The sequence below is a fragment of the Pinus tabuliformis genome, chromosome 2_1, assembly GCF_031772625.1.
Source record: "Pinus tabuliformis cultivar Carrire ecotype Pingquan chromosome 2_1, CPIR1, whole genome shotgun sequence".
Taxonomy (NCBI): domain Eukaryota; kingdom Viridiplantae; phylum Streptophyta; class Pinopsida; order Pinales; family Pinaceae; genus Pinus; species Pinus tabuliformis.
In genome coordinates, this window is record NC_142299.1 from 956523619 (window position 1) to 956667797 (window position 144179).

Here is a 144179-nt window from a genome sequence, read left to right on the forward strand (position 1 = left end):
CCTCCTGCTCAACCCTCCCTAGAACATGAATTACCTTTATGGTTGGAGGAGGAGGAAGAAGATGACCTTTATTATGCTGAAATGTATACTTTGGAAGCCATCATAGGAGGAGGATAACAAGATGAGGACGATGTAATTGAACACCTGCTCCAAAGTCCAACTCCTAGTCCATTATCACTAGAAGAAGAAGTAAAGGAAACACTAAACAATCGTCCAATTGACTTATGCTTGGCCGATTCCAACCCAATCCGAGTCAAAACCATAGAATTTGGCCTAGAAAGAACCTTGAAGATTAATTCATCTCTTTCTACTTTAGAAGAGGAACAACTATGCAACTTGTTGAAAGAAAACTTAGAAGCCTTTGCTTGGAGCTACAAGGAAATGAAGGGAGTACACCCCTCGGTGTGTACTCACCACATATACATCAAGGAAGGTTGCAAGCCAGTTAGGCAACCACAAAGGAGGATGAATCTAGCCCTCAAAGACATAGTCAAGGAAGAACTGCAGAAACTGTTAGATGCAGGGTTCATTTACCCTATCTCTGACAGTGAGTGGGTCTCTCCTTTAGTGTTAGTTCCCAAGAAAAATGGGAAGTGGAGGATTTGTGTTGATTATAGGGAGCTGAACAAAGCCACCAAGAAGGATCATTTTCCCTTACCCTTCATTGACCAAGTGTTAGATGGCCTGGTAGGGAAGAAGTTATTTTCTTTCCTAGATGGATTCAGTGGGTACAACCAGATCCAAATCTACCCAGAAGACCAGGATAAGACCACTTTCACCTGTCCTTGGGGTACTTTGCCTATAGGGTCCTTCCTTTTGGCCTATGCAATGCTCCTGCCACTTTCCAGAGAGCAGTCCTGAGTATCTTCACTGAATTAGTTCACGACGCTGTGGAAATCTACATGGATGATTTTACACCTTACGGTTGTGATTTCCAAGAGGCCCTGACTAACCTTGGCAAATTATTACGCAAATGCATTGAGATGAACTGTCTCCTAGTCCAGAAAAATGTGAATTCTTAACGGCTGAAAGAACTATGCTAGGTCACTCAATATCTCAGCAAGGACTGCAGGTGGACCCAAACAACGTAGCAATCATTCAAAGGGTCCCACCTCCACAAAAGAAGAGATATGTTAGGAGTTTCTTAGGGCTAGCTAGATATTAAAGAAGATTCATAAAAGAATTTAGAAAGTTAGCCTCTCCTTTGTTTGGATTATTGGCCAAAGATTTTGAATTTATATGGTCAAAGACCTGTCAAGAGGCCCTAGACATTCTGAAGGGTAAGGTAACCACTGCACCAATCCTTAGAGGCCCAAACTAGGCCCTCCCTTTTCAGATTCATGTTGATGCCTCACATAAAGCCATAGGAGTAGCCTTAGGACAAGTAGAAGATAAATTGCCTTATGCCATCTACTTTACCAATAAAAACCTGTCAAAGGCTAAACTAAACTATACTGTGACAGAAAAAGAACTCCTGGTTGTTGTGCATTCATTGAACAAGTTTAGGCATTACATTACAGGATATCAAACATTTGTGCATACTGATCATGCTGCCATTAAATATTTCACGAACAAACCGAATGTCAATGCTAGAATCATAAGATGGTTACTTTTATTACAGTAGTTTGATCTAACTATCGTTGATAAGCCTGGTAAGGAAAATGTTGTTGCTGACTTTTTGTCTAGAATGAATCTGCCTGCAGGTGAAGAAGGAATGGTGGATGATCAGTTCCCAGATGAGCATTTGTTTGTTATTTCAGTTCTCTCCCCATGGTTTGCTGATATAGCAAACTATCTGGTATCAACACAATTCCCACCAAACTTGCCCTCCAGAGAAAAAAGCAAGATAATTAGGAAAAGTGCCCCCTTCACCTGGATTGGGGGCAATCTGTTCAAACTTAGCCTAGATCAAATCTTGAGAAGATGTGTAAGGGAAGAGGAAGTATTTGACATCCTTCTGGCCTGTCATGATGGGCCTTGTGGAGGTCACTTTGCAGAAAAGGGACAACATTCAAGGTGTTTCAAGTAGGCTATTATTGGCCTACTTTTCATCAGGATGTGAAGAAGTATGTTAGTCAGTGTGATCGGTGCCAGAGGATGGGAAAGCCGACTCCAAGAGATGAAATGCCCCTACAACCTCAAGTGACTTTCGAGCCATTTGACAAGTGGGGCATGGACTTCATTGGGCCTATCAACCCTCCTTCAAAGCAAAAACAACACATCATTGTGTGCACTGATTATCTGACTAAGTGGGAAGAAACCAAAGCAATCAAGGCAACAACAGAAGAAAAGGTGGTTGAGTTCCTAAGGGAAAATATATTCTACAAATTTGGGTACCCTAGAGAACTAGTCACAGACCAAGGCAGCCAGTTCACCTCCAACATAAACATCACAAGATCAAGCATAGGACCTCCACTCCTTATCATCCACAAGCTAATGGGCAAGTGGAGGTGACCAACAAAGCACTGGAGAACATCCTAACCAAGGTAGTGAACAACAGCAGAAAGGACTGGGCTGAGAGACTAGTTGAGGCCACCTGGGCCTATAATACAACATGGAAGACCACCACTGGATTTACACCCTATGAGCTGGTCTATGGAAAAAAGGCTTTGTTGTCCATTGAATTTGAATATAACACATTGAGGATGGCAGCCCAACTAGATTTAGATCTCAGTCATGCACAAAAATAAAGGTTGTTCCATTTGAATGGCCTAGATGAATTTAGAATGCAGGCCCTCCTCCATACAGAGATAATTCAGCTTCATCAAAAGATCTGCAATGATAGACATGCCAAGGAGAAGCTATTTCAAGAAGGAGATTGGGCATTATTATATGATTCAAGGTACAAAGACTTCAAGGGCAAGATAAGAACAAGATGGCTCAGACCATATGTGGTGGAAAGATGCCATGACAATGGTTTAGTGCAGATCAAAACTATAGATGAAGAAGCCATTCTATTAATGGACACAGGCTGAAAATGTACAAGAGGCCTTCATCTAAACAAGAGTTCACTGACAGCATCAATAAGACAATGATGATGGTGGAGCAAGTTTCAACTCCTCCCTCATCAGGCCACTGAAAAAAAAAAAAGAAAAAAAAAAGAATAAGGATTCAGGTGAAAACCTCCATGAGGCGCCTGAGTCCCATCTTTGGGTTGAAAACCTCCACGAGGCGGCCCAAGGATGAGAAAAATCGAAAGAAAAGAAGATTTGTGGGTTCAAACCTTCCTTGAGGTGCCCGGGGAAAATACCTAGGGTGAAAACCTCGTTGAGCCAGCCTAGGTGTTTTTGAAAAAATATAATAATAAAAGAAAAAAAAAAGAATAAGTAATTGTTTTGCAGGTGGATGAGTCAGCGAGCAAAGAGAAGATCAAAAGGGAACCCTGCCTCACATGTACTCATCACCTCCACTCCTTACCATGTACCCCTCCATCAGTTCCATTGTTTTTCATTTCATTGTTTCAATTTAGGTGAAGATTGTGTTTTCTACAGAATCACCTTATCCATGACCATCATCCCTGCATCCACACACACTCCTACTCGCTATGTCTGTTCATTGCAACATCCTCACAGACAATAGGGGAGGAAGAAAGATGACTACACAGCAGCAACAACATCAGATCTGTAGTCACAGACACCATTAGCAGACATCAGAGGAGGAAGAAAGATGGCTACACAGTAGCAGTAGCATCAGATATGCAGTTACAGACACCATCAACAAACAACAGAGGAGGAAGAAGAATGACCATCAGCAACACCTCTGATCTTTGACACTTGCAGTGTGGCATTAAGGCCACAGGTAAGTATCCTACTCACTCACTCATCTGCATCATTTGATCAAAGGTTGTAAAGGTTAAGAGGTAGTTGGTTTGTAAGTAAAAAGGTGGCTAGTTTCCTCTAAAAAAGGTTATGCCCTCCAAAACCTCAGGATCCCTATAACATGGGCAATCTTCAATGACTTACCAGCAGAGGATGACATCAAAACCTTCATCTATGGTGTTAGTCCTTCTGTCAGTGAGGAGGAGACAAAACAAGGAAAAATAGATACAGATCTAGATGGGGATGAGATGGATAAAGAAGAAACTAATACAAAGGGACATGATGAAGAAGAACACAAAGGAACATGATGCTGAAATAGAAGAGAAAGAAGGCAGTGAAAAAAAGAAGAAAAAGAAAGAGCAGCAAGAAACAAAAGAGCTAAGTGGCTTCAGGGACAGAGAAGCAGCTGAACAATCAAATCCCATGAGCCTAATCAACACCCATAATCTCATTGCAAATGATCCTCAGCTGACACTTAGATATCTTGCTGCCCAAGGGAAAGCAAGTACACATTTTGAGGATATGTTTAGGCTGCTAAGAAATGATAATATACATGCCTGCTAAAAAAGATGGAAAACACTGCCACATAGCTTGAAGATCAGAGAATATCAGTGGGTAGAAGGAGAAAGGAAAGCAGGTTGCTATAAACCAGAAGAAAAGACCACAACAGAAGCATGAGATGTCAGAGAGGCTACTAGAGCCACTAAGTTGCTCAAAGGATGAGCAACACTTTCAGTAGGGGGGTGATGATGAGTCTCATCATTGAGTAATTATATGGGCCTTAATTGGCCTTAATTCACCTCCTAGCTTAGTCAAACCAACTATTCTCACAACTTATTGCATACTTTTGATTATATTTTGCTTATGAGATGAGTTAGAGTTGGATATTTTGCTTCGTGGTCTAATGTGCATGTAATGCAGGAATAAAGGATAAAAGCGAGGGAAATGTAGGGATAAAAGGTAAAAGCAAGGAACTATGGTAAAAGACCTTGGTAAAAACTCAGATGGGACAAGGGAGAGGAATTACAGGAGGTAAATCCTCCTCATTTACTACCCATCCATTTGAATATCCCTCCATCAGCTAAAAGTACAAATAACCAAATCAGGAGTACTAAAAGACAACCAAGCAAGTGGAAGTACAAGCAGCCTCCCTACTAGAAGGCAGCTGAGCTAGTGAAAGTGAAAGGACAAGTTACCATTAAGTTGGGAGCTGTACCTCCCTAATTTTGAGGGAAGTCGTTGAGACTTCAGATGTATAAATAGAGAGGCTTAGGACCTCAGTTTTTTTTAGTCAGTTAGCTAGTAGTCAGTCAGCTAGTTAGGATTCGAACTTTTACTGTGGAACTCTGCTTTGTAACAGTTTGATGTAATACAATTCTTTTATAATGAAGATGAGTTTTGATTTGAGCCAACATTGAGTTAACTTAGAGGGCTGAAGCTCTTGGGTTAGGGCCCAACCCTAACAGCCAAAGCTCCTCTTTATTGTATTGTTATCCTCGCATAGATTTTTGTTTTCTGTTCATTTACTTAAGCAATTCATTTCCATTGCAGCAGTAACATAGATGCATTGTTTGATTGCCCATTTGGTTAAATAGATGCATTTTCATTACAGTGGTTCAACACAAATTTATGGCTTTCTTGTTCATGTACTTAAGTAGCTTCTTGTTTTCTGTTCATTTGCTTGAATAGTTGTAGTCTCATTACAATAGTGCAGAACATATTAGTTGAGATTTAATTTGCTTCATTTATGCTTTCAATTAACCTGGTAGCAAAGAAAAGATCCATGAGGTTGCTCACAGGTGTCTTGGCCTCACCTCCTCCCTCTAGGACCATGATGTGAGGACGAAACCTTGTAGCAACCCCAAAAACACAGGGTTTTGGTTTTCACAAAGGGTTTGTCGTTTAAACACAGTCAATGAGTTCATTGTCACTCTGCCCCTTTAATAGTCATAAGCTCGATTCGCTCTCTTTTTGTCATTCAGACCTCACTCACATTCCCATGTCATTCCCCTTCAACATGAAACGCTTGAGCAAAAGCTGTTAAATTCATGTTTAAACGAGTTTTATTGGTAAATCGCTTTACACAACAAAACTGACCAATCACCACTCAAATTCCTTTTTGCGTTTGACTGCTCTCCCTTTAAATCCTTGCCGTTGATCTGCCTCAGCTGATTCGACAGCTATCACACGATATTGTGTGGATCTCTTGTCTGACCGTTATCTGGCCGAGGGCACGCGATATGAGCGGTTTCCCCATGCTACGTGTCGGCCGGGGAGGCTAATCGCGTGAAATTCTACAAAACTGCTTACAGCTTTGAGGGCACGCGATATTCCACTTACTGCCCTCTAAACCCGCTCTCCCATTTTCGCATGTTTTCTTTTGCCCACTTCCATCTCCGTCGTCGATCTGTCTCCTGATATGACGACTGTAGCTTCACCCGATACCATTTTCGCACATTCCTTTTGCCCACGATCTTCGCTTTCCATCTGTTGATTGATTCCGCGATATAATCTCAGCCGTCCATCCCGTTAATTGACCATGTTCGGCCATCTGCCTACGTACCCTCCTGTGATTCGATCTCAGTCGTTCATTTGCTTTCCACCCGCCTGATCCAACGGTTCTTATGCACTGTTGTTCATTATGTCTCCTTTCCACCATTTTGATCTCCAACCCTTTTTCCGCTTAGACACAAACCTAGCCTAGTTTCCATTGTTTAACCCTTAGTCTAAGTTTTGATGTTTTTACTTGTGCAACTTAGGAAATTAGCATTACATGATTGCTTTCTTCATTTCTATAGTAGAATAGCTTTCCCCTAGACTAGGCTCGCTCTCCTTCCATCAAAATCAAACTTCTTCTGACCCTATAGAAGTCTGGCTTGGAACCCTTGGGGTCTCTTGTAAAATGAGCAGTGACAATAGGCAGTACCTTCACTTCTACGTGTGTATATAGCACAGTCACCTCCAAGTTTGTATGAACCCTGGGTTGATAAGTAAAGCTGGTAGCCCTGGGAGTTGCAACATTCTTGCTGCAATACCTAGGCTCATCAATTACCATGTTATACTACTTTAGGTTTTAGTTGGCTAAATTGTGATTTTTAGTTGTTTAAAATGTGTGCATTTATTTTGGAAAAGACTTCTAAAATTTTAATTTAATTATCAATAATTATTAGATGGATGGAAATATTTAACTACTATGGAACATTTTAGAATATTTTTAGTAATATCCACAAATCAATGGTTGAGATTTATTTCAAAAGTAGTTATGTCTTTTTTGCCATTTTATTTAAATTGATTAATTAAGAAATGTCAAATGAACAAATGTCATATGAAACGAGTTATGATTTTTTGGCTATGTGGTATTGATAAGTCAATATATTAGCCCATTGTATTTTAACAAAACATATTTATAGATTAAGAATCTCCATGGTAAAGTGAGGGTGAATCTCCATGGTTATATATATATATATAATTTTAGCACGTTACCATGACCTAAGTGTTTTGATTCTTATTATGGATTGATGCATATTAAGAATCTCCATGGTAAAGTGGGGTTGAATCTCCATGGTTAAGTATATATATATATATATATATATGTATGTATAATTTTAGCAAAGTTATCATGACCTAAGTGTTTTGATACTTATTATGGATTGATGCCAATCGACCATTTAATTTATATGGTTGAGCTACTTCTAAATTTAATATGAGTAAATATCTTCTTACTGTAATTAAATTATTGAGGTTATATAATTAATACAATTGAATCACAACTCTATTTTCTCAATAAGTATGCCTTTTTTAAAAATTTAATTATATGAATTTTTGATAAATTAGCAAGAATCTAAGCATGCTCCTTATATATTACCAAGGAGTTATACTATTTCATATATATATATATATATATATATATATATATATATACATATATATATATATATTAAAATTTTGTGATGTATTTTTTATTAGATTGTGATATTCAGTTGTTTAAAATGTATTTTAAATACATAAATAAATTCAACATCTTGCAAAATCTTCGAGACACTCAATACTTAAATGTTCACTGACTCATCATTGTTATTTAAAATACTCAAATGTACACTGACTCATCATTGTTATTTAAGGAAAATCACACCACTTGAAATGATATGCTAGTAGTTTGTAAGAAGACATGCTTTCACTATTACCAAATACCTAGTTTTGGGCCATTAACTTTCTTTCTTACATGAAAAAAAACAAGCTCTTAAACCAAGCATAAACAATCTTAGAACATACTCCTTGAGTAAAATAAAATAATACTCCCCCTAAACTAAAAACTAACTAAAATAATAAGTGAAAAAAATAGGGCGTAGCTGCTCTCTTCTTATTTGTTTTTGAATGGAATTTCCTTTTTGGTACATCCCTGTAAAGTTTTGTCACATCTCCATTATCAACTGATCCGGGAGATGTATATATATTGTCTCTGTTCTTTCTCATGTACTCTTCTGAACTGGTATAATGTTTATCTGCTAAAGATGATACGCAGTATCTGCAAGTATGGGAATTTGTTTGCATCATTATGAAGAGGTCTGGGCATCTAAGCCAAATCAGTCATTTTGAATTATGTATTTAAGATCTTTATATACCCTTAATATAAAGCTAAGCTGTTTTTTTTCTCTGAAAAAAAAAAAGAAAAAAATAGTTTTTTTTTTTTTTAAACTAAAATAATCAGGGAGAAAAAACAGGTAATTTTTTCTTTTTAACCGTGCGAAAAAATATTAAAATATTATAACTTGATTTGAGATAGTAATAACTCATTATTTTAGTTGATACTTATTACTATCTTAAATGTAACTCACTCCTAACTAAAATAAAGGAGTTATTACTATCTCGAATCGTTGTAATTATTTTTGAGAATGTTTAAAAAAATATTTAAATTACGAGGTTGTGCAGGTTCAAAGCGGGGGATTGTGCCAATTCTAGCTTCGAACTCCTCCATGCTAATCTGGTTTTGCTCATTGGTTAAACACATTTTGACTCACTGACAATTTTGTAAAACCCATAAAAAAATATATTATTATTTAAAGATGCATGAAATTTTTATATCAAGTAAACACTTCAAAATATTTTCAGTTAACGGAATTTGGAGGACACTGTCTGTCTTTTATCGGAACTTTGATGACACTCTTTATCTTTTTACTTATTTTTGATGGGATGAAATCGGTCACTGCTTTGGGCAGTGCAAAAAGCAAATTTAAGGGTATACGCGTTGTAGTTATTCATCCTGAGTTGTTATATATAGTATTCAAAACCCTTGCAGCTCAGCTGAGCCAAAGTTTACCTACCTACCCCTCTTCACTGCCATTTGGGTCATTCATTACCTCCAATTCAATTCTGGCATATAGTCCGTAACGTCGTCATCGTCTGCGAGGCATTGCTTACCTCCATCAGGCTGCCTTGGCCGTGTTCGCATTTAACTCTTGCATCCATCATCTATTTGCCTTCTTCAGTCACTCAAATAGTGGCCATGGTGAAACCCTCATTCTGTAGGGTCCAACGGCTGGACCCTAGTTCATCGCCTTCGCATTCTCGTTCCTGTGAGCACAATGGATTCTGACTGGCCGCCCCTTTCTATTTTCGGGCAATCTGTCATGCCGCCTCTGATATGGGTTTTATACAAAAAATCGCCATGAAAAGGAAAGGGCGTGGCACATTTGATCTCGGCTCATGTGCAGAAAGAGGGTTGTTTGAGGGGTTTTACATTTGTTAGGTTTAGAGAAAAGGATTTAGGGTTACATTGTGTAGAGCAAGGGGTAAATGAGGCTGCAGTGAATGAAGAAGGAAGTGGTGAAGCTGAAGTTGAAGTTGGAGGTGGTGGTATAAAAGGTGGGGGTAGCATTATGGAAGGCGATCACTTGAAACTAGTGATTGCATGTGCGGTATGCGGCACGCTGTTCCCAGTGCTGAGTGCCCTCTCCGTTGCTTTACTATTTGCTGTCAATTGGCGAACCTGGAGAATATACAGGTTAGTTGGGATTCTCTGCTTTATTAGTGTTTATAATGCATGGAATTTAATCACAGTAAGGCACATTGTTATTATGTGGACGTTTTTTGCTTGAACATAAAATTTTCAGCGTCTTCTTTTTATATTTTTTTTTATTTTTCTGGGCCCGAGTTGGAGTGCCTTGTTGATTCCAAAAGTGTGGATTCCTGCGGCATTTTAGTCATGGCATTGCTTACTTTTTTGTGCTAGATTGTAACTCTCACATTGTAAGCAGAATCAGTCACATTGTTGTGCTTGACATTCTCTCCCGAGCCCAAATGACATTATACCGATATTTCAAATTGGTTTTACTTTTCGAGATGTGAGTTTCCATTTAAATTACTTGTGTTTGAGTTCGAGAAACATTACCAAGGACCTTCGGCTTAGGTGCCAGTTCTGTTCGGTAACTATTCTGCCAAAATATCATGGGACTTGTGCCTGGCTCCGTCTCCTTGAGAGTTATGCCATTCTGGACGGGGCAGACCTTGACAAGGATGGAATCCCGTTGGATGTGTTAGAACATCATCGACCTCATCACTTAATTTGTTTCGTTCACCAGTAATCGCCACAGAGGTTTGAAATAAATTTACTAACCATGGGTATTCAAATAGGCTAGTTTGCAGCATAGATTGTGAAAAACCAATTCACTGCTACACGGCATTGTATGCTGGTTATGTATAAACTTTAAAGATGCTTTGGATGAGTGCAGAAAGTTTACTGCCTAGTTACCAAAGGCGGCCAAAACGACAGAATAAATTTGAAAGTTCGGGTATGATTCGGTTCAACCAAAAAGTTCGGCTCAATTTGGTTTGATCATGTTTTTTTGTACAGCGTAGGAAGCTTTCTTGGCTGTATAGATTTTGGGTAGTATAAGCATCTATAAAAGAGGGCTTTCTATTTTTCATTCAGAATAGAAAACTTCCTCCTGTATTATTTTATGTGTAATGCGGTGACTATAAATTATAATATACCACTTGCACCTTGGACAGCAACTATTGTTCCAATTTACTCTCAAAAATCTGGGAATATGTTACAGACTGTTAAAGAGATGTGACATTCAAAATTTTTGAAAAAAAGTGCATGATTCAAGTTGTATACACCAGAAGTTTTTCCTCCTGAATTTTTCCTCATCCTACTGAAGTGAACATGAACTCAAACTTGAGCCTGGGTAACTATGAATTTATTGTCACCATAATCTAAATCCTGGAAATCTGGTCGGCCAATTGACTGATGTTGTGTACTGTAGCTGAACTTTAATATAATATAATTTTTTTTTTATGAACCCAGCCTCCCAAATTTCTGGTTCAGCAGAAGCTGATAATGTTTTATTACAAGTAGAGATCCATGCTACATAAAGCAGAGCAAGCCCAATCACATGAGGAATGGGATCTTATATATATATATATTTTTATTTCGTATTGTTGATGTATCCCCGGACCTTAAAAGAAGATCATGATGTTTTTGAAGGTCAGAGTTTGTTAAAGATCTGAGGGAGCTAAAGTAACTTTTTTTCGAAGGAAAATCTTGCAAAGTACCTGCCTCTTGCCTGAAATATTTGGATGAAGGGCAGCTGAACTGCCCAGCCACAATAGTGTCTGGCAACTCCTGAGGGATTAGATTGGATAATGGATTTGAACGTGTAATATATGGCCTTGCAGTCGGCAACATTTCTTTGGTCGATTGTTCAACCAATTGAGCTAACACTTGGGGCTGAGAAAGCTCAAGTGCTATTTAGGAAGACTGAATAATGAAATTGCAGGATATAATGGAAATGAACAGGAGAAATTATTCTTTGCAGCCCTGTTCAAGTGTCATGCTCTGCTTTGCAAAGTGTTGGGTACAGGTGCTATGAATCATGGCTGCTGAACTACCATTATTATTATTATTAAGTTTAGATTTTAACTGGTTTTTTTTATGTGAAAAGGCTTGAAATAATGTTGGCACTATTGTCTATTAAAATTTAAACCTCGTAAAGGAGTTCATTTTGTGTCTTGATCATAAAAGAATCATATATATATAATTCCATGTCTGTGCTTGTTGAATGCGCAAAAATTGAGTTGCTATTTCTGATAACACACCTATCTCAATCAGCTCAACTGATTTTAATTGCAAACACCATTAGCCATTGAGGCCACTATTTCTTGTTCACGATGCTGGAATGATTTATGCATGTTCTTTATCACTAAATCAATTTTATTATCTTATCTGATCATTTAGCAAGTTTAGACGATAATGTTATTGGTTGATGACACAGTTGGCAACAAATTCTGTTTTATGACCAAATTTTAATTTGTGCATCCAAAGAGATAGCTGTGTGCTACAATGTTTGACAAGCTTTAATGAGAGAAGAAATTCTAGGGGCTAAGGGAGTGTATTTTAAATTTTTACCTTTGTGCTAAAATGTGGGACAGTCGTCAGTGAAAGAAGAAATTCTCGAGGGTAGTTTTTTTCTTTCTTTTCAAGTAGCAGACATGGATTTTTACTACATGTGCATGTATGTCTGTAGTTCTTGTCCCTGCACTATCCTGAGCTTTCGTTTTATGTAGGTGTCAAGATTCATGGTTATTTCTTGAAAGGTAAAACTCTATGGACACAGGAGATTCAAATGATGTTTTGTGCTTAAGGTTGCCTTAAAAGTTAAGTGATCTCTTGGAGGATATTGGTAGATTCAAGTGCTGTTGCCTTACGTTTAATATTTATAAGTAAATAGCTTAGAAGAGTTGCAGAAGCATTACATGTAAGGGAATTGTTGGAGTCTTCATTAAAAGATAATTTTGGTGATTGGATTGTTTGCTGAAATGATATGTTTTAGATTCTTTATTAAACCATATCAGGCATGGCATGACATTGTTTTAATGTCATGCACAATGTAGAATGCCAAAATTCAACTTTTGAAGGACGCATATGGTTTCAATAAAAGCAACCTAATCCCATGTACCTTTCAATAAATGTTGCACATGTACGGGATTCTTGCAGGGGTCTATAATAACATTGGAGTTAGTTCCCCAATTTACTTCATTTTCTATTTGCAGATTGTCTAGCAAAACAAATTTTGTATCAGCATCTTGGTAGCAAATGTTTTATTGTGGTTGGTGTTCTGTTGTCAAATAAGTTGCATATTGTACTTTTACTAATGAAATGCAAAATTCAGTTGAAGCAGATATGGTATGTCGTTCATGTTGCACACCTTCAGTAGAAGAGAGATTACTATGAATCTGAACTTAATCATCTATTATTATTCAAGTTGACTGAAGGCTTTCTTGGATATTTTGCAGCTGGGTTTTTGCTAGGAAATGGCCATCATTTCTTCAAGGTCCGCAGTTGAGTGCTGTCTCGGGATTTTTATCACTTATAGCTTGGGCTGTTGTACTTTCACCAATAGTTGTGGTAATTGCTTGGGGCACTCGGTTGATGATTATTTTAGATCGAGATATAATTGGGCTGGCAGTTATCATGGCTGGCACGGCTCTGCTTTTGGCATTTTATGCTATCATGCTTTGGTGGAGAACTCAGTGGCAGAGTTCACGTATGTATATTCACTATTTTTATCAAATTCCTTAGGGCATCTTTGATAATGTTTGATTTTGGAATGGAATAGCCCATGTGGCCTGAATATTTTGTTTGGAATTTAAAAATTTCTGACATTTATAAGGTATCTACAAAGTTTAATTTGTTCCATAGGGTGTAACTATTGCTTTTTACATGTTTCCCTCTGTACTCTGCTGCTATTCAGTTGAGAATTGTGTAGACATTTGACACTAAACATGAACTGTGTAGAAGTTTTGAGATATCTTATATTTCAGTGGAAATTAGATGATCTATTCTTTTCAGTCTTCATGCTCAATATTTTGCCCATAAAAATTCTGAAACTGGCTGGGTTGTTGGATACACAACTGTCAAAATTTTAGAAAGTGGTGGTATCTAAGGATCTATAAATTCCAAAAATGATCAGCCTCCCTCATTAAACTTCATATTTAATTTTCCTTCTTAAATTTCTTTCCCATGTCAGTTAGGAATTCTATGGCCAAAAATGGCCCTTCCCAGTATAACAAACTGGCAAGAAATGACCTGGAAATGCTTCAAAAGCATTTCCCCAGGATTTCAGAACAGTTTCCATATTGTAAACTTTTCAGGGTATGGGAATGAGCGGTTGTTTTTTGGTATCTTGGGCAGAAGCAAATATGTTCTACAATGATGACAGTTTGGCCAAGCATCTCAATATTTCCCTTCTTTTTGTTTTTGATATCCAAGGAAACAATAGTTTATCAAGCTACTCTAAGCAGGAGGAGCTACTCTAAGCAGGAGGAATAACATGATGTAATTTGGAATTCCAAGTTCCTATAATACTTACATTTTGTAATGAATAATTTCTTGTGTGTTGGTTTAAAATCTCAGGCCGTAGTGATTCAAAGGTGTATGTTTTCTTATTTTGCCAGGGGCTGTTGCAATACTTCTGCTTTTGGCCATTTCATTACTTTGTGGATACGAAATTTCAGCTGTTTATGTAACAGCAGGCAGGAATGTATATTCAGCATCTGGGTTTTTCTTTGGTGTTTCGGCAATAGCTCTAGCAATCAACATGCTTTTTATATGCAGAATGGTTTTTCATGGTAAACATTATTGGCAATTCTGCTGTGTTGTTATTTCTTCTACATGCCATTTGTTTACTTTTGTTTTCTGATCAAATTAAGAACAAGTTGATGAAGTGTTAGTTTTTTCATAATTTCAATTGCAGGAGCAGGCCTAGATGTAGATGAGTATGTCCGGAGGTCGTATAAGTTTGCTTATGTGGATGGTATTGAAGTTGGTCCGGTTGCCTGTTTACCAGAGCCTCCAAATCTTAATGATTCTTTAATACGGAAGCCAAACAGGCAAGATTAGCCTTGCGTGGTTTAAAGATTTGATACATTAGAATTTTGATTTGATTTGATTGATAGAGGGTTTTTGACATAATTATGATTTACTGTTATACATTACATTTGTAAAGGGACATGGAGAAAAAGAACTATGTTTTCTTAATCTGCATGTTTCCTCCTTGATGGATTTGGAGTATGTCATTTGTGTAGAATTCTAACCTGATATGGTCATTCACAGAACTTCTCACTTGGGTTGTCTATACTTTGGGTCTCTGGTTGTACTTCTTGTATATTCCATTCTATATGGTTTGACTGCCCAGAAGGCACGCTGGTTGGGAGGAATAACATCAATTACTGTTGTTGTTCTGGGTAAGTTAAGCCTTGTGCACTGTGTTGCAAATAGCCTTTCAAGTCAACATGTTCCATGAACAAAGTCCAAGTACTTTTGTGATGGGAATTTTAATAGCCAATGTGCTAGGCTAAGTAATTTGTGACGTACACATGATATTGTAAAATAGTTGTTGTAAAAGTTTTGTTTAACATGCTTTGTTCCTCCAGATTCAAATGTGGGAGCATGTTTATTTGGCTTTGAGCTTCTCAAAAGTCGAATTGCTGCTTTGTTTGTGGCTGGAATATACAGAGTTTTCTTAATATGCTTTGGAGTACATTATTGGTATGTTCTGAATGGAATTGATCAATCCCTGCTTTCTATAAATTAGATTTCAGTTTAAATTTCCATATGGTTATTGCTCTCACAGATTAATATTTGTTATGCTGCAGGTATCTTGGTCATTGCATTAGCTATGCAGTGGTGGCTTCAGTGTTGTTAGGAGCAGCTGTTACTCGCCATTTATCTGTTGTGAGTCCATCAGCTGCAAGGAGAGATGCTTTGGAGAGCACCGTGATTCGTCTGAGGGAGGGATTTAGGAGGAAAAGCCCTGGCAGTTCTTCAAGTTTCTCTGAAGGCTGCGAATCAAGTGCAAAGCGTAGCAGTAGTGTTGAAGCTGCTCAAATTGGAACTGCTATTGAGGCTATCTGTAGCAGTAACGTTCAAGGTCAAAGTGATGGTGGGGCAGCTTGGAATGGTGTGACACATGCTGGTACTGAAGATTCTCAAGAGGATGTAAATAGTGCCAAGAGCTTGGATAGTGGAAGGCCAAGCTTGGCATTACACAATAGTTCTTGTCCTTCCACTGCCCTGGAATCAGATAATGGAATAACTTCAGTGGATCAGCAACCAGAAAGACACTGCTCAGAACGCAACAAGCATCCAGCAGTTGGTTCAAGTAGTGGAACAGAAAGTCAAGGGTTTGAGTCAAATACATCAGGGGGGACTTCTGATAATCAGCAAAGCCTAGATTTTACATTAGCAAGAGTTTTCCAGGAAAGATTGAATGATCCAAGGATTAGTTCAATGCTTAAGCTCAAAGCAAGACAAGGTGATCAGGAATTAACCAGTCTTTTGCAGGATAAAGGGCTTGATCCTAATTTTGCTGTGATGCTCAAGGAGAAGGGCCTTGACCCGACAATTCTAGCACTGCTGCAGAGAAGCAGTCTAGACGCAGATAGAGATCACAGAGATAACACAGAAGATGCAGGCATTGATTCAAATACAATGGAAAATGCTGTTTTGAACCAACTTTCATGGTCGGAAGAGCTAAGGCGACAAGGATTTGAAAAATGGATTCAAACCATTCGTTTTGTAGTGCAACAGTTGGCAGGCACTCCAGAGCGTGCTTGGCTCCTTTTCAGCTTTATTTTTATTTTGGAAACAATTACTGTTGCTATAGTCCGCCCAAAAATTGTAAAAGTAATAAATGCAACTCACGAACAGGCAAGGATTCATGTTTGTTGCAAAAAAAAAAAATCTTTCTTGAGTTGTATTGCAATAACATTTTGAGGGCTTTATATAAATTTCAGCTTGATATATGCTGAATTGTTGCTATTGGAGACTAAATATAGTATTGTGCTTGTGCAGTTTGAATTTGGCTTTTCAGCATTGCTTTTGTCTCCAGTTTTCTGTTCAATTATGGCTTTCATTCGTTCACTTCAAGCAGAAGATATGGCAATGACATCTAAGCCTAGAAAGGTAAAGGAATAATATCGGTCGATGATTTCATGCGTTTGCAATATCATTCAAATCTTTCTAATATTTGTCGGTAGTCTGTATGCCTTTCTTTTCATTTGAGGCTTTCTGAAAGGCCAATACCAAATATTTCTGTTTTTTTGCCCTAATGGAATGGCATTATGTTGTCACTCATTGTTTTGTTCAGTCTTTTTCGAATCCTTGTATTTCTATGAGAAAAACTCTTGAATTCCTGTAATTATTGAGGTTCCTGGTAATTAATAATTGTGCTTGAATTGGCTCTTTTGTTGTTGCTTTGAATCCATTAGCAATTTGGTGAAAATCTCTAAGTTGTTTGTTGCTGTATCTCAGTATTGCTTCATTGCATGGCTCATGAGCACCTGTGTTGGCCTGCTTCTCTCTTTCTTAAGGTATGGTAAAGGATCTATCTAATAGCTTCCTTTTGAATGATCAGTTATCTAGAGAACATCTATTGGCATGTTTCTTTATTCTAGCTTTTTCACGGTTTTATTTTATGTAGCCTGATCTAATGTTAAGAACACATATATTATATTGTGTTTGAAAGGATTGACTGGCAACCATATGGCTCTCCTACAGTAAAAACTATAAAGTTGAAGTTCTTGATTCAGGGTAAACCTGAATTCATTAACTTTGGTCATAGCTGATATGTTCAAACATGTAATCTAATGTTATAGGAAACGCTACGTAGTTCCAACTTGCGAATGTCCTTGAAATGCAACATAAATATGGGGTGAAAAAATATGTTGATGATTTTATGCCTTGCATTATCATTCAAATCTTTCTAATATTTGGTGGTAATCCTTAAGCCTTTCTTTTTATTCAAGGCTTTCTGAAATGCCAATACGAAAAATGCCTTTTTTTGTCCTAATGGAATGGCATTATGTTGTTACTTTTTGTTCAGTCTTTTCTGAATACTTGTATTTCTAGGAGGAAAATGCTGAATGGAGTAAATATTTGCTTCAATGGACCTGTTTCAGTGATTATATTGCACAGTCCTAGCTGTAGTTATGGATTATGCATTGATTTGATGTTATTAGAGGTATTGTCAAGTATATGGAATTATGTTTTATTGGTTCCCGTTAAGTTAGCATAATTCTTGGCATTTTACTGCTTAGGTTTGTAATCTCTGATTCTATAGTGACGTGTGTGTCTGTGCACTTGTACTGTTTAGTTTAGGTGCTACTTTAAGTTGCACTAAAATGGATATGCAGATGGAGACAAGGGGAGATAGGGGATTACAAATTTCAGAAAAGACAGATGCAATATGGCAGGGAAATGATAAATATTAAATAGCATATACATTTACACACACACACTTTTTTCCAAGGAAATTTTTGTGGGAAAGCCTACTGGGCACTTCCCCGCGTTTCTTGGATGGTACTTAGTGTAAATCTGTTGGGCTGATAATGATGCCTGGCCTAGGAGATTGACTCCCAGACCTCATGCATGAAGCTCAAAGCACTCAAACCACTTGAGCTAGCCCACCAGGTTTAATTACCTGACATTACTTATAAGAATAGGGGTATTTAAATAACATTTTTTGAATATACTCATCAGGACTGCACTCCATGCAGAGATAGTACATGGATTGTAATTTTGGAAACGGATATGTTATTGTCAGTTTTGGGGCTTCAACGTGGACATTTTGGCTGGATAAATATTATGGTAGCTGAAATGTTGAGGAAATCTGCTCAAAATGGCCTTGCGGCTCTGAAATGACAGTTTTGAGAATCTGATATGGCTCTGAAATGTTTCAAGGCTGTATCCCCTACGTGTCAGTATCTGAAACACTGAATGATGTTTCAAGCACCTGATCCTGATGTTTATTGTAACTTAGCGGGCTACTCACTAAGTTGCATTTGTTGGGGAGCTGCAAATTAAGAGTTAGTAGGTGGTATTTAGATCATTTTGGGTATGTAATTTGTGCCAAAGCAATAGAGGGCCTTGTTATTGCGGGGTTTGAAAGAACATTTGTGATATTCATCAGTGCTCTCTAATAATGTTCATGGATTTTCTGCATTACTTGTTGATGTTACATTATGTTCTGTAGAATTGATGAGAAAAACATTGAATAATATCCTCTATCTTTATTCTTCTGATTTTTGTTTTTCTTTTGTACCTGGTGTTGTTCTGATCATTTTTTTTCCATTTGTAATTGGTACCATGCTAATCAATCATTGAAAATCTAAAATCCACAAAAATGCATAACAATGATGTCTTTAAAGCAATGTTACCGAATTCACCTTAGTTGGACTCTCAAGTTCGACCCTTCTCTGTCTGGAATCCAAGTCAAGTCAACTTGTTTCTGGGTTGGACTCAACCTCAAGTCATCCCATAAGGTTGACTTGCAAATATGGCTTGGAAATGCAAGTCAAACATGTTAGATTGATTTCAGTGAGTCAAACTTTTGAGTCTCATGAGTCAGACACTGTCATCTGTCTATTAAAGAGGTTAAAAAAGTACTCCTGTTTTTTTTATTGATTGATTTCACAACAAACAGCTACCAGACCTGTCAGCTTAGACTATCCAGAGTTTATGGCAATTTGTAATTTGAAATGTTATCATCTATGTCATTTGAAGCAAGTTATTATTGAAATTTGCATTCCATTTCTTTTCAAGAAAAAATGTATCTTTTCCATTACAATTTTTTTTTATACATTTCAGATAGTCCATCAAAATCCAGATTAGAGGTGAAGATGCCTTTCTGTGTCTACTTAATCATCCAAAAACTCATAAGACAACCCCACAACATTCTACAAAAATAAAGTTATACATTTCAGATAGTCCATCAAAATCCAGATTAGAGGTGAAGATGCCTTTCTGTGTCTACTTAATCATCCAAAAACTAAGAAGACAACCCCACAACATTCTACTTGAATACCTCCTAAAGACAGCGTTGGTGATCCAAAACACTATGGATATCCATGATTAGAAAACATTCCTAGGGGAAAGTACATCCTCCTTGCCATCAATGAAATGAGCAACCATGAGATCTCTTACCGGCATATCCCATCCTTTCTTGGATGGTATATTTTCAACCTTCTTGTTTCCATTGTAACTGTGTTATTGTTATATATGAGTGCATCCTAAAAATAGGGATGTTGATTAAAACACTATGAATATCCATGATTAGAAAACATTAATATGGAAAAGTACATGGTCTTATTCCTCAATGAAATGAGCAACCATCAGAGCTCTCACTAACATGTCACATCCTTGCTTGTATAGTTGATTTTCAACCTTGTTGTGTTCCATCATCACATAATTGCATCTACATGTTTGGAAGAGTTCGAACGAATTGGAGAATTCCATGTAAATTCAAGAGCTGAGACTCCATAGATCTGCCCATCCAAGAAATGACCAACTTTGAATTGTAAAAATTTTGAACTGCCCTTATGTTCATTTCCAAAGCTAAGGATGAAAGGATTGATACCACTATTAACTTTGCTGCATTGTTTTTACAATAGTACTAAAATTTAGACTCAGACCCAACCACCTATCAACTCAAGTTTTGACTTGGATTCAATGAATTGGTTTAAAAAAAACATAAGTGAGGTAACTTGTGTACAAATCTTGAGCTAGTAAGACATTTGAAGGTAAGTCATGTGTAAGTATTTTTGTGTCCCTAGCATTAGATATAATCTACTGCGAATGCTGTTATGGTTTTGCCCCTAATGATGTGGATCTCACTTGATTTTGAGAGGTTTGTTTGAAGTGGTATCATATATGTAACAAAGATCACTTGAGGGATGGGTCAACTCCTTTCCAACATATTCAAGAGGATGTTTTGCCTTGTTTTGAGAGCACATTTGACCTTGTAACCGCAACATTGTCCCTCTAGAGATGAGCGTTGGACTTTGAGTAACTTCCACATGGTTTCATAACTCTTGATGTACCTTTCGATGTTGAAACACTGAGAAAGGGAGCTAAGGCATTGGCTTACTCGATGATGTACCTAGATGGACCTGAGATGCCCCTAGGTTGGTCTCAACCCTATTTGGTGGATGTTGCTCTTACTCTAGAGCCTAAATGAGGATATAGATCACTGAGATGATTTGGGAGGGCTAAATGCAAGATTGCTAGCAAGTGAGCTAGAGAAAATATGAACTTGAGATAGTAGAGCTAAAAGCAAAATGACCATAATGGTGACGATGAAAATGTTCATGGTGAAATGTGAAGGGAAGCCTCTCCTAATAATAACAAAATAGTTGCTAGGTCAAATAATGAGGTCAAATAATTAAAAATATTTGTTGGACCAAATCAAAATTTAACCACTTTTGGTATTTTATTATTTTTATTAGGGGAGAAGGTCAAAATATGGTAAATGACCTTTGTTATGGATAATTAACTTACAAAAATGATTTATTAGATTAAATAATTCATAAATAAATGATTTATTAAATTAATCCCATGAGAATGGGTAAAATAGTTAGAAATAATTCATAAATACACGATTTATTAAATTATATCTGTGTGAAATGAGTGACTTGTTAAATTACATCACCCTTTTAGGGCGATATCATATGGATCAAGGGTTGTCATCAAGGCATGGTGTTCTAGCCCTCCCAAATCATCTCGGTGATCTATATCCTCATTTGGGCTCTAGAGTAAGAGAAACATCCATCAAATAATCTAATAAATCATTTTTTTAAAGTTAATTATGCATAACAAAGGTCATTTACCATCTTTTGACCTTCTCCCCTCATAAAAATAATAAAATACCAAAAGTGGTTAAATCTTGATTTGGTCCAACAAATATTTTTAATTATTTGACCTAACAACTATTTTGTTATAATACAGGCTTCCCTTCACATTTCACCATGAACATTTTCATTGTCATCATTATTGTCATTTTTCTTTTAGCTCTACTATCTTGAGTTCATATTTTCTCTAGCTCAATTGCTAGCAATCTTGAAGAGAGAGTATTTTGCCTACAGAACAGGAGTTCTAATGAACCCTCTCACAGAGGAGGTTGAGAACCAAATATAGTCTCTTATACACGTGTCCTATAATACAAAGCTATTCCATTGAGTATTTGGAACTTATATTCTGTGTTATCTTTTATATTTTGGTATTAGAACTTTAGGATTTTCTTCAATATTTACATAATAGGTAACATATTTAAATGTATTTTTTTACTTCATTCTTTGTTTGGACTAGGGTCAACTCAGTTTTGTTTTTTGCTAACCCTACTAGCAAGTGGGCCAAAGAAAATATGAACTCAAAATGGTAGAGAGCTCAAAGCAAAAAGATGATAATGACGATGATGAGAATGATTATGATGAAATGAGGAGGAAAACCTTTCTTGTTTATAACATAACAATTGTTAGATTTGATGAGGCCAAACAATAAAAACATTTGTTGGACCAAGTCAATATGTAACTATTTTTGGTATTTTATTATTGTTGTGAGAAGAAAAGGTTAGAAAAGTTGTTAATGACCTTTTATTATGTAACTAACTCAAAAATAACGATTTATTGAGTCAATTAATGAAAACAATCCATAAATAAATGATTTATTAGATTGTTTTGGGTAAAATGGTTGGAAACAATTCATAAATTAATGATTTATTGAATTATTTTCATGTGAGTGGGTACAATTGTTAGAGATAATTCATAAATTAAATCTTTTCTTTGTGAAAAATTAAAATGACTAAAAATAACTAAGTTATCTTCACATAAATGGTTAAAATTATGAAAACAACTTAGAATTAATGGATTTGTTGGTTATTTTCATGTAAATGGATAAAATTAGTGAAAATAATTTAGGAAAATGAGTTCCTTACACTATTTGCTTAGGTGAAAATGGATTTTAATGTGTAAATCCCATCCCAACATGGCATATTTCGATCATCCTAGTAATTTTGGCTAGGTGATCACTTTTTGTGTGATAACACATGCCCCTCCAATTTATGACTGTTAGGAGCACATCTTTTCTTTCACTAAACATTGGAAGGGGTCAGAGAGAGAGAGAGAGAGAGAGAGAGAGAGAGAGAGAGAGAGGATTTATTGCAAGGATCAAAACCGCTCATGAAGGAGGTTGTTACTGCTCATCAAGCAAGAGTCTCAAAGTGGGTGTACATGATCTCAATGAGGTGAGGGAGACATACCCATACCCGCTAAGGTAACTCAATACAAAGAATAATGATGCACTCGACAAAATGGGGTTAAGCAAAAGAATATATAGTACAAGTGGCTAACATCAATGAACCAACAAATAATACAATGAAATGTATTGGTCGAGATACATGTGCATGGAACAAAGAGGCCATGACTGCTATCATGATTGCTGGTGATTTGGGTACATAGGATCAAATTCCTCCTCGTCGAGGAGAGGGGGTGGACACAACCTGAGAAGCATTGTTGTAGAGGAAGGGGCTTTGAAGATCTGAATAGCCAATTGATGGGAAGCTTATCCTTTGGGCCTTGAGAATGTAGAATTGAGTTAGTGAAATCAATGGAACGACCTCTGAGGCTAGATCATGAACTGCTAAATGTTGGGCATGCAAAGGACTATCTGAAGGGCAACCCCCACATGAGGTTTTAAAAAAATCACATGTGCACCATGAATGTGTTACAATCATTCGAAGCACTAGACTATTGAGTATGATTCTTGATTGCGCGATAATGAGATAAGGTCGAGCATGCTGGAAACAACAAAGTTTGAAGGCGTTGTGGTCTTTCTCTATTGGATCTAAGGCACCCATCATTGAGGAGAATGGATCCAATGTACATCACCCACCAAGTCCAATGCTCCAGAACAAATGTGTTGACGGTGATAGAGGAAGGCTTGTTGAAGTTAAGGAAATGATGAGGCCTTAACAAGGGCACAAGGTATATAGATGTGACTGACAAAGATTGACACCAATGGGGAATGATGGTTTGAGGGGTGGACTTACAACTTCCTTATACATCATAGCATGTAAGGTAGTCTTGGCAATGACAAAAAACATTTAACAAGGAACAATAAACTAGTACATAGGGTTTTTAAAAAGACATCAGTAACCAGTGGGACATATAGAGGTCAAACCTCGACAATACATTATGGGTATGACTCACAGAGTTGCTGACATATTGTAATAGCACTCAAGATGGTTTTGAATAGACTTCATGGGACATGATGGTGACTCATCTTTGATGCTTTGAACAAAGGTGACAAAATGACGCTATCAGTGACCGAATCGAGTACAAGAGGTATAAGGTCCTCTTGGAATAAACCACGAGGTTATAAAGGGGGAAGTTCAACGTGACATGGGTTGTCAACATGATAATGATAAATGTAGTTATTCTTAGCTATGGTGTGAAGACAAATTGGATTCCTAATCTAAAAGGGATTTAAACGACATGGGCAGCAAAATGCAAAAGGGTTAATGGTGTTGGGTTGCCCATGTGAGGAAGGCTCGAACACTTGATAGATGACGTATGCAGAAGATGGATGGGATTGTCCATCTATCAAAGTGTGGGGGTCCCTAAGGTGACGTGCTTTGAATGACAGGGAAATGTAATGAATTAGGTATGTTGCTTGTATGCGAAATGTTATAGGGAATAGTGGCCCAAAGGGGACCCTACTATTGAAAAGTGTAACTAGGTTCGGTCTTCATAATGACATGTAATTGTGATTTTATGTAAAGAGATGCAAAGAAGAAAAATAAAATTATTGTATTGCATCATGGGTTTCATGAGCAAGATATTTTCTTTTTGAGTTAAGTCTCCCATTGAGAGCCTTTAGGAATTTTGTCTTCTAGTCATAGAAGAATAAAATAGTCATTGTCATGTAAAGAAGTCATGTTACACATTGTAAAGAGTCACACTTGTCTATGTAAAGTAATCCTCCAAGACCTTGTCATTAGCCCTCTTCAAGTCGGCCTACAACGAATGAAGAAACCTCAAGGATCATGTTGGCTCTCCCTCAAGTGATCATGTCGGCCTAAAAGGCATAAGACAATGTGTATATATAGTCACACTCGGGCTCACTTGGAGGTAAGTAATTCCATGAAGAAGAGCCTACAAGAATAAGTGTGAAGAAAGGACTAGACAAGAGAAGTGAAGAAAGGATAGTGAAGGAAGGGATTATTTTGGGGATCCTAATTTGGGCTTGTATACTCTCCCACGTGCGAAGGAAGCAGGTTTGAGGGTATAGAGAGAAGGTCGAAGAACAACTTGTTGCTGCATTAAGGTGACCTTGTTTGGGTATAGGATCTCGAAAGAACAAGCCGAGGAGAAGTGCTATAGGTCTCCTTCTCTTGAAGAGACTAATTAAGGAAGTGAAGATTGTTCTAGGGTTCTTGGAATAAGGTTAACCTAAGAGAATGAGATTCTCTAGGGAAGTCGAGAAGAGCAGTTCAAGACTCTAGAAGGAAGCCGAGAAAAAGGGAGGTTGAGAAGAGCATTTTGAGACTCTAGAAGGAAGCCGAGAAAAAAGGGAGGCCGAGAAGAGCAACTCGAGACTCTAGAAGGAAGCCAAGAAAGGGAAGAGGCAGAGCATCAAGGATGCTAGTGATAAGGGCCTTGGGAGGACACTAGAATCTAGAGTCTTTGTCATGGTTTGGTATTCGCCAATTTGAGATCTATAAGAAGAATTTCTGATTGGGTTTTCCTCTCAAAGAGAGAGGTTTTGGCCCTGGCTGACAAGCCTACATACTGAGTCTTTTGTCTTCTATTGTTCATTTGGTAATTGCCTTGATGAAAATAACACAATAATAACTTAAAGAAGAGAAGATCATAATCCAAGAAGTAATTGTCTGGTGATAGGTTTTTAGAATTTCAATGCACGTATCATGACGTATATGTAACTAGAAGTTTGAGAAGAAAGTATTTGCAATAATAGCGAACACTAAGTGGGTGCAACGAGGCTAGTCAATGACCTTTCTGTAGCAACATTGATTAATGTGCATTGAAAGAGACAAAGATAGACCAAGTTCTTTGTTGCGGAGTTTGAGTGGGGTCCTATCTGGAATTCCCCCTTAAACGTGGGGATATGTGTGGAGTTTGAGTGGGGTCCTCTCTAGAATTCCCCTCAAACATGGGGATATTTGAGGGAAGCTTTGCTGGAATTAGTGGCTAGGTCGGATCATGGAATGGATCGTTTATTAGCTGGTTTAAAATCGGGGAGATTCAAACTAGCCTTAAAAGGAAGGATTGGTTGGGTCATGTTTGTTCCAAGATTAGTTCTGCTTATTTCCAACATTGGTACATGCGTTAGTTAGCATTGGCATTACCTTCACTATTAACACCCACATTTGGGTTGACATTGTTGTTGGTGTTTACACTTACCATATTGGCAGTGTCTTGGGCTTGAGTGGAACTAGAAGATGAGGAGCTACTTGATGAATCAGAGGAGCTAGAGCCTGAAGGTGGGCTGGGGGGTGGGAGTCGGGACACTAACTTGTCAAGTAGGTGTGACAAACCATCCAAGAGGAAACCGGGGACAAAGGCTTCTTATTCACGATGGCGCTTTATGATAATTATGGTGTTGAGACAAGGTTTACATTGTTAAAATGGGTCGAATCTAGAAGGTTAGGTAAGGGGTGAATTGATTCAACAAACAACACTCAAATATTGTGTGTAGGTGGTGCAAAGTGGTTTTCTGTGTCTTTGATATTTTAATTTAATTCAAGTAGCCTCGTTTTATGTAAATGAGAAGACTCTACCAAACAAATCAACTACTCCTTAAACAAGTCCTAGACTATGTTTTGAATGACCTTCCAACCAACTTAGGTGCTTGGTAATCACCCCTGACTAAGATTGAGTGAATGTATAAGAGATAGTTGACCTTATGGGCCATCAGGTGATGAAATCCTATAGACTTGCAAACATTTTCCCTAGGTGTAGTTGCTTCCCACAATTGTAACCTATAAGGTAGTTTAAAATTCTCACTAAAGTTACCTTCATCAAGTGGGGTAAGAGAATGTCAACTTTTGGGTGTGAACTTAGGATGTAGATTCCTGGCCAAGAGTTGGGAGCCCAAGGAGAATTAGCCAAATCCAAAATCTAAGTCTTACCCCCCTCCACGAGTTTCTTTTTGCATTAATTTTGACCATTGGATGATGAACCATTTCAAGCTCCTTAAGGACAACTACATATCTCAATGTATAGTAGCCAAGGGGAGTTGCTTGGATGCTTATCGCAATGGCTCTAACCTAACTATTAGATTGTTTTGGTGCCCAAATGTGCTTAACAATCTGTAGTAGTCGCTGTAACGCCCTCCAAAATTTTGGCTTGCACTCAAATTTTAGAGCCTTCCTTGTTTTTTCCTTTGATGGTTGCAAACACTCGAGCTCATTCCTGGAGCTCCTTTAGAGTTTTTCCACTCTTTTGCTTGCTTAATCAACTGTCATCTTTCACATTGTTGATTGCTTTGTCATGCTTGCGATCTTGTTCTGGTGATTTCGAAGGTATGTCTTTGTCTGTATGGGCTTTCCTAGCTATGTGAACATCGGTCGCACTAACACACAAATTTGTAAGCATTGTTGCGCAAGTGTCGTCACGATCGTCCAAAGGTCTATCCCAAGTGTCGCACTTGTCGCTTTCAACTCTAGACAGTCCCACGGAGGGTCATGCTTTGTTATGTTATCCCAGTGGTCAGTGTTGTCATGTTGTCGAAGTATGCTAAGTGTGTGATCACAATGTCGAGTCATCACAAGTTCACTTGCCTCTCACACTTAGCCATTTTCCTGAAAACCTCTCGACAACAACTCCACTTCACCGGACCTTGACTATGTTGCACTGCGCAGTCTCAGCCCTCAGTGGTGCTGCTCTGCTGCTTGGAATTGCGCAATGCTTGAGGCTGTCCTCCGGGTCAGTTGCACTGCGTAATCCCAGAGGTGAGCAACCTGTCTTCCTTCCCAGAACTGCGCAAAGACTGCGTCAAAGCCCGACCTGAACAACGCACTCCACAAGATCAGTTATTAAGCCTTCTTCTTGCTCGCTGGAACCCCACACTGCATTGCTCCTAGAAACTGCACAGAGGTGTCCTCCTAGTAACCTCCCTCAACCGAGACTCACTGCACTCAAACATTGCGCAGAATTGTCCTTTGGTCCCTTGTCTTCCCTCGGGAAATTGTGCAGAGGTTCCTGTCAGGGCCCCACCTTGCAATTGCTACTGGTGTCCTCAACTGCGCAAACCTGCCTCTTAGTGGCCTTTGCGCAATTTTTTTCCCTGATAGTGAAGACTGTGCCCCAGAGTTCCTCATCCAAGCCTGAGCTGTGCTCTACGTAGTCTCAGTGACTAGTCTCCCTCCCTGTCACCTGGAACTGTGTAGTGCGCAGTTACTGGGCCCTCTTCCCAGCCTGTCATCTGTCTCGGGCCCGGACAATGGAAAACAATGCAACGTGATAGACTAGGAGGTTTTGGATTTGATGTTGTCCCGTCATGAGTGAATTGTAGGAACAGGTACTTTGGCAGATCATGGTGAAGATGACGAACGAGATGAAGAAGCGCAGATGCTAGAAGACTTACTTGCAGTTGGACGGACGAAAGAAGGCCATCAAACAACAAGTGAAAGGAACACATGCATGTGGTTGTCTTTCAAGATCAAGACAATTGAAGACCCTGCAACATCAAGCCTTGCGGAGGAGAAGACAAAGCACACCCGAGAGTACATCCATCACATAGCAGCACAACATCTTGACATTGCCACCACAGCGAGCTAGTCCATGTCAACAATGTCATGTCAAGTTGTGTCATCAGTTTTCAAGGCCACATCACCACTATGGGCCATATTTGTTGTAACTAAATGTAATGTAAAGTGAAAGTCCAATGGACGCACACATGAAGTTGAAGAGTCATGTCAGTTGAAAAGTCATAGGAAGTTGAACGGTCACGAGGGTAGTCCAAGAGTCACAAGGGTCAAGCATCACCCTTGACATTATATACCCCTCCCATTGTGTGAGCAAGGACTTTTCACTGTGGCTCCTCCTACATAGCCTTGAAAGTTTTAGTTTGTTCTTTGAGGAGTGAGGAGTGGCTCCAACGTCCCACTACTGGGACTAGTGATGTATGGTGTACAAATGTGTCTTGGAACTTTTGCCTAATTCAGAAGCCTGTTAAGGCCAACACATTTTCACACATGTTTTGTAGATGTTCGTAAGACTACTCTAAACATTTATAATGCATGTTTGCTTAACTTGTACTAAGATAGTTGAACTGCTTTGGTTGTTTTAGTACTTACATTGTTGAGAATGTGTTGCATTGCTATCTCGTCCTTGTGGACTACTCTGCAGGACATTAGACAACTTGTCTTGTTTACTGGGTATAACGACCATCACATCCGTGTGGACTACTCTATTGGATGGTGTACATGTTTTGTCTTGCACTTTGGTTTTAACGACTGTTGCATACGCTGTGGACTACTCCGCTGGATGCTGGACAAACCCTTTTTGGTTCGTGTGTGTCTCTTCTTGGGTGGTACTATTGCCTCTCACTTAGAGGCTCACTTTACTCTCCCCCTTTGCATTAAGAGAACCTAGACACAAGTTACATTACCCAATCACCCTAAACTTGTAGAACAAGTTCATAGTAGAGAAAAATAGGAAAAATTTGCAGTTTTTAGAGAATTTTCCAATGTAGTTAACACAGTTAATGGAAAATACAAGGTGGCTCGACACTATTTTAGGACTGAATGTTGTAGTGGTCTTCGAGGTGCTCAAGATGTTAGGATTTGCTTTGGCTTTGTTGTATGTTGACCTCTTAAGACATGTAATTTGCAAATCTCAGAGAAAGGTAAAGAACAAAGCAAATGATCTAAGAAACACTATAAATGGAAAGTAAATGAGTGGAGAAAGAGATATGATTACCCACAAAACAAAACTTAGGAACTAAGATGTTTAGATCTCTAATGGAGTTGCGAGTTTGTTGGTAGCTTTTTGCAACATGGGTTAGCAAAAAGCAAAACTATGGGTCGTACCTATAGTCCATCAAGCAATGAAGTAAAATATATATTTAAATTCGCTAACAATTGTCATTATTATAGAAAATTCTAAGAAACCCAGTACCAAAATATAACAGATAACTCATAAAATATGCTCCATTTGCTCAATAGAAAGGCTTTGTATTGAATATCACTTGTAGAAGAGACCAAGAGAAAAGGTTTTAAGCCTCATTTCTTGGGGGGTTCGTTGAGAATCTTGTTTTGCAAGCAAATGCTCTCTCCCCAAAATGGCTAGAAAGTGGGCTAGAAAAGATATGAACTCACAATGGTAGAGCTTTAGGAAAAATTGACTCTAATGACAATGATGAGAATGATGATGGCAAAATGAGGAGAAAAACCTCTCCTATTTATAACGAAACAATTGTTAGATTTGATGAGGTTAAATAATAAAAATTATTTGTTGGACCAAAGCCAAATCGAACTACTTTTGGTATTTTATTATTATTGTGAGTGGAAAAGGTCAAAAAAGTGGTTAATGATATTCTTTATGGGTAATTAACTCAAAATAATGATTTATTGAGTTATTTAATGAAAATAATCCATAAATAAACAATTTATTAGATTATTTTTGTTTGATTGGGTAAAATGTTTGGAAATCATTCATAAATAAATGATTAGTGAGCTATTTCCATGTAAATTGGTAGAATGGTTAGAAATAATTCATAAGTTAGAATTACTTATTCAATGATTTCTATGTAAATAAATAAAATAAGTGAAAATAACTAAATTAATTATATAATTTGGTAAAATTATGAATATAACATAAAATTAATGGATTTATGGGTTATTTTCACGTAAATGGATAGAATTAATGCAAATAACTAAGGAAAAGTTGTTCCTTAGGTTATTTCCTTAGGTGAAAGTGGGTTTTATTTTGTAAAACCCATACTAACACGGTGTATTTTGGTCAACTTAGCAATTTTGGCTAGGTGATCACTTTTGTTTGGTAGCACTATCCATAGACTAGAATGCAACTAGATTGCTCTGCTGATAAAAGAATGTTCGTGAAAGTGATTTTTTTTTTATATTGTTGCTCTTGCTTAAAGGTGGGGTTACAGGGACCCTGTGCTCCAAGCACTCCTATAACCCATCTTTGACCTCCACAGTTGATTTTTGTAGTTTGGCCAGGTACTTCTACACAGGCCTAAGTGTTTAGGAGTGCAAGAAGTCACCCACGTATCTCCTTAGGACATTTGCTCTAGTGTGAGCGAGTTGCTTTTGCAACTTGGTGAGGTGAGATTTAATCTTGGTCGTCAATCACTTTAGAGATTAGAGTTAAGGATTTAGCTCGATGTAAAATTATAAAAGCAAGGCTAAGGAAAGGAGAAGACACCATACAACAACACAAGACATTGAGAGAAACATCTCAATGAGGAGTGTGATACTCTATTGTGTCTGGTCTAAGGAAGTGTAGAAGGGGAGCAATGAAGATCTAGATCAACGAAGGAGATCGAGGACCGATATAGGGCTTGATTTTTTGGATCAGATCCAAAGCATTCTAGTGAGGAGTGTGATACTCTTTAGGGTGTGACGAAGTGTAGAAGGGGAGCATCAGGCATTTAGATTAGCGAAGTAGTTCGAGGACTGATTTGGGGCCTTATCTATTGGATCAGATCCAAAGCATTGTATATTTGTAATATTGCTTAGTTGGGTCATTATCCCAAGATGGGAGCCCAAGTAAGTTTTGAATATTAATGAAGAGCTATTAGTTGGATAGAATCTATTTGTGTCATTATGATTGAGATTGGTTGTGTGAAATTTGCTGTTGCTAATTAAGTTAAGAATCTAGTTGTGCTTTTGTTTAGTAGATTTGTAATTTGCTAGGTTAATGAGTAGCTGGGTGGTAGGTTCACATGAAAATTTACATGGTTTTAGAGCTCGAAACTCTGAAAATTGTTATCTAAATTATGCAGAAGCTAGGTCCATACAATATTGCAAGGGATAGGTTTGTCTATGCTCGTACAATATTTTTTTTTTTGGCTGTTTAAATTATTTAATTTACAGGGTCGAAGGAAATCAATCGTACGAATTTGAGGTTGATTGTTGTGTGGAAAGGGGGTCGAAGACAATTTTTTTCGCTGAGTTTTAAAGATTAAAAAATAGGGGGTTGACAACTCTAAGTGGGTCGTCAGACCCACACAATTACCATCCACAGAGAAGCACCAATAGAGAGAAGGTTGATGGCGTTCGAGTAGGGAGTTGCGAGGAGACCAAGGGCACAAGCAGATCATCTAGTGGCAACACAGATCGAAGTCGTGTAAGCAATTGAACAAGTCGATAAGTTATCATGGGCAGCTAGAGTAGCAACCAAGGGCTGTAGATTGGGGCACAGGGTTTGGCCGATCGACAAGCTAGCATCATCAACTATTTGATGCACAAGTAAACAATGTCAGCAAGGAAATATGGGCTTGAAGGAGTACCGACACAACATAAGTTGTTAAGTGTAGGTGGCAAAAAACAGGCCATTAGACGTCTAGAGACACATAATAGTGTCTGACACGAGCATTCTAGGGCATACATTGAGTGGGCAACCAATAGTCGGGTCAGACCAAGAGGTAAACAAAGCTGTGGGTTGAGCTAGTAGTCACTAAAATTGGTTGCGGTCAGAGAATAATGCAAAGGTGCCTCAGTGGATGCTAGGGTCAACCAGTTGGAATGTGGCAGGGATTGTCTATAGGGGTCAGAGCAACGTTGAGAAAACACACATTGCTGGCAGTAAACTGACTGAGTTGTCGACATAGACAAGGTTGCATGAGATAACCATTGAGGTAGAGAAGCTGGTGGTTGCAAGGAGTAATGAGTTGTGAGTGGAGAGGTAGTGTTCACAATGCCCACATATAGGAGTCGGGCACAATTGACAATTGACAAGCGGGTTTAGCTGCAGTAGTTGTTGTAGAGGAACTTAGGACCAAGGCAGAAAGAGATTTGCCAATTGCCAATCGTGTACCAAAGAACCAAAAGATAGGCAAATTGTGAGATTGGTGGAGGTCAACCCTCAGAGGGGGACCGTACAAATCATGGCGTGACAACCAAAGCCTTTTTTGTTGACTTTTTGATTTCGAGATGGTAGAAAACGGTTTCAGGTTCAAGGAAGGGCTAGAGGGCGCTTATAATTTCAGTCCATGGAAGGAGAGAATAACGCTAGTTCTCATGGATTACAACTTATGGGGTTTAAAAAAAATCAAGCTACACCTGCTACAAATGCTACCACTTTGCCTGCTCATAATTTAAAAGATATGAAAGCTAGATGTATCATGATGGATGGGGTGAAAGATCATGTGATCACTCACATATCAGGAAAGAGTAGTGCTTGTGAGATGTGGACTACTTTGCTCAGAGTGATAATTAGAATTGGAAAATGGTGTTGAGGGAAAAATTAAGAAACACCGATATAATTGAATCAGACACATTTGCATCATACCTCACTAGGATTCAACAAGTTCGAGAGTTTGGAGTTGTTGGGGGTCGCTGTGTTAGATGAGGAACTTTTAAGGATAACCTTCTGGCCGTTTATGAAACTAGGGGCTACCTTTGTGATAGGTGTTCTAGCACAAGAAAAACTATAGAATTGGAGTGGATTGTGGGATGATTTCATTCGAAAGGAAATTTGGGAGAAACCATGTCATGGAGGATAGAAAAAGAGGGGGGATGATGAGAATCTTGCTCTTGCTAGTCGGACAATGAGGAGTAAAGGTTTGAGTAGCAGGTTTGAGGAGTCAACCTCACAACCAAAGAAGGGATTGACTAAGGTCAAGTGCTTTGCTTGTCATGAGAAGGGACGCTATGCTTCACAATGTCCAGAGAGGAAGAAGGGTGGAAAGGATATGCTGTCAATTGTAGTTGTGTCGACAAAATCTTAGGAGGAGTTTGCTAGGAAGTTTGAAACTGAGTTCACACTTATTTTTTACTTTTTTCCCAAGAACATTATTAGTGGGTGCGTGGCTGCTAGACAGTGGAGCCTCATATGACATATTATAGGGGAATGTGAGCTATTTGACAACATGATTGAGGCAGACTTAGGGTTGCATTTAGATTTTGGTGATGATTCCAAACACGCAATGAAAGGGTTTGGAATGATGATATTCTAGCTTGAGTCAGGGGGCAAGTTGGAAGTGAAGGACGTGCTGTGGGTGTCAGAACTCAAGTGGAGTTTGCTTTGTCTCTATGATAGAGAAGAAGGGGTTTTGTGTAGCATTCTAGGATAGATAGGCATTGATTAGACCCAAGGGATCTAGCTTTGACAAAGGCCATGCCATCGGAGTTAGGGAGAGCAACTTGTATAGGCTAAATAGTAAAGTGCCAACCTATTCGAGTAATGTCAAGAAGCGGAGCATTGACAAAGAACAAGGAGTAGATAGCCACAAAGGTTAAGCAACTTAAAGCGAGTCAACCTTTAGGTTTAGGTGGAGAGGTGCAATCCACAAATTCCTTCAAGGTTGTCAAAAAGGTCTCCATGTATGAGATGACCTTACAAGATGTTCAGGAGCATGATTCTTCTAGGAACTAGACTAAGGGAGTAAGACTTCGAGGATGTTTCTAGAACAAGTGCAGAGAAGGCTTCTAGTATAGAGGGAGTAAGAAAGGCAACAAATGCAGTTCCAGGATCAAAGCTACTTCCACGGGGTAGAAGTGCCTCCCTCGTTTAAAGGGAGTGTTGATGCTTTTGCCTCGGGCAATTACTCTTAAGTTCTACACAAACCTAAGTGTCTATGCGTGCAAGTAGTTGTTCACAAATCTCGTTATGACACTTTATTTATTGTGAGCAAGTTTCTTTTGTAACTTAGCTTAAGTTTCGACTTAGGAAAGTACATAATTATTATGTTAGCTAATTGAGATAAAGTAAACATAGGAAAATTGTAAAGTATTTACTTTAATGATTATGTTTTAAGCTCAGCCCTGGATCTCAAGTGAGGCGAGATCGAATGTCAGCGATCAATCACTTTGGAAATTAGGGTTAGGGATTTAGCTCAGTGTAAAGTTATAAAAGCAAGGTTAACAAGACACCCTACCACAACACACGACATTAAGAGAGGCATCTCAGTGAGGAGTGTGATATTCTAGTGTGTTAGGTTCGAGGAAGTGTAGAAGGGGAGCATTGGAGATCTAGATCAACCAAAGAGATCGAGGACCAATCCAGGGACCGATCTGTTGGATCATATCCAAAGAATTGTATATCTGTAATCTTTCTTAGTTGAGACATTATCCCAAGATGGGAGCCCAAGTAAGTTTTGAATATTAATGAAGAGCTTTTGATTGGGTAGAATGTGTTTGTCATTATGATTGGGAATGGTTGTGTGAAATTTGCTTCTGCATAATTAAGAATCTAACTATGCTTTCATTTAGTAGATTTGTAATCTTCTAGGTCAATGAATTGCGAGGTACTAGGTTTGCAAGAAAATTAGCACACAATTTGATCTTCTCTTAAATGAGCGAATGATACCTTGGGTTTAGGAAATACTTAGTTGCATGTATATGGTGATGGAGTTGATTGTTCAATCTATTGTCAATGATCTCCTAGATAAGCACATACTGACCTACTCTATTCTTGTAGGTTGCCTTTATTTGCTCCTTTGCTTGATCCATAACTTGATAGTTGTGATCCATAGCTTGATAATTGTAACGCATGGCTAAATTACCCCATCCACCAATTGCGACACCTTAACAAGTGGCTTGTCAACTTTCATAATCTTTGCTCTTTTTTTTTTCCTCCAAAAACTACTGTTAAACAATTTCTTTTTGGTGTCTTTTCCATCTTTTCAAGTTCTATTCTTGGGGAAGGAGAGACTGCAAATCTCATGATGGCAGGCCTATCAGGCTCTCTAACCATTAGGCACAATACCCATCAGTGGTTGTAAATGTATTTTGTGATAAACTTAGAATGTTTTATATGTTCTTTAACCATTCCACTTTGTCTATGTCCTCGAGCATGAGGTCAACGCAATGTGCAACACATGGGGTTCAAAATAAGGTCCTATATTTGGACTCGAGCAATCTTACTAGGAAGAACATAGTTAAAGGCATTATTTATGATGACTCAAACAACATTTTGCTACTGCACTATCCTAACCAGTAATCCAAAAGCTCAAATAATGGGTTTACATATTTTTCCTTGATAGATGCATCAATTAGTTTCAAAAACATGGTTCCTTGAGGGAAAAAGACAAGGAAATGTTTTTGTACAGTTCTTTCCATTAGTCCGTCCATCCGACATGATCATAGAGTTGTTGTTGGTACATGACTCTTAAACTCCTTCAAATATTCATTAATGGACAAAACATCTTTATTCAAACGAGATACCCTCGAGTCATGCATACTAGGGCCTTTGAAACCCTTTCTTTTAGTAATGATAGATTCCCACATAGCTTGGTAATAAGGTGATCAAGCAACATTGAAGGGGATATTTGCATCATACCACCATTGACCATTGTATTCAAAAGTAGTATATTTGTATTGCTTCTTCCAATGACAATCTAAGGTGGGTTGAGTTTGGCTTGGTTGAGAGGCACTAGCAAAAGTGACGTTGGAGGAAGGTGTGAAATAGCTCGGAAACATGAGACTCAATGTGAGACTCAAAAGGGAGGAACATAATAGAAGAGGTCATGAACATTGATAAAAGGGACAAAGGAATAGTCTTCAAGTTCAAAATCAACAATAGCACTTGTTCTCATAAGTGCAAGTTGCCTTTTCCTTGCAATTTTTATTTATTTATTATTAATTTCCTTTTCCCTGGCATTATTGTTTTCAAAATTTTCAAATTGACTGAGAATTTCTACTCTAATCTGCCCTATCTGCTCCTTCGGTGCTAAACATGGGGTTGCTTGGTCTCTTATACCAACCAAATGTTGTATCAAACCATGAATACCCCTCAAACGCATACGCCTGATCTTTTGCTTGCAATATTTGTAATACATCTGATCATTGATCACATCGCAATGGTTCCATGAGTTAGATTTTGGTAGGATCAAACATGTGTTCTAGTCTTAATTTGTGTCTTAGAGATTAAGAAACACGAGATCTCCAAAACCCAGATAAGGTTTTGCAAGATAAGCTTCCGAAATGCCTTAATTAAATTGATTGATCAATAATTAAAAAAATGCCCAAGTCTAACTTACGAAAATTGATTAATTAATGGCAATTAATTAAGGATGATCGAGAAAACTCTAGAGACTCACACGGATCAAGTCTAACATGATCTTATTAGCAGTTGATGAGGATCTAATCATGGCCGTTGGTGCTTCAACGAGATATTATAAGAGGAAGTTGACGGGATGGACATAGATACAATAGTGAGAGTAAGAGCAAGGCAGATTGAGCTACCTAGTGCGAAGATATTCAGTTTGGGAAGAGTTCGAGCCAAAGGGAGAGCATCAATGATTGAGGGAGCAACAAAGAGAAATCCGAAGGAGTTTCCCAAAAGTTTTCCAGTGCCGGAGAGGCATGAAAGGAGGAGGACAAAATTATTCTGCAGAGAGGCTGAATAGCCAGTGCGAGCAGGCAAAAACCCCAGTGCAAGTGCCGGAAAGTGAGTCGTGTGAGTTTTGATCACCCAGAAGGCAGAGCGAGTCATTTCCAGAGGCAGAGGGAGGTTGGATGGCTCAGTTAGAGCCAAGCAGCAGGTAGCATGAATTTCCTAGGCCAGTAGTGCAAGTTCCAGGCAGGCCGAGCTGTTGGGGAGAGATAACAAGCAGGCCAAAGGGAGGCTGAATTGTATTGCAGAGGGAGATAATTCTCTCCCAATATTTTTCCAGATTATTTGCCTGAGGATTGCCTGTTGGGCATCTAGATACTGTACTCAGAGTTTTGCTGCTGCATAATAAAAAAATAAAACCTCATCTGCTGCAACGGTTTCCCCTTTGGGGTTTTTCTGGGGACATTAGTCCAAAAATTATTGTGTTGATATTTAAGCGTGCACATCTATTTCTCAGTTCCTGGTTTTTATTTTCTGCAGCATTTTTATGGTGAAGATTTGCAATAGTGAATTATTCGTTAATTGCTGTAAACAATTAAACTGCTAACAGTTAGGAGAATAATATCCAGTAATTGCAATCAAGGGATTTTCACAGCGCGTAGGGTCTTTGACTCTGCAAACTCAAGAACCAAACATGCAACAAATTACAATGCAAATACTATTTCAAATTTTAATATGATGCATGCAAAGATGCAAATGCAAACTAGTAAGATTCAGGAACAGATAGAGATAGGTTGGAACTTGAAAGAGAAAAACTAGAAAGAAAGTGAGGACAGAATTCAGATCTGCAATTTTAAAATATAGGGAAAACATACTAGGGAATGTAAAGATGGGTTGTAGCCGCCTCCCAAAGACACCAAATCCACTGGACAGCACCAAACCAACTCCAAGCTTGCTGTTTCCCAAAAAGTCAGCTCCCTTTTGAAATTTGGAGGCTCACATATGCTCTCAAAAGCTCAAACATGGAGGTGTGAATCAAAAAGGAGGGGGTGGGGATTTCTCTTTATAGCAAAAAGCTAGGGTTCAGGGGGGATTTTTAATTAAAAAATGCCACATAACCACTGTTTAATCTGTGTGTGGTGTCTAGAGTGACTTTGGCCTGTCCTGTACAGACTCTGCCAATTTGGGATGGTTTGTGCCAGTTTGGATCCAGATTGGCCATCAAGTCATGTTAAAGCCCAGTTTCACCTGGTGCCTGATCATTGTGGTTGGTTTGATTGGTTCTGAACTTCTGAGTCAGACCGGGCTGAGTTTTAAAGCTATGGTTTGTACACATGCCCAAATCACATTTAAAGGAAATCTAATAAGACTCAGAAATATAAAGGATTCCAACCGCGCTGCCATCCATATGGTTCCCTCAAGAAGCTTTATTTGAAAAATCCATAATATATATGGGTGGGATTCATCAATTTCTAGCAGTGGTACATTCCTCTTCTTTTGATTTTTCTTAATTCTCTCAATAAATTTGTAGACACCTTGAATCTGGTCGAAGGCCATCACTGGTGAGTGGCTAGAGCACCTTTTCTGAAATTTGCATTATATGTACGTTGAAAGATTTCATGTGAATTTTTTGTTTTTTCCTTTGAAATTTAGTGCACATGTTTCTGAAAATTTGCATTATATGTATATTGTAAGATTTCATTTTAATGTTTTTTTATCCTTTGAACTTTAGTGTATATTTTTTACTGGTCTAGTTTATCCCTAGGTTAGAATAAATTTCTTACTCTTCTGCTCCATCAAGGCTAGTTGGGTGACATTGCTCCAAAGCTTTAAAAATATGAGTTAAGCTGTAGTTAATGTAAAGTCTTATAGTTTCTTTTGATCAAAATGCTTTTGTTGAACATGAGTGAGCACCTACTATTAAATGTGCGATGTATCGCGAGTTAGAAGCATGTCATGCGCTGCAGAGCATAAGCTGGAATATGTTGATGAGGAGACTTGAATCCTAGTGGGGTTGATAGTAGTAGTGTTCAATGAGTTTCCCGTGGAAAAAATTGCCTGCTGGTTTATGGTCTGCCTTGGTGATATGTTGTATTGAGGCAGAACATGAGCTTAAAGAAAGAATAAGTGGTTTTGTAAGAATATTTCCTTATGGTCATTCATTGAACATCAATAACTTATATTATCTGGCTTAATGCTGGATTGTATCCTGAATTTATCACATTGCTTTGCACGGCTGAAATTTTCTGAACTTTATGGTTGCTGAACACCAACATGAACTCGTGATTTAGATACATACATTAATACATAAGCATATATATATATATATATATATATATATATATATATATATATATATATATATACACTAAGAGAATGCATAGTTTAATGAGTTTCCTATAGAATATTTACCTGTTGTCTATGGTCTTTCTTGGTAATATGGTGTATTAGAGACTTGAGGGGCAGCCTTTTTTTAAAAAGAAAGAATTAGTGTTTGTAACTCTCTTGGAATTTTTATGCTCTATGTTTAGAGCCTAACTTGAAATTGAAATTTTGTTACGAGTCACTGTATTGATCCTAGGGTACTGTCAGATGGTAATTCTGTAGAGCATTTCAAATTTCATTATCAAGTTTCACCTATATCTTAGCCTTCTTGTTCTGTCTAAAATTCATTATCTAATGCTCAGTTTTGTGCAATGAGATGACATATTTTTTAACTTGGCCTTGGTCAGTTTTGTGCAATGAGATGACATATTTCTTAACTTGCCCTGGGTTGTCAATGGCCAATCATCAACCAGAACTGCACTGCTTTCCTCACTCTCGAAAGGTTTTCTCTTTCAGCTCACATCTGATACCCCAATGGGGACCTCTTCTGCATTTTTGTATATGCATTTACATAAAGGAGGCTTGTACCCCCTTTCAAAACTAATGGTCCTGGTCCACATCCAATTCTGATCTCTGCTTTGTTGAGGAAATTTACTTGTTCTTTGTTTATCTCCATTTGCCAATGTTGTATGCGCTAGTTGTTTTCTTTGATTTTAAACATGTTTGCTTTCAAGTTTTGCTTGTTGAAGGTCAGAAACTTTTTAATAAGCTGAAGTTCAGTCGCTTTTAAGAGGCAGGCCCCATGATTTTCTAATATAGATGATCTCTCTAATTCATGTGATGATTTTTCAAATTAATGCTTATTGTTTGTCTATGCCAGTGCAGATGATTCCATTTGGTAGAAATTTTAACTCTACTTATTTACCCTTTTTAAGCAAATGTTAATTTGTATGGACTATTTTCTCTCGGGGCCTCAGGGCCCCAGTATTTGAATATATCATCTGCACAATGACTTTATTAGCATTCCCTGGTATTTTTATTTGGTTGTTGAGGTGAGCCCATGTTAAATATTTGATTAGGAAACTGACATTGTAGAAATGTAATATCAGCTTATTGCGGCAGTTGTAACCTATGCATTGATAGTGTGCTATGGTAATATCAATTTAGAATATATCTGCATAGGAAATATGATGAACTATTCCAAAAGACCAAGATGGGGTTGGAATTCAAAAGAATATTATGTGAATCTTATAATGATAATCTAAATGCAGTAAAGATAATTTCAGAAAGTCAGTCACTTACGGTTTTTGCTGCATTAATTACTTGTCAGGTGTCACCCAATGTGGTGTTTGGATTTTGGCAAACAATTCCTTATATTATGGAGAATTTTAGTGAAGTGAAGAGATCTTGTGCTGGTTGTAAATTGTAGCTATCAAATAAGAAATCTGCAGTGTGACATTACACATTTGATTTCAGGTTTTTAGCATATAACAAAATCGTATTTTTGTTGTTTTGCAGTAAATCGTCTATTCTCCTTGGCTTGGCATTGACAGTGCCACTTATGGTGGCATGCCTTTCTGTAGCAATTCCAATTTGGATAAACAATGGATATCGTTTTTGCATGCCTCCTGCAGATCAAACAAGCAATATGCACGGATGCTGTCATAGGTTGAAAGAGGTATGCAAAAGTGAAAAAGTTTCCTCTCGTTCTCTGTTTTATTATGATATAGTTGCTTCTAGTATTACATGGGGATGTGTCCCCCACACTTCCATGTTTCTGGGATGATGAAATTCAGTGGGGAACATTTGCCCACATCCCCATATTGGGGAGACTTGGGGTGATGCAGGGGGGATGTTTCCCAGTAAATGGGGTCAATAGCCCTTAACCCTCCACTTTTTTTGCTCAATGGCCTTGGTAAAAGTCAATTAATAAAAAAACAAAAGTCAATCAACAAAAACACAAAATTTCAAAATTATTAAGCAAATGTGAATATTTTGTGCCATTGCTCATCTTATATTTAGGTTTTGGGCGTTTCTTCAATGCTGTGAGTCTGTACCAGAAACATGGTGGAACATTGGTTACATCTCAACACTTAATGATTATTTGTTCTGGACTTGCATTCTAATCAGGCTGTCATGTTTTCTTAGACGATCACTGTTTGGTTTGTATTTTTATTCGAAGGCATGAATAATAACAATGTGTACAATAGTGTATTAATAAGAACAATGATTACAACAGATTGTGCTTAACCTGGCTTTTATGGAAGTAGGCACTTATTTGATATTCTACTTAAACAGCAATAAAAGTGAATTTTCTAGGGTCAGGGATATGCTTCTTCCTTTTCAAAATAGACTATTAGGGTAATTTACTGGAGGACATGATAATAGAAAAATGAAAGTGTGCAGGATGTGTTATAGCAATATCTGAGCTAGGACTGCAAGTAACTACAGTCGTTGTTGTTGGTTGCTATCTTCAAATCTGTTTATGTTTGTAATAAATATGGAATCCAGACACGTAACAAGCTGCAATTTTCTTATCTTCATTGATATGGAAAAAAATAGCAACATCAATTTATTCTGAAGCACAGCAGCACTGTCATTGCATTGATAAAAATGTTCATTTCATGTTGTCCTTGAGTATATATACTGCATGAACATATTTTTGCTACAAGGATATGAATGGCTTACAACATACGTATTCGAAAGGGCACGGATTAAAATGTAAGGATATCTCTCTAGTTTGTTATGTTGTTATTTGTTCTGTTTTCCCAGTTTAAAGGATTTCAGTGCATGGAGAATTAGGCTTTTGTATAGATTAGACAACAAAGTTCATGCATAATGAAGGTAAGAAATTAGTAAGTACACCTATAGTCTTCCATAATCATTTACACACTTATTCAATCTTCGGATATCTTTTTGATTTTGAACAAGTTGAGATTGACCTTTGCAAAAGCAATGCACTTAACCATGACTGCGTCGAAATATGAGCTACAATATCACCCTTTTTTTGCATGTAACCAAGCATACCACTCTCCAGTTATTGATCAAGGATAAGATGTTCCTTAACCATGTTTGAGCTACAATACTAAGCTTTTTTTTACATGTAACCAAACACCTTGCTGTCAAGCCCTTGAGCAAGGAAAATATATTCCTGATGGTTGGTAGCCTCAAGAACAATTGGTTCTTAAAGAGTGAAATATGTCACTGGTGGGATTTGAACCAGGGTGGAGAGGGTAACATTACTCCTCCACACACACACACACACACATATCTATCTATCTTTCTATCTGTGTGTGGATGTGTCGTATTTACAAAATTTGGAAATAATATGACTAGATACAGTGAATATAAAAATATATATGTATTTAGACATAAACATTGAACCTGTACCTATCATATATAGCATATGTAGAAATTGATAATTATAGACATGCTAAAAAAGAGTCTTTCTCTGAAAAAGCAAAAAAAAGAACAGGAAAGAGTGATTATGCAAAGTTGCAGTATCAGAGTTTCTTTTGGGAAAACAAAATGCAATGAAACAAAATTTGAGCAAGAATGATGACCATCTTGTATGCAAGTGAAACATTGTGAAATATAACTAGACATTGAACTTGTAACTAACATATATAGAAATTGCTAATTATATACATGTCCAAAAAAGAAGCTTTCTTTGAAAAAGCAAAATAGTAGGAAATATCGATTATGTAGTGATGGTGTATCAATCTATCTTCTTGAAAAACAAAATGCGAAAGATCAAAACTGAGCAAGAATGATAATCTCGTATGCAAGTGAAACATTGTGAATTTGCATTTGTATGTTTGTAATTTTGTTATTCATGAGCAATGAGACTATATCAGAATGATATTAAGTATGAGTGTGCTTTTGTATGTGTGTAATTTTGTGTTCACAAGCAATGAAACTATATCACAATGATATTAAGTATATGGTTATTTCTCAACGTCTTAAGAGTGTGGTTAGTCTTTGTTTATTTTATTTTATTTTTTCTGTTGTTTTTATCAAATTTTTTAACTCTAGGGCACTTACCCTCATTTTGAGGTTGGTACTGTTGCGACAAAATTTAGTGGGCCTAGTGCAAAACCCAATAGGCAGAACCAAACCTTATGGCAACAAGAGGGGGTTGCTATTGTCACCTTGGCAACTTTTCTTTTGCTCTTTAGTGTATTCAACCACAAGGGAGTTTTCCATAAATCACCTAAATGATATTCAATTACTATGGCTCAAGGTGATAGATATAAGGTCTAATAAATGGGATAAAGTACTGCAAAGCCTAGATATTCTATACCAAGATTCAAGTACTCTATTCCTAGACTGAAAAGGTGGCTGTTATAAGTTAGGGTTTTGATGATTTGAATTGATAGGGTACACGATGTCATATAACAACCAAAGAAAAGGCCTCTTAGTAGATAATTAACCAAAGGGAGCAATGCCTTCCAATAGACGTAAAGGATTAGGGTTTACAAATGGAATTTTATGGCAAGGGAATTTTTTGGGGGCAAAATTTCGCCAATTGGCTATTTTTCAGACATTTTCTGGAAAAAAATATTCAGCCATTTGGTTAAAAATTCGCCTATTTTTATATATATATATATATGATTAAATTGATGATATTTGCCAAAAATTTACAAATTTTAATTGTAAATTACATATTTTTTATTGAATACTCGCTTACATGCTATATATATGAATTTTCAAACTGGAATAGTCAGTCGCCTATAATACTATATATATGTAGACATAATATTAAAATCCTTAAAAATACTTTGTTTATGGCTGAAAACATGCATAAACAACAAAAAAGAAGATGATGTCAGCCCTAAAAGGAAGGTTTTAACCATGCAACAATGTTAGATTTGCTTTTTGAATCCTTAGAAAATACTTTGTTTATGGCTGAAAACATGCATACACAGCAAAAAGAAGATGATGCCAACCCTAAAAGGAAGGTTTGAAAACATGCATACACAGCAAAAAGAAGATGATGCCAACCCTAAAAGGAAGGTTTTAACCATGCAACAATGTTAGATTTTGCTTTCAGATCATTTGTTAATGCAATTCCTACTTAATGAACGATAAACATCAAACAAAATTTCACTTTTATGCAAATTTCTACCTTAAAACCTTAGTCACTAATCCTAGATGTCTAAAACAAAAGGAAAATGAATTAAAATTTATTTGATTTATAGAGTGATCAATGCAACTTATGATTAGTGCCTTATCCTAATGGAGTCTTCTAGGGCTAAATTCAATGAGAACGATTTTGAGGGAGTAAGGGGGATGACTAGGGCATGCACTTTTAAAACCCTAAGTATTTTTCTTGTGAAGAGAGAAATTCAATAAAAGGAATCCACAATCAGAGTTTCCTTATAGGTTTTGATGAGAACAATTTTGAACAATTTTGCATGCTATAATGGACAAATATTTTAACATAGATTTGGCATTTAATCGTGTCACAAATAGAAACCCTACTAGACAAATACACTATGTAAAATATAGAAGATGAAGCATGAAACTTACAAAATTTTCCAAAGAAAATTTTCTTTCAATCCCAGGAAAACATCTTCAAATTACAATGTATTCCTTACCCTTGGGCCCCTTATCAAACTTGTAAGCCATGTGTCAATTTGTATTGGGCCTATGTACAACTAACAAATTGTACTTGAGTATGTGCGTTGCACCTTGCGTCACCCTATCATCTCCGTTGGGGCATTGCACCTTCCAGGTCATACTTTGAAGTTAGCAGAGATTAAGGTGTATGTTGTAACTAATGAATCATATGAGAGGGACAATTTAGAGGGCAGAAATTAGTCAAGGATGGCTTAGCTATCCAAGTACTCTTCAAACTTGTGCTATGCAATGTACACTTACTAAGGGATTTTGAAATTGAGAGAGTTGAGTATGCATTTTGTTATTTGTGCATAGGGAGATTTTAGATAGGGAACTTGAGCTCACAAAAATGGGTGTAGTGGCTAGGCTATGGGTTGATAAGAAGTTGGGTTTCATCAATAAGCATTAGGGGGGGGGGGTTGTGAAGTAAATGTGGTGCTTAATGCTTGACAATGATGCATATTGGACAAAAGAGAGGTCGTGAGGAACACAAGGATTGTTGAACAAATGCATTTTCGGCCCTTCGTGCCTTTAGCATTTATTCTTTACCTTGAGTCTTTATGAGTACCTTCTTGGGGTCTTTGCATATCCTAAACCATGGTTTTGGATTAGCAAAGTTTTAGGGTTATGTTGCAGCTTGTGGTACATATGGTTACTTTCAAGGTCTACATGTGGGATAATTCACTGAGGTAGGATGTCCTCAATGAAGGCTTAGCTAAGTATTATCAGAACTTGGGCATAAATGTGTTGAGGAGATTTGGGTTTGAGAGAATTGAGTGTGCAATGTATTAGCTATGCACATTGCCACATGGATAAGTAATTGAAGCTGACACGTAGTGCATGAGGCCTGGGGGTAAGGAGTAGGGGGTGGACATGACATTTAAAGAAGAAATGGATATGACATATGGTCCATTTGGTGCTCAATGCTTGATGATGATGCACACATAAGAAAGGAGACAGGGCATAGGGTCCAAAAGAACGGATGAGTATGCACATCCTCAATACCTTAGGATTTGAGTATGTAGTCTTTCTTTAGTTTGCACCAACCCCTCCTTGGGGGCATTGCGCCTCCCACGCCATGCTTATATTTTAGTAAAGCTTAAGGCACTTGTTGCACCCTATGAACCATATGGGACCCTTGTGGGTTAGCTCAATAAGGAAGGAATTCTTCAAGGAGGGAAGGATGCAACTTTGTTAAATATTCTAGGAATATTAATTTTAATATGGTATGTACTATGTATTAGGCTCGAGGTATATATCCTTTTTTGAGTCTGCACCAGCACCTCCTTGGAGGCAGTGCACCTCCGAAGCCATGGGTATGGATTAGGAAAACTCAAGACATATGTTGCACCTTATGAATTGATATGGGATCCTTGTGGGAGAGCTCAACAAGGTAGGATTTCCTCAAGGGATGGAGGGAGGTGACTTTGTTAGGAATACCAATATTGTTAATTTCATTAAATTTTCATTTTTTCTATATTCCACCCCTTTCAACTTTCTGCATTATCGTAATAGCATTTCATATTTATGTTCCTCTTTTCCTTCAATTTCCTTTTTCACCATATTGTCCTTATTTCCTTTTATCGATTACTCTTTATAAAACTTTGCTGTGATGCTGGATTGCTTTATGCTGTTTACTCACTTTATTGCTACTTTGTGCTTGATTCTGTTTTGGTTGACGCCAAGTCTTTCCTATTAAGTAATTGAAATGATTAGAGTCTATGCACTTTACACTCACAACAATTCAGGTTCTGTTGGTTCAGTTCACAAATTAAATCTAACTGTATTCTCATGATCAAGTAAGATGTTGAAGGTTCAATGGTTTAGCTTTATGTCATCTTTCCTTGTGTGGATGTTTCGAGCACTTTATGAATCTTGAACTGGACTAGAATGTTGGAGTAGATATATCTTCGTAACTGACTTTAGACATGTTTGCAATTTAACTAAGAGGAATAACATTTTTTTAACAATTCTTATTTATATGATAAATGACTCAGGGTAAAGAATGCCCAAAATATGGGATTATTAAGGTGAATAATGGCTTCCAGTATTGTCTAAATTCTATTTTGGTTAAAACATTGCCAACTCATCTTTATAGGAATCCTGTCTTCAGTAATGTTTATCATAATACTTATTCAGCAATCTTATTTTTGTTACTTTTGGCATCTTTCTCCTGAAGTTCCTTGAATATTTGCATGCTTTTGTTTGTTAGTGAATTGCTATATTACCCTAAATACTTTCGGTTCTCAAAGTTGAGGATTATTTTTAGAACATGGTTTCCTTACAACCTTTTCTATGAAATATATGCTCACTTTAACGAAAGTATTCCAAGTTAGATTTTTATTTTTAATTTCTCTTGGAAAATGATGTACATTTATATTCTTATGAACTGCTCTAAGGTTTGCTCTTCTTTTGCATTTGTTGCAGGGCCTTGCCATGGGGATATCTGTAACCATATTCATCTTTTCTGTTATAGCATTGGGTACTATAATATCTGTTAAACCTTTAGATGATTTGGGCTACCGTGGTTGGAATGGTGACCAAGAGAGTTTCACTTCCCCATATACATCATCTTTTTACTTGGGTTGGGCTATTGCATCCGCTTTTGCTCTAACCATCACTGGCATTCTCCCTGTTGTTTCTTGGTTTGCAACTTACCGATTTTTCCTTTCATCGGCTATTTGTGTGGGCATTTTCATAAGTAAGTAGCGAAATGTTTTATTTTTTTTCTGGATACACATTATACTAGCATAATAAATGAAGATTTGCATGTTTTGCAAAAGAAAAAATATTTTGTGGTTTTTAAAATTTAATGGGGTTCTTCCAGCTCTTATTAGACATGTTTATTGTGCTTGTAGTTGTTCTAGTGACCTTTTGTGGAGTGTCTTACTTGGAAGTTGTAAAATCTCGTGAGGGGCAAGTTCCATTAAAGGTAGATTTTCTAGCTGCATTGTTCCCATTGGTGTGTATTCCTGCTCTACTCTCACTAAGCTGTGGCATGTATAAGTGGTAAGACAATCATTCTCTTTGTTTCTTTAGTTTTATATTTGTGTTAGTAGCATGATTTCTATTCAGGATTTCAGTTGATGTATGGATGTTTTGAAATGATTGCAGGAAGGATGACAATTGGGAGATTTCTCGTGGGGTTTATCTGTTTGTTGGTATGGGTCTTTTTCTTCTTCTTGGTGCAATATCTGCTGTGATAGCTACAATTAACCCTTGGATGGTGAGTTATACTATTTTCAGTTTGACATATTTATTGTGCTTAATATTTCTTGTACTTGGGTTATGTTTTTTTCTTTGTTTTAATTTTTTGGTCGTTTGAATGGTTCAGGTTGGAGTTGCATTTCTATTATTTCTACTACTTGTAGTCCTGGCTATTGGCGTTATTCACTATTGGGCTTCAAACAATTTCTACTTGACACGTATCCAAATGTTTCTAGTTTGTTTGGCAGCATTTGTGCTAGCTTTAGCTGCTTTTTTTGTCGGTTTACTAGCAAGTAAGTTAAGCTATATAGCAAATCTTTGTACATATTATGTTGATTTACTTTTTAATTGGCATTAATTACCTCCAAATATGTTCATTTGGGGAAAAGTATCAAAATATAGACATACATGCATATGGAGAGTGCCCCGCCCCCCTTGCCCTCAATACACATACACGTATGAATGTAATTATATACAACTTATGTAACTTTAAAGTATACTACCACATTGTCCATATTATAGAATGGAGCGATTTTCTATGCATGGTTTTAATTTGTCCCATGTTAGCCACGATTGTGTAGCATGAAGTTTATTTTGTCTTATTGTGGCTTCTTTTCAAAGGTAAATGTCATGGATAAACTCAAGGGATACTTCCTACATTTGTGGACAACAATGCTAGCAAACTTGTTGCCATAGACTAGTACAACCTAGGGGGATTTGGATTAGGGACCTACCAGTATGGAACTAGCCAATTACCCAACAACATTAGTGACAATTGGTTGAGCTAACCCCTTGGGCTAAAATGTTTGGAAACATCTCATCTGACCCCTAAGAAGCACTTAAGTGAGAGTGAGATTGTAGAGACCTTGCTAGCTCCAATTATCCCACTAGGGGCAAACAAGTCACCAGTGGGATTGAACATGAGTGAGGAGCATAACAACTCCTCTTAACCACCTACCTAAGCTAGTCCTTATTGATCTGACTTGTTGTGACTTATACATGTGGCTAATGAGATTTATGTTATCTATTTGAGATTTCTAGCTCCATTTGTATTGACTACATGCACATATGTAAACAAACTTGTGAAATAATACCTTGCTTGCATTCTCAATGTTCTCGTGAATTTCATTATTGGTTTTATTCTCAACACACATATACATAGGAATATAAATTTACTGGACTTCTGTAGGTAACATCCATATTAGCCACTCACATTTTTCATATTATAAAATTAATCGATCAACTATGCATGCTCATTGTTTACCCCTTGTTAGCCCCAAGTGTGTAACTAAAATTATATTGATGATGAAGTTTGTTTTGTTTTGTTGCATCTTGTACATGTGGCTAACAGGATGTTAACATCCATTCGAAACATGGTTTTTTTGTACCTCAATTTGTATTGATTACTTGCATGTTATGTAAATACTTTTGTGTATTAAGAGATTGCTTTCATTTTATATGTTCTCACGAATTGGGTTATTGTTTTCGTTCTCCTATTTATTGAATTTATGTGGACATATATGTTGTCTACTCGCCTTGCCCCATTGTTTAATACTCTAAATTAAAATGAATCCAACATTCAAATTTTGTTGTAGTTGTTAAGTTTGGATTTTGACAAGGCGAGACATTGAATTTTAGGTGGTGAGAATAGTTAGGATCAAAATAAAGTATGAATGCATGCAAAGTTTGTCTTCATTTAAATGGTGACTCTTGGACTTGACAAAAGAGATATAGTTACCTAAGCCAAGCCTCTGCGCATGACATTAACTTCGGTAGGAGATATCATGTGGTGTTGGAGAACACCATAATAAGTTAGATATATAGTGATGATGCTTTATTTCATGGTTTTAATTTGTTGATTGTAATTTTTGACAGGATGTTGTAATCAATCATGTGTAAAGGAGAGAACTCATAAAGAGAAGGGTTTTCAAGGTTTGATGTTGTGTTGTAGTGTGTGGATCATGACACATCAAGTATATTGATAATATTTTGTTGCAAAGGATGATGCTATATAGAATATATTGACAATATTAATTGCTGACTCAATGGTGGTGAGTTGGGTGATGGAATCATTGTCTTGATAGCGACATCAACCATGCATGGAGGATAGTGACCAAGAGGAAGTGTTTCATCTTTGAGTCATGGGACGTTGAGTTTAGCAATAGACATTGCATTGTGCAGGATAACACAATAATATTTATGTACTTTGTGACAATGTTACGATATATTGATTCTATTTTTTGAGCAAGATGTTGTGATCACCTGTTGATGACAAAGTCTCAATAAGATAAGGGAGTTTCCAAGTACACTATATGTGGATAATAACACATGAAATGCCAGCATAACTTGTTGCCACTAGAGATAAAAAGAATGTATTGTCAAATTTGAATGTCGAGGAGTAGGTTGGTTTGCAGACAAATCTATTTGCCATTTAAGGACAAGAATTGGTGGAATTTGAGCATTAGGGTGCAATTCCTCTTTTCTGAAGATACTAAGTTTTGAGTCAATAATTGGAAATTATGTGGTGTTGAAGAACATGTAGACAATTTTGGTACATGGTTATTGTGTTTTGATTTTCATTTCAATTTGCTCGTTACATGTTAAGAGAGTGTTGATGAGATTGGAGTGTTGTGAAGTTTGTTGTTACAACGTAATGTGGATTGCAACACATTGAAAAAAGTTATAACTTCTTGCTATCAAAAGCTTGGTTGTGGTAGAGAGGGTTTTGGCAAATGTTAAAGATGAGTACTTGGTGAGATTTGCATGGACATATTTGCATAGGGATCTAAATTCATTTGTAGAGGATATTGATTAAGAGGAGATGATTTTCACTATCATCTGGAAGACTTGTAAATGTAGATTAGAGGTTGAAGGGTGGGGGGGGGAGCGGACTCGATTCATGGTTTATAAAAGGAGCAAACTTATATGAAAGGAGTAGACTAAGTTTAGGTATATCCTTGAAAGTGGTGGTTATAGCAGGTGTTAATTGGTAATAGAATATTTGTGCCCATGGACGAAGTCAAGGAGACAAATGAAGGTTCTCCTAGAGAGTGATGCACCCATGTCATTGATTATTTAGAGCAAAAGTTGTCCATATAAAATTTTCTTTGGAGCAAAGACACTCTAAGGCAACATGACATTTATGAGATGATTTGAAATTTGATAAGATGAAACAAACTAACTGGAAAGGTTATTTCTCAAGGCTAGGGGATGTTGCACATGATTGGTACATAGAATTCCTGATTTTTTTATTGCTAGGGTTGAGGTAGGAAGTTGAAAACAAATATAGTTGAAATAAATGGATAACATTTACAATACAGACAAAGTATCTAATTGTACCATTGGAAGCAATATTCTTTTGTGATGGGTAGGGGTAGGTTATGAATAGATGATATGATATTTGAGGCCAGGGAAGGCGTCAAGGGGAGAGACTTGAAAGATTATCCCAAAGGAGTGATGCTTGTGCCATCCATTATTGAAAGGAAAGAGATGCGCACATGCTAAGTTGTATGGTACAAAGAAACAAAAATACGTATTTGAAATGGGAACATGCTAGAAATGAGACCTCCCAAAAATCAGGAAACGAGAAATGAGATACACACACACATAGAAAATTATATTGTACCTTTGAAAGAAAGCATTTCGGTTTTAACATTATAATTTTGAATACATATACACATTCATGAATAAATGAGATAGTGCTAAGGCCCAAGGCCAAAAAAAAAATCATGCTACAACAAATACCCACATATCATTGAAATTATTGCCTATATTGGGATCATCATCATTAATATCGCCCTTCAAGTATTAAAATAAGATAGAAAAGCTTAACACCTCAAATCTAGATTTTGTTTGAGTGATGGGTACACCTTTACTAGGGTCATGATAAAGGAGTTCAACAATTAATGCCACTAACAACAAGGTACATACAAAGGGCTTGGTGTTCTTGATTAAATGCTAGTTCCATACCCTTGTACACAAGGCACAAATGTAATGTTGCAGTCTACTCAATCATGGAATCCTAAAAACTGTTAAGTTTGTTGGATTTGGAGCAAGATCTAAAATTTTACTTTCTCTGGATGAAATCAATTGAGGTTGGAACCACTCTCAAACAACCCGAGTCAATTAATGGTAATGTTAAATTCTTAAAAGTAAAATTGACTCAGGATGTTTGAGAGTGGTTCCAACCTCATTGGATTTCATGCAGAGAGTAAAATTTTAGATCCTGCTCCAAACCTTAATGTTAAAATTTCAAGTACTCTTTTATCTCTCATTTTCATCCTTTCACTTTTAAGAATTTAACATTACCATTAATTAAATAACATTAGTAGGGCCTTAGCCTCACTCATAAATTATTATTATTATTTTAAATAATTTGCATTTAGCGCACACACGACACAAGCATGTTGTACCATATGGACATTGAAATGTCATGTGCATATATTGAAACATGGGGTTTGGTGCCTGAAATGTGTTTGATAAAAGTGAAACGTGTTTCAGCCGCATTTCAACGTTTTTGTACCAAAATGCGGCTAATATGAGGGGAGGTGAGGTGGGGGTGTAATGTTTCCTGCAACTTAGCCCACATGTATTGGGTTTGAGCAAAGATCTTTTGTGGCGATTTGGATTGCCATTGAAAAGATAAAACAAAATAAGGGGAAATGCTATTTCTTGCAAGATTGAGGGATGTTTAGCACATGGTTGATACAAAGAGTTCCTCATTTTTCTATTTCTAGGATTTAGTTATGAAGCATGACAAGAGCTAAGTATGTAACTGTACTATTTGAAGCAATGGTTTCTTTGTGAAAAATGGAATTATTACATCAAAGATTGCAAGGAGCACAAGCCCAATAAGACTGTGTCGTGTTAGTGTTGTAGATTGTTGAACAATCTAGGGCAATCAAAATTAATGAGATTCTTCTTTAGCATTATAACAATTTTTGAATTTCTTTTGCAATTTTATCTTAGCTTGATCTTCATATTATTATTAGTATGTGTTTGCTTCATCAAACTACTATAAAAAACAAAAGAGACAAGAACATAAAGTATTTGGCTTTTTGCCAAGGCCAAAACCTCTCCCTCTTGGAGAGGAAAACTCGCACAAAATTCTTCATATAGAGATTCCAATTGACGAATACCAAGACCATGACCCTTGACCTATTCTGCCACTCCAAGACCAAGCCATCAATCCTCTTTGCGTCATTGCTGAGATCATTAGATCATCACCATCACTGCTGTTACACTGAAGTCATCATTACTGATGTCATTATTGCTTGCATCATTGAGGCCATCACTGTGACCCTTACTTCTATACCATCGCTATACCTTCATCAGGATCATTCCCGCTCCTTCGCATAACACTTTCTGCCTCTTCAGTATAACAACGAGATATGTGTGTGTGTGTGTGTATATATAGATATATATATGAGAATTGTACCAAGATCTTTCATCAAAGTTCTGATCTTGAACCTATTACGATCATGGCCAAGATCATGATTACCATTTTGCAGAATATAAGCCAGGACAGAGTGTCACTGTGAGATCTCCACATATGCTGAGATCATGACTGTGTCCAAGATGAATGCTGGGACAGAGTGTGGGATCACCGAAGTCCTTGTTGTCACTGCTATGCCGAGATCTGTGACTGTGTTTTTCTTCTTGCACCGAGGTCTTCATGATGCTGAGACAGAGTATCTTCTTCCTACACCAAGATCCTTATCATCCTATTTATGCTGAGACTGTAACCCTCCATTTATAGGTATGCCGAGATTGTTTCTAGCACAGAACTCATACCAAGACTGTGTCCTCCTTTAACCCATCCGAAATCTCAGAGAACAATCCGAGTTCTGCTCCTCTACTATACCCATCCAAGATCTGTCCTTTCTGCTCCTTCTACCCATCTGAGATCTAGTCTGCCTGCACCTTATACCCATCCGAGGTGCAGTCAAACCCTTAAACAATTGCCTTCCTGTAATGCAGATCTGCTCCTATATCCATACGAAATTTCAGAGAGAAAATGCGAGTTCTGTACTTGTGATTTGCGCAAACCCTATACGGGTATTTATAGTGGTTATGTTCATATATGCAAGCTGACTTGAAGGTGTGAAACGACACGTCTATTTATTGAGCCGACGTGACTGCAATTTATCTAATTAATTTAATTATTGAGGCTTGTTGATTTGGGGTAGCATCGGATGTGCTCTAGCCATGAAAATTGGTGGAGAGGCTAAAGCACATGAGATCTCCAATACCCATAAATGGTTTGGGCATATTCTAAACAGTTTGGGAGATATTAAAATAATTAATATTTTTAATGGAGTCCCTAAGTCTAAACTTAGGGAAAATAAAATATTAATGTGAATTAATATAAAACTGTGTTAGAATGGTCCAAAAGTCATGGATCCAGCCAGATCTAATATTAGCCGTTGATTAGGGACTTAATCTCGGCCGTTGATTTGTCAACAAGAAAAGTATAAGACGAGGCTTGAGGGTCACTTGGAGAACACACCAAGAGATCAAGATTTCAACTTTCTGGGGCTGGGTTTGCTGATAAAGTTGAGAGAGATTGGAATTGCAGCTGAGGGGCAGTGAATATAGAAGTAGAGAGGTAGGGATAGTGCCGGGAGGATCAGTGCAGTAGCCTAGAAAGTTGACGCGTAGGGTATAAGCCGGAATTGCTGGGAAAGCTAACGCAGAGGGCAGAAGTCGGAATTGTCGGGAAAGCTAACGCAGAGGGTAGAAGCCGGAACTGTCGGGAACAATCGGGAAATACGGAACAGCAGGAAAAGCTGATGCAGAGGGCAGAAGTCGGAACTGCCGGGAATAGTGGGAATTGCTGGAACAACTGGGAAAGCTGACGCAAAGGGTAGAAGCCGGAACTTCTTGGAACAACCGGAACTGTCGGAACTGCCGGGAACGTTCACACAGAGGGCAGAAGCCGGAATTGCCAGGAACAACCGGAACTGTTGAAACTGCTTTTTTGCCAGGAAAGCTGATGCAAAGAGCAGAATAGGCTGACGTTGGGGTTTTTTGTGGGGCAGAGTGGAGCTGAGGAGCTGCCAAAGTGTTTATCCATGGTTTCAACCAGAGCATCTGTCTCTGAAGGAGAGGTACTACTGTTGAGAGTTTTCTCTGTTGGGTATGTCGGATTTGGCACCCAGATTGTATTTTGAAACTGCTTAATAAATCAAACACTCAGATAACTGCACTGATTTTCTTGCATTGGGATTTTCCGGGGACATTAGTCTGAAAACAACGGTGTTACTTGTGTGCTTGTTTCTATTTCCTTCAGTTGATGATCTGTAATATGTTGAGCATGTACTTGTATTTATTTTAGTGTTTACATGGTAAATAACTTGTTAATTAACAAGAATAAGTAGGTAGGAATAAATCAATAAAGTGCATGAAGGGTTTCTAAGGTGTCAGACTTAGAAATTCCAACAAGGTCGACATGATGATTTCCTTCTCGTTTTGCTTGTAGACTTCTTTGTGCTTGTAGATGGAGGATTGTGCTTGGTCTTTGGAGGGCTTCTACACATTTTGTAGACTAGAGTGCATTACACAGGCTCATGAAGAGCTTCTTTATACATGACATGACTCTTTGACATATTAATAAATCCTAAAGACATCAAGAAGAAGTCTTTGACCTAATGACACTTCTTGCTCATGAAACCCATGCAACAAGTTATACAAAATAAATTTATTCTCTTTTATTACATCATTTACAAAGATCATGTCATTATGAAGACCGAACCTAGTTACACTTTCTTCAACATAGACTAGGTGATTGCAACAATGATAATTGTCTAAAACACAAACATGTTAATTTTGTGGAGCTTGAAATTTATGTATTATAAATGAAAGGGTCCAAAAAAGTTCAATGCCAAGGTCTTGTTGTTTTAAATGTTGGATGAAATGAAGCTTAGAATACGATTAAAGAGTTATATAGAAAGGAAAGAGGTGCAACCTGCAAGGCATTATATTAAGATGCAAGCAAAGAAACAAGTATTCATGGAGAAAAGGATGCAATCTAAGAATGAAGAGGAACAAAAGCTTGTTGTTTTAATAAAGCATATTTTATGGATAGAGACCTCAAGGAAGATGGCGATATTGATCTTGAACACACTACATATGGTAGAGAACTTTGTGATGAAGGTGGTCTAATTTGTTTCTAGAGATGATTGATTCAAGTTGCATCCATTGTAGTTGCAAGACTATTGTGCAAGGTGTTATGGTGGAAATCTCATTGCATAAAGTGAAGACATGAATTGGTATTTAGGGATTGTAAGATGAAATGTCCTATGACAGGTCAGGGAAATGGGGAGATAATCATGTTAGGACCCAAGCTTTCTGTAATGCCCCTTTCTGAATGAACACCTCTAGAGGTGACAATGAATAATTGAATTAAAAGGGTGTTATTAAGTGACTGAACTTAAATAAGTAAACTTCATAAAAGTCACTTTATATTTTTAAGCGAGAAAATGGTAAAAAGGGTGACCCATGGTATTTTTATTACCCAAAGTATTTTGATAACCCATGGTATTCCAGTGAAAAAAAGTTATAAAAAGAGAATTGAATCTCACTTTTGGATATGATTTGGAGATTTTGGGAATTGAACTTTGCAACTCTGTGGCTTGTTGTGCGTGGGAAACCATGGTGAGAGATCAGTTTCGGTGGTGAGATTCGAGACTATCCACCCTAGTGGTTGAGATTAGTTTTGGTGGTGAAACTATCCACCATAGCTAATCTAGAGGAAGAATCACTTGGGTTCTTCACCAAGATTATTAAAGGACAAAAGATTAATCACTTGGGTTATTGAAGGACAAAAGATTAATTTTTGAAAGAATTTTGGGAGCCGCCAAGAGATAGAGATATTTTGCTACCCAAGGTATTTTGATGACCCATGGTATTGCAATGAAAAAAAGTTATAAAAAGAGAATTGGAGCTCACTTTTGGATATGATTTGGAGATTTTGGGAATTGAACTTTGAAGCTCTGTGGCTTGTTGTGCGTGGGAAACCATCGTGACAAATCAGTTTCGGTGGTGAGAGTCGAGACTGACAACCCTAGTGGTTGAGATTAGTTTCGGTGGTGAAACCATCCACCATATCTAATCTAGAGGAAGAATCACTTGGGTTCTTCACCAAGATTATTAAGGGACAAGATTAATCACTTGGGTTATTGAAGCACAAAAGATTAATTTTTGTCAAAATTTTGGGAGCCAAGAGATAGAGATATTTCATTATTGCAACAATCTAGGGTTTTTTTTTTGCAGCTCAAATTAATTCTCTAGAAGGGCCGAATTGCAAGTGAATCAGAATTATTGCAAGAGGAGAGATTTGTTTAGTTGGAGTATTTTTTGAAGAGGTCAAATTTCCTTTGAAGGCTGAATTGATTCTAGCAGGAACCAACCATTGTTGTAGCAACTACTAGGTTCGATAAACTAAATTGCATGTAATTTTCCAGAATTAGTATAATAAAATCGACTGGGGTTTTTCTGTGAAATTTTTATTGGGAAAATTTATAGCTATTGCTCACTTGATTTTATTGCAAAGAAAATTATCTTTAATTTGCATGCCAAATATTTGAATAAATAAATTGTGCAAAGTGTTTGTCCAAAACACTTGTAAAATTTTTGGGAAGAAATTTGGTAGTATAAGCAGTGTAAGCAAGATACATAAATATGGGACGTTACACTTTCAATCACAAATTAGTTATTAGAGGAGAGAGGAATATAAATTATCATTGATATACAAGGAAGTTTGATAGCAAGGAGGACGTTTCTTATTGATTTTGTCGTCATCCTTACATTACGTAGGTTTTGCGTTTTACTTCAAATGTTATTAGGGCATTTATTGAGAAGAAAATCTAAATAGGAAACAAGTCATTGAGAAGATCGCCTTATTGATCATAATTAGTAAAGCCTTGGACTTAAGGGCTCCCCATAGAAAGTTTAGATGGATGTCTAAAAGTGATGGATGAAGTATTATTGCTCGAGGAATGTGAATGTTCTATAGATGGATTGAATCTAGAAAGTGGGCCTTTAAAGATAGATTTAGTCTAGGCAATAGTTTTTTCCATGGAAAATGAAAGAATATCACATGTTTGTGCCAACATGTTTACAAGTGGACATGCATTACGATATGAATATATTTTAGTGACCAAGCTATAAATGCCATGAGTTAGTTGAATGGATAGATTTTTGAAGTATCTAATATAAAAAATGGAAGGGACAAAGGTTTTATTCCCATAGTTGCTTCCATGTTATATTTTTTCTTATAGTGTGTTTTGTCTTTTTGTGTCTTGCATGTGGTTGATGGGATTGTATATATATATATATATATATATATATATATATAGTTTAAATGTATTTCCATTTTTGGCTAATGCAACATTATATTCCAAGTTTATTACAACAGAGTAGTGGCATAATGATAATATGCTTTCAAAACAAGAAAATCGTCCATGAAACTATGGTAAATCAAATTTTATTGAAAACATGGATACAATATCTTACCTTGGAGAAATCCATTTTGGTAAAATTGCAACGACAAACAACTATGCTTTCATTTAAATCCTGAAGTTATGGATACTATAATATTTTGGCTCTCATGAAGCTATAAAAGCAACAATTTCTCAACTTTGGAAGACATGATAGCTCTCTATACAACATTGCTCTCTTAGCGTTGAGGCTTGGTACTAGTTGTTAATGGAGCATATCGATGTCTATCTTTTGAATCACAAATCCTCCTCCCTACTCTTCTATGCAACAATACTCCTTTGGAATCAACACCTTTGGTATTGCTTTGCTATGGGGAAGATCCTTGAATTTGGCCCCCTTGTAATTGGTCTTCAATGGAATATAAATCTACAATAAGAAGTCTCATCAATGCCCTTCAAGCCCCTTTTTGTCCTCTTTTAAAAATTATTGAAGGAGTTAGGGTTCGTTCTAGGGTTTTTAGCCCCCTAGAATCTTCTTGGATAACCTTATGTGGCTAGCTCCACGTGTGAGTAACGAGAGTTGATGTGGCTTATAGTTGGGGATGTGGTGGTCTCATTACCCATGGGGCTATAGAGTTGGTGTTATCCATGTTGCTTCCACTTGGGTTTATCGTGGTCTCATTACACACTCGACAAATATACCCGATGAGGTTGTATCTCTTATTGGTGCAACACAACTACCACCTTGTAGTGTAGCACCAAGTGCTGCAGTTATATATAATTACATGCCTATATGATTTCTTGAAGTTATAAATTTCTCATCTAACTTCATTTCAAACTTTTATGGCTCATTGGAACATTGTCAATGTTTGTTAACTAATGGGGCAATTATCTATGTAGATTAATAATCCATTTTGGACCATAACTTTGACTAATCTTGCTTTGTAGAGAATAAAATTTCAAACTAATAAGCTTATGGTCTATTTTTGAGTATTAATCCATATAACATGAAGTCTATGAAAGATGAGCAAGTGAAAAAGAGACTATTATTCATTTATTGTTCCTTTTTCTAGGAACCATTGCAACCTCCATGGTCCCCATGCTATTGTGGTAGTGGATTTGGAGTTAACCATGAAAATGAAGCACCAAATAGACAAAACACTAGCCAAAATAAAATGATGGCATAAAATGAGGAATTTATTGGAGATGGGCTTTGTTTTCTTGTTCCATTATGGCTTCTCTATGTTTTGGGGCCTTCCCATGGGCCCCACATTATCAAAAAACATAAAATGGACAACGCCTCTCATGTTGTCTTGGAGTGCTTTGGGTAGGTCAGGAGTGCCACAAGGAGCACTATGAGACCTCGATGATTGATTTGGCACTAGAGCAAGGTTAGAGCAGATTTAGAGTCTTTTTAGAGAGTGATTCTCACAATGTTCAAGAGTTGGCATCAAGTGTTAAGCACAGGGAGGGGGCACATCGATGGCGCATTTTTGTTGGCAAATTATTTTGCGAGTGCACCCCTAGATGTGCTCCTTGACCAAATTGCTTAGGCTCATGGATTTGGAGTAGCAGTGATGCCATCTAGAAAATATTTGATATCATTAGCCTCAAGTGTGTCATGAAAATGTATTTTGTTGTGGAGCCTATTATGTTTCATAGAAATTTATACTTGTGGTGATATTATTATCATTTGTTTGACTTAGGATTAATTTATTAGTTATGTGTTCATTTGGAGCTTATTCTTATAAAGTCCTTAGTATTAAATTTCTCATCATCAACTCCTCGTGAGGTAGTCATAATTGGTCAGGCAAATGATTATGTCTTGGACTTTAGTGTGTGAGCACTGAGGACATGAATTTGTATAAAAAGGACCTCGTTCCAATTTGAATTGTCATCATGTGTGCAGGTAATAGGTTGTTGTGCTGCACGTGAGTGGTTACTATTCTTCAAATTCCCATCAATCTCGGTGTTTCTGTTCTCTTTTTAATAATTTATTTGCTTGCACATGGTGACTTTGTATCCTTTGTTTCATTGTCGTTACACTAAACTCCTAATTTCGTGGATTTTATTATATCCCACTTTTTGATGGCCCTGAATGGAGTCTGGTTTTATTAATGAGATGCCTTAGTATCATTAATTTTGGAAGAAGCTAGCATGTATGCCGAAGGATTGGGTGTCCACATACCTGGTTATGCATCCAACCACAAATATGATGGTGATTATTTTTGAGAAATATTTGCAATATGGCAATTTTGATATGCATATTTGCCAACACAACAGAAAATTTTGGAATCTTGTGTTAATATCAATGTTTTAAAAAACGACCGAATCGAATCCGAAACGGCTGAGTTGATCCAAGTCATTACCTTCTTTTGTGACCTGGCAGAAAAAACGGAAGGGGAGGCCGAGTCATGACTGAATTTGCCGAGTTATTGACTGGCTCGGTCAACCCAGTTGGTTCCGTAATAACTCGGCCGAGTCAATGGCTGCGGCCTGTAACCCCAAAAAAAGGCATTTTTCCATATTTTTTAAAAATTATTTAACTACTGGCTGAGTGTTGGGGACTCCAAGGTGTTTTATAAATTAGTTAAATGCTATTTGGGGTCCATTCCCCTCTCCCAAACCCTATTTAACCCACTAAAATGCTCTCATTCTCTAACAACCATCTCATGCATTTGAGTGAGAACTTCAGTGAGAGTTAGTGAGCAATTCTTGAGTTTGTTTTTGGAGCAACAGTGAGGAGTCTTGGGCAAGCATTGTAGCTGGAGTGAGGAGCTTCTTGGGCAGCCATTTGGAGCAGCATTGAGGAGTTGATTCTTGGAGCAAGCTTGAGGAGGCAGTTTACTTGGAGGTATTTTTTTTCACTTCTACAAATCTGTTTTTGCTTATTAAATTTTAGGTGCATATCTAGAAAGCCTAGAGAGTGTTTTTTGTGAAAGAAATGAACATTGAATCAATGTTTTTTTTTCATTTTCAGATTGTGCGCTTTCATTTCCTAGTCAAAAAATGGCACCTAGAGCGAGAGCTCCTTCTTGGGCATATGTTGAAATGGTTGATAGTGAAATGCATTGCAAATTTTTCCATAGGAAAATTAAGGAAGGTCCTGGGGGCATTAATAGGTTGAAACAACACTTGGCGGGGATTAGAGGCCAAATTACTCCATGTACCTCACCAGAAATTGGGGAGATTAGGAAGCAATTGTTAGACAACTTTGGGAAGATTAAAGAAGATAAGACTAGGCAAAGAGAGCCAGAGGCTGAAATTGGGAGGAAGAGGGAGATACAAAAAATGATGGCTACCAACCCCCATTATGATTTTGAGGGTTCTTCCTCTATCCCTCATACTGATGCATCCAACCCTTTCCGATATGTTCCCCCCTCTTTTGGTTCTGTTCAAGATAAGGGAAAGGGTAGAATGAAAAAAGGTGATATGACTATCAAAAGTTATTTCACTCCATCCTCTCCATCAGATGCACATGGTCCTCAAGCTAGTAAAAGTCAAATGCAGCCCACTTTAGATGACCATTGGAAGAAAGAATTGAGGGAGACTGTTTGTGAGTACATAGCTAGATGGTGGTATGATGCTGATATCCTCTTCAATGCTACCCGTTCACCATATTATGAGCTTATGTTTGATGCCATACATGCTGCTGGAAAAGGCTTCAAAGGCCCTACTATGCATGAGCTAAGGGGGTATCGTTTGCAGAAAGAAATTGACTCCATTAATGAGTATTTGAAAGATTTCAAGGACTCATGGGCAAGATCAAGATGTACCATCATGTCAGATGGATGGACTGATCAAAGAAACCATACCATCATAAACTTTCTTGTCTTATGCCCACGGGGAACCATGTTTTTAAAATCAATTGATGCATCTGATAAGGTAAAAGATGGGCAATTTTTGTTTCAGCTATTGGATCAGGTTGTTGAGGAGGTGGGGGTGGCTAATGTTGTTCAAGTCATCACAGATATTGCCTCTAACTATGTTCTTGCTGGTAAATTGTTAGAGGAAAAACACAAGACCATCTTTTGGACCCCATGTGTTGCACATTGCATAGACCTCATGCTTGAAGATATTGGAAAAATAGATTGGTTCAAAAACACTGTAGATCATGCCAAACGCATAACAAAATTTATCTACAATCATTCATTGATTTTGAGCCTCATGAGGAAACACACGGGGGGCAAGGATATTATTAGGCTTGCCATCACTAGATTTGCTACTCATTTTTTGACATTGCAATCTATGCTTTCCTGAAATAGAAACTTGCAAAAGATGTTTTCCAGTGATGAATGGAATCAAAGCAATTGGTCTAACAAACCGGAAGGCAAAGAATTGAAAAAGAAAGTTAATGATGAAAATTTTTGGAGAAAGGTAGCAGAGATTGTGAAGTTTGCTAAGCCACTGGTTAAGGTGTTGCGGTTGGTGGATGGGGAAAGGTTGGTTATGGGCTTCATTTATGAGGCTATGGATCAAGCAAAGGAGCAAATAAAGAGGGCATACAAGGATAGAGTGCCTAAGTATGGGCCCATTTGGGCAATCATTGATGAAAGATGGAACAATCAACTCCATTGCCCTATACATGCAACTGACTATTTTTTGAACCCACGATATCATTATAAAGCTAAGGAGTTAGGAGTTTTGAGGGTGGAGGTTAGAGATGATCGCATGATCCCATTGGAGTCTGATTAGCTAGAGGTACACCGACAAGTCATGACCTTCAACAATGCCTTGGGTACCTTTGGGAAGAACCTAGCAAAGATTGCAAGAGAAGCAGATGAGCCAAGTAAACAAAAATTTCAATTTTAAAATTCTTAATAGTTTTTTTTTGTTAAATCGTTTATAATTTGAAAGTTGGATATAATTTGTAATTTTGTTGAGCTAACTTGTTACACTCCTATGTTTTTTCCAGCACAATGGTGGGAGGCTTTTGGTGGCCATTGTCTTGAATTGCGGAAGTTTGCAATTCGTATTTTGAGTCAAACATGCAGTGCTACTGGGTGTGAGCGCAATTGGTCCGTCTTTGAGAGGATTCAGACAAAGAGGAGAAACCGTTTGGATCAAAAACGATTAAATGATCTCGTTTATGTCCAATGCAACCTCCGGCTCAGACGAAACCAATTGCTGAACAAAAGACCTAATTCAGATCCCATTGTGTTGGAAGACATTGATCCAACATCAGATTGGGTAGTGGAGAGTCATCCAACAGAGTTTGATCCTGATGAGGATCTTGATTTAGATTTAGATGTCCAGGGATCAGTTGAACATGATGTTCAGTTGAATGCAGATCCCGATCCAGCCTCAGTCTAACAGCCAGCAAGGACTCCAGTTGCAGCGCTTCCTTTGCTTAGCCACAACAGAAGCGCAACCGCATATCTTCTCTATCTCAGCTTGCATCTACTACCCAACTTGCTAGTGGTACCACTTCTACAATTGCAGTTGGAGATGATGATGATGATCTAGAGATTGATCGACATGATCTTGGCTCCTCTGGAAGTAGCTACTAGCCAGTAGTACTGGAGTCTGGTGACAGTTTACTTTTGTTGTAGAGGCCATTCCTAGCCTCCCTGGTTATGTGTTTTTTGTTTTGAATCTTTGATCATGTATCAGTATGAATATGTATTGCCATTGGACAATGCATTGGGTGCCATTTTGATTTAATGGATATAATCATGAGCCTACTTTGATCATATGTTCCTTTGCTCAGCCACAATAGAAGCGCAGCCGCATATCTTCTCTATCTCAGCTTGCATCTGCTACACAACCTGCTAGTGGTACCACTTCTACAATTGCAGTTGGAGTTGATGATGATGATGAGGAGCCATGAGGCCCCTTGTCTGACTGTGATGATGATCTAGAGATTGATCGACATGATCTTGGCTCCTCTGGCAGTAGCTACTAGCCAGTAGTACTGGAGTCTGGTGACAGTTTACTTTTGTTGTAGAGGCCATTTCTAGCCTCCTTGGTTATGTGTTTTGTGTTTTGAATCTTTGATCATGTATCAGTATGACTATGTATTGCCATTGGATAGTGCATTGGGTGCCATTTTGATTTAATGGATATAATCATGAGCCTACTTTGATCATATGTTGTCTTCCATCTATATTATAATGCTGTGTGTTTGGAAACATGAATGAAAATCTTTAAAATTATGTTTAAAATCTTTAAAGTTATGTTTTTTTACAAAAAAAATATTTAATGTATTTTTTACAACGACCAAGTCATTGAAATCGAGCCGGCCGAGTCGATACCGAGTCGGAGTCGATCCTCGGCCGAGTCGGAGTCGGAGTTGGAGTTTTAAAACATTGGTTAATATTCACTGCTTAGTTAACTTTTCTATATTTCTGAAAGAGAGTTTATCAATGTTTTGGAAAGAGATTTTCCAATTCAAAATTAATATTTTTCTAAAATTGCTATGGGATCAAATTATTTTACTGAAGGAATCACTAGTTTTTCTTTAAAATTAATAAATAGATAGAAAATAAAATCATTTTGTAAGATCAGTGCTAAATAATATTTGAGTTGATCTTTGTACGTTAGTAACATATGCCAAGGTTTTTACACTTCCGTTATGACAGCTTGTGATTTTCCTTGGAGCACAAGCACTCTAGTTGTTGAAAGGCACTGGATATTCAACATTCTTTCTTGCCAACTGACTTGAGCATTTTTGTCTGTTCTGCAGGTCAGCCATTCGTTGGTGCATCTGTTGGGTATTTTTCAGTTCTGTTTCTTCTTGCTGGTCGTGCATTGACTGTGAGTTCTATTTGGCATTTCCTCTTTAAATTTTCTTACCCTTTACAAAATCAAAGCATTTATTAAAGGGTATATTTTACAGTGTTCTTCTGAAATATCCCATGAAGTATGCTGATGAGATTCATTTTGATTTTCATTCCAACAAAATATGGCTTTTTGGATTTTTATGCACGTTTAATATTTATTGTATACATCGTTTGATTACAGGTTCTTTTGTCACCTCCTGTGGTAGTCTATTCCCCTAGGGTGTTGCCTGTATATGTTTATGATGCACATGCAGATTCTGCGAAGAATGTCAGGTTGGTCTGATGGGCTTTGTTTACACTGTATACTGAATCTCCTAATCGTGCATGCATTTTGTGTTTAAAGTTAATTAGTGTCAGATCTTTCTTTTTACTTTTTATTTCTCAATGCTTGCCTTATTGCCTCTATTAACTGTAACATTCCGATGCTCTCTAACTCAGGTGATGATTTGTTTTCTTTTGGTTGTTACTTTTCAGTTCTTCTTTAATTGAGCTTTTTGGAATTGCATTAGCAACGATGGGCTGGGGTGTGGTTGCAAGCCTGGAAATATACCCACCATTTGCAGGAGCTGCTGTTTCTGCCATAACATTAGTTGTGGCATTTGGATTTGCTGTCTCACGCCCATGCTTAACACTGAAGGTGATCTTATTACTTGATTCCTTATTTGACAGATGAAGTTTGACAATGACCATAGACTTTTTCCTTTTAGCTGCAAATCATAGGATTTTTCACAAAGAAATTGTTGATATTGCTGTATGACACATTTTTGTATGATAACATAGATTTTAGAATTAACTGTTCCTTTGTGTCATTACAGACGATGGAAGATGCCGTCAATTTTCTTAGTAAAGAAACAGTGGTTCAGGCTATTGCGCGAGCTTCCACAAAGGTAAAGCGACATATGTCAGGAAGCTATGTTATTTTCTAAAGAACTGAAAATTTTTCATGACAGCCGGTAAACTTGATCAAATCAGTTCAAGACTTATTTTGCAGTTTCTTACTGTACAAAATTTGTGTCATCTTCATTACAGGGGATTTGCCTCAAGATGGGTAGATTTTTAAGTTTTCCTCTCTTCTATTAATTATCAATCCTTTGTAGCAGCAGGCAAATTAATAATTGGCCCACCTTCTTTCTAATAATATAGAAAATATATGATAATATAAGGTTAGTTTATTAGTATCTAACAAATGACCAAAAGTAGGTCAATGGGACTGCTCATTTTGTAAGTAGTGATACAACGTGGCAGTGCAAAGGGCAACTCCTATGATCTATCAAAGCAAGAAACAAAACTGATCTCTATGATCTAGGTACAACTATGACCATAGTTTTAAAAACTGGCCAGTTTAAACTGGTGACCAGTCAAACCGGCTGGTCAACCACCTTCAACCAATGACCTGCTAGAAAAATCTGGTTTGGGGACTGGTTGCTATGAGTTTGGTACCTAACCGGTACCATCTGGCCCTAACTGGCTGGTGCCACTCCAAACCAGGGCTGTCAGATCTCACGTGTGGGGGGAGTCTGGTATCGACGGTGGTGGTTTTGCAGGTGGGTTTGGAGGAAACTAGGAGCTGTTTCCATACCAAAACAGCCCCCCTTGGCTATAAAACCAACCCTTTACTTCTAAACCTTAAACCTAAACAAAAGCCCTATCTCAACCCTAGCAATGCTGGCAATGGATGGTAATGTTAATTTCTTGAAGGAAAACCTTTTACCTAAATTTCTAACATTACCATTAATTGTTTCAGGATATTTGAGAGTGGTTCCAACCTTATTGGACTTCATATGAGAAAGTAGAATTTCATATCCCACTCAAAATTCAGTAGACTTAACAGTTTTCAGGATTTTAGGATTGGTAGGATTGCAACATTTTCATTGAATTCTATCATGTATGAGGGTATGGGATTGGAATTTAATCAAGAGCATGAAGCCCTTTATGTACCTTGATGTTGGTGGTATTGATTGTTGAACTCCTCTGCCATGGCCTTAACAAAAATGTACCCTTCACTCAAACCAAAATAATTGGTTAGGCATGTTAAGCTTTTTCTACCATATTATAAGGTTGAGGAGATGAACCCTTCACTCAAACCAAAATCATTGGTTAGGCATGTTAAACTTTTTCAATTTCTACCATATTATAAGGTCGAGGAATCTGACTCTGAAGACTTTGAGCCAGATGATGTTTATGTAGTTCTTGTTGATGATCCCATTTCTAGTAGTGGTGAATTAGTGATGAGTTTGATGAGTGATCATGTTGATCAGTGATTTGTAGTAGGCCAGTGGCCCAGTAGCTTGTAGCATTGTTTTTGGACTCTAGAGGCCATTTAGAGCCTCATTGATTATGTATTTTGTTGATGATATGTATTGCACCCGGTGCCATTTTGATATATTCACTTTACATCGTATATAGATGAGAAAATCTTGCATATTCTGTCTCTAATGGTTGGGAATCATGGTTTCAAATCTTTTTTTTTTTTTTTTCATTAAAAAATCTTTTTATGTATAATTTCAAAGACCGGCTCATTGAATCCTGTGCGGTCTGGTTTTAATCACTGTTTTATAGTTGGACCAGTTCAAAACCCAGTCCTGGTTTTTAAAACTATGACTATGACTATGACTATCGTGATAGGAAATTCAATGCTCTGGAACTGAGTGCATGGGAAAGACCCTCAGGGCCCCAAGTTTCCTCTTTTATCCTGATATGAAACCTATGTGCATCACACACAATTTTGGTTTGTTGAATCCATCTGGGACTCTTGTTCTGGTTTCTGATAGTGCAGACTTTGTGGTTTGAGGAGCTTGTTGCCCTTCTAGATCTCATTAAGCCACCCTGATTTAGTTGCAAGTGGAATCAGTAAATTTACTCATCTGATATAGAATCATTTGGATTTCATAAGCCTACAGCTACTTATTCTCAATCCTATTGTTTTATGGATTTTTAGTTGATAGAGAATATTGCCTTGTGGCTGCAACTATTTCAACCAAGCTTTCACTGCCAAGCTTCTGTTTTCCTTGCTAATGATGCTTGTTCCACTTTCTCTGAATGCACTGCACCTAATTCCCCATCTAATGAGGGCTGGTTGTTCATAGAAAACTTTTCTTCCCCATCCATGTCTTACGCTACCTGTTCCAGCTACAAAACATGGGTAAGACATTTGTATTTACTCTGTGTTTCAAGTTTCATTTGTTTAAAGCTGATGGTTGGATGTTTCCATTGATTGTGCACTTTAATAATAGTGAAAACTTTTAGGCGGTTTTCATATAAATTTGCTCTAGCAAAATGTGGTGCTTAAAAGGCTGCAGGGTTTCTGTTTTCTGCCCCAGGTAAGCACAATTTTTTCCTTTGGTGGTGGTGCAAGGACTTTCATCACTGGATTGACATGGAAAAATTAAAGAAAAATTTTCACATCATTTTTACTTGTGTTTAATCAAACTTTTAACCTTTATTTAATGGTGCTTTGATAACCTATCTTTTTGTCACTGATCTAACCTGATTGTATCACCTGACTCCTGGCCTGGTCCTGTGGTCCAATGTTCAGATTGTTATGTTATGAAAATAGTACATAACTCATTTGGTTTAGTTGGAGTTAACCAAGTCCAAGGGTTTGAAGTTTTCTTTCTGGAGGATGGATTTGATTAGTGTTGCCATTTGATGTTTTAAATCAATTAGCACATGCACCATTGGGCAACGCATAGGTTTTGTTTGTTTGGTATTGAGTGGCGTATTGCCCTTTTAGGTTGCATTCTTTTAGAGTCAGCAAACTCATAGGTAAGCGATGAAAGAAGAAAGGGGTAACAGGCTCGTATCTATAATATACTCTAAAATGCCAGACAAAATATGTGTTGAGAACTAAAAATGCGTCAATTTATATCTTTTCTGTGTGAAGTTTGATGGCTCTGATTCAATCATCAGTAATTTGAAATGGGGTTTCTGATCTCAATTTTAATGTTAAAGCCTAAGTTAATGAAAGTAGAATGTAAAGAAAGGTATGTGCCAACATTAACCTTAAGGTTAGAAGACGATGACATTTTGTAAAAGGACATATTTTATGTGTGATTTTTGAGGTTTTTGTCAAATGTTTAAGTGGGTTGATGGGCCTAAAATGTAGGTCATCATTTTCAAGATGTTTTGGAGTATTATAAAGCACATTATAGGCTGTGCCATGTGAACTGTTTTGGGCTCTTTTGGGGCATTTAAAACACATTACGAGTTGTTTTGGCAACAAAAATGGAGGGGGGCATGCATTTCTTGTAGAAGATGTAGAATATACATGTAAAACTATGCCATAGTCAAATGTTACTAGGCATTTTGAAACACGTTATGTGTAGTTTCGATAGTGGAAACACATGGAGCAGGGATTTTTCGCAATTTAGAGATGCACTATTTTTAACTTTTTAATCTTCTCGAGTGTTTGGTATTATTACCATTTTCATGGAGCTATTATTTTCATTGCATTTTATCTCTGTCCTGTTGGTTTTCCAAGTGCAATATAGACTAGCAATATATTTATGAAATACTGATAATTAGTTTTGATGTTGATTTTTTTTTTGTTGGTTTATTTCTTTGGTTTTTGTTATCTTTGTATTAAATTATTCCAATATATCATTCAACAATTATATTTTAGAAATTCAACCATACGAGAACAATAGAATAGTAGAGATCACAATGCACAAATATAAGACAAGATTTACCCTGGGAAAACCCACCAAGGGGAAAAACGCAACAACCTTTTCGATAGAGAAATTCTTCTGTTCAACAAGAGACACACCTAAACTTGTGGTCAAATCTAGTTAACCCCTCCAAGTCAAGGCCCCCAATCAGATCCAAAATTTCGATATGCTTAATCTGACACTGAACTTCGACCCTCTTGCAGTTTCCAGTTAACCCAAAATTTCAGCCCCTGCAACTGCCCAAAATTTCGGCCCCCTGCAACAGAACTGCCCAGAAAAAGTGCAAACTAGAAGAAGAAGAGACTATCCACACGTGGAAGCTTGAGAGAGTGAAAGAGATAGCTAATTTGTCTTCTTTTTCATCCTGCTTGTCCTTCTTGAACTTTGATAGGATGCCTAGAAACTGTCGTCACAAGACAGTGCGGATTGGTGCCAAGAGAATGAGATTGAGCTGCGTTTATATAGTGATTTGCGGGGTCGAATGGGTGTGTCCTTTGCCCTGGTTCGAATTGACTTGGAGGGACACCGACTGGACAACTTTGGAGCCAAACATTTCAAATTCAAAAATTCAAATTTTCTTTTAAAAGCCGCAATGGGACTTTGTCTCAAAATATATTTTTCTTTGACTTTAGCAGTTAAAATTTGCTTTACAATAATCAATACAAATACGTCAAGTGGCCAAATATACATTATGAAGATCGGTCCTCAAAACCCAAGGCCTCTCACTAGGGCAAAATGTTGAGATCTCAACTAGCAAGCACTCACTCATCCTGCTTGGTGAGCACTTTGGGCCAGGGCCTCACTCAAACCTTCCTTGGTTAATGATTGGGTATAGATGCTGAAAAGATCTCACTAGATCCTTCCCTTGTGTGTGATTTGGTCTAGATGCTGAAGGACCTCACTACACTCTTCCCTAGTGTGTGATTGGATCCAGGACCTCACTACACCCTTCTGGGTGTGCGACCAGGTCCAAATACCGACAGACCTCACTACACCCTTTCCTGGTGTGTAATCAGGGGCAAACTTTACCCAAACCTTCCTGGGGAGTAATCGGGTCTGCTCCGAGAGGCACTCACTTAGCCCTACTTTGGTGAGCACTTTAGGCCTCTTGGACCATTCTCCCCATTGGGAGAATGTCCATCCATGCTGGTATCAAACCAACACTCCCTCCCAATGAGAGGGGTAATCTCCACAAACCCCAGCTTGTCTCTAAAGTACATGGATTTCTCTTTGGGCAACAACTTTGTCAGAACATCATCTGTCTACTAATCGATGGAGATGTACTCGAGCGTTATTGCCCCCCTCTGTACCATATCACGAATGTAGTGGTACTTGGTCTCAATATGCTTCGACCTGTCACGGAACAAAGGATTCTCTGAAAGCTTCAAACATCATTACTTATTGCAGTATATCATTGTTGATTCCTACTCTTGGTTGGACAATCCTGTAAACAACTTTTGCAGCCACACTATTTTTGTATACGCTTCATTTTTTGCAATAAATTTTGCTTCTGCAGTGCTGAGTGTGACAAATCTATACTTCTCATCCAAGATATCACAATGGAGCTCAAACTGAAGCATACCCTTGAAGTGCTCGTCCTATCATCAGATCTTCATGCCCAATCAACATCTGTATATCCCTAAAGCTGTACATCCTTGTTTGCAACATATTTCAAGCCATAGTTCATAGTTTCACATAGATATCTCATGATGTGCTTTGTTGCAATCCAATGCTCATGTCTTGGCTCAACATGTTAACAAAAAAGAAAAGGTGTTAACCAAATACATCAACGGGCTAGTCAATTGCTGCCAATTGGTACATAGCGGGATCTACCAAATTTGATTAAGAGCCTTTTAACTTCTTCAAGTTAGTCACCATGGGAGTAGCCACGGATTTACAATCCACCATGCCAAATTTTTGAAGGATCTCAATAGCGTACTTCCCTTGACCGATGAAGACTTCATTGGGTTTTCGTTGTACTTCCAGTTCCAAGTAGTAATGCATCAAACCAAGACCCTTCATATCAAATTCAGAAGCCAACTACTTCTTGCACTAAATAATAAGAGAGTCAGTGCCTGTCAAAAACAAATCATCAACATATAGTAATAGAATCACAATTGCATTATTCACAACCTTAAAATAAGGGTTTGGATTCACATAGCTCTTGGTAAATCCCAATCTTGTCAGATAGCTATCAATATGAGCAACCAAGCATCCATAGAAGGCCTTTTCTTAACCCGCAAACATGAGATTCCTTTCCATGCACCTCAAAGTCTTGAGGCTGCTCTATGTACACCTCTTCATCAATCACACTATTGAGGAATGCTGTCTTCACATCCATCTGATGTAAGTTCCATCCAAATGAAGCAGCAAGAGAAATAATGGATCTAATGGAGCTAGGCCTGGCAACTGGAGCAAAGGTCTCGTAATAATATTCTCCCTTTTCTCGGAGAATCCTCTAGCCATGAATTGTGCCTTGAACTTGTTAGTATTTCCATCTGAGCATGCTTGATCTTGTATATCCACTTGGAAGTCACAATTGACTTCCCTTCCAGCCTTGGCACAATATCCCAAACATCATTCTTCGTGATAGATTGGTATTTTTCATTCATAGCTTCCTTCCATACTTGCTGGGTGGCTGCTTCTTCATGAGTGGAAGGCTTTGCATCAATAAGGTTAGTCATGAGAGCTGCATAGCTAGAAAACCTTTTATGTATTTTCACTTCTCTGGATGTGCCATTAGGAGTTGCACGTCCTTCTACTTTTTCCAATGTAGATCTAAGCCATGTTGGTCTTTTTCTGATTTCTGGGACAACAATCGGTTCTATTGGTTTAGAAGGACTTTCTGGGTTTTCAAGACTTTCTATAAAACTCGAATGCTCTTCCTTTGAAGCCTCTTGCTTTACTTCTTTATAGGAATCCATGGAGACTTATATTTCCAATATGCAACTTTCTCATTGAAAGTAACATCTTGACTGACCTTAATTTGTCACTTCTCTGAAACATAGACTCTATAGTCCTTTGATGATTCATGGTAACTAGCAAATATGCCTTTATTTCTTGAAGGTTCAGGTTTGTTCCTTTTATACCTAAGAACATGAATGTAGAAAAGGCAGCCAAAGATTCTCATATGTCCAACCTCTGGCTTTTGTCTAGAGAACTCTTTTTCAGAAGTCGTGTCTTCCAGAATTTGATGAGGACTTCGATTTTGAATATATACAACTGCCAATGATGCTTCTCCCCATAAGAACATTAACAAATCCTAATCATGCATCACGGCCTTGACAGATTCTTCAATGGACTCATTATTTTGTTCTGCTACACCCATTATGTTGTGGATTATAGGCGACAATTAGCTCCCTCCTAATCCCAACTTCTTACAGAAAGAAACAAGTTCTTTCGAGGTGTATTCTCCTCCATTGACAAATCTCAAAATCTTGATCATTTTACTTGTTAAGTTCCCCACTTCAGCTTTAAATTCCCGAAACCTCATAAAAGCTTCATCATTGGTCTTCATGAGGTAGATCCATGTCTTAGGAGAGAAGTCATCAATAAATGTCACATAGTACAATTAACCTCCAAGCGATCTTACAGACATCAGACCACATACATTAGAGTCGATTAAATCCAAGACTCTTTAGGTCTATTGTCATTGCTTGGAAATGGTTTCTTGATGTTCTTCCCAAGAGCAAAACCTTTACATACACCTTCATGATTTATCTGCAATTCAGGGACGCCTGAAACTATTTGATTCAATTAAGGTAATGCTCTATAATGAAGGTGATCATTTGTTCTATACCATATCTCACTTGGATCGATTTCATTTACTAGGGATTGAGTTGGTTGACTCACGATCCTATACAATCTTCCTTCAGGAATCCCAATAACCCTAGCATCATTTATACTAGATCCCTTTGACCATTGTACTTTGCCATCCACAAAAACTACTCTATTTCCTTTATCTTCTAAACATGAAATAGAGACTAGATTCCTTTTCAAACCTGGTACATATAGAACATTGATGTGATGCACATTGTTACCAGATTCCGGCTCCGTGGATGCCTTTCCAACTCCTTTGATTGCATATATGTGGTTGTCTCCAAGTCTACCCTTTGGGACAACCTCTTTTCCATCATGCTAGAGAGATTGCCTTGATCTTTGGTCATATGTCTTGATGCACTACTATCTACCAGCCACATATCATCATCATTTGCAATAGAACTTGTTAGAGCAGAAAAATAAAAGAAGTATTTATCACTTTTAGGTTTCTTTGGATGTTCATCCTCAACATCGACTGCGGAAGCATGTTTTTTTCCCTTTCTCTTCTTGTTATTAGTTATTTTAGGACAATCTCTCTTAAAGTGTTCAAATTTCTGACAACCATAACATTGAATGTTTGACATGTCCTTCTTCCTTTGGGAAGGAGGTGATCTTCTTCCTAACTTCTTGTGTTGAGAGCCAAACTTCTTCTTTCCTTTATTCTTGAAGCGAGCTGCAAGTGCTTGAGAAGCTTCTTCCTTTCTATCTCTTGATATAAGCCTTGATTCTTCTTGAGCACAAGAGGCCCACAATTCTTCAAACGAGGGAGTTTCCTTCCTGCTACTTATACTGTTGCAAATGCATCCCATGATCTAGGTAGGCCATTGAGTGCTGTAGTCACAAGCTCTTGATCAGAAACAATTTCTCCAATTGCTTGAATTTGGTCCTTTATTTGTGAAATCCTTACGAAATATGAAGGTTCGGTGTCATCATTCGTTACTGTCACATCGTGAAGTTCATTCTTTAGACTCGTGGCTTGACCAACATTCTTGATAGTGAATAGATTTGTTAGGACATTGTACAATTTCTTGGAAGTATCAAGCTTTGCAATGTAGGGAATTAGATATCTTTGATGGAATTCATGATAAGACTCATCGCAGTGATGCCATCCTCCGTAAACTTCTCCTTTCCTGCAACATTTGTTGCTTCTACAACTTTCCCTGTTACAATTTCCAAAACTTTGTTCTTTGCAAGAATAAGATCAATCCTAAGTTTCCAAGCTCTGAAGCTTGAGGCTCCTTCCAACTTGTTCTCAGTTTTCATAGAAAAAGCCATGGATGCAAATCAACAAGGATTTCAATAAGAGTGATCTCAATTAAGGGTTTCTTCAAAGGTGATCTATGTGTTGCTTCCTTCACCAAAGCTCTGGTACCATGTTGACTTTCTAAGTGCAATATAAACCAGCACAATATTTTAGACATGCAATAATCACTTTTGATGTTGATCTTCTTTTTAAATTATTCCAATATATCTTTCAACAATTATACTTTAGAAATTCAACCATACAAGAACAGTAGAACAGTAGAGATCATAATGCACAAAGAGAAGACAAGGTTTACCCTGGGAAAACCTACCAAGGGGAAAATCCTAGCAACATTTTCAATAGAGAAATTTTTCTCTTTAACAAGAGACACACCTAGATCTATGGTCAAGCTTGGTCAACCCATCCAAGTCAAGCGCCCCAATCTGATCCAGAATTTTGCTCTGCCTGATCTGAAACAGAGTTTTTACCCTCCTGCAGCTGCCAATTACCCTAGACATTCGGCCCCTGCAACTGTCCAAAATTTTGCCCCCCCCCGCCCCCCGCAACAAAGCTGGCGAAAAAAAAACTGCGAACTAGAAGAAGAAGAGACTATCCACACGTGCGAGCTTGAGAGAGAGAAAGAGAGAGCTAATTTGTTTCCTTTTTCTTCCTCGTCCTTCTTGAACTTCTCTAGGTCCCGAGAAACTGTCTTCACAAGAAAGTGCGAATTGGTGCCAAGAGAATGAGGTCAAGCTTTTTTTTAATATAGCGATTTGCTGGGTTGAATGGGTGTGTCCTTTGCCTTGGGCTGACTTGACTTGTTGTGAGGCCGACTTGACAACCTTGGAGCCAAAAATTTAAATTTCAAACTCATTTTTTTTTTTTTTTTTTAAAGTCGCAATGGGACTTTGACTCAAAATATATTTTTCTTCAACTCGATCATTTAAAATATGTTTTACAATAATCAATGCAAATACTGTAATACATCATGTGGCCAAATATGCATTATGAAAACTGACCATAATTACAAATTCAACATGACCAAAATGGCACTCGTGGATTTCCACAAGTTAAAGAAGGAAAGCTTACCCTTTGATAACATCCTAATTCTCAGCAATTTTATATTTTCTATCAATTTCAAATATTTGTAATGTAACTCATAGTCCAAGTAGGAGTTGTTTGGCTCTGTTAACATTAAGTAATTGAATGATGAACTTTCATGCTTGAAATGGGTTATGAAAATAATTTGTTGGGGGTAAAACGATTTGTTTTTCAGAGTTATGATCTAACTTTTAAATTACCTTCAGTTGTAAGGAAGGTAGGGTTAAATGCTATTTAACGGAATCTTATTTATAGTGTTTTTGAAATGTACGTTAGATAATTTGATTCTTTCATGTTGACGATGTTTAGGGAAAAAGGAGAGGCAAACACAGTGAATTGTAACCTATTGCAAGTAAGACTAAAATGCTTGTTTTGTTGGGAAATTTATATTGGTACAAAATATTGGTTGAATATTAGAGCTTTATCAATTTGCTTATTCAAATATTTCGGTGGGACATATTTTTTTTTGCAGTCCTCCTTTTTTAATGTGGTGTTGAGAGTTGGAATATCATAATGGTCATATAAAAGGTTACCTTGTACTTGAGATTCTTAATAAAATGAATTTAGTCATGTGTCATTGACACATAATTAATGTTAAGTTATTAATAGGTTAGGTTATGATTAGTAAAGTACTTGGATGCTGTTTTTGTATAGGACATTGTTTTCCTTCTGTGTCAACATCCACCATATTGAAGATGGAATGAAGCGTATCTTTCTTCTGTTTACTATGTTTTGGTTTGTATTCATTGTCTCGTTAGTTGTATGTGGTGTAGGCTTCCTTGTTGGACACGGGGTGAGTTAGCGTATCATATTGGTCATATAGTAAAGTTCCTTTGTATCTTAGGTTAGTAATAAAGTGGCTTTAGTCACATGTCATAATTAATGTTTAGTTATTAATAATATTGAGTTATCAATAGGTTAGATTATGATTAGTTAATAAAATGTTTGCACATAATAATTTTACTAATACATTGTTTCCCTTATATTTTTGTTGACATCCACCATATTGAACATGGAGTGAAGCAGATATTTGCTTTTTTGTTTTGTCTATGTTCATGTTATTTTTTCGACATGGTATCTATAAGCCATTGTGATAAGAAGCCAAGTAGTGCTGGTGAAGACCTGGGGATTGCACTAATAAAAGACGAACTGAAGGACTGCTCACACACAAGAAGAGTTTTTACAAAAATTAAAAGAGCAAGCACCAAGTTGAGGAGGATGAAGCTTGAGGCTGACCGAAGGGAAGAGTTAAATATTTATACACAGGTTGGCCTTGGGGTATTTTAATATGAATTTTTGAAATTCATATTGATAAATGTTTATATTTCATGGGGGCATGAATTGAGACTTGTAATAGTGAGATGAAATGAGTCGAGTGCTGTTTAAGAAGGTATATGATATTGTTCATAGTGAACATGCCAAGTTTACAAGTAGTTACAAGTCGTCTGAGTTTGTAGACTTTAACAGGTTGCTTATAGGGGCTAACTTTACAGACAGAAACAGGTTCACAAGTTTCAAAAGTGTTTATAGCGTGTGTGTTGTTTAGGGACATTGTTGAGTCAAATAGGATTGATGTTGCAAGACATGTACGTGTTGTATGTCACATTACATAAGAGTTCAAGGGCCAACTTGTTAGAGTTTAACAGGGTTGACCTCAAATCAATGAGATGACTTTAGAGATGACGTAATCAGTAAAACAAACTTAACCTCAGACCAACATGTAAGAAGAACAATTATTCTGATTTCGAAAATTATTAATTTTGTGGAAATATCAGAAGAGAGTTTGTTGTGGATCATCAAGTTGGTTGATGTAATTTGAGTTTATATATGTTCTTGGGCCTGGACAGATTTTTCAAAACAATTTTTTTTTATGAAATTGATTGATGATATAAACAAGTGATTATATGTGGAAATAGGGGCTAGAGTTTATTGGGAATCTGGGATCATTATTGTCATTATTGCAGTGATAAAAAATTTAAGTGTGATAGACAACAATATAAGAGTCGCAAATGAAGAAAATGGGTGATACTAGGGACAACTTTGTCTAATGTACTTTGGCATCAAATATGTGGGAATGTGTGTTTTCAGCATTGTCGCTTTCTAATTATGTTCAAGATGGTTGATGGTTTATCTGATATGTTGGAGAGAAAAGGAAGATGGGTACCATATACTTGATTGGTAAACAACACAAGGAAGCTATTGACATGGGAGCAGGCAGAGCATTGGACCTCATATGAATTGAAGTTTGTGGTCTTCTAAGAACACCGATTATGTTGTGCAAGGCATTTTTTCTCCTTGTTGATTTTTTTAGAACAATCACGGGTCTTCTTTATTAAGCAAGAGATAGATGCTTTCAAAGCTTTTAAAAAAGTTCAAGGTGATGTAATGATAGAAACAGAATGTGGCAGGAAGATAAAAGTTCAGTTCTATAGTGGCAAACAATTTGATATTTTTGCTGATTTTTGTAGGAAAGGAGTGGTTTGGAGGCAAGAAAAGAGATGATAGAAGGTGGTGGAGTAATATAGTTTTAGACATGATGAAGAAGATGTTGCAGGATAAGCAATGAATACAGAAATATGTTTGTTGAATGGGAGTCCCAAAAATAATTTTATATAAGTCAAACATGAGGGTGCTTGGATAAATGAGAATCCAAAGATAAACTCTCAAAAAATATTTGGTCTAATTGGGAATGATGATGCCAAATGTATGAAATTGTTATTTTTTGGGTGTGTTAACGAAAGGAAAGCATATGGCTTGGTGGATAATTGCAGAAATAGTTTGTTGTGATCATGGATTTTAGAATCAATGGAAGTTTAGATTTGAATCAGATTGATGATGATTGGTTTGAGGTTGATAAACCTGCAAACCTGCACAAATGTAATTTTAGATTATTATGATGGTTGGTTTGGTGCTGATAAATCAGTAAACCTGCAAAAAAACAATGATGGTACCCAGGTAGCACAAGGGGCAGGTGAGCCCCCACAATCCAATGACAATGACAAAGGTATTGAGAAACCTAGGGGGCACCAAGTGTAGGTGATTTCTCTTACTTTGATAACTGCTTGTGATGTATTTTTACTTTACTTGATTAACTTCTTCTTTTATTATTATTATTAGTGTTCTCTATCATCAAACAACTACCAAATCATAAAGAACAATGAGACAATAGGATACAAGACATAGGCGATCAACCAGGGCCAAAACCTCTCCAACTGAGAGGAAAATCCACAAGAATCCTTCTCTTCTTATAAAACTTCAATTAACGAATTTCAAGACCTATGAGGCTATGACCCTTGACCAAGACCCTCCAAGACCAAGTCACCCTTCCTTCTTGATGAGCTTTCCTTACACAACTTCCAAACTTCGACCTTACAACAACTTCTCGAGCAACTTCAACCCCAACAATATTTTCTGCAACTTTGACCTAGCAACTTCAACAACCTCGACCTAGAAACTTAAAAACTTCAACCTTGATGCAACTTCAACAGTGTCGACCTAACAACTTCACAACTTTGATCTAGAGGCAACATCACAGCTTCGACCTTGCAGCTTCACAACTTTGACCTTGTAGCTTCACAACTTTGATGCAACTTTAGAATTTCGTCTAGCCCAGAAATTGTAGAAACCCTAACGAAAGAGAGGGAGAGAGGCCCAAAAAATTCTTGATCTTCTTGTTCTTTTTCGCCCTTTTCCAACTTCTATCTTGAGGAGATCGAACTTGCTTGAGTGAGTGTGCAAATGGGGTCGAATTCCTTCTTATTTAGAGGCTTGTGAGGGGTACGAATTACTATCTTTAGGCCAACCTGCCCCTTCATGTAGGCCGACTTGATCTTTGTGCCATGACGAGGTCTTGGAGGGTCTTATGACTCAATAATTTTTTCTTTACAATTTGTAACATGCCTAAATTAGTCTTCAATATATGACAATGTCTCAATTGACATTATGAAAAAACTACAAGCACTCAATGGGTGCTTGACCTATATAAAAATTTCCATTGAGCATGAAAACAATGTCTCAAGAATACAAATAATAAATTTATTTAACTCTTTTCATTATATCCATAAAATCACGATTACATATGCCATTGTGAAGACCGAATCTAGTTGCATATTTCAACACTCTGTCTTAAATAGGGAGGTATTCATAATCCATACAAGGTACTCGGACATTCTCAATCCGAAGAATTCTCCAAATAAGAGTTGGATTGGTAACCCATCTGTATAACATCATATCATCCAGCATTGTCACATAACAAGGCCTTGACTAACAACTCTATCTCTCCACAAGATCAATTCACAATGCTGGCGAGACCAATGATTTATATACACCTTCATCATTATATCTCTCCGAACATACCCCATCCAGGTTCTCTCAGAGTATGTTCCACTATGACTATTATTATCTTGGATTCCCAATCTTCAAAGAATATCGGTCCTCTACGACTACTCTTATCTTGGATGTCCTACCACATCCTCAAAGAATATTGGATGCTAGATGCTTACCCAATCCTCAATTCTATCTTCCCAGGTGAAGACAAGAATGATGTGTCTATCTCTCCCTCTCAATTAGGGGGGATATGCTCATTCCAGTGAAGGAATGTACCCATTCCTATAAAAGGAATAAACCCATGTACCCAAGCTCCCTCTTTATCAAGGACTTCACCAAGCTCCATCTTTATTAGGGACTTTCTTCCATTAGCTCTTTAGGTGGATATCATGGGACAACCAACTGCTTGAATAACTCCTCCTTTTGATGCCATGAACTTCTTTTTCTTTATCAGGAGTCTTCATCTTTTTGGGAATTCTTCGTAGGGCATCAACCATCCATCACTTTCATTCATGAATCATGTAAGTCATGTCATCCTTTCTTTATTTGGAAAGTGATCCATTAGTCCATATCTGACATTTCCTTCATACCTTGCTACCTTCTTCGCATCATGTTTCCGTTAGGATCTTTCATCCTACCCCATGAGTGTCAGTTGTAAATAACATTACAACTCTTCCTTTGGTAGCCCTGCGTTAGCCCATCTAGATATTGTTCAAAAATAGAAAATGAACATTAAATCAAAAATACCTTTGTGATGGTCTTTCATCATGACATCTTCGTGTTTGCATCAACACGCTGCATATATATTGACACATCTCCAAAAATATATACAACGTCAAGGGTCTCTTTTTGTTTTCAACTTTATCATGATCTTCATATCTTTCCCATGGAGATATCATAGTCAAATATTCTAGTACTTGGATGTTGATTGCCTTCTCCATAGTTGCATTTTTTACGATCTCATCCTTTCTTTATTCAAACATTTGCTCCCAGAAACTTCCAATCATAGTTCCTTCGACTTTGTCAACCACGTCATATTTCATATGAGAACATATTATGTTGATTTCATCTAGTCAATGTGTGAACCATGCTTTCATGCATCCTTTCACAGGAGGAGATCCTTTCTTTTGATCATGCTCTTGTGGTAGAGCACTCATTCATGATATCTTCAACCATATGACATGACTCTATTTTATCAAGTATAATCATACATACCTCATCTTTTTCTTTTGGTCATCTAGACTTCCTTCCTTGATTGAAAGAACTTCAATCCCTTGACCTGCTTCAGTTCTTTTGACATCATACGATCATCCCATGAATCCCATACAAGTTGGATATCTTGGCGAGACGCTTCTTCCAGTAGGTGAGCATTCCAATGGAGATTCCAGCGGAGGATCTTTATCATCCTCATCCTGCAAATGCTCCTTTTGAATGATGAATGATGAGCTCTATACTAGATGACTTTCTTTTTCCCATAAGTACTACTTATGCTTCTAATGAGGTTACCAAGAGCTACATCCTTCTATAGGTGATAACCATAGACTTATATTTCAACGATCTTTCATGCTTCTTTTTGATGATGTTACAAGATCTTGCTTTCAATCGTGTGCTTCTATGATGCCATCTCCTAACATGATGCATCCTATCATGCTTCTAATGATTCCAACCATGATAGTTATACTTTACTACATAAAACTTGAAACATAAACTTGAAAAGAACTAGGTGAGGAAGACTATCTCAATCATAGTAGAGATGTTTTACTTCCTCCTTGAATTTATTCTTTTCAACATCTTCCACTTTTTCAGTGATGTGGGCTTCTTACCTTCCTCTTTTGTTGTTATCCTTCTTGAGCTTTGGACAATCTCTCTTGTAGTGCCCATATTCATGACAACCATAACATTGAACCTTCGACATGTTCTTCTTCTTTTTCTAAGGACCAAGCTTCCCAAATTTCCCTTTTTTTCTAGCCATGGTAGCAAATGCTTGAGCTTGCTCGCTTGATCTTACATCGATTTTTTCCTTCAAACTTGTTTCTCTGATTTTGCACAATGACCATAGTTCATTCAATGGAGTAGCTTCCTTCTTCCCATAGATGCTTGATGTGAAGTTGCTCGATTCCTCTGGTAGTGCATTGAGCACGATGGTAGTCAATTCCTTGTCAGACCCACACTTTGGGAGTTGGTCTCTTATTTCTGATACCCTCATAAAGTATGAGGCTATTCCTCCTCCTTTTGATCTCTTCATCTTTTAGAGCTTGAGCTTTGGCATTTCAACAATTAAACCCTTAAAATTATCAACGACTTTATTTTCTATGAGGATAAAATCTATCCTCTTCTCCCTTGCAAGAAAGTTTGATGACCCAACTAATTTGTTGCTCTCCTTGGAATATGAAGTCATTTTGACATATTCAAATATAGATATAAAAATACTTGTTAAGTGAAGATATTCATCTTCACTTGACAACTTTATGCCTTCTTGATTTTGATGATGATGTAGATAATAGAAGATGTCTCTCGGAGAACATGTCTTTCTTCAAAAGTGATCCTTGGCTCAAAGGGAGATCACATTGATTCCTTGATGATGATGACATTGTTTTTTTTTGCTTTTCTTACTTCAGTACAACGCTAGTTAAACTTGTTTCACAACCTCAAATTTCAGCCCTTCGTCAAAATTTCGGCTTGTTGTAGCAATTATGGAATTTCAACCTTTTCTGCAGTAGCCCTAGTTCACACGTGTAGCTAGAAGATGGACAAATTTGCCTCCTTTCTACTTCGCTTGACTTCTTTTTATTGTTATTTTGCAAATGAGACCTTTCTTGGCACAAAACTTGATCCTTGATGGTGGTTGGAATTCGATACTTGCTGTTGCAGAAGGATGTCTTAATATTTCGCACATGTGGAGAATATAGCCCAGAAAAACAAACCCAAAACTGTTGAGCTCTTCTTTCCTTATGATAATGATTGTAGTGTTGATTTGAGGTAGCATCACATGTGCTTTAGGCCTCAAATTTTGCAGGGAGGCTTGTGCACATGTATTCCAAAGAACCCAGAAAGCGTGTTGGGAAATTCCACCCAGAAACGATTTTATTAAAATAATTAATATTTTTAATGGAGTTCTTAAGTCTAAACTTAAGAAAATTAAAATATTAATGGGTATTAATCTTAATTGTGGGTGTAACTTCTAGAAGAAGACAAAGATCAAGCCAAAATGATTCGAGCCTTTGATTAGGAGTTAATCTAGGCTGTTGGTTTTCCAACAGAAAGATATAAGAAGGCGCTTGAGGGTCATTTGGAAAATACACCGAGAGATATCAAGGGATCGAATTTTTGAAGTGAGATGTTCTCAGGAGGAAATTCGACTGAGGAGATTTCTTGCAGTTGAGGGGCAAGGATAACGCCCAGAGAGAGTGATTTTCTCAGCCGAAGAATCATCAACAGAGAGAGGCAGAGAGTAATCCAACGGTGGCAGCGCTGAGCCAGAGGGGTTGATGCAAAGCCATGCAGAGGCAGTGTAGAAGCCAAGAGGGAGTCTGGAATTTGTAGAGGGAATTCGAGTTTTAGAAGCTGGGAGCCGAGGTGTGAGACCGGGAAGCAGAAATCGAATCTCCTAGGCAGCAAGTCGACCAACTGGAGGATTGACGCTGTCCCCAAAGAGCATGACGTTGGGCCGACACAGATACTGCACAGAGGCAGCCAGAAATGCTTGGGGAAATCATTCTAGGGCTAGATCAACCAGGATTTCCAGTGATAGTTTGAGGTAATCTCACAAATCTTTTTGCCAGTATTTCTCTCTCTGTAGCTGAATAACTTGAGAGGAATTCAGAGATGTATTTAGAATTTGCTACTGCTTAATAATAATAAACCCTCAAAACTTTTGTACCGATTTTTCCGGATTGGGTTTTTCCGAGGACATTTGTCCAAAAATAATGGTGTCTACAGTGTTGTATTTTCTTTTTTGCTCAGTATCTTGTTTCGGCTTATAATTTAATTAAGTGAAGGCTGCAGTGTATGTATTACGATATTTGCCGAAGGATTTTAACAAATAGGAATAATATCATTAGTTGAAGCAGTAGGGGTTCTTGTTGAGGAATTTTCACATGTAGAATGTGTGAGTTTCCTAAGAACACTTAAAGTGTGGAACCCTTCTTTGGATGAGCTACGGTTTTGAGGTCTTCTTTAATGCTCTTAATTATTCCCTTTCAATATGATTAGAGGGTTAGTTCTTCTTGATGATTGATGCTCTTGATGTTTCCAAGATGATCTCTTTATACTTGGACCCTAGAGTATCCTTCTTTGTGTTGCATTTCTTGATGTAGTCACTTTAGCTTTGAAACCATGTTGAGAAATCTAGGGGGCAACAAGAGTAGGTGATTTCTATTACTTCGATAACTGTTGGTGATGCATTTTTAGTTTACTTGATTAACTTGTTCTTTTCTTATTATTATTAGTGTTCACTATCATCAAACAACTACCAAATCATAAAGAACAATGAGACAATAGGACACAAGATATAAGCGACCAGCGAGGGCCAAAACCTCTCTACTGAGAGGAAAATCCACGAGAATTCTTCTCTTCTTATAGAACATCAATTGACGAATTCCAAGACCTATCACCCTTGACCCTCCAAGACCGAGTCATCCTTCCTATTTGATGAGCTTTCCTTACACAACTTCCAAACTTCGACCTTCCAGCAACTTCTTCAGCAACTTCGACCCCAACAATAATTTCTGCAACTTCGACCTAGCAGTTTCACCAACTTCGACCTAGCAGTTTCACAACTTTGACCTTGATGCAATGTCAACAACTTCGACCTAACAACTTCACATCTTTGTTCTAGAGGTAGCTTCACAACTTCAAACTTGCAGCGTCACAACATCGACCTTGCATCTTCATAGCTTCGACCTTGCATCTTCACAACTTCAATGCAACTTCAGAATTTCGTCTAGCCCAGAAACTTTAGAAACCCTAATGAAAGAGAGAGAGAGCAAGAGGCCCAAAAACTTCGATCTTGATCTTGTTCTTCTCTTTTGTCCTTTTCTAGCTTCTATAATGATGAGATTGAACTTTCTTGAGTGAGTGTGCAAATGAGGTCGAATTTCTTCTTATTTATAAGCTTGTGAGGGGTACAAATTGCTATATTGAGGTGGACTTGTGCCTTCATGTAGGCCAACTTGATCTTTGTTCCATGACGAGGTGTTGAAGGGGGTCTCTTGACTTTATTTTGACTCAATAATTTTTTCTTTCCAATATGTAACATGCTCAAATGGGTCTTCAATACATGACAATGACTCAATTGACTTTATGACAAACCTAGAAGCACTCAATGGGTGCTTGACCTAAAAATAAATTTCCCTAGAGCATGAAACCTATGCCTTAAGAATACAAATAATAAATTTATTTTTCTCTTTTAATTAAATACATAAAATCACAATTACATATGCCATTATGAAGACCGAACCTAGTTACATATTTCAACAGGAGTGTGGGTGGTTTGTAGAGTTCCCACAATCCAGTGATGCAGGAGAAAGTAGAAGGCTTGAAGATATAAAGAGAGAAAAGCTAGAGGAGGAGGTGGGATGCCTGGAGACATGAGGAAGAGTTAATCAATAGATATCAAAGTGGACGTATAAGAGATGGATGTATCTATATTAATTCCAACTATGGAAAACAATATGATTGGGGAATGGATGTAAGGAGGCCATAGAATCAGATGCATGTGATTGTGGATCAGCCATAAAAAGTATAAGTTGTAGGTGTGGATGAGACTATGAGTAATCTTATGTCACGCTTCAAAGCCCTGTTTCATGATTTTCATGTTAGTTTTGTACCTAGGAGTGGACAATTATGGCTTTTCAAAGTATAAATCAGCTTCTACATCTGTGTTGTTAGGTTGAAATTTTCAGCAAACATTGACTCATCTGATTGAAGAGTTGTTGACTTGGAAGGGGTTGTTATGGTGTTATTGTTGATTAGCCATTTTGGTAATATGTGTCATGCAATCAACAATTTTGTTCATTTGGTGACAAACTCAAAATCTGATTTTTGGAGTGCGTTCAGGAGGCAAACATTTTTGACATGTTTGGTCCAGATAAATTTGCATTCGAGTGCAAATATTTCCTTTCCATATGACCATTGAGTAAGTGTATTATAATGGTCATATAATAAAGCTACATTGTACTTTAGGTTAGTACTAAAGTGACTTAAGTAGCAATGCCAAACTTAATGTTAAGTTATTGATATGTTAGGTTATGATTCATTTTTTTTTGGTAATCTAGGTGGGATCAGTATTAATATGTCACAAAATAGAGTAGAAACATAACTCTGTAGCATGCCGTCTAAATCCAGCACAATAACAGTACTGGAGGATAATTGTTTTCGCTTTACAAAATTTTTGATGGTTTTCCAAAATGGCTAAAAACCTAAACTTAATCTTAACTATCCTGTTGGTATCAGAAAAAAACACGTGACAAGTGTTTGATGGGGCTGCTGTTGCTCCTCCTCTGTCTTGACAAAGACAAAGAAAGGGGTTTAGCCCCAGGCCAATGCTCCAGTTTATGCCAATAGTGTCTTCTCCTTTGATCATCAAGTTCCTCATCTGATATAATAGAATTTGAGGGAGTTCCTGCAAAGGATGGAACTTGGAATGTGTCATCTGTTAAGTTGCTTTTGGTGTCTGCATAGTTGTTGACATTGATATTAACATTAAAGACCTTTCTGTATAGTGGATCACATTTTTGGTATATAATATTCAGATTTTGCATGATAGCTTGCTGTTGAATGGCTTTCTTGTCCACCACCTTAGAGCTATGAAGGCCTTATTCATCCAATAGAGCTTAATAAGTTTGAGGATCTTGGTACCTCTTGATCACCTGTTCCATGTCGTCCACCTCAACTTTAGTTTCTGCAGGGATTCTACAATTGAAATCTGTGGCTTCTCTCATGGTGTCTGTTTGGGCTTTTGTCTTAGGTTATGATTAGTTAATAAAGTAGCCATATGATAATTTTGTATGGCACATTGTGTTGATTTACTAGTTCATTCAAGACTAGTATAGTTTTTCAAATTTGATAACTACTAATGATTCAATTAGACTTCTTGTACTATACATGAAAAACTTCAGCCATTCACATTTGTCAATAGAGCATAGAGATCACAGTAAACAGTAGAACGAGGGACGAGACAACAGAAATTAGGCTCATAGCCAGGGCAACACCCAACCAATCTTTCCTTATGAGAGAGAAATTCTGTTGATCAATAGTACATCAAAATATTCCAAGAAGATTCCAAGTTTGGCCTCAACAAATAGCATGTCAAACCAGTCAACGAAGAGAGAGAGTCAATTCTGGTCAAAGTCTGATCTGCAACAGAAGGGGCTGAATTTCAACCTGTGGAAGAGAAGCAAACCTCAGTCAATAGAGGAATAGCGATCACAGTAAACAGTAGAACAAGAGACAAGAGACCAGAAATTAGGCTCACAGCCAGGGCAAAACCCACAAGGGGATACCCAACCAATCTTTCCTTATGAGAGAGAAATTCTGTTCATCAATGGTACATCAAAGTATTCCAACAAGATTCCAAATATGACCTCAACAAATAGCAAAGTCAATGCAGTCAATGAAGAGAGAGAGAGTCAATTTTGGGCAAAGTTTGATCTGCAACAGAAGGGGCTGAATTGCGGCCTGTTGAAGACAGTCAAACCTCAGTCAAAGAAATCCTGAAATCTTTGGTCAAAGTCATAGGTTTGACTTGTGGTCAACCTGACCAGAACATAGATGAATATGTGGTGAAACAGAGTCAAAGTCTTCCTGAAATGCTTGGCCTTCAAGACAGTCAAAGAGCTCGGTCAAAGCAGAAGTAAACTAGCCCAAGTCAACACAAGTCAAACAGATAGAAAGAAGCTGGTCAAAGCTGGTCTGAAATGTCTCCTTCACTCCTTTGCATGTGTGGATGAACTTCTGCAATTTTCAGATAAAATTGATGTGTGGTGAGATACCAAAATGAGCACCAACAGAGTCATATTTATATGTGGTTGAGGAGGTGCCTTTTCACCCTTCTTGAGGCCGACTTGGTCAAACTTGAAAATATGGATTTTCTCCATTAATTGCCAATGAAAATACTGACCATAGCTACCCATTTTTTCAACACATTGTTTCCTTCGTATTATCGACAGTCACCATATTGAAGGTGGAATGAAACTTATCTTTCTTTCTCTTATAATATTTTGTTTTACATTCCTTGTCTATGTTGTGTAATTTTTCCATGGCATTGTGCGAACTGGGTAATTCAATTTTTTTGGAATTGGTTTGTTTTTGTTTGATATTTAATGAATTTAAATATTAGATTCCAAGACAGTTTGAACGATGTTCAAAGACAAGGTTCCAATTACTTTAGGATTCATCACTTTTGTGCATACACTGCTATCTTTTATATTCCACAATCGAGTAGGTATAATTGAAACTCTAAATTTAGAGGGAACATTTTAGAAAACTATATATGTTTGAATTTTTGTGACCCAAGTGTCATTAGTTTGAACCAGTGACCCAGGGGGGCACTGCAAGGTTTCCACTCCAGAATAGCTCCTGCTCGTGGGATATACCTAGTGATGCATTGCCACTTCAAAATTCCTTCTGTTCTCATGGTTTCCCTTGATGGCCACTGTTTCTTGAGTCCTAGAAACACTGATTTGAACTGTTATATTTACAGTGTTTGTTATAGCCAGCCCTTCTTTTCTCAACCCATAATATTTGACTAGTTAGTTTTTAGGATGTTTTGATAGTATAGAATTCAGATTCTCAGACAGAATCAACTGATCTGTAATTGCTCAGCCTATGCTTGCAGACTGTAATTTAAATGGAGAAAACGGCTAAAGAATTCAATCACATACATAGTAAGAACACAGATTTTACCCTGGAAACCCATTTGGGAAAATCCAACACGAAATGATCTTTGTTTGGCTTTTTTGATGCTCCAGCATGATCAGAAATAAGAGCATTGCACTCTTAGTTAAAGATGTGTATTCGGACTGTTTTCGCTGTGTTGGATTGCAGTTTGCTCTGATACAATCTTTGTTCCTTGTGGACATGCTCGCACTCCCTTATGTTGTCTTGATCTATTAACAAACTTGTTCTGAGTCTTTTATCTTCTTACTTTCGCCACTAGTTTCCGAAGTCTTAGAGTTCTCATGCCAATTTGGATCTAGGAACCCCCTTCTTGTCTCCGAGGATCCAATGTACGTCTTTATTACATCTTTTCATCAGTTTCTGTAATGGAGATTTTGTAGTGCAATTCTTGTTTTAGGGTTACTTTTACCATCATGAATGCCACATGGCATCTGCACGTTTGTTGGCTATAGTATATTCATGTCACTGACCTTTGTGGTCATGTTGTTGTCTATGTAGGCCAAGTTTTTGGGCTGTTCATCTTTCTTTGGTCTGTGGGCAGAGGTCCTCTCTTTAGCATTGGGTTGAAATGTATGTGTCTGTCAAACGAGCCCCTTGCTCTGCATGCTTGTGTCCCTGTGCGTTTTTTTTCACATGTTTAGACTTTAGACTTACCTTAGCTTTATGTGAAGTGCGGAATGTGAAGGTAAGCTCCACTGCTCCTAGTTCCATTCCTCCATATGGTCCAGACTGCAAAGCTCCACACTCGACATAGCTCAACCTCTGTGTTTTTCCTTGGCCTTTTTCTGCTGTCTTTTCCCTTGGTCTTTTTCTTTGATGCTTACCCAATCTCTGCATGCATCCTTAACTCCACATGAATGGAGCTCCAATACATACAGCTTTTTATGGCACTGATCACAGAGCTTTGGCCAGACTTATAAGGGAGGTTTATCAAGGGGTTGCAACCATTAAACCTGCAATTAAGCACTAAACCTGAAACAGTAAAAGCCATTTCTTTGTTAATGATCCATTTCAGAGCATTTGACATCGGCCATTTCTTTTGTTTTTAAATGCAGAGGCTGAATCAATATATCAAAGGTCTCTCGTCTTTTCCTTTGAGTTGGTATATGTGGATGACATTTACCTTGAGAAATCTTTTCATGTGTTTCTGAATATTGTTCACTGCACTTTAGGTTGTTTGCTACTGGGGGCCTCCCGTGCAACACTGGTACTTATAATTATCTGTAGAATTCTGTATCAGTAAATAGATACATGTTTGAATCTGTTGTCTGCATAAATTAATGGAATTTAGTTCTATAGATATAAATAAATTTTGAAAAGGATTTATGTACTCAACATTAGATATTTTTAATGTTTTGTAATTATCTATACTGATAGTCATTATAAAGTACATGAGTATATGAGGCATATACCTAAGCACAAGAGGTTAGCTCAGTAGGTTGTTGGACATTTGTCTAGTTCCATTTGAGCAGATGCCTGGTTTGAATCCCCTTAGATGAGGCGTATTTATCTACAGTGATGGTTTTACTAGCGATGCCTTCCATGAATGTGTATATACCTATGATACATATACCTTTCATAAGCATAATTGTACATATTTATATGTTGTTAACTCGTAAAAGAAAATTAAAGATATCAGTATATAGGTTATATAGATCTATTTATGTGTTGTATTTCTACGTGAATATCTATAAATATATGTGTGTTTATATAAAGCTTTGATACATAGATTCATTTATTATTTATAAATTTATAATGTATATTGATGTATAAACATACATGTTTCTAAAGAATTTGATCTGTAAAAATGACATATCTTTTCTCTTATTAAAGATCAGTAGAATTTAGGTTTACGTCTACTCACACTCCCTTGTTTTTAAATTTTTGTAGGATTCTGGTTCAGTGATCAGGTAGCATTTGAAGTAGTCTATAATTCAAAAAATTAAAAATATGTGTGGTGTGATGTGTCTTGGGGGGGAATATGATTATGACCTTATGTTTTGTAGATTTTTTTTAATATTGCCACTTCGATGTAAACATTTTCTCTATTTGAGTGACAGCTGGTATGTCAAAAAGCTGATTGCCTTTAGATGCAGCTTTATGAGTATTTTTTTCCTAATGCTGATTTCTTGCTGGAATTCCTTGAGGTGTAAACAATTGTATTTAAATACTTTAATAACACATATTTAAATGGTACAGCTCCATTGATATAAACATCTAGTTTTCCAATCCATTTGATTGAATTTCATGCTGATGTACTTGTGCATTATCACAACTGTTTTATGATATATCATGGTTTAATTTTAAACTTTTCTTTATTTGTGTTTTTCCATCATGTATATCCACTTGGAAGTGAAACCTTATGAATCCAATTATTTGTTTAATGCCCTTTAACTGGGAACCCTTTCATCTTGTTGACAAAATATCTAAATCTATTGTTTATACTCAAATTTTGCATTCTGTCCATGCAAATCATATCTCAAAAGAGTCTGTGAAATATCCTTAGTGTTTCACCCTTCTAGCTTGTGACTCGTGAGGCTTAATGGTCTATCGACCCCACAGTTATCAAGCTTTGAGGTGTTACTGCACACTGTTCTTACAGCTTATATGCAATTAATGAGCATCTTATATACCAAAGATGCCATAATGGGGAAGTATCAGGCATCATTTTATCTATTCTTCTATCCATGCGCCAATTTATTCGAACAATCAGTAGTCTGCAGCTTTATATTCTTTCAGTCTTTTCAGCTTTTGCAAGCAAGAGTATGGTAATGTTTTCTGTTTTGACCTGCAGAAGGTCAATGTTACTGATAAATGTCATGCAATTTGTGTATTAAAATGCAGACTAGAAATGCTTTGTCAGGGACATATTCAGCTCCGCAAAGGTCTGCGAGCTCTGCTGCCCTATTGGTTGGAGATCCAGCTATTACTAGAGACAGGGCTGGCAATTTTGTACTTCCAAGAGCTGATGTTATGAAGCTGCGTGAACGTTTAAGGAATGAAGAAGTTGCTGCAGGGGTATGGTTTTGCAGGCCAAAATCTGGGTTGACTTACCTCTATGAATCTTCAGAAGTTGGTTACAGAAGAAAAATGTGTGCTCATGCTCGCATTCTGGCTTTGGAAGAGGCCATTGATACTGAATGGGTGTACATGTGGGATAAGTTTGGTGGCTATTTACTTCTGTTGCTTGGTCTAGCAGCAAAAGCAGAAAGAGTGCAGGTGACTTTGTGCCACTATTTTCATTTGCAACTAACTATAATTCTTGTTTGTTTTACTCAGTGCGTTAATGCTGGAAAGGTGTAACAATAAGTTGTCTTCACATTTTGATAGGATGAAGTTCGTCTACGGCTATTTCTTGACAGTATTGGTTTTTCGGACCTGAGTGCTAAGAAAATCAAGAAATGGATGCCTGAAGATCACAGGCAATTTGAAATTGTACAGGAAAGGTAACATTGATATTATGGAGATAGACTCAAGGGAACACGAAGTCAGTTTAATTTTAGAGTACTTTTAATCCTATTTCTAATTAAATTTCGCTTTGTTTAGTTATATTCGAGAAAAGGAGATGGAGGAAGAATTGCTAATGCAAAGGCGAGAAGAGGAAGGGAAAGGGAAAGAGCGGCGGAAAGCTTTATTGGAAAGAGAAGAACGGAAATGGAAAGAGATGGAAGCTTCCATTATATCCTCTATTCCAAATGTAGGAAGCAAAGAGGCAGCTGCGATGGCGGCAGCTGTCCGGGCAGTTGGTGGTGATGCACTTTTGGATGATGCAGGAGCACGGGAACAGGTTTCTAGCATTGCACGGCGTATTCTTGCAGCACAGATGGCCCGCCGAGCTGAACAGGTATGTTTGTATTGTCTATGCTGGACTAAATTCAGGATGCATCTTTTGCTTTTTCTGCATGAATATACAGCTGTTTTGAGAGAGCATATATGCCTGCTTTTCCCATTTCTTTGCTTTAATATATGCACATAGGTTGGGAAAATAAATATTTGGAAGCTACTCCCTTAAGATCTAGTGGATACTGATTGAATCAATTTTAGCAAAAAATGTAACAATTAATGTTTTAATTGTCTTGTGTTTATGGGCATTTCTCACGGAATTTCATTGATATACTTGACAAATGCCTTGGGTAATCTGGTTCCATGCAGGCAACAGTTCCACTTTTCTATTCGATAAACTGCTCTGCCCTTTTTCTAGTAGCTGATAATTTTTTTGACTTTGCTTTTATCTCTTTCTGAACATTTTAATTATAAAATTAGCATCTGTCAAGCATAGAAATAAATTTAGAAATTCTTAAGTCCAAAGAGTTAATGCACAGGAATAACACTGTATGTCAAACTTTTTTTTCTAGAAATTAAGCTTTCAAGTACTCTATGCGTGAGGATTCTGCATCCGTTAGACATGATTTTTCAAACTATAGTCTTTAACATTTAACCATGATACACAGCATTTCATGTTTTAGGAGTATTTTCTGCATGAACATTCTCTGATTTTTTGATGTTGCTTCATATTTTCCAATTCAAAATGGTTAATTTTTACACTCTTCTTATTATTCTTGACAGACAGGGGTTCACGGTGCTGTGTGCATTCTTGATGATGAGCCTCGGACAGGAGGAAGGCACTGTGGTTTAGTAGATCCAAATGTTTGTCAAAGTCAGAAAATCACGTTCTCTGCATCTGTCATGATTCAACCTGAATCTGGACCAATTTGCCTTCTAGGAACCGAGTCACAGCAGAAAGTTTGTTGGGAAATTTTGGTTGCAGGTTCTGATCAAGGTATTGAAGCTGGTCAAGTTGGCCTAAGACTGGTAACAAAAGGCGGGAGACAAACTACCGTGGCGAAAGAATGGAATATTGGCGCTTCAAGCATTGCGGATGGAAGGTTTGGGCTGATTTTACCGGTTTTTATAGTTTTCATATTTCTTTAAATTGAAAGTGTAATTCCTGCCGCCTATTATAAATATTGTATTTTTTATGTTTTAAAATCTGTCTTTTAAGGCACATATGGGTTCTCTTTGTTTGTTGTATATTTCAATGTTGAGATCTAAAATATGACAAATGGGAAATACAGGTGGCACATTGTAACGGTGACCATTGATGCTGAAGCTGGAGAGGCTGCTACTTATTTGGATGGGGGTTTTGATAACTATCAAAGCGGGTTGCCGTTGTGTGTGGATGGTGGACTTCTGCAGGATGGAGCTGAAATTTGGGTGGGCATTAGACCTCCGTTGGACTTGGATGCTTTTGGGAGATCTGATAGTGAAGGGTCTGAATCAAAGATGCACATCATGGACGTGTTTCTGTGGGGTAGGTGCCTGACAGAGGATGAAATTAATGCCGTATATACTGCAACAAGTGCCGATGAATACAACATGGTGGATCTTCCCGAAGATGATTGGCAATGGGGTGAATCACCTAGAGTATGTATCTATGTACAATTTATCTCTCTTCTCTTCATGAGAAATTTGTAAGATATGTGTGTTTTCCTTTTGAATTTATGTTGTTATATCACCTCTATTTTTTCTGGGAGAGTTTGGAAGTTATTTGGACCTTATGGTTCGTTGAAGATATTAGATTTGCATGAGTTTTCTTTTAAACATCTTGTAGGATAAATTATTTTATTAGTTCTTATTGTTTCTGGTCTGGTGGACTGCAACCACCTGACTTCAATGAACATGATATATTTATCTGAGTTCTGAACTTATTCAATTATGTTGCAAAATGTTAAGGTTGAGGAATGGGAGAGTGAACCTGCAGATGTGGATTTTTATGAGCGAGATGAAGTTGACTGGGATGAGCAGTTTTCAAGTGGCAGAAGAAGAAGGGCAGAAAGAGAGGGGCTAGCCTTAGATATGGATTACATTACAAGAAAGTTGAGAAAACCCAAAATGGAAACACAAGAGGAGATAAATCAACGCATGCGTTCTGTGGAGTTGGCTGTTAAAGAAGATCTCATGGCTAGAGGGGAAGCCCACTTTACAGATCAGGAGTTTCCACCAAGTAATCAATCCTTGTTTATAGACCCAGAAAATCCCACAGCAAAATTACAGGCAAGGATGCCCTCTCTATGTGTAGTTAATGCTATTTTTTTTTTGTTGACTCAAAAACTTGTGGTTAGATTTTTTGCATCCATGTTTCTGGGCCATATTATCACAGATGCGCAGATCTGGAAGGACTTCTGCATATTCTACCTCCATTAGTTAAAAGAATTCTAATTTATTTGCAGGTTGTGAGTGAGTGGATGCGCTCATATGAATTGGTAAAAGAGAATTGTGGGGATTTATATCCATGTCTTTTTGCAGGAGCAGCTAATCCTTCCGATGTCTGTCAGGTTGTTTCTTCTTTTAACTATTTATAAGAGTGATGATGGTTGATCATAATATGTCTTAATGATTATTTCATATTAACTTCCCCTTCTTGTTATTTCTCTTGCAGGGTCGACTAGGTGATTGTTGGTTCTTGAGTGCTGTGGCAGTGTTAACAGAAGCATCACGCATATCTGAAGTTATTATCACTCCTCAATACAATGAGGAAGGTGTATATACAGTCCGATTCTGCATTCAGGTAAGATTGGTGGGATCTTTGTATGAGGCTCTTCAAACCATGTAAATTTTTAAATACATCTTAAAGAAATCATACTTATCCTGTTTAACTCAGCAAGCTAAAACTTTAATATTTTATGATTATACCTAGGGAGAATGGGTTCCAGTAGTTGTTGATGACTGGATACCATGTGAATCACGTGGGAGGCCAGCATTTGCCACTAGTAAGAAGGGTAATGAGTTGTGGGTCTCAATCTTGGAAAAGGCTTATGCAAAATTACACGGCTCTTATGAAGCACTGGAAGGTGGTCTTGTTCAGGATGCTCTTGTAGATCTCACTGGGGGTGCCGGTGAAGAAATAGATATGAGAAGTTCTCAAGCGCATTTTGATCTTGCCAGTGGAAGGCTGTGGTCTCAGTTGTTGCGTTTCAAGCAGGAAGGGTTTCTTCTGGGAGCAGGGAGCCCATCAGGCTCAGATGTTCATGTGTCTTCTAGTGGCATTGTTCAAGGACATGCCTACTCATTATTGCAGGTATTTGTATCTTTCTAAGTGTGCCTTTTTGTTTGTGTGTAATTTGACATGCTTACACACATTGTACTTAGGATTATTGTACTGATGGTAGAAATAAAATTTGTGATAAATTATTTTCATTAATGATGATATGGCAGCTGATAATGACAGCTTTTTGTGGATCTCCACAAATGCTCATTACAACCATTGTCTTTCAGGTACGTGAGGTAGATGGTCATAAGCTTGTGCAGATACGGAATCCTTGGGCAAATGAAGTTGAGTGGAATGGTCCATGGTCAGATGCTTCACCTGAGTGGACTGATAGGATAAAACATAAATTGAAATACACTCCTCAGGTATTGTTTGCTTCCCAGCATAATTTAGAAGAGAGGTAATAGTTTGCAAGAAGAACTTGTGTATTTCCTTACTTTTTCAAGTTGAACCTTTTTTCAGTGCACATTCTCTTAAGGCTATAATAAGGATTTTATTCTCCTCTTATGTTATTTGTTTATTCTCAAGTCTTATATGAAATCGTTCTGTCACTCTTCATATGTGCTTTTGGTAGTCTACATGCACAATCTCACAAAAGGTTGCATGTTTAGAGCAGTGTCCTTATTATGTATACGAGTTTGCATGCAACATTTTTCATTGTACATATAAATATTAGTTATTGTGTGCTTCATTGTTTTTATTTGCACCTTATTTTCAGTATTAAGAACCCTCCTTTATTTTCTACGATTACTGGCAATGATATTGAAAATTCCACTTACTGTGGATTTTGAGATTATGATATTGTTTTCTGTGACAGGCAAAAGATGGCATTTTCTGGATGTCGTGGGAGGATTTCCAAATAAACTTCAGATCCATTTATGTTTGTCGGGTTTATCCCGATGAAATGCGCCATTCTGTACATGGACAATGGCGTGGATGCAGTGCTGGGGGATGCCAGGATTACGATACCTGGCATCAGAATCCACAGTTTCGTTTAAAGGCAGTGGGTCCTGATGCACGTATTCCAATACATGTGTTTGTTACTTTAACTCAGGTGGCTAAAGAACCTTTTGTCCATTGTCTCACTGATTGCTTTCCCGACATATAAATTCCGTTTATCTAATTTATTTTTGTTGTTTCTGTAGGGTGTGAACTTCTCATCCAGAAAAAGAGCTGGTTTTGGGAATTATCAATCTAGTCATGACACATCAATGTTATATATTGGAATGCGCATACTAAAGACATGTGGAACACGGGCAGGATATAATATATTTCTGCATGAGACAGTAGGTGGAACAGATTATGTAAACTCACGAGAAATAGCCTGGGAAATGGTCTTGGATCCAGAGCCGAAAGGGTACACCATAGTGCCCACAACTATCCATCCTGGGGAGGAAGCTCCCTTTGTACTCTCTGTTTTCACAAAAGCGGCTATTGTTTTGGAGCCTTTATGATCTTTTGGTCAGGACCCTGCTTCTTTTAATAGTAAAAATATTCTCCACTTCATAGAGCCAGAGCTGAAATGGTGCATTATAGTTTGGCTATAATCTATCATGGGGATGGAGCATGCCCTTGTACTTCTGTTTGCAGCAAGGACTTAGTTTTGGTATCTCTATGGTTTTCAAATGATCCAAATCCCTACCTAAGTACATATGTTCCTGTGTCAAGGGTTCTGCGCATTTGCAGCTCTATACAAGGCTCTTGCTCTACCAGATGACCGTCATGGCTCAATTTTGAATGCTCTGGTACGTTCTTGCCTTTCTTAATCCAGAGATCTTTATTGTATCTGTATCTACAGTGTAGTTTCCAATAAGCCTTGGTGAGCATTGAAAACATCTTTTCCTAGTGGCACTTTTGTCAATAGTAAACCATATTACTTCCTGATTGTTTTCATTGTTATGGAAGCAGGTATATACTATAGACGTGGTCTGTGGGTTGAGCATTCCAATTGAACTGTGGGGAAAATGACGTCTAATGGAGTAATCAAGTAAGCACAAAACTGGTATGGTTTTCTCCTCGTCATCCTTTCTATTTTCTGTGCTGCATGCTATTGGCTCTGTCAATTTTCTCTATGAGTAGAATTGTTGCATATGTGATCCGGCATAGACTAAAAATACTTGAGTTTTGCTGTTATCTGAAGATGGGTATATTCTGAAGATGCAAGAGTTTTATAGTCACTCTGATGATTTACCCATGCACTCTCCATTCCAAATAATTTTTTTAGTATGCATCTTAAAATATATATTTAGATTTAGTGTGGCAAGTTGGTGAAGCAGGTCACAGTAATTTTGAAGTAAACAACATGTTTTAGGGTATCTATTTGAAACAACAGGCCTGATAATTCTGAAGCAAGCATTTTTTCCTTATCCTGGCCAACATCTTTCTATGCATTCTTCCAATTAAGTTTATCTTGTGCATAACCTGTACTTATAACTGAAAGCTGGTGGCACTTTGGATTCAAGTTTCTCATCAGGAATGGCTGTTGTAGGATGTCAGTGGTTGAACAATGTTGGCAGGAGGAATGATGCTATCAGCAAATGAGGAACACTGCTTTCGGTTCTTCTATTATATATGAAGAGTGAGAAATGGACGGTTGAATGGCAGAACAGTGAATTTCATGCTCTCATCAATCAATATGATAGAATACTGTTGATTTGAAGTAAGGGTAAAGAATAACCTGAAGGCAGTAACTATATTTGGATCTTATTACTGCAGTTTCGTGTTATAACGTACAATTCATGTTGGATTTGATCATAGACATTCTGTGTATACTTTTCTTTTCCAGGGTTGGAGGAAATGTATGAGGTAAAGTTGCAACTTCCACTATAATCGAAGTTTCAATTCGTGGAAATAGACATAAGCTGTACGTCAAGGATATTTTCTGTGGGAATCTACTTGAGCCTTCCTTGCCATGGAAAGGATTTAATGATGATTTGTGAGATCATTTTAGTGCCACCAGTGATGAAAGAGTTCTTGCAGTTGCTGGATTATTTGGGCCATCTGTGCATTTGTTACAAGGTGCTTATATACAAAGATGTCAGATGTCTTGATCATCTATCTATAAAGCAGTGTTTCTGCTAGTTGTATAGTATAGACAAGAGAATTGTAAAATATGTAAGAGTAATCTTGAAGATCGTCAATTTGCTTAAAAAATGGGTCACCGTTGTTGCAGCACTATGAAATTGTAGTCTTCAGCAATAAAGTTGCTTTGTAGTATTCAGCCAGAGTGTATATATTATCTGTTGTGCAGTGCGTTTTTTGTTGGAATCTTATTCATTTTGTAAGGCTGCGATTCTTGATCTTTGAATTCATACTATTGAATTGTGAGGAAACCATATGTTATTTGCATATGGCGTTCAGTCTATGTTGTTGCTGTTATGCAATTTTCAATGCATTATCTCTTTTGTACTTTGAGACGGCACCTTCCACAATCAGAATTTTTGTTATATCTATGAAAAACGGATTTCCAGCATTAGAACCCTGTTTGTGTATTGAAAGGTGCCCCATTTATGGGGGGTTATGTAGCCATCTGCCAGATGCCATTGTAGAAGAGCTAGAATTTTAACATTGGCTATAATAACCTATTGGCCAAGGAATAGTGTCTTGTGGGAAAGGAGATGTGCCCTCCTTTTGGGGGGTTAGGTATAACCCTCTATTAATATCTCTCTAGACAAACTAGAATTTTGACATTGCCTTGGAGCCTATTGGCAAAGATACAAATGTCTGTAGGAAAAGAGAAGTTGCCCCTTTTTTAGGGGTGCGCTGAGCCATTTGTTAGATACCACTTTCAAAGAGCTAGAATTTTAACATTGCCTAGAGCTTATCGACCAAGGGACAATGTGTAGAGGAAAAAGAAAGGTGCCCCCTTTTTGGGGGGTGGGCAAAGCCATTTGTTAGAGACCACTCTAGCTAGAATTTTAACATTGCCTTAAAGCCTATTTGCCAAGGGACAATGTCTGGTTGACACTATTTATCAAATGTAAGCCTTGTTGCCTCTAAATCTCGCAGGCCTTGTGAGGGGCCTCACAAGACAAAAGCTAGACCTAGATACAACAATGAGGTGGAGGCCACTGTCACCTCAACACTCCACCTAGTGCTCTTTAGTGGAATTTCACAAGGAAGGCTTCCTGATATAAGTCACCTAACAGATATTTTAACTTTGTATCTCAAAGGTATTCTAACTCTATAGCTTAAAGGTGACGATTTCAATAGATTCAAATAGGGCAATTAGACTAAAAACTAGGCTCAATCCAATGAGAAGGAACAACGTACCCTCAAAAGAAGCTACAAGGAAGCGCTTATAGCGTAGGGCTTGGATACAAAAATGACACACTTAGGCATATAAGATCAACAAAAGGCTTGTAAGAAAGGTATGATCAACAAGGAGCAACAAGCCTTCAACATGCCTTAAGGTGAAGCCTTAATGCTAGTTTAGGGTTTCCTAGGCTAGAATTGCCTAGGGTTTGTGATGTTAGCTAGCTATTCCAACAATGCAAATTGCAAGATTTAGATGTGATAAGGTCTAACCAGCAACAACAACCTCAAAACAAGGCAACACTTGAAACCCATTATAATTTGGCTCAATGCCCTAGCCTTAACACCTGCCTTAACCAAATTAGGAGAGGAGAGAGAAAGGAGTAAAGTTTTTATGGTTTTGAACGTATATGTAGATGCCAGTGCTTACTAACTACTTGGGTGACGGAGTCTAAGGGACAATTATTATGGAAATATCAAACCCTTGAAAGGAGTAAGGGGGAAAGCCCTAAATTTTGACTTTTAAAACCCTAACTATCATTCAATACATAGATAAAAATAAGAGAAAAAGCTCTCTAGGATGTTCTTAGGGATGTTCAAGATTCTTAATTAAAGCTTGCAACATTTCACCAAAAAATTCATATAAAGATATGCACCTAGACATGGAATTTAGAAACCCTAGAAAAATACATTGCATACAATAACCATAAAAAATATTCAATAATAAAAGTATTCATAAGATATCTATGAACAATCCTTCATAATCCCAACATAACATCTCGACAAGGACTAGTCTCCAATAAAAAAATATCCACAAAGATCTCATCTCCACAAGAGTAGCGAGGTACAAGAGCTACGCTCAAATCTTCTAAGAGACCCAAATAGTCCACTAGTGATGATGAAATGAAAAAGGGAGGCGATGTTTTATTTATACGAGGTCTACCTCACCTAAATTTAACTAAGAAGCCCCTAAAACAAGTTTGATGGGTGAACATAAAATAATCCTTGGGTTACAAGCCAACCCACTAGCTCAACATGAGATAATGCCAAAATAGACCCACATGTGATTCACAAGCCTCTAATATGATGATGTCACACCTTTTTGGGCTCCAAATTCCTAGTCACGGTGAAAGGAAGGCTGAAGGTGCCTCCAAGCATTAGGATCATCCATCATTTGAGGAATAGTCCTCAAATCCAACCTCAAAGCAATTACAAGGGCCCCAAATCAAGCTGGGGTGCCCACATGTCATCTCCATGGGTCTCAAATGGTCAATGTAGTTCTTTCCCTATCCAATGCTAGGGCTCCATTAGGGGCAACAAACCCTACCAATCCTTTGATGGAAGACCATCCTCATATGTGCTTTGAATCATGGCTTGACCATCAGGAAGTGTCAAGGCCAACTTGGGGGTATGCTGGGTCCAATGGTGCAATCATCAAGAATCCTCTCTATGTTAGGCAAAAGAAGATCATCGCCCTGGGTTCTAGGGGTCCTCTAGGATGTGTATTTGCTGCTCAACTCATCATATTGCCTAGCGTTTTGTTGTAAGTAGGCAACGCTGTATCTGCTAAGTCATCAGTCTCTCTGCATGTCCTGGGTACCTATGGAGTGGGTGCCTTCAAGACCTGCGTTGTTGTGAACCACATGGCAAGACCAACCTAAAATCAAGTGAAAACAACTATTCATTAGAGATTAAGATTATAAAGCATATAAGTGGACCAAACTTGTATGTTAAGGTAATATTAATACTTAAAAATGAGATCACCTTCCAATATCTAGCTAGACCAAGCCTGTAAAGGTGTTCCCTAACTTGTTATGGGTTGCTAATAGACAACCCTATTAGGTGCTTCCAATCCCCAAGAGGAGGTGACAGTTCTAGGGTTTACCATTTAATAAATAGATGTTGGTGTAAATGAGTGGTATTGGAGGGGACAAACTTCATGGACAAGTGCCATGATTAGGGAACTATGTAATGGGAGTCCACATCTTGACTTTATAGATGTAATGAAGGGAGCAATTGTGAATTCATGAGTTACACTCCTTGACATGCTTTTTCCACCCCTCTAGTGTGCCTTTTACTTCTTTTTTAGAATGCTTTGTATTATGGTGCATAAGTAAAGGATCAAAGCTAGCGCTTTATGATATAGTGTTTAATTTTACCCCTTAAGATGAGGTGATTTATTGATTATCAGGGTCGGGGGCATGCGGGGGTACCTTTTAATGAGGTGGGGCATCAAATGCTCAAGAACCATGTGATGGCTAATGATGAGGGAGCTTTTTCCCACACTCTTAACATATGTCCTTGCCATCTTTTGCATTTTGTTTTTATTTTTGTTTTTGTTTTTGTAGACATAGTGTGATTATCCATTCTTTTATTTGCATCAATTTCTAGAGCCATGTTTTTCCACCCTACTAAAAGATGTGGATAAGATGTGCCAAATACCAATGAACCAATGACAAGTTAGACCCAAAGAATGGAGATGGTATAAACGACTTATAATTGGACATGGAAAGTGTTAAATATGGTGTAAGGGATAATGAACACCTTACTTCAATCCAAGTTTTCCAAGTAGTGCCCCTCCCATAGCCCTAAGGCCTGAAGGGAGGTCCCACTGGATTAGGGCTAAGGATTAACCCTCGTAGCAAGGTGAGAGAACAACTTTACAGTCAAGATCGGTCAATTTTCTAGATCACCCCTTTATGCGTGCTAAATACCCTATAAGCACCCAATGCCAAACTGATCAAAATACTTGTTGAGTAGCAACCCACCTTCATTTAAGAGGAATGCCAAATGGGTGGATGGATGTTAAAGGTAGGAGAAATTTGTTCTCCTATGGGGTTGCCCTTTTTGGTGGGTAACATCTGGCTTCAACTCGGGGAGATGAGCTCACCATAGAGTGCATAATCCATATGCTCAAATGGGGAGTTCATGAGAACTCCAAGAATACTTGGCTTGTAGACTTGTCATTTGTACAGTCAAGTCAACTTGTTTGGAAGCATGTGTATTGGGTGTTGATTATCACCTTGGTTCTATATGACAATAAAATTTATACAAAAATACAATCTAACTAAATGAGATATAATTTTTGATGCAACACAACAATATGAAGAATGCCCACATAATATGCAATGCAACTAACTACATATGATACATCAAGTTACTGTAGGAATATATTCGTTCAAGAGTTGGCCATTCATTGGTAACGAAACCTCTCTTTAAGAATCCCAAGGTGGTATGCATTCATACCAGTCAGGGTAATCACCTTGTAGGGTCCAAACCAAAGGTTATCAAATTTCTTGTGCATCACATGCCTTTATTTCCTTTTATCCCATAAAAGGACCATAGGCCCTGGTTGAGCCTTTCGGTCAAAAGTGCTCTTAATCTTTTCCTGATTTTTGCTTACTTGATCAATGATTTGATCAATTTGAGACTGCAAAACATCTTGTTGGTTAGGGAATGCTTTGAGGCATTCCAGCACAGGGAGTTGCAATTGTATCTCCTACATGAGTTGAAAAAGGTTGGAACTTTTGACAGCTGTGTGAACGACCCATAGGGCATACTTGTTTTTGCTATCTCAATTGTTTTTATTTTCTCCTAAATTTTCTTGATAATGGTCATAAGGTTTTTATTGTTGGACTCAACTTGACCATTCCCTTGTATACTAATTTGAAGAGTGAGACAATATAATACAATCTTTACAACAAAGGGATGCCATAGCCATCGAATTGAAGGCTTTAGCATTGCCAATCACAATCTTAGCAAGGACCTCAAATATAGTGATAATATGATCCTCTAGAAAATCTATCACCACTTGATCGATAATTTTCTTGGTGGGAATGTCATCAACCCATTTAGTTAGATCACTCGTGGCGATTAAGATCTAGCCATGACTTTTAAGTATTGTATCCCTTTGGTGAGGGCCATGTTTAGGCCCAAAGCCAAGGCTTCATATGTTAACCAAGTTTGTCATTGATGTCAATATGGCACCGTTGAGATAGAAAATATTCTTGTGATGCATTATCCTTTGAGATATTGCCCAGCCTCATTATGCAAAACCTGAAAATAGATGACCCTAATTCTTTATAAACATAACCCTAAATCTATTCCTCAAAACCCATCACGAAACCCTAAAATGCCAAATTCATGAAACCCTAATCTTTATTGAAAATAAACCCTAACCCTAATTTGATGAAACCCTAAGATGCCAAACCCTAGAAAGATAAACCCTAACCCTAACTTGTTGAAAGAGTGTTGATGAAAAATCCTACAAAATTATGTTTTGAGTCTTGACATTAAAAAATATATATTAAACCCAAAAAATATTAGACATATATATATATATATATATATATATATATATATATATATATATATGATATAAACTATATAAATATCCTCACTCGTTGAACGGTGTAGCCCCTACCTGTTCACGTCATACCTCCTCGATGGTCTTCACATTTGCATTAATTAAAAAATGAACAGCGAAAGTGGCATGAAAGTTTTGGCTAATACGAACAAATAATTAAACTAAAATCTGTTTTCTGTCGGCTTTCCAAAAACGCGACTGGTCGGCGCCACGTGAATTGCTTTACGTATAGATACTATGGCACAAGCGGATTTGATGAGACAAGGTTTTTCAGGGAGTTATACATAACACAGTGAGCGAGGTTCACATCTCGTGAACTTAGGTAGAAGAATTACAGTAAACGCGTACCATTTTTTCTGGGTCAACCATAGTTACAATCAACAGAAAAACCTTGACACGGTGGCAACCTCGTGAACCATATAGTCAGCGTGAAAAATAGGGCAGCCTACGGTTGAGGTTTCTGAAATCTTGGACACCCTGTGGGGGTATTTTATGAGCACCCGGATAGCTTGCAGAGGTATTTTATGAGCACTCGGATAGCTTGTGGAGGTATTTTCTAAGCACTCGGCTAGCCTGCGGATGAGTTTTTGAGCACACATTGGACCAGGCAGCATCTTGGATAGCGTGCGGATAAGAGTTTTTTAAGCACACATCGGACCAGAACAACACCTTGGATAGCCTGCAAATGAAAGTTTCCGAGTACACTTCAGACCAGGTCAGAGCAGTGGCACAGTGATTTTGTAGAATCCACCTTTGAACAATGAAGAGCTCTCTTTTTTGAACAATAGACAGTGAAGTAATTCAAGGGGAAGTACAAAGCAAAGCCAATATTTTTTTTTTTTTGTTTCCCTTCTGAAGTAGTGAAGACATTGAAGAATATACCAAGAACAATATAGTAAGTACCTTACACATTCTCTATTAAACAACAAGATTGGTGTCCTTGGAGTCGGTGCTCCTAAACACAAGGTAGGTGCCTTGGATTAGATAGGTTCAAAGCCCTAGAGGTCGGAGCCTCATAAAAACCAAGTTAGTGCTTAGGGAATAATTATCATACATTGTATCTATTTTTTATATTCAATAAAATTACTCTTATATGGTTCTTTGATTAAAATTGTGAAGAATGTAACTGGTTATAATAACATTGAAAGAAAACACTGATTCACCCCCCTCTCAGTATTTCCAACATCATACTCAGCTATGTTATTTGTGCAATGAAAATCTAATCTGTAGGAAAACAAAATGTGTGCCTTGGAGAGTGATATCAAAACAACACCTTTTGAGAAATCCTCCATTCCCCAAATCCACAATATTCCACATTTTCATCCGAGGTTGCAAAAAGGCACTCAATTAAAGGCTTGATTGGAGGTCTCCTAAATATGAGGGCATAGGAATTTTCTCCCATGGGAATTTTATGTGGGACATATCCATCTGGATTGGTAAATTCCCAAGGGAAATGACCCATTTTTTAGATAGTAACATTCCCCAAACTTTAGGGATATCAATGATAATCACATCCATGATGATTCTCCTTTTAGGATATCCTTGCAAGTTGACAAACAAATTCTCAATGATCCCACACACTTCTATGACCTTAGAATCGATTTCGCACACCTTCCTATATTCCATTGAAGTTTTGTAGCCCTAATTGCTTCATGATTTCCAATGGCATTATATTAGTTGATGCTCTTGAATCAAGCGTGCAATCATGGGGGAGGAACCCATTTATCTCACGGGTTATGAAGAATGGGGGATGTTCGCCATCAAATTGTGAAGTATACAAGACAACAGGTGGGTCCACACTATTTGTATTGGTTTCATTATTAGCATTGTCATGGGACACTTCCTCCTTATTCTTCTTCTACCCTGTTGCTATCATAGTGCTATAGTTTTTCAATACAAAAGCATCCAATTTCCAAAAGTATTTATAATACTTTTGATGAAATCAATGGCAGACACTTAAAGCTTCCTGAAGTTCTACCTCAAGTAGCCAGAGATTTGAAGGGCTTCATCTTGAGTTTGCCAAGCCATTTTAGGTTTCTTGTCCTTAGCAAGGTAGTAGGCAATTTGTTGAAATTTGATGACTAAAAGTTTCTTGCAATCCCAACCCGGTTTTAATTTCACCTTATCACTCCCATTCAGTTAAATTCCCTTTTTCATAAACATACATTCAACATATAGAATTCTGGAAATGAAATTTTCAGATTAAAACACATGGGGCTGTCAACACATGTTGAAAATAAATATGGACATAAACATACCAGCGACACACATATAAATACACAGATTTTTGGTCAACTTAGACCCAGGCAAAACCCTTTCAATCTTCTTCGGGGAAAACTTGTTAGAAAGCTCTTCAAATTTATTTATCTTTCAAGTTTAGGAAAAATACATTTGTAGACAAAACAAAACAACAAAATACAACTTATCTCTTCAACCCAAAACTCCTTGAAAACTATGCCCATTTTGCCCCGATTTCTATGCCCACTTGAAAATATGTACTGCACTGTACGGATTCCGTACGCATTGTACGGATTCTTGTACCACTGTAAATTTTTTTTCTCAATAACTTCTCTTGAATGATGTGCAACTCACAACATTAAATGATGTTCGTACTGTACCTTCTGCTGTCTTCTGTGTCGATTTCCATGCCCAACTTGGCCCAAAAATCACTCCTTCAACTTGCTGCAACAAATGTCTCCTTCAAAACTTTTCTTTAGCTCTCAGCCTCCTTTCTCCAATTTGCTCATGAAGAATGAATGCAATCTTTCTTTTCTTTTCCCCCTTTTGTTTCCTTAAATTACTTTTGGGCAACTCTAAGATCTAATGGCTCAGATTCATTTAGATGAAGGGATGAAAATTAATGTGCATTTAATTCTCACTTTCTATTTTTTATCTCACCCATTAAATAAAGTACCCACATTGTACTTTGTCTAAAGTCACTTTTCACTTTATAATTTAACATTGACTTTACAACTTATAAAGTCACTTTCACTTTATAAAGTCATACTTAGGAAAATAATTATTTTGGACACTTTTCCCTAGGTAGAGACTAACCCATGGGAAACCACTTGTCCAAGGTACATTAAAAATGAACACTCCCTGTCACCAAGGAAAGTGTTTCCCACCACACCCATATTGTCCCTGAAATGGACATGCTTGCCTCTGTGCAAGGACTTAGTGAGAACATTGACCACCTGCTCATTTGTTGATATATACTCCAGATTCACTGCCCCCTTCTGAACATTGTCCCTGATGAAGTGATATCTAATTTCAATGTGTTTTGACTTGTCATGAAACACTGGATTCTCTGTGAGTTTTATGCAACTCTGATTATCACAGTGAATAACCGTCGGTCTCAACTCTTGATCAAATAGTCCACACAACAACTTGCGAAGCCAAATGGCCTCACAACTAGCTTGGCTAGCAACCATATACTCAGCCTCAAAAGAGCTCAATGAAACTGACTTTTGCTTTCGACTAAACCATGACACAACTTTCGAACCCAATCCGAAGCAACACCCTGAAGTGCTTTTCCTGTCAGAAGTAGAACTCGCCCAATCTGCATCTGTGTAACCTACCAACCTCACTCCATCTCCCCGACTATAGTCTAGGCCATAATCAACAGTGCCCTGCATGTAGCGAAGATTGTGCTTTGCATCTACCCAATGCGTCCTCGTGGGCTCAACCATGAACTGGCTAAGTGTGTTTACTAGAAAGCATATATCTGGCTTAGTGTTGATTAAATATATCAAGGACCCAATAAGTTGCTTATAAAATGTGGGATCCACCAAATTAGAATCTGAAGCATGAAGCTTCTTCCAATTGGTGATCATAGGTGTAGACATGGGTCTACAGTTTTCCATGTGAAATCTGCGCAACACATCCACAACATACTGCTCTTGCTCGAGAAAGATATGCCCCTCCTCCTGCCACACCTCAAGCCCCAAAAAGTAATGCATCAACCCAATGTCCTTCATCATGAACTCCATAGCAAAATCCTCCTTGCAACCACTAATCAATTTCTCTGCCCCAGTAATGAACAAGTCATCAACATACAACACAAGAATGAGCGAATCATCCCCTACAACAATATAGTATAGGTTCGTATCTGCATCACTCTTTGTGAAACCCATCTGCTGCAAGTAAGTATCAATCCTCGAATACCAAGCTCTCGGATCTTTCTTAAGTTCGTAGAGTGCTCGCCGCAACTGACATACATGGGTCTCCTGCCCAAGTACCTCAAAGCCTTGTGGTTGCGCAACATACACCTCCTCCTCTATAAGTTCGTTCAGAAATGCGGTCTTCGCATCCATTTGATGGATCTGCCAACCCATTTATGCAACAATAGAAATAAGGGACTAGATAGAAGTGTATCGAGCTATTGGAGTGAAGGTCTCATCATAGTCAACTCCCTCTATATGTGAGAACCCTCTAGCCACAAACTTCGCCTTGAACTGCTCAATGCTGCGATCCGCAACATGCTTGATCTTGTAGAGCCACCTGGAATTCACAACTGACTTGCCCTCAGGCCTAGGCACCTCTTCCCAGACATTGTTCTTAATGATAGAGGCATAGTCCTCCACCATAGCCTCTCTCCATACCTCTTGGCTGGCAGCCTCCTCATAGCTAGTAGGCTCAAAGTCAATAATGCCGGTAGCCTTGGCTACATAACTGCAAACCGCTCAGGTGGCCCACTCTCCTTGTTCACCCTCTTCGGAGGACCAACGAACTCCGCTTCCTTCAAGGTGTCTTGAAACCACTTGGGCCTCCTCTTCCCTGAAGAAGCTTCCCCATAGGGAACCTCATCCTCTGCCCCCTAGTCTGGTGAACCTAAAGGTTTGCCAACTGACCCTGGTGTGCCTGTACTAGCACCTGTCCTTGAAGAACTTGTACTAACACTTGTCCCTGTGTCAACTGAAGTGCCATGTGAACTCTGTACTAGTGGAATCCTTAAAGAAGTGCTCGGTGAACTTGCCACTGGTGCCTTAGATGTCATTGACACTGAAGTACCTCCTGTACCAGTCGATCCAGAACCTTGAGGTCCTGCTCCCTGTACCTGACCTCCCTGCTGAGGAGAAGTCAGTGACTCTCACTTATTATACTCATGTGATCTCTGATAGGCGCTCTCCTCCTCGAACTCACATCCCTCCTAATCACCACTTTCCGTTTAGAAGGAATGAAGCTCCGATAGGCCTTCAAAGTCTCGTTGTAACCCATAAAGGTACCCTTCTCTGCCATGGGTTCTAACTTCGTCCTCTGCTCCTTGGGGATATAAGAATATGTGAGACATCCAAAGATACGAAGATGTCCCACATGAGGCTTCTCTCCAGTGAAAGCCTCCTTCGGAGTCATATTCCCCAATACTATGTGAGGACTCCCGTTCTGAAGATAAACAACAATATTGCAAGCCTCAACCCACAAAAACAAAGGCAACCCCTGATCATGAATCATCACTCTAGCAGCCCCAACAATAGCTCTGTTCTTCCTTTCAGACACCCCATTCTGTTGGGGGTTGTAAGGAACTGTGAACTCTCTCCTAATGCCCTCCTGTGCATAGAAGTCAGAAAACCCACCATCGATGTACTCACCATTACTCTGATCACCATTACTCTGACCTCAAGACCCGAATCTTGCTACATGTCTGCTTTTCCACAAGAGCTTTAAACTCTTTAAAGCGACTGAAGACCTCACCCTTGGTCTTCAGGAAATATATCCGAGTCCTCATAGGGTAGTCATCAATGAATATAACATAATACTCATAACCACCCAAAGACACATGAGACATACAACCACTAACATCAGTATGAATCAAGTCTAATATACCTATAGATCTAATGTCACTTTATAATTTAACATCGACTTTACCACTTATAAAGTCACTTTCACTTTATAAAGGCACACTTCGGAAAATAATTATTTTGGACACTTTTCCCTAAGTAGAGACCAACTCATGGGAAACCACTTGTCCAATGTACATTAAAAATCAACACAATTTCCCCTACTGACACTTGGAGGTAGGTTGAGAGTATCAATCCATTATGGGGCTTTAGTTTCTCAAGTATCATAACAACTAGGTTTGGTTTTATTTTTGTTGTATTCTTTCGAAAGAAACTGTACTTTCATTCATATTTGAAAAGAAAATACATTTTGTATATACACACTAAATGTGTGCATTCATCAAGAATTTGCCTAGATCCTTGTGCGGTAGAAAAAAACTACAAAAAAATATACTCGCTGATATTTACTTACATTTTTGTACCACAAATCAAAGCAACAAAAATGGCTTGAAGAGACCAAAAGATATATATATATATATATATATATATACAGTGGGGAAGATCAAGTGGTGTAGAAATCACTTATCTTCCCCTTCTTTCCTTTCTTCTTCTAGACCTACTGCCATTACCAAAATTGGGGCCCACTAGAACCAGGGCCATATCACTCACAATTGTCTCACGAAGTTGTTCTTTATCCAAATCTGAGCTTTCTGATACATGTATAAGCTTTGTGCCAACTGTTTCATCCTCTTTTTGTGTCATTATTCTCTAAAGTTCTTATTCCTGGATTATTATTGAATATGCCCTGCTTTGATTGAGAGTAACATTGTTATTCTTTTCCTGAATGCCCCCTTTCTTCATTGACTTCATTCTCCATAGTTTATTCTTCTTGTTCTTCTTCAGATAGAATCTGTAAATTGCGATTCTTTTTGCTTATGAACCTTTTTTTTTTCTTCTTCTTCTGCATGTGGGCATGTGTTCTGTAAGTGTCTTGTTTGAAAGCAGTGTCAAGTTTCAACATCTAAATTTTGTGTTCTCCTATTCTAAAACTTGAGATCACTGAGAATTTTTGTGTTTCAAAATAATGTGATCTGGTAAACCTTTGCTAAGGTCAATCTCCACACATATTCTAACAAAAATACAAATACTTTTCTCTGTTCTTTCAATATCCCTATTTTTGAAACTACATAGAGTGTTCCCAATATCTTCTAGGACCTTATGGTGCCAAAAAGGAAAGGTAGGGTTGGAAGTCTCACCCACATCGACATTTTTGTAACCCACATTTGTGGCGTCAAAATCTAGAAACCATGGGATAACAAAGAGCGCAACGCTACCCCAAAACCAAAGCCCTTCATTAAGAAAGAACTCCAAATATTTTTGTGTATCAAATTTAGCAATGTTAAGTTATGGTATGTTATATGCTTATAACAGTCTACTTCTTTTTGTTATTATATTCCACCGATTAGCAATCACATGTACATAAAGTAAAGTGCAGATAGAACATTAAACGATCGACAAAAAACAAGCCAAGACAAGAGACAAAAGATGTGGCGGCTAGCCAGGGACAAACCCCACAATGTGTGGGGAAACCCTTTGATCAAATATTCTTTTATCTTCAATAATTCAGCAGAGAGAAATAGTACAATAAATCTGATTCATATTAGGAGTAGCAAACCCTAGATCAGTAGCATCAACATTAGCGGCTTCATTATCAAACTAGGGCATACCATATCTCCCAAACCGACAGTCGGATTGACTTCATTCCACCACAAAAAGTTGCGGCTTTCAGAGGAGGTTCAGATGAACCTACAGCGTAGTTCAGATGAGGAGATCTTCTAGGCCACGCAAGTCAATATTTACTTTTGCAGTTGCAGCTTCAATTTCAGCAGTTTCCGGCTTCAAACTAGGGCAGTCGATATCTTGCAAACCGTTCGTCGGATTGACTTCATTCCACCACCAAAAGTTGCGGATTTCAGAGGAGGTTCAGATGAACCTACAACGTAGTTCATATGAGGAGATCTTCTAGGCCACGCAAGTCAATCTTTACTTCTGTAGTTGCAGCTTCAGTTTCAGCGGTTTCTGGCTTCAAACTAGGGCAGTCGATATCTTGCAAACCGTTCGTCGGATTGACTTCATTCCACCACCAAAAGTTGCGGCTTTCAAAGTAGGTTCAGATGAACCTACAACGCAGTTCCAAATAGGAGATCTTCTAGGCCACGCAAGTCAATCTTTACTTCTGCAGTTGCAGCTTCAAATTCAACAGCTTCCGGCTTCACATGTATGAGAGAGAGAGACCCATTTCAGCGTAGTAGAGAAGAGACTCATATCTGCGCAGTAGAGAGAGAGAGATGTGATGAGATGAGTGAGTCCAAATGAGGAAAAGTCCTCTTATATTTATACACAACGTTGGTGGGTGAATAGATGCGACTGTTGGGCTTCTGAGCCTACATGAGTTGTAGGTCGACTTGATAATAATTCCATAATCAAAATAAATTCATATCTCCATGAATACTTATCGGAATTGGATGATCTTTATATCAATACTACACCTCTCGACGAGAGGAATCTAATAAAAATGTTATTAGCCATGAATAAGATGACCCACGTTAAGTTTTGCCCTGGTTGCCAATTTTAACAAACAATGAAGAAGCCTTTGGAACATAAATAAATGCCACAGTTGAGTGTCCAAGAGGAGAGAAACCAATAATGTAATGCTTCTTATTTTGGCCAGAGACCATTAAACCTACTGATAACCACCTTGGATTCAAGAGTTGTGAGTCCTGACAAGTGAATTTATCTTTGGAAGGTTAACTTGCATGGTTGGTGGATGCTCCATTTGTTATACAATGTAAGGACTTGGAGTGTTTGAATTTGATTTGCTGGGGAAGAAGACACCCTTTTTCAGTAAAGGCTGTGGCCTTCTCTTTCACTACATCCTTAAAAGAGATAGAACCATTGGGATATTTGCAACCCAAAGCTCCAAACACAACCTTATATTCAAATATAATGGTGGCATTCCCTGATATACGATATTCCTTCATCTAGAATGAGTTTTGTCACTGTTTCCCTTCATAGGATAGAGATTGAGAAGATGCATGGATTCCCAAACAACATTGAATGCTCTGTTTAAGGTTTTGCACCATGTCTCTTTCCTTAATCCAAAGGAGAGTGGTCTTTCCATTTAGTCTTTTAATAAATATATGAAAGAGGTTCTTTTTCATCTCTATATTTTTGTAGCAAAGATAGAGCTTGGGAAAAAAGCGGAGGAATCCTTCAAAAACAAGATATCCTTCTCCACCACGCGTTGCCCAACATATTGCATAGAGCGCACATACAGGAATATCAAAGGAGTAAAGCAAAAAGGAAAAAAACCTGAAAACTGCTCCTTCCACAACCACAACAAATACGCTGAAACAACTTCATAACAATATGTTTGACATTTGTTTGTGCTATGCATAATGGATTTATCCCATGAGGGGGCCTTGACAAAGAGCACACCCATAGAAATGAGACCACACTAAGGGGCCATTGACTCATGGCAACATGACATTAGACAAGGCAGTGCCCAAAGGAACCAAAATCGACCACGCCTTGGGCTATATGGACATTGAAGCTTGTATACCTTGAATCCTTGGGTGTCATGAGCACTAGATGCTAGCGCTGAATGCATTACAAAACATTGAAACCATGACACAACTCATACCTCCCCCACGATCGTATCATAACAACCAGATTATTAAACCTTTTGTTAAATTGTCAAATAGTTTCGAGGCCACCTTTCTTAACTACAAGGAAAGCTTTATATGACTCGACATATCTTTATTCAACCCACCTAAGTGAAAAGGCTTTGGAAAAATCAATCCACGAGTTATAGATTTATTAGGAAGGGACTTGAGCCATTCCTTAGCATAATCTTTCAAAGATAAGGTGAATAGAGCCTTGATGAAGGGCTTGCAAGAAAGGTATATCCTAAGGCTTGGATGATATTATACAAAAATGGCACACTTAGGCATATAAGACTACGAAAAAGCTTGCAAGAAAGGTATGACCAACAAGGAGCAATAACACTTCAACAAGCCCTAAGTCGAAGCCTTCATTCTAATTTAGGGTTTCCTAGGCTAGAATTGCCTAGGATTAAAGAAATCAACCCTATAGGGGCTATTCCAACCATGCAAATTACAATATTTAGATGTGATAAGGTCCAACCAACAAGAACAACCTCAAAACAAGGCAATTCTTCAACCTTAGTTAAATTTGGCCCTATGCCCTAGCCCAAGGGGCTTTCCTTGAAGGGCCGAATTAGGTGAGGAAGGAGAAAGGAGTAAAGTTTTTATAGTTTTGACCATCTATGTAGATGCCGATGCCTACTAATTACTTGGGTGATGGAGTCCAAGGGAAAATTAGTATGGACATGTCAAACCCTTGGAAGGAGTAAGGCCAGAAACCCTAAGTTTCCATTTTCAAAACCTTAGCTAGCATTCAATACGAGGATAAAACAAGAGAAAAAGCTTAATAGGAGGTTTTAAAGGGATGTTCAAGAGTATTAATTAAAGATTGCAACATTTCACCATCAATTTCATATAAAGATATGCATATAGATATGGAATTTAGAAACCCTAGCAAAATACATCATATACATGAACAATGCTTCATTATCCCAAAATGGTGTCTCTACAACAAGGACTAGTCTCCCATATCAAAATATCCACAAATATCACATCTCCACAAGAGCTAGTCTAAAATCTTCTAAGAAGCTCAAATAGTCCATCAATGATGATAAAACAAAGGAGATGTGACCTTTTATTTATATGATGTCTACCCTACTTAATTTTAACTAAGAAGCCCTTAAAAAAAGTTTGATATGAGTGATCATAATATAAACCTTGGGTTGCAAGTCAACCCACTAGATCAACATGAAATAATGGAAAAATACTCTGACATGTGTGAGCCGTAAGCCTCTAATATGATGATGTCATTCCCTTTTCAGGTTCCAAATGATAAGTCATGCTAAGTCATAATGAAAGGAAGGTTGAAGGTGTCTCCAAGCATTGTGATCATTCATCATTTGAGGAATAATAGTCAAATACAACCTCAAAGTAGCTCCATGGGACCCAAATCAAGTTGGGGTTCCCCCACGTCATCTTCATGGGTCTCCAATGGTCAACTTAGTTCCTTCTCTACCTATCATTAGAGCTCCATTAGGGTCTCCTTAATCCTTCCAGGGAAAACCATCCGCATCCTGGCTTTGAATCATGGCTTGCCCATCAGGTAGTGTCAAGGCCAACTTGGGGCCATGTTGGGTCTTGTGGTGCAATCATCAAGAATATTCTATGCTAGGAAAAAGAAGACCAGTATCTTGGGTCTTGGGGGTGCTCTGGGATGTGTATTAGCTGCTCAAGTCATCATATTTCCCAACGCTCTATTGTAAGTGGGAAACACTGCATGTGCTAAGTCATCAATTTCTCTTTAGGGCATGGATACCTATGGAGTGGGTGTCCTCAAGGCTTGTGCTACTGTGAGCCACTTGGTAAGAGCAACTTAAACTCACGTGAAAACAACCATTCATTAGAGAATAAAATTGTAAAGCATCTAAGTGGACTGAACTTGTACGTTAAGGGTATACTAATACTTCAAACTGAGATCACCTTCCAATATCTAACTAGATCAAGTCCTATAAAGGTATTCCCTGCCTTTTAATGGGTGGCTAATAGTCAACCTTGTTAGATGCTTCCAACGCTCCAGGGGTGGTGGAATTTCTAGGGTTAACCCTTCAATCAATAATTGTGGGTGTATATGAGTGTCATTGGAGGGACAAAGTTAATGGCCAAGTGCCATGGTCAGGGGACCGACTGATGGGAGTTCACATCTTAAGTGTATAGATGTAATTGACAGATCAATAATGGATGCATGAGTTACCCTGCTTGGCCTCCCCCTCGCTCCCCTAGTGCATTTTTTACTTCTTTTTGATAATGCTTTGTATTATGGTGCATATCTCAAGGATCAAATCTTTCTCTTTGTGATATAACAATTAATTTAGCCCTTAAGATGAGGCAGTTTATTGCTCATTACGGTTGAGACATGCAAGCGTTTTAATGAGGGGCATCAAGTGCTCAAGAATCAGGTGATGGCTAATGTGGAGGTTAGAGCACATGCTAGGTTTTTTCCCACACGCTAACTTATGTCCATGCCATCTTTAACATTTTGATTTTGATTTTCTTTCATTGTGGCCATGTTATGCTTTTCCATTCTTTTAATTTCTTCAACCTCGAGGGCGATTTTTTCCTGCCCTACTCAAATATGTGGATAAGAGGGTGCCAAATTCCAATCAACCAATGAAAATTTATACTTGAAGAATGGAGATAGTATACAAGGCTTATAATGTGACATGGAAAGTGTTAAGTATGGTATAAGTGATAATGAACACACTATTTAAATCCATCTTTTCCAATTAGTGCCCCTCCTATATCCCTAAGGCCTCAAGGGTGGTCCGATTGGATTAGAGCTAAGGATTAACCCCCCTAGTAAGGTGAGAGAACAACTTTATAGTCAAGATTTCCATTTTTCCAAATCACCCCTTTGTCCATAGTAAATGCCTAAAACATCAAGTATAAGGACTCGATTGCAAAATGATCAAAGCACATGTTGAATAGCAACCCACTTTCATTTAGAAGGAATACCGGATGGTGAGAGGTGCATGAATGATGCAGATGACAATGACATATGGCATATAATCAAGAAGAAGTGAATGTGAGAGGTTTTTGGTTGGCTAGCTATCAAATGTAGGTTAAAAGTTTTCTCCAATGGGGTTACCCATTTTGGTGGGTAATAGGCCTCAAAAGGTATTGGAGGCATGTGAAAGTTTGAGATTTTATCATTGTTTCTTTGACGGTATTAGACAAGGATCTAGGTTATTATTTTTTTTAGACTTCTTTGACCATCTTGGACATTTTTGGTATATATATATATATATAGATACATATATCATTTTTCTTTTTCTATACTATTATCCATGCTAATGTTGTGTACCTAATCATCATAGGAAATATATTTGTATTAAGATCATACATTTTTAAGGGTTATCTAACCCTTGGGTGTGCAGGGGTTCTCATCGTAATTTTTCATTTTATGTTATCCTTGTTTATGCAATTGTCACCCCATTCGGTACTCAAGGGTGCAACAATTGGCACTAGAGATTTAATGGAACTTTGTTGGGGATGCATATTTTCATTTAGAGAGAGAGAGGACATCACTTTGTAATCAAGGTTGAGTTTCACAAGTGCTTCAAATTATTTATAGGCATAATAAGAGACATGTTGTGGCAACATCTCGGCGGTAAAAGGTTCATGGATTGCATAAACCTAGAATGATTTTTTAGAGCTGCAAGGGTTTTTTTGACGAGGAAGTGTTGTAGGTTGTTTGGGACGAAGCTACATAAGATGACAAGTGTCCCTAATCTATTAGGATGTGTGATTCAAATTGGATCATTATATTGTTTGTTATGTTTTGAGACGTATCATAACGAGTATGGGGCTTTCTTGGAGCCAGGTTTGAAAATAACTAGCTCCCTTGGTGAGACTCTCAATGAACACTTCCTTTTCTCACCAGATAAAGGAATGTTTAACAACCCAGGGAAAATAATTCAAATTTGTTCCCCGAAAACGACGCCAATTAATTTTGTTCCCTGAGACAATTCTCAACTGAGAAAGAACAAGTGCCGAGGACAGTTTTCAATTTTTTAAAGTTTGTTAAAAGTTGTTCAATGACAATATATAAATGTGTGCAATGAAAAATTAATCTTGGAGATAGAACTTGACACCTAGAAATGGCCTTTTATCAATGAATAAAAACCCTAAAATATGTTGATGGAAAGAAAAATTTAAGGAGTTAGGGTTTATGATTTGGGCTATTAGGAATCCAACAACTAAACCTAAAGAAAGAAAATATGGATGATATAAACAAAGAAAGAAGATGATGAAGCAGTGGAGAGCCTTTCAAGGTTTCTCTGAATAGAATCATAAGTATTTTTTGCAACTGTCAAAGTAACATAAACAAATATGCAACTTATTCAAGAAGACCCGCAACAATCATACACTTGCTTCATAAGAAGAAAGCAAAAATGAAACTCAAATAAGAAATGATACACCATTATAACTGATCAAAAAACTGGAATCAATCTGGTGATTTTATTATCATTAAGGAAATATAACATTGCAAAGTAGCTCCAAATTTCAAAATCTCCAAACCCTTTTCCCGTGGTTCTCATGTTTTTTATATTACATCAAAATGAATTACAAAGTAACTGTCAAAACTTCCATAACTACCTAACTACTTTTGAACTAGAGTCTTTTAAAATATTACAAATATAAATTCTCTCTTTAATGAAAAGTGAAATGACTTTTGGAACTTTGACTTCTCACATTTCTTCCAAAGCACTTTTATGGAAGTTGACATTGAACCATTTCTTGGAATGCCATTTTCAAATTTGAGAGTTTTGTATAATTAGGTTTCGAGAGAACTACTTTTTTCATTAACCATAGGAGTTGTATGTCCTTCTGCAAATAATTTACCTCAATCCACCCTTTCAGTATTTCAGTTTTCTCATCAACTTTATCTACTCTTTTCTTAAAAATTGCTAATTCCTTTAAATATGATTGCCAAGAAAGTAAATTCTCTTTTTGGTCCCAAAAACTAGGTAAACCAACTCTAAGTCTTTGATCAAAGTTAGAATCGAATAAAGAAACTAAATTTTGGGCTTACTTTAATTGGTTTGCAACTTGGATCCAAAGCATATTCTTCTTGATCATTTTATTGATCTCCAGAAGCACTGAGGTTATGTCTAAAATATCTAGTGCTCTAAGTTCGTTTGGAGTTTTTGTTGAAGAATGTAACTAGTCTTGGTATTCATAATTGTATTCAAGTCATTATGTAATGTATTTGTCAAGAGAAAGAAAGAAAATTATTATTAAAGAAATTGACTTATTTAAGCATGGGTTTCATGCTTAGGTCAATGGTTTTTAGGTCAAAGCCTCTATTGTAGGATTCTAGGGTTTATGTTAATTGTCTTTGTCCATGTCAAACTGTAAAAGATCCTTATTGGGCTTCATTTGTCAATAAAGAAATTTATTTTAATGTAAAATAGGTCAATTAGGCCTCCTCCACCAAGTCGCCCTCAAACTGAACAAGTCGTCCCCACTAAGGGGCATAATCTCCTATATAAAGGTAGCAACCCGACCTCATTTGGAGCACTCACTCATCCAGTTCAATCCAAAACTTTTGGGGCCATAAAAAGTGCGAAATTAAAGGGTGAGAAGGAAAAGGATAACAAAGGAGAAGGAGGTCTCTCCCAAGCACAAGAAGTCAAAATCTCTCTCTCTCTCTCTCTCTCTCTCGTGTGAAGCTGCTGAGATGTTGGAAGGGACGAAGTTACAAAAATATAGTTGGGTTGAAGTTGCTAGACAAGAAGAGACTATTGAAATTTGCTAAATCATATTGGAAGGCTGCATTGGTGGAGCAGCAAGGTCTTTTTGTCTAGAGTCTTGGTCTATCTTACCTTGATTTTTGTAGTGGAAGAGTTTGACTGGGTTTTCCCCTATAAAGGGCCTTTAACCCGGGTAGATTGCCTACATTTGGTGTCTTGATCTTCGTGTTTTTGTTTTGATAATTTCTTGATGAAACAAAGACAAAAGAACATAAGAAATGTTAATAAGAATACTAAGATGTCACAAACAATTATCAACATAAGAAAATATTTCTGCATTTATGATTTTCTAACATGGTATTAGAGCTAATGTGAAGAAGAAGGAAAAAGGCAGACTGAAGATCTATTGAAAGAAGAGATATCAGAAAAGGTTTTCAAGAAAGGTCACAAGAAGTAGAAGATAATAATATGACAAATTCAATGACGGGAGAAAACAAACTAGAATGAGCCTCTAGCTACAGGGCATGGAAAAAGAGGATAGATATTATCCTGGCTAAGCTCAAAGTTTTTGACCTTGTTCAAGGAAAAGTCAAGAATCTTACATATGAAGCAGAGAAAGAGAAGTTCAAAGAAACTGAAATTGTGGCCATGAAACTAATAGTGGATGGAGTAAATGACAACCTAATTCCATACATATCCAACATAGACTCCACTCAAGAAATGTATGAGGCTATCTCTGAATTATTCACAATCAAGAACATTAGTCAAATAGCAAGCCTTAAGAATGAACTAAGGACAATAAAGATGACTAGAGACGACACTGTATCATCCTACTTTGTAAGGATATTGAGAATCAGAGATGAACTCCAAGCAATAGATGAAATTGTACTAGAAAAGGAGTTCATAATTGCCGCTCTTTTGGGACTAGCAAAATCTTGGAGTGCTTTTGCGTAAGGAATTAGCAGTTGGAAGTATAATCCAACATTCGAACAAATGTGAAATGCATGCAGTTAAGAAGAAGCTTGAATATCATTAGTAAAAAATGAGGATGAAGAAGAAAACACCTCTAATGCCTACTCTGCTCATCACAAGAAGAAGAGAACCTTCAAGAAGTTCACAAAACCAAAGAAGAAAGTTGAAATATCCAAGATTGAATGTTAAAAATTTCATAAGATGGGTCATTACAAAAATCAATGTCCCGAGAATCCAAGGAATAAGAAGAGAGACATGGAACAAGAAAATATTATCGATGAAGCTCCACCTAAGCAAAACAAGACGAAATAATCAGAAGTTAAGGACTTATACTACTAAGTCCTCTCTCACATAACCTTCTTAGTCTTGTATTGTTTTCCTTTATGTTTTTATTTCTCGAGTTTGTAGGTCTAATATGTCTTGTTAGAATGTTTTTGAATTATATTTATAAGTTGTAGGCATCCCTCAGAAAGATTGAATTAAGAGGGAGCCTTCACCATTTTACCAAAAGTTAAGTCTCTTTTATGTTTGATTTCCCTCTTATGTCAAGATTTATTTGTATTATATGCGAATAACCTTTTATGTTTTCCTTAGTAGGAAAGCTTGTAGAATACATAAAGGTTATGGAGGAGACTTGAAGAATGGAAGAAGTTCTGTTGCAAAGGAATCTCGTCAAGGTCTAATGTCCTACAAGGTTTGTTAAAGAACAATTCAAGGTATGTCTTAAACTACTAGTTGTGTTACAACATTCTCTTCATGGAAAATGTATGTTCATTCTCTTTTGAAATTTTATTTATATTACTGACATCATTATGTATAAGGTTTTGAATCTTAAAGATTCTTATTAGGGTGATTAATCATTAGATTGAATCTACCCTAGTTATACTATCAATTTGATCATTCTTGTGAAACCATAACCTCTAAGGGTTCACTATAAAACCCTATCCTCTTGTTGCTTAGGGTATGTCAATGTTGATTATGAATATCTAGTCTACTTCAAGTTGTTGACGAAGTATAGAAATCCTATTCTTTTGATGTTTAGGGTTTTGGTATTATTATGATAGAAACCATAGTTATTTAGGGTTTGCTGTTAATGTCTAAGTTATATATTGAAACCCTCGATCTTTAGGGGTTTGGTGAATTAGGGTTTAAGAACAAAACCTTTGTAATAGTTAGGTTAAAATCCTAGGAATGAAGCCCTAGGTATATACTCATCCATATGATCAAGACTCTGGCCTGATTGAAATTGTTGTATATCTAACTTTGATGTTTGTGTCTTGCATTTACCTAGTAGATATTGATGTGAAATGCTAGTGCACCCTAGATATGTGTACACAATTATGCTAACTTGATGTGAAATGCTAGTGCACCCTAGATATGTATACCCAATTATGCTAACTTTAATAATCCAATTCTTGAAATCTAGGCTTTGTAATAAAACCCTAGTAGAAATTGATATTCTAGGATATTGTTTAGTTTCGATGATAAAATATAGGGTCCTCAACAAACCCTAGTAGAGTTTGACACATAATTCTAAAATGTATATTGTTGAAACCTTAGATTATTAAATTATTGATGTCTAAGGCTTTATGTCTCAAAGATGAAGTCTAGGGTTTATTACAAACCCTAGCAAGAAGTTGAAGTTTAGTATATAAAAAGATGTGTCTTTTGCTGATTATGAACCTAAATAGGTTTAGGTATTTTATGTCTAAAGTTTGAATGTTTGAATGTTTCCATTGTAACAATATGATAAACATATTATAGTTGTATTTGATTGTACTCGCTGTTAAAAGATCCGCAAGTACACAATTTTCAAGGTGTTGGAGATGTTTGTAATTGAAGATGACAATGAGCATGATGACCTTGATACCATAAGAACTAAATGAAGTCTTGAAAGAATAAAGTTTCTCTTAAGTTATGAAGCTACTGAACTCCCCAAGTTGAGAGGGATCCTGGATAAAAGAAAGGGTATATCTCTCCATTTGAGAGAGAGGGCATACTATGACAATCATAATGAATACCTCAAAGCAAGAATGAAACCAAATAAATGAAAATACTACAGATGAATGTTCGTGATTCATGAAGTTGCAATCAAAAGACTTGAGAAGCACTCAGTCTATATTTGGTGTTGCTAAAGAAGTGAAAGAAGAAAGCTTCCAACAAGATGTATTTGGATAACTTTACGATGACATGAGAAAAATATGAATGATCGAGGACCCCAAAGGTTTGTGTTTACTTGTATATATACTATTGAAAGTTTATTAATAAATGGGGTTGTGATTGTACATGATATCTCCATAAAATATTGAACATTTGAAGCATGTTTGGATTGGTTGGTATATCTAACGTATTTGATTAGGAGAGATGAAGCATCTTATGGAAAGATGATTGGGAGGACATATGGCTGACAATGTGTTGATGTCTAGATCCCTAAGTAGGGAGGGTGGCATTGGTCATGGAGCTACTATCTTGGATACACACTTATATCCCCGGGTTAATGGTAGAACTTAAAAGCCCAATGGTAGCTATAGTGGCTAAAGCTTGAGTCCATCTTATTCCCACTCGATTAGAGTACCTTGGCTAGGTATCTAATCTGTAGCACTGTGTGTGCTGTGACTCTTCATAGAACATATCATTTTGAGATCTTCCATGTACCTTTGTATATATGTAATTATGAATACCTCCATAGTTAAGAGGGAGTGTTGAAGAATGTAACTAATGTCGGTCTTCATAATTGTATTTGAGTCATGATGTAATTTATTTGTCAAAAGAAAGAAAAATTTATTTTATGATTAAATAAATTGACTTATTATAGCCTGAGTTTCATGCTTGGGTCAATGGTTTTTAGGTCAAATCCTCCATTTTGGTATTCTAGGGTTTATGTCAAGTTTCCTTGTCCATATCATAATGTAAAAGACCCTTCTTGGGCTTCATTTGTCATGAAAGAAATTTATCTTAATGTAAAATAGGTCAATTATGCCTCTTCCACCAAGTCGGCCTCAAACTGAACAAGTCGACCTAACTGATGGGCAAAATCTCCTATAAAGGCAACAACTCGACCTCATTTAGAGCACTCACTCATCAAGTTAAGTCTAAAACTTATGGGGTGAGAAAAAGTGCGAAATTCAAGGGATAAGAAGGAAAATAATAGCAAAGGAGAAGGAGGTCTCTATCAAGCACAAGGAGTAAAAATTATCTCTCTCTCTCTCTCTCTCTCTCGTGTGAATTTGCTGATCTACTCGAAGGGATCAAGTTACAGAAATATAGGTGGGCCGAAATTCTGGGTTGTTGCTGGGCTGAAGTTGTTGGACAAGAAGAGACTACTGAAATTTGTTGAATCATATTGGAAGCCTGACTTGGTGGAGGAGGCAGGTCTTTTGGTCTAGGGTCTTGTCTATCTCAACTTGATTTTTCTAGTGGAAGAGTTTGACTTGGTTTTCCCCTATAAAGGGATTTTATCCCTAATAGAGTGCCTACATCTAGTGTCTTTATCTTCGTGTTTTGCTTTTGATAATTTATTGATGAAACAAAGATAAAATAAGAACACAAGAAAGGTTAATAAGAATATTAAGATATCACAAACAATTATCAACATAAGAAAATCTTTCTGCCTTTCTGATTTTCTAGCAGTTTTCGCATTCAAATATTTGATCATGTTCTTAGCTTTAGGCACTTCCTTCTACACATTTTGTTTGAATTTTTCGATGCCCCTTTCAAACTCTTCTATTTTGGATTTTTGCTCAACAATTATTTGAATATACTCCTACACAGAATGAACCTATTGTATGATTTCATCCCAAACAATATGTCTAGCTTCAATAAAAGAAATATTACCTTTTAATTTGGCCTTCAAATCCTTGATCTCCTCCTGTGCAACTTTATTCTTATTGGTTCGCTGATTATTATATTCATTTTCTATTAATTGCCTTTCGTTTATATTTAGTTGCTCTTTTATTTCAGTCAAGTTTCCTCGAGTTTTCTTCAATTCAACCTTTGAAATTTTGAGCTTTGCCATTACCCTTGTCAACTTTTATGAAGGATCATCTGATTCACCCAGGACAACAATGGTACAAATATGATATTTAATTGACTGTTCTAAATTTTGTACTTTTTCCTGTAAAATGACAATTTCTCCATTTTTGCTAATCAATTGTTGAAGTAGCTACTCTTTTTGATTTTCAACTTGAGCATGCTCAATTTTTTGGGCATACTTAGGCCCAGGCATCTTTAGTTTCTTCCTTAAGGACTTCATTTTAGATTCAATGTTCTATAGTATCACTTTGATTGCTTCTCTGTCTTCTTTATCAACTCCTAGCTTGAAAATCAATGTCTTATATTCTTCATTTTGTATTTGTTTAGCTCTTGAATTCACTTTATCCTATATTAATTGATTAGAAACCTTTTCAAGGAGATTTTATGCTTCACTGGTTGTTAAGGAACCCTTTCCCAAGTTATTGTAAAGTATTTCCCTAGCTTGTTTATGTAAGTTTATCTTATCAAGAAATGAGATATCAACTACATTTATAGACAAATCCATTGTTTTGAATTCAGCTCACGCAAGAAGGGATTGAGTAGCATGATGCATGAGAGATAATTTACACTGGTTCCTTTCTAAATCCATAGCATAAATCAACCTGGTTTGATAAAAAAACCGAGGTTGATACTGCTGATAGCTGGGCTCCCATATCACCTTTCACCTTATGACTTTCTTCTTTAATTTGCCGGTATATTTTTTTAAAGCATCTAATTGAGATGGATTCTTGTTAGTTGAAGGTGCTAGAATAGCAATAGAAATAGAGGAATAAGATGTGTACTATGGATTTCCCAATTACATTTGGAAACCAGGTTGTTTAGAGGGAATTTCAGTAAATTTAACTATTACATATTCTTCTTCTTTTTGAAATCTAGATTTCTTATGTGATTGTACATCTTCCATTTCAATATCTATTTGTTTAGGAGTATTCCTATTTAAATAATTTTCCCTTACGAAGGGGGTTTCAATATCCATTTTCTGTTGAACTTTGTGACCTAGCCAAGTTTCTTGACTTGACAGCTTTTCCAGTTCTGGTTTTATTTCATGTAAATAAAAGGTTGATCCTAATTCAACTCTTTTATTAGAAATTATATGATAGGGGCCATATGGCCATATTTCCCCTTTCTCAAGGTTAAATTCCTTTAGCATATCTTCAACTTGAGTAAGGGCTTGTCTAGTATTTATTTATAATGAAAGGTCCCACAACCCATTCTAGTATGAAGATGTATCCTTTGCACCCAGGGACAAAATAAATTTGATATACAATCAAACTATACCTTATAAACTCTAGAGAAAATATTCTCATGGGCAAGAAGGCTGGCAGACGATATGGATGTACCTTAGCTACATACAATCTTATCTTAGTGTACTTTTCAAAAATATTCTAGTCTCTCACTTTTGTATCTATATTGAGTTGCAAAAGTTCTTTTAGCTCAGTAAAAATTCTTGGAGGTTGTTGGTTATTCAAAATAGAATACACTATGGCCATAAATGATGAAAAATATTGGGAAAATCCCTCATTGTTTTCCTTCCTTTTAATAAAACTGGTGCAATCAACCAATGATCTCATTTGGTTCTTTGAATCCCTCATGTTCAAATTGAGATGGTTAAACTTGTCTGCATGTACATATAGGAACAAATGGACTAAAATAGATGGATATCTAAAATAGGCAGTGATATGAAATTTTCTTAAATTGAAAAACAATGGACCTATCTAAGTAAAAGGGGATATCCAAAACAATATCAGGTTGTATCATTTGGTTTAGGAACCCCAAATCTTGTTCATTAACTATCCCATTATCATCCTCTCTTAGAAGGGACACAATCATAGCCAAAACATGTTGTGCATCCTTAAAAAACATGACTATGGGATATTTTACTGCCGGTGGAGGAATTTGAGAGTTTAATGGCAAAATGAGCTTGAACAAGCTTTCTTTGTTTTCTTTAGAAATTCTTCTCTATGCAAGAAGAAAAGTATCATCTGCGAATTCTTTAGGCTTCTCAACGGTGGGAAAATTGAATGCCCCGTGGATTAATTCTGGTGTGACCTCAAGGATATTCTCTCCAGTGGAAGACATGATGAAATTTATTTGAGGAACGAGAGAGGATGCAAGAAATCTTATAAATTCAGGAAAATTAAAAATAGTTGGCACAATGGCATGGTAAAGGCCCGATTGAACAAATTAAAGGAGGTTATTTGAGTCATTGAAGTAGTCAAGGGCATCTTGTTGGATCTCCATGAGGTCAAAAGGACAGTGTGGATCACAGATTTTTGCTTCTTGGTCCATGAGTGGAATATGAACATATGGTAAGGAAATTACAGGTTTTCTAGGAGACTTCTGAGCTTTTTCCATATTTACAGCGTAAAGGAAAGGCAAAGGAAGAGGTGAAAAATTATAAATTACCCGACAAGCAAGAGATGGCGAGGAGAAGAGCACTGATGTGGACCCAGACACTGGTTGTTGTAGCTCCATGGACTAAAGGATAAAGGAGTATGACAGGTGAGGTGGATGGGTGAGGTGGAATGATGATTTGAAGACATGCTCACTTGCATGGCTCATCTGACTAGCTTGTGAGTTGTCGATATCTTTCTGATGCATGGTTTTTGTAAAACTATTTACCGCTTCTGACGGGTCCCTGTAGCAGTTTCTAAAAAGTGAGGGGACCTATCAAAATGAATGACGACATGGATCTTAAGATGCACTATTTAGTAATTCCACCCATTTTGATGGATACTTGTCATTTAACCTTCGACAATTATTACTCGTCAGAAAACCGTTAACATTACTGCTTCGTTGAAACAAACCATGATCTGATCATGACCCGTGACTTGTTTAATATTTAATTTTTGTAAAGACTTTGAACCACTTTTATATAGTTTTGGCCAATACCTTTTGACTTGAAAGGTTAAGCCTTGATACCTATATAGTAAAACAATGATAGGGGATTTTTACATATACATTATTTGGAACCCCTATAGAAAATTGTTTCTTTCTTTTTGTTTTCTCTTTCCTTTTTAATATATTTTATATTTTATAATTTTCTTTTACAAAAGTCAAAACAAAAATTTGACTATAACAATATCCAACCATTGAAAGCAGGGGAGTAGTTGTTGAGATGACGATGGTAACTCTTCCATTGTTGCTTTAAAATTAGAGTACTTAATGGTAACTCTTTCATTGTTGCTTTCAATTTAGAGTACTTAGTGAGACTTTGCACTAAGGTGCTAGAATTTGTAATTCATTTATGCTAGTATCAACATAGTTAATATTGTTGTAGCAAGGATGTGTACACATACTATCTTTATATGATAAATGCATAGACACGTGACATAAGTTTGGGGTTAAAGTTTATGTATTATATTTGCAACTAGGTGTTTTTCTCAATCTTATGCATCTATTTATCTTTATTGAACTTCATGATGTTGTGCAGGGAGACATGTTCCCCAATTTATTCAGATTATCATAGATTATCCAAGCTATCCAATTGTTAAGTGTTATCCAAGTTTTGGGTTAAATTTCATGTCTTATAGTCACAACCAAGTGCTTCTATCAATCTTATTGATCTCATTATCTTTATCCAACTTCATGATGTTATGTATGGGGATGTGTTCCCTAATTTATTTAGATGATCATACATTATCCAAGCTATCCAACCATTAGGTGTGTAGGTGTGCCCACTGTGATTTTTTATGCTATGTCATTCTCAATTTATGCAAGTGTTGTCCCATTCATTGTTTAGGGATGTAACAAATAATGCTTGCATATATATGTCTCAACCTTGAATCTATTAGGTACCAAGTGATGGATACAATTTATGTGAGGATATGATGAATTTATGCATTTTTAACTTGATGGTTTGCTCTTGCTTTCTTTTAAAATCATATGTTAGGGGTTGTATTTATTTTATTGTAGTTTTTAGCATTGCACATGGGAAGTGACACATATATTCTAACTAGATCCATCTCATCCTTGGATTTATTAAGTGTTGAGAGGGAACGATTGAACAAGGTGCAATATTTTTGAAGGGTGCAAAAATTTAATTTCTTTTAATGTATGATGGATTTAGGGCTAAGATTGGCTTGGGTTAGTTGTAATGGTACACATTTGCATATATAATAAAATTCAACAATTCTTATATGAGAATGAATGTGGTCATTGGGGAAGATGACAACTGAGAGCTCCTTATTGAAATCAATGTGCTAGACATACTTAAGAATGACCTACTAAAAACATTGTACAACCAATTTAAAACTTACCACACAAGTTTCTATAGAATAATATGTAGAAGGAGAAAACACAATCCTTTTGATTTTCTTTTCCATGTATTCCATGCATGGGAAACCCTGGAAGAATTTTCCACTATCTATGGGTGGTAACTTGGGTAAAATGAACACTCTTGGTGGGGTTGTAATAACATACTTTGACCCTAAAACCTCTTACTTAATTCACAACACTCAATCACTCAAATTAACCCACTAAGTTAGAAACATATATTTTTTTACTGGAGGACGATTGAAATGCTTAGTGGCTTGATCATTATTAGATATTAATATGTTTGGAAAAATAATGAATTCACGCTTACATAAGGAATCCTTTTCCTTCTAATATTTTGTGTCCTTAATTAAGAAGAGTGATATTCTTGGTGGAAGACACTGAACCATAATCATCATATATTGAAATTTAGCTTAGATATTACTTGTACATATTTGACGAAAATTGACCACATGGAATTTAGTTTTTTCAAATTTCAATTAGAGGCTTCACGATTGAACTTGATTCATCAATTTGTTTTCTTGAAGTTTTTGGTTAATGATCTTGGCTAATACTAATATCATGAGAGTAACTACAACAGTGTTATGAGTGAGGCGTTCACTGCAATTCACACCAACATCGATAACTTCAAAAGTCTTAAATAAATGAGGTGCGAAGAGAATGATTTAAGTTTTTTTGGTGCTTCTCACATGATATTGCATTGGGAAATCAAGTTCTCTCCATAGATCTTTGCTTCATTATTGCTTCTCCCTTTGTGCTTTCTGTTTACACTGGAAGCAATCAATGTATTATTTTGTTGTTCCACTGTAATCATGCTTTAATAGTTGTTGGGATATTATAATGTACCTAGTAACAAGGATTCAATACATTCATAGTATGGCATTCCTACGAGGCTATCTAGAGAGATAGATGGTTCAAGCAATTCATTACACATGTATCTCTCACTTTCATTAGACTCACCTTTTCATTAGAATATATTTTTGTCAATTTTCCCATTTTTCGTGTAGAGGTTGTGGCTCATGAATGTAATTACGCCTGGTAGTGATAACTGTTCAGTGATTGTCCATTATTTCAGAAATGAAGTCATTGTTAATTGATATTATTGTTGTGGTTTTTTTTTGCGGGATGATTGAGTGGTTGGAACAATGTAATGTTATTCCCTTCGGTTTCAAATCCCAGGGGGGAAATTTTAGGCCCCATGATAAGGTTCAGGGAGTCTCTGCTCTTGCTAAGTCATAAATTCTTGGGGTATATATGGCCTATGGGACATTGAATATATTATTGGTATTATAGTGTTATAGTGGTAGTCTCTAGGTTTGTGTTGAAAATAGTAGTGTGGAAGGTCTTCTTTATCTCATGCCTTAGCCATAATGATGACGAGTTGTCTTCCTTTGACCATGGAGCGAGACATGGAGATTGTAAATTCATGCACGTATTTGGAGGGTCAATGAAGTGGATTTCCAAGTGGCATTTTGAGTTTGGAAGAGGATGATTTGCGAGCTTTAATCTTGATTGAACCAAGGGATGAGTTAAACAAGTAGTTCAACTTAGTTAACTTTGTCAATCAAAACTTGTGTTCTAAATTTGTACTCACAAGATTTAGCATGGATCAAATTGATAAAAAGGAGGAAAAGTGCACCATTGTATCATTATTGTTTTCATGAGTTTGTGTGAGGAGAGTGTATCAAGTAGGACACTGTACACTGATTTGAGAGAGAATTTCCTTGTAGGTTTGCGTGATCTGTTTTTGTATGATAAGTTTTGTTGTGCTAGTAAAAATTATAGATTTATAAACATGTGCTTGCTTCTTGCTTTTTGCGCTAAGATTTCCTTAGTTGTTGGTGCTTACAAACAGGTAAATTTCCTTAAGTTAAACAAGACATTCACGAGACAAACAGTTTCAAAAAACTAATAATGAACAACAAACATGTACAGTGCAACAAACCATCAAAGGGACACATTAACACAGTATTTTGATGAAGGTGTTCACCCCTCCTGGGCTACATCTCCTTGGTCCAGCTTCGATGGCTTGGGCCTTTATATTACCTCAATGTGGCAAAAATGATGTTTACAAAGTTCTATGTCTCCTAATACCTGCACCAATGTGTTCAAAATGTCCAAATTAGCCAAAAATGACTATTGGATCTTTGAAAACTGACTTTGGTTGCTCTGGGTATGACCCTCTCCTCTGGTGGCTCTAGGTTTCCCTGAAATTCCCTGTGTAAAAATTACTTGCTCTGGGTATGACCCTCTCCCCTGGTGGCTCTAGGCTTCCCTGAAATTCCCTGTGTAAAAATTACTTGTAGAAGTCTTCTATTGCCTCTGGAACATATACCAATGTCTTCAGAAGGTCGAAATCATCCAAAATTGACTATTCATTTTCCAAAATTGGTTGAAAATTGACCACGATATGCTTCATTTCATTTTTTCCCTAGGAAACCCTACTAAATTTGGGGGAGACTCGAGTTAGCACTGCCAAAATTGGCAGTTCTGCCGAACTTGGCGCTCCCTCCAAAATATCCTCCAACTTAATATCCAGTTAATTAATGTAAAACGAGATTAATTATCCGTTAATTGAGATTAGGGGAGTGCTTAGCGCTGGCCCCAGCCCTCGATTCTGGCGCATGGTGGCATGGGGTGGGGGCTGGCCCGCAGGGGTGGTTCCCTCCACCCCCATTGTCCGATCTGCTCTAACTTTAAATATAAGTTCGTGGGCATTCTTTTCAAATCCCACCATTATGGTTTAACGATGTTGCATGGAGTTTGGGAGGGGGAGGTCATGAGTTCAAACCTGTCCTCCACCCGTCTCATAAAACATTTTACCACCCCATTTATTCGGACTTTGACCAATTAAAAATGCGCCATTCAAATCATTTAAAATGCGGATTTGGACTTTGGATTAATTTAAATTAAATTATATATATATATATATATATATATATATATATATATATATATATATAGTTAATAAAATATACAAATAATTTCAAATTTCACTTTAAGACCACTTAAGAAATTTCACCTTCACATAACTAAACTGGTGAATCTAGAGGTGACACTTGTTACAACTCCATTGGGCGAAAATTGAAGAAGATCCCCCTTGCTGACTGGACTGCCATATCATCATTCTGTCATATTCTGTAATTTTTTTAGCTGTTTAGGAAAATGAATAGCAGGCCTTTTCTCCTTCATCCGGACTCAGTTTTCAATGAAAAAATTGCGTTGCGATTGTCTTGACGAGACAGATGCAGTCATATAGTTTTTGAGCCAATATGAGAACTTTGATTTTTGAGCTAAATACTAAGCACCTGATCATTGCACTAGCATTTAGGAGTAAATTTCTAAAGAATAGGAGCCTATTCTACGATAGTAAATAGGAAATTTCTTGTGCTAGGAAATAGGGAGAAACTGCACAAGGAAAGAGGAGTTAGTTCAAGGTTTCTTGAAGGGAGTTTCAAGCTTAGTGTAATCAGTGAGAACAATGAGTTTTCTATTGAAAGAAATTGCATCTTGTAAAGAGATCTATTTTCTCAATTTATGTCAATAAAATTCTACAACAAGGTGATGGTCTTTCCAATTGGGTTCCCTAGAATTTTTTTTTGTGTTATCGTGTGACTTGTTTCTTTATTTCTATTTCTATTCCACTGCTTATTTAGAGTAGAGAATTTCGTGTCTTGGTGAATCAAAGTTATTTTTAGTTTTTTCATTCAAGCAATTGCATAATTTCAAGGAAAACCTACATGGTATCAGAGCAGAGAATGACATAAATACCAACACCAAAAAGTTCAGATTTGTGATGAACAATGATCGGTTTCTGAAGAGAAATTCTTTGGACAAAGAGATGTCATACCAAGCACTGAAATCATATCACTATTTAGAGGGAGATTCTAACTTTTCCTAATGGAAGGAAAGTATCACAATAGTGTTGGAGGATAATGGGTTTGGAGAGTTTATCATGAATCAAACACTGCCACCTCAAGATCCCCAATAGTTGGCCCAACATACTAAGAATGATATTAAGGAAAAATGGATTATTCTAGACGGGGTCAAAGATCATATTATTCCTCATCTCTATGAGAAGAAGACAACATATGAGATGCTCAAAGCCATCTTGGGTCTTTTTCAGGGTACCAATGATGCTAGAAAGCTAGATCTCAAAGCTAAGGATCATCGAGATGAGCAAAGGAGATCCCATCATCACATATATTTCGAAGTTCACTCAAGTTCTAGATGAGTTAGGTGGTGTGGGTGTCACTGTACTAGAGAGTGACCTTGTGATCCTTGCTCTACTAAGACTTCATAAGTCTTGGTATAGTTTCCAAGATTTTGTTAGTGGTCGAGAGAATTTTCTTGGTTGGGAAAGGTTATGGATTGACTGTGTTCAGAAAGATCAACAAAGACAAAAGACAAGGATAAAGCCAAGGGTAAGAAAGGAAAGGGAAGGATGAGTCTAGTCATAAGGGCGAGAAGAAGAAGAAGGATTTGAGTAAGATCAAGTGCTTCCATGACCACGAGTTTGGGAACTATGCTACTAAGTGTCCTAATCAGAAGAAGAGATCTAATAAGGATCATGTGATTGCATCAACTGAGGTAGATGGGTTTGCTTCTCAGTTCGAAAATGATTTCTCATTGATATCTTACATGGCAAGCTTAGTAGGGAGAAACATGTGGTATATTGATTCCAGACCATCCTTCCACATGACTGGGAATAGGGAGTATTTTAGGTAGCAGAAGGAGAAGGACATGCAATTTCAGATCGAGCTAGGAGATGATGGAAAGTACACATCTATGGTAGTTGGTACTGTCATATTTGAGAGAGAGTCTGAGAGCCCTCTCCATATAAATGATATCCTCTATGTTCCAGGCTTGAAGAAGAACCTTGTTTCATTAGCTACACCTGGGGACAAGGGATATGGTGTCATATTCAATAGAGGTAAGGCTTACCTCAAGCACTTAGCTTCTGGGTCAGTGAAAAAGATACATGTGAGGGTGAAGAACCTTTATAGGTTGTAGGTTGAGACATGCGCAACCTTGAGAAACAAGGCAGACAGTGAGTAGAATAAAGATGTTTGAGAACTTTGGCACATGCGCATGGGACACTTGCATCATGGGGCGCTGAAGATTCTTCAACAGATAGCCACAAGATTACTGACATGTAGTTTTGATTAACATGATGTGTTCAAGGAGTGCACACTTGACAAGTATGGCAAGAATATTTTCAGGGCTGAGATAATAGAGCCAAAGGGATTTTGGAGATGGTGCATTAAGACGTATGCAGGCTCTTCTCTTCTTTGTCTCTTATGAGACACATGTATTATGTTACTTTCATTGATGATAATTCTCAGAAAACTTGCATATTTTTTATGAAGAAGAAATATGAGGTCTTAACCAAATTCATAGAATTTAAGGCCTTGGTAGAAATCCAGATTGGGAAGAAGATCAAGGCAGTGAGGATTGACAATGGTGGAGAATATGTCTCTAATGCCTTCAAGGATTTGTGTGCAAAGAAGATCATTAAGTAGAGATGATAGCACCCCATAACCCTCAGTAGAATGGGGTGGCTGAGAGAAAGAACCCCAGTTTTGTTGGAGCAACCAAGACCATGTTGCATGATTAGGGGCTGCCTATGTTATTGTGGGTAGAGGCATGTAATGATGCAATATTTCAGCAAAATAGGAGTCCACACTGGGTTCTTGGACGAGTTACACCAGAGGAGGATTTCACAGGAAATAAGCTTGATGTTTCACACTTCTGTATCTTTGGCACAAAATTTTATTGCTATTTGTCCAAAGAGTGCAGGAAGAAGTTGGAGCCCACAACATAAAAGGTACTTTTGTGGGATACAATTAGATAACTTAGGTATACAAAGTGTATCTACCAGGACTCAAGAAGACAATTCTCAGGGAGGATGTGAGGTTTGAGGAGTTTAGAGTGTTGGAATTTCTAATTCTAACTATTAGAAATCCTTCTTTTACTTTCTGATTTATTTCTTCCTACTTGTTTTGTTAATTAACAAGTTATGTACCATGTAAACACTAAAAATAAATACAAGTACAGTATCAACACATACATATCATCAACTGAAGGCAAAACAAGCACACAAGTGACACCGTTATTTTTGGACTAATATCCCTGGAAAAACCCAATGCGGGAAAACCGGTGCAACTATCTGAGGGTTTTATTATTAAGCAGTTTCAGAATACAATCTGGGTGCCAGAAATGGCTCACCCAATAGAGAATGCCCTCGGCAGTAGTACCTCTCAGTTGGAGATAGTTATCAGCCCTAATCTGCCCCACAAAATCTCTCAGCGTCAACCTCTAGGGTCTGTGTCAGCCTCTCTGGCCCAGCGTCAGCCTCTCTGGGCTCTGCGTCACCCTCAGCTACAACTCTGATCATTGATTTTATCTCTCTTAGCAAACCCCGCTTTGGAGAATAGAATCACTGATCTCTCTGGTGTATTCTCCAAGTGACCCTCAAGCCTCCTCTTATACTTTTCTTGTTTACATATCAACGGTCGAGATTAAGTCCCTAATCAACGACTAATATTAGATCTGGATTGATTCATGTCTTTTGGACCATTCTAACATAGTTTCATATTAATACACATTAATATTTTATTTTCCCTAAGTTGTCTTAGGGACTCCATTAAAATATTAATTATTTTAATATCTCCTGAACTGTTTAGAATCTTTTCAAACCCTTTTTGGGTATTGGAGATCTCATGTGCCCCAACCTCTCCACCAAATTTCGTGGCTAGAGCACATCCGATGCTACCCCAAATCAACACTCCCTTTTAGCGAGGACTGTGCTCTAGCAATACTTCTCACTGAGTATCACTATGATCATCCGACATCGGTCCCTGTGCTGATGCTAGGCCTGCTGCTCACCATCCTCTACACTGTTGTATCTTGTATTACTGCCCATGGTTTCGCCATTGCCACTGCTGCATCTGTACAACAACTCCCTCTGCATATGTGCTGTTGTTGGTCCTTTCTCCCAGCACTGCATCCGCACTGCACCTCCTCTCATCATGTTGCATCCTGCTACCCACTGCTACATTGCAACTCAGTTACTGAGAAGTAAGTAATTGATCTCCCAACTCTCACCTCTCTGTTGGGCTAGAGACCCTCCTGATGCTGAAGCTCCCTCTGCCGCTGACAAGTGATCCCTCTCTGACCTCTGCGTTGCTGCAACAACTCCTTGCATCTCGCATCGTTTCACACCTCTCTGTGCCATGCTGCACTGGTGCAACACTCCCGTGCCTCTCGCACTGCTGCAACCTGCTAGCCTTGCGCTGTCTCGGGACTCCTGCACTATAGCACTCTCTGCCACTTCATCCACATCCATCTCTACCCGACTTAGCCAATCCTACTACTCCTCTTCGGGGCTCCCGTAGCATGGTCTAATCCAAGAGGCTGGGTACCTCGAGGATCCTGCCCCTCATCGCCTGTAGTCTATCTGAATACAACTTGATGTCTCCCCACTGCCGCTCAAGTGGCGTGTGTGCACTCATGGAACAATCATCGTCTGTCTCCACTTTCTTCTCTGCCCTTGCTGGCGCTGCCTTGGTCTCGAAGACCTCTCCATTATTCTTCTTCCTTGGACACTGGGTTGCATAATGACCCAGCTCCCCACAGTGGAAGCATTTGACCTTGGAGAGGTCCTTCTTCTTTTGATTCTCTTTCTTTCCCTGAGATGCTAGGGCAACATCCTCCTCCTCCTGCTTGACTCTGATCCCCTTGCCGCTGCTTCTCGTCTTGCTTAGCCTTCTGATCTCTTCTTGGCGAAGAGCCACCCACATTTCCTCCCAATGTGGAAGGGTCACTCTGCCTAGTATACTCCGGACAAATACCTTCGAGTATTTTGAGACTACGTTCAGGGATTTTCTCACCATCAATTCCTGATCCGGCGTGGCTCCTATGACAGTCCGCTGATCCCGGATCTCATTTAGTCGACTGAGGAAGGTGTCGATCGGTTCTCCCTTCTTCATCTGGTATGACCGCAACTGATTTTCTAGTGACATCCTTCTCTGCAAAGAAGTATGCTGCTACAATTACTTTAGGGCCTCCCACATCTCATTCACTGTTTCCTTCTCGGCAATGTGTGGTACTACATGGTCCTTGACCCAGTCAAGGATGATTCTCTTGGCCCTCGCCATTGCCTCCTCGTACTTGTCGTTATCAGCTGGGTCAAATGGGATCACTATCATCCTCAAGGCGAAGTTCTTGACACAATTTCTGTCAAGTATGGATAAGATTCTGGCCTTCTAAATTGCGAAGTTTGAGGCTTCGTCCAGTATGTCCTGGTCTCTTACTCCGTGTAGTGCCATGTTGCTCTTCTACTTCCCTCCTGGAAGTTCTTTGTTCGACTCCTCTGAGTCTCTACTTCCCGTCTGGAATTTCTCTTCTGGACTCCCTCTGAGTCCCGATTTCCCTCCTGGAAATCCTTCTGCCGCTGTCAAGATGCCCCTTACTCTGATTGTCTTGTGCAACCGCACCACTGATCTGGGTTCTTAGGCTAGAAACACTAGGTATCAACTCCCTCCTTTTGGCCTTGCTCTGCGAGGTACTGTTCTAACTACAGTACCTCACCAACTCCACTCTGCAATATTCCCAAAACCTTCTAAACCCCAACAACTTGAAGGTGAGAGCTCCTAGGCTCTGTGCAATCCTAGTACCAGCAACCCGACCTCCTCAACTAATTGCGTCATCCCTCCCAGTTTCTGCGTGGCTCTGTGTGAGGCTCCCTTTGCCTTCCTTAGCCTTTGCACTGCCTCTTCCCGGCTCACCTTGATGACACAGGCACTACGTCACCCTTCCCTTGTTGCTGCTCTGCTAGAAACAACTTTTGTCACCTCGGGACAAATCTTTTCTGCGGTTATTTCTCTGTGTGGCTGATGTCCTCAGTCCTCCTATGATCTACAATTACGCTCTGATACCATGTTGGAATTTCTTAGTCTAACTGTTAGAAATCTTTCCTATACTTTCTGATTTATTTCTTCCTACTTGTTCTGTTAATTAGCAAGTTATTTACCATGTAAATACTGAAAATAATACAAGTACAGTCTCAACACATACATATAATCAACTGAAGGCAAAACAAGCACACAAGTGGCACTGTTATTTTTGGATTAATGTCCCCGGAAAAACACAATGTGTGAAAACTGATGCAGCTATCTAAGGGTTTTATTATTAAGCAGTTTTAGAATACAATCCATGTGCTAGAAATGGCTCACCCAACAAAGAATGCCCTCGGCAATAGTACCTCTCAGTCAGAGACAAATATCAGCCCCAATCCGCCCCACGAAATCTCCCAGCATCAACCTCTATGGTCTGCGTCAGCCTCTCTGGCCCAGGTCAGCCTCTTTAGGCTCTGCGTCACCCTCAGCTGCAACTCTGATCACTGATTCTATCTCTCTTAGCAAACCTTGCTCTAGAGAATAGAATGACTGATCTCTCTGGTGTATTCTCCTAGTGACCCTCAAGCCTCCTCTTATACTTTTCCTGTTGACATATCAACGGCCGAGATTAAGTCCCTAATCAACAAGTAATATTAGATCTAGCTTGATTCATGTCTTTTGGACCATTCTAACACTGTTTCATATTAATACACATTAATATTTTATTTTCCCTAAGTTGTCTTAGGGATTCCATTAAAAATATTAATTATTTTAATATCTCCTAAACTGTTTAGAATCTTTCCAAACCTTTTATGGGTATTGGAGATCTCGCGTGCCCCAACATCTCCACCAAATTACGTGGCTAGAGCACTACCTAAGATGGAGGAGCTACTCGCTCCCGAGGAGGAGCCAAAGCCATGATCACAAATTGAGTCTCAGCCAAGTGGAAAGAGGGATGCACAACAAAATTCAAAGCAGGATGATAAGGAGGAGAGACTAGGTCGAGAGAATACAACTACCTAGTTAGATACTCCTAGCACAGGGATGAAGAAATCCAAGTGGGCTAAGAAGTTGATTCGGGAGGGCCCAAGATCACGTTGAAGCTCCTAGGTCTATGTTCATGAAAGAGAAAACAATCACAAAGGTACATAGGTTATATGGAACTGATGACAAGGGTGGTGGGGACTCAACCTTCTAATTGTAAGGAGGGAGCTTCTCAGAAGGTTTGGCAAGATGCCATGGTGGAGGAATATTCCTCCATCATGAAGAACGATGTCTGGGAGATTGTACCACATCTTAAGGAAAAATCAAGTATATGGGAGTGTGGAGAAGGACAACGCCAAGTTTGTGGCCAAAGGCTTCTCACAAATTGAGGGCATAGAATATGATGAGACCTTTGCCCAGTAGCACAGTATTCATCCATCATGACTATTCTGGCACTGGCAACACATATGGGGTGAAGTTCCACAAGGTGGATGTGAAGACAACATTCCTCAACATAGTGGTTGAGGAGGATATTTATATGGAGAAGCCAAATGGGTTTTAGCAGTTCAACAATGACACACGTGTATAGAATGAAGGGAGCTCTTCATGGGCTCAAGTAGGCTCCGAGAGCATGGTACAATTATATTGATAACTACCTTCAAGGATTGAGCTTCATTAAGAGTGAGGCAGATTCCAACCTGTACTACATCATGGTTGGAAGGTTTTCGCTCATTAGAATGCTCTATGTTGATGACCTTATATTGAGTGGAGCAGAAAACTTTATCCTGTATTGCAAGGAGGATCTTGCAAGGGAGTTTGAGATGAAGGATACGGGGCTTATGCACTATTTCCTTGGATTGGAGGTTTGGGAGGGTGATGGTGAGATCTTTGTGGGACAAAGGGAGTACACTAAAAATATTCTTCAAAGATTTCATATGTAGGATTGCAGACCCATGACCACAACCCTAGTCAGAAACTGGAGGAAGGTGGATGCTAGTAGAGTAGAGCGAGTGGATGCTACAATATACATGCAGCTCATCGTGTTGTTGATGTACTTGGTCAAAACACGACCTCATATTTATTTTGCAGTCAACCAATTAATTCACCTCATGATGGAACCGACCGAAGTTCACTGGGTTGCTACGAAGCATGTTTTGAGGTATCTTAGAGGCACAACAAATTAAGTATTGTGATACAAACATGTTGATGGAGTGAGGCTTGAGGGAATCAAAGATGAAGATTAGGAAGGGTGCTCCACAGATCAGAAGAGTACTTCGGGTGGCGTCTTCAACATTAGGTCAACATATGCTTCCTAGTACAACATGAAGAAGAGATCAGTTGCACTCAGTTCAATAGAGGCCAAGTACATGGCTGCCAGTATGGCATCATGCAAGGCTATTTGGATGAGGAAGTTGCTTGTGGGAGTTTTGAGACAGGGGATGGAGCCTACAGTGATACTTTGTGATAAACAGAGTTGCATCAAGCTCTTTGATAACCCAGTGTTTCATGATCACTCAAAGCATATCAAGATCATGTATCATCATCTTAGAGATTGTGTGCAGAAAGGGATAGTGAAGCTACCTTACATTCCAACAGAGGAGCAAACAACAAATATCATGATCAAGGAATTTGCATGAAGAAGTTTCATCTATTTCAAAGATAACTCGGGAGTTGTATATAATCCCTTCCTCGCTAAGAGGGAGTGTTAAAAGTTGTAGTGTGGAAGGTCTTCTCTGGCTCGTGCCCTAGCAAAAAAGACCATTCTTTTTCTTCCTTTGACCATGGAGTGAGTCATGGAGATTGTAAATTCATGCACAGAGTTGGAGGGTTAGTTGAGTGGATAACCAAGTGGCAGTTTGAGTTTGGAAGAGGACGAGTTGCGAGCTTCAGTCTTGGTTGAAGAAATGGACGAGTTAAACAAGTAATTCGACTTAGTTGAATTTTTTAATCACAACTTGTGTTTTAAATTTGTAATCACCAGATTTAGCATGGATCGACTTGATTAAAGGAGGATGAAGGAACCATTGTATCATTATTGTTTGCATGAGTTTGTGTCAGGAGAGCTTCTTGCTAGGAGAGTGTATCAAGGAGGAGCTTGTACACAAATTTGAGAGAGAGAATTTCCTTTCAAGCTTGCACTAGGATTTAGGAGTAATTTCCTAAATAATAGGAGCCTATTCTATGCTAGGAAATAGGAGATTTTGAGCACTAGGAAATAGGGAGAAACTGCGTAAGGAAAGAGGAGCTAGTTGAGAGTTTCTCATAAGGAGTTTCAAGCTTAGTGTAAGCAGTGAGAACAATGAGTTTTCTATTAAAATAGATTTTCTTGTAAAGAGATCTATTTGCTCAATTTGTGTCAATAAAATTCTATAGAAAGGAGAGGGTTTTCACAGTTGGGATTCCTAAAAAAATTATTGTATTATTGCGTGACTATGTTTCTTTATCTTTGTGTCTATTCTACTGCTTATTTAGAGTAGAGAAATTATGTGTCTTGGTTATTCAAAGTTAGTTTTAGTTTGTTCATTCAAGCAGTTGCAGGATTTCAAGGAAAATCTATTGTTTGAACTTGGGTCTCACCCAAATTTCTCTAACAAATTATCAATTCAACATGATATGTTATAATAATAATGCTAAAAGAAGAGAAGAAGAAGAAGAATAAGATATTGTCACCGTGGTTTTACTTTCAATCAGGAAGATGATGAGAAATGACTAGACAAAATGTAATATCAAGTAAGCTTAACATAAGGTGACATGTTGCATAATTAAAGTTTTCAATGACTTGAAAAGTAATCCAAGTGCGAGATAAAATTGTTAACCATGTTTGCATAGATTGGTAGAGATCAATGCATGTGACTAAATACAAGTTGTAAAGCTTGTTTCCTACTATTGCGATTTGCCATGATCTTAAAATCTCGTTGTTTTAGCATGCTTGACATAAGTGATGCATTGCAATATTTCATTGCGTGATCTTAAAAGAATGCAAAGTTTTGTTTTTGGGTGTTTAGCACAAGTGATGCATTGCAATATCGCATGGCATCAACTCAAAACATAAAAAATATACCCAAATATTTATGCATTACTTATGTGGATACAATTTTATACTCAAATTACATACCATTATTATTCTTGATCATTATTAAGATTTCATTTACCTTTAATCTTGTCACAAAACCGAGTTGTATTTGAATTGCATTGATAGTGCTACTTGTATGAATCTTGGGCTCATTGTAGAAGCCTTGGGGCATGCAATACTTGACCTTTGTCCAAATTCTTTATATCCAAAATGTAAATATATAGTATCCAAACATGTATGATGTTGGCCTTTTTTCATGACCATCCTTTATCATACGTTAGATGGGTGAAAGGATGTGGAATAGAGAGTTGCTAAACTATGTAAGATTTGATTTTTCCATCATTCCAAATTTAATTGATTAAATGGAGGTAGATGGGGCACTGCTTGATACATGTGATGTTATGTTGGAAAGCGATATGTCTAAGGATGCTATATTAATGAAGAGAGCCAACCAATATCTATTGATTAAGGATGGAGAGTCCCTCATCAATGCACACAAAAGGAAATTCAAAATCTTTGTTGAGTCTCAACTAATCAAGTAAACTGATTAGCTTGAGCATTAAATTTTTATTACTTTTAGAAGGACGCACAAAAGAGAGAAAACACCATTCGGAGAAGCTTTTGCAAGATTGCACAGGAATGATCAAATACCTTAAAGGGTTGCAACCTAATAGGGAAGCGACATGAAATACAATTGTTGCAAGGGACTCCATTGCTAATCATAGGATTGTGCATAAAGTCAATTGTAAAAGTAGATGAAGTATAGTAGTTGTAGAGCTGACATAAGACATAGTACTTCAATTTGTGTGTCACCTATCATCATAGTACACAAGAATGACGTAACTTTGAAAATGTGTTTTTGTTATAGATATCTTAACAATATTATGTTATATCTTAAGAAGATTATGCACAAAACAATGTTACTAATTCAATATGAACTTAACCTCAAAATGCGAACTCTAGCCCAAAAAACCTTTATTTTTGAACCAAAAACATGAGAAATCACCCTAAAATCGAAAAGTGGCGATGTTGCATCACCCCTCATTTTTAGAGTTAAAATTCCAACATTGTTTAGCCATGGAAAATGTTAAAATTCTAACAGTTTTCAACCACACAATTAAATATCAAATAGTATGACTCCAAAAAACTGAAGATTCTCACATTTTTCAACCACGAAATTAAAACCAAATATCATGAATACAAAAAAAAAAACCTTAAAATTTCAACGTTTTTCAACCATGGCATTATAAAAGAAATACCAATGACTGAAAAATCCTAAAAAATCAACACCTAAATTAAAGAGTAATTCTACCAATAACTATATTTTTTTTTAAATGCTAAAATTATAGTTCTATGAAATCTTAGCTCAAAACAACTTCACCCACTTTCAATGGAACACTAAAATTATAATATTTTTTTTAACTTTGGATTATAAAAACTTCGTTAGTGTACAAAAAATCATAAAAAACACTTTTTAAAAAGGACAAAAAAATGACAAATTTTTGTAATCTTTTG

At 37.5% G+C, this 144179-nt stretch overlaps 1 protein-coding gene across 1 annotated transcript; it reads left to right on the forward strand.

The window, feature by feature from the left end:
- The first annotated feature begins 9066 nt into the window (after positions 1–9066).
- DEK1 (calpain-type cysteine protease family) lies at positions 9067–99266 on the forward strand. Its single transcript, XM_089403573.1, has 32 exons — positions 9067–9819; positions 13113–13363; positions 14274–14447; positions 14573–14708; positions 14932–15062; positions 15252–15366; positions 15474–16527; positions 16672–16782; positions 17131–17189; positions 40980–41139; positions 47511–47784; positions 47942–48092; positions 48198–48309; positions 48418–48583; positions 65415–65485; positions 65693–65784; positions 65986–66148; positions 66327–66398; positions 92410–92784; positions 92896–93011; positions 93112–93409; positions 94132–94451; positions 94641–94989; positions 95299–95619; positions 95796–95900; positions 96005–96133; positions 96263–96643; positions 96841–96978; positions 97431–97667; positions 97759–98358; positions 98522–98615; positions 99102–99266. The coding sequence occupies exons 1-30, from the start codon at positions 9695–9697 to the stop codon at positions 98065–98067; spliced, it is 6495 nt and encodes a 2164-aa protein (XP_089259699.1). The 5' UTR covers positions 9067–9694; the 3' UTR covers positions 98068–98358; positions 98522–98615; positions 99102–99266.
- Positions 99267–144179: the final 44913 nt, after the last annotated feature.

Bases quoted from the DNA above. Each gene is read 5' to 3' on its own strand.
- DEK1 (XM_089403573.1), top strand. From the start codon at position 9,695: ATGGAAGGCGATCACTTGAAACTAGTGATTGCATGTGCGGTATGCGGC. The intron at 93,012-93,111 runs GTAACATTGATA...CGCTTTGTTTAG, and splicing joins TTTGAAATTGTACAGGAAAG to TTATATTCGAGAAAAGGAGA. The intron at 97,668-97,758 runs GTGGCTAAAGAA...TTGTTTCTGTAG, and splicing joins TGTTTGTTACTTTAACTCAG to GGTGTGAACTTCTCATCCAG.